This window comes from Erpetoichthys calabaricus, chromosome 4, assembly GCF_900747795.2.
Source record: "Erpetoichthys calabaricus chromosome 4, fErpCal1.3, whole genome shotgun sequence".
NCBI lineage: Eukaryota > Metazoa > Chordata > Cladistia > Polypteriformes > Polypteridae > Erpetoichthys > Erpetoichthys calabaricus.
The window spans coordinates 54,762,104-54,906,282 of NC_041397.2; the positions used below are offsets into that span (position 1 = coordinate 54,762,104).

The 144,179-nt window shown below is 38.8% G+C and overlaps 2 protein-coding genes across 9 annotated transcripts in view; both read left to right on the forward strand.

The window, feature by feature from the left end:
- Nucleotides 1–25,615: 25,615 nt before the first annotated feature.
- plcxd2 (phosphatidylinositol-specific phospholipase C, X domain containing 2) lies at nt 25,616–91,677 on the forward strand. The gene is made up of 4 exons (XM_028801049.2): nt 25,616–26,196; nt 62,086–62,552; nt 84,285–84,526; nt 91,065–91,677. The coding sequence occupies exons 1-4, from the start codon at nt 26,091–26,093 to the stop codon at nt 91,216–91,218; spliced, it is 969 nt and encodes a 322-aa protein (XP_028656882.2). The 5' UTR covers nt 25,616–26,090; the 3' UTR covers nt 91,219–91,677.
- A 38,910-nt stretch (nt 91,678–130,587) lies between these two features.
- Nucleotides 130,588–144,179, forward strand: part of phldb2b (pleckstrin homology-like domain, family B, member 2b) — a 313,692-nt gene continuing 300,100 nt past the window's right edge. For 2 of the 8 annotated variants that reach the window (XM_051926503.1, XM_051926505.1), the window contains exon 1: nt 130,592–130,823. In XM_051926503.1, coding sequence (XP_051782463.1) covers nt 130,791–130,823 — 33 coding nt within the window. In that variant the 5' untranslated portion in view covers nt 130,592–130,790. Of the gene's footprint in view, nt 130,824–144,179 lie in introns of all 8 variants that reach the window. The other 6 variants (XM_028799479.2, XM_051926507.1, XM_051926504.1 and 3 more) reach the window with 5 other exon arrangements.

Consider the following 144,179-nt stretch of genomic DNA (forward strand, 5'->3'; position numbering starts at 1 on the left):
TTTGGGACTGTGTTGGGCCTGTGGGACACGGGGAAGGCGTGCCCCACAGCTGAAGAAAAATAAAAGTGTGTTTTATTTAAGCACGTGCCTCTGCCTCAGTCTGTGCCGGGTCGGGCGGTATATAGTGCCTTTCACACCATGGACCCCAAAGTTTCAATGTTTTGTTCCCCGAGCCACTTAGTTATCACTTTTGCCTTATGGGACGGTGCTCCATCATGCTGGAAAAGGCATTGCTGGTCACCAAACTGTTCTTGGATGGTTGGGAGAAGTTGCCCTCGGAGGATGTTTTGGTACCATTCTTTATTCATGGCTATGTTCTTAGGCAGAATTGTGAGTGAGCCCACTCCCTGCGCTAAGAAGCAACCCCACACATGAATGGTCTCAGGATGCTTTACTCTTGGCATGACACAGGACTGATGATAGCGCTCACCTTTTCTTCTCCGTACAATCTTCCTTCCAGATGCCCCAACCAATCAGAAAGGGAATTCATCAGAGAAAATGACTTTACCCCAGCAGTCCAATCCCTGTACCTTTTGCAGAATATCAGTCTGTCCCTGATGTTTTTCTTGGAGAGAAGTGGCTTCTTTGCTGCCCTTCTTGACACCAGGCCATCTTCCTAAAGTATTCACCTCACTGTGCGTGCAGATGTACTCACACCTACCTGCTGCCATTTCTGAGCAACCTTTGCACTGGTGGTGCCCCAATCCCACAGATGAATCAACTTTAGGAGATGGTCCTGCCGCTTGCTGGACTTTCTTGGGCACCCTGAAGCCTTCTTCACAACAGCATTGGAAATGAGTTTTTTGGGGTTAAGTTAATTTTCATGGCAAAGAGGGACTTTACAATTAATTGTAATTTATCTGATCACTCTTCATAACATTCTGGAGTAGATGCAAATTGCCATCCTAAAAACTGAGGCAGCAAACTTTGTGAAAATTAATATTTGTGTCATTCTCAAAACTTTTGGCCACAACTGTATTGATTATTTTAAGCACACATTTAACATGCAACATATTTTTTTTATCATCTTCAGGAGATGCTAACATTCACTTAGGAATCAAAGTTTAATCAATGTCAGCCCAAGAGACTGGCAGGTTACTAATACGATTGGTGACAACTGAGATTGTGATTGCAGTACACATGCCAGGTCTTTTTTGTGTGCTGTGGTATAAGACGTAAAATTTCTTAAATGTTTTTAAATGTCATAAAATGACCTCAAGTGGTTCTTGTTCAAGTTTAAAAGCGAGAAGGTCTGCTCAATAAAGTATGTGGACCCAAACAGGCTCAACATTCTCTTGGCATGTACTCGTAATACGAGAAATCAGTTTTTTATCCATTTACCAGTAAAATTCTGTTAGAGACTGATGATGAAGGAAGCTACGCAACACTTCGTCACACTGCTAACCGATGTCTGCTATGGCCACTTGTGAACCCCCCATTATAAATCTGCATGCTGTCTCTGGTAATGTCTCCTTACATTGAATTCTTTCACAACAGCTAAAGTCTTCTGGCAAATGAGACAAACACAATTGTTTTGGCTTTCTGTGAAAACAAAGTGCAGTTTCCACCTCTCTTGAAAATGGTAACCCTCACCTCAACTTTACATTTCTTTTTTTCTAAAATTAGGTGTGAATATTCCTCACTCAGTGAACAGCAAGTCAAGAACATGCTGCATAAACGTCCAGGCATTGAAGTACAATATAGTAGGAATCCAAGTTTATGTAATCATTTCTCAATACTTATAATAAACAAGAATACAGAAAAAAAAAAAATCCTTATATAATAGGTGGAGGTTAGGAGCACATGCTGATACAGCGCATTGCCGCACCCACCACATGACAAATCAACAAAGGATCCCAGATTGGGACCCGAGTGCAGTCATATAACAGGTGACACCTCAGCACCACGAGTTGAGATGGAGTGGAACATTGTGAGGTTTTTAATGGTGGCTGGAGTGCCAATTCTGCCACCAACCCCCAGGTATTTCCCTGCAGGTTGGCAGGCCTACTTGCAGGGCTGGATGCAGATTAACGTCATACCCTGGATGTAGTGATTTCAAGTTAAGGGCCTTGCTCAAGGGCCCAACAGAGTAGAGTCACTTCTGGCATTTATGGGATTTGAACCAGCAACCTTCTGATTACCAGTGCAGATCCTTAGCCTCAGAGCCACCACTCTGCCCATATAAAAGATGAATATTTAGCCAAAAGTTATAGAATATTTCTCCAAGACCTAAAGATCTAAGTCCTCATACCACCATTCTAGAGTACAGAAACACAAGAAAAAAAATAACCAAAAGAAAGAAAGAACCGCTGTACTTCCCTTTTAATAACAGTTATGCTGCACGTTGAGAGCTGTAATGGAGGGGTCATTAACCCTGATGACAATTCCAGATGTGACAGACTATGAAATTGGCTGTAAACTGCTTAAAGCCATGGCTGTGAGACCACAAGCAGGTTTGTAGCAGTATTAACCCACAAACATAGTCCTCTCTGAAAGGACAGAGAAAAAAAAAAGAGTGCAAGGCATATTTTAGTAAATAAATAACAGAAAATTAAGCAGCTAAGCAAAAGTAAATTTCTGGAAAGCTATGATAAAACAGGCAATGAGTGTCTCCATTTGCGTAAAAGGGCCCAAATGACACAATGGGCCTGAAGATGGCTTCACAAACCTGTATAACCAGCGGCTTTGTGCGATTTGATTATTATGATTTTCTACAGCATACCTGGTCATTTGTGCACACTGTAATCCAACAGCACCAGTGGTCTTAACATCCAAGGTCACAATAAGTGATCTGACAACTGATCCGCATGTTAACGCACGGCAATCAACTTGAAAACTAGTAACATAGTGCCATCTGCTGGTAATGTATAATATTGCTTTTTACACGAAGAATGAAATGGCAAACAGTGACGCATTTTCAGATACAGTATCTGGATTTCAATTTGAGTATTTAAAACGCATTTCCAAATATCTTAAAATGTATTTTGAGATATCTCTAAATGTTGCATATGGCTTGCTATACTCATACTAACAACAAAACTTTATTTTATATATCACGCTCCTTGTGGAGAAAACAATCGTAAGGCACACCATGTTGAGTTCAGGCAGCTCCGCACAGGGTAGGAAGCAGCCGTGGACATTCCAATGTCCGTCGCGGTGTACATACACAAATATAATCTTGTAAGTAACAATTAGTCTATCCTCTTCATCTTTGAGATATGAAAAGAATAATAAAAAGCACCGATATTAAAAGCAAAACTTACTTGAAGAAAATGCAGTCTTGAGGTTTAATTTCAGTAACACTAACTACTGCACAACTTCGCGTAATAAATAGTATTTGTATTATTACACTTTTATGATTTAATCATAGAGCTGCCAGATAAGAGGAAAAGTGGAAGGCCTAAGGGGAGGTTTATGGATGTGGTGAGACATGAAGGTGATGGGTGTGACAGAGCAAGTTGTAGAGGACAGAAAGATATGGAAAAAGACGATCCACTGTGGCAACCCTAACGGGTGCACCCAAAAGAAGAAGACTCTTTTATGATTTAATGAACATTAATAATGTAAAAGATCACAATGCATGTGTTTCTAGAAAAACGAAAACCCTCATAATTAAAGAAGAGTGCTGACTCTGAGGCTAGGGTTCTGCACTGGCAATCGGAATGTTGCCGGTTCGAATCCCGTAAGAGCGGGTGTTAAGAGTCCGCTACTCTCCTTACCAGAATTCGGCGTCAGCTCTTCTTGGCTTGCGGGCGACCTCGGTAGCGTAGCCGACTGAGTCATCGATGTGTGGAAAAGCACAAAGAGCTGGCCACCCCAGTTTTGTGGACTATTTGCCAGTTATATTTATTTCTTTAATAATACAACAGTGGAGATACCGCACTGAGCTACACCATAACACTTCTCTGTTTTTTCTCTACTTTTCAACTCCACCCACCAAATTTCTCCTCCCATAAACAATCTATCAATTAACTTTATTGGAATTTCCTGACGTGAACTCCTGCTTACATTACTCCCTTACCCCAGAAGAAATTTCCTCATTTCAATAACATTTTTCAGAAATACAGTAAAAGCAACAACAATGTAGGTCAACCACTATCATACCTCACCTAAACAGTAATTAAACAGTAATAATTAATTAAAGGCAGATTTCCCCCATAAAATGAGAGGGGTGTTCTAACAAAATCCAAAACATCAATAAGTAATGCTTGCACATAAACAGTGTGCGGATTTAGCATAAGTCCAGTGAGCATTTATCTCAAAATCAAAACAATACTAACAATAATACAACTTAATATAACACAAAGTCCTTAAATCTTGCAGGCATGTTCCTCTGGCGTGGAGGCAAGTCATTAACACAAGGAGAAGAAGCTGATGATCCTGGGCTACCTAAACTTATGTCATTCCTGGGTGAACTGGGTGGTGTGGGGATTGGGTCTGTTGTAGAGGAAGTACAGCCCTGGCTTGCAACAGTAGGATCAGGCAATTGTGCTTGTGATTAAAGATATTTAGGAACTGAAGGTACAGCTGGTGGTACATGACTTGGAATAAGACCTGATAAGTTGTTTAAAGATGGAGGTGAAACAAAGTTTGGGTGATAATGAGAAACCTCATGATGAGGTTTTGTGACATATGGCTTCAGTCAATTGTAATGAATAACTTTTGGTTTAGTCTGGGGTTTTGACAAATCATGGAGCTTAAAGATGACAGGAGGGTCATTTCCAGATGATTGTAGAGGGCAAAGAATCTCATAAGGGCCAATCCAACGTTGGGCTAATTTGTTTTGATGATGTGCTGGGTTATCCATCAGTACTAGGTCTCCAGTCTCTTCGGGGGCGTGGGTTCAAATCCCACCACTGCCACCAGTGTAAGAGCGGGTGTTAAGAGTCCACTACTCTCCTTACCAGAATTCGGCGTCGGTTCTTCTTGGCTTGCCTGGCGACCTCGGTAGCGTAGCCGACTGAGTCTTCGATGTGTGGAAAGGCACAAAGAGATGGCCACCCCAGTTTTGTGGATTATTTGCCAGTTATATTTAATTCTTTAATAATACAACAGTGGAGATACCGCACTGAGGCTACACCATGACACTTCTCTTTTTTTTTCTCTACCTCTCAACTCCATCCACCAAATTTCTCCTCCCTTAAACAATCTATCAATTAACTTTATTGGAATTTCCTGACATGAACTCCTGCTTACACTCTGCTCTGTTGGGCCCTTGAGCAAGGCCCTTAACCTGCAATTGCTGAGTGCTTTGAGTAGTGAGAAAAGCACTATATAAGTGCAAAGAATTATTATTATGAACTATATTATGCAGTTTTCCAATTGCCTAGAATTGCATTCTTTGTGTGCCATAAATGCCCAGTAACCTATCCTGCTCTGTAAAAGGTGAAAAGTACACTGTAAAAAAAATATGTAGATTTTACAGTAAATTACTGACAATAAAGTTGCTAATAAGCTGTTGTAAAAATCAAAAGGTACAACTTTAAAACTGTGCTTACGGTTAAAATAGTGTAACATTACAAAACCTAAAAAACTTCAGTCGATGCTGTAAAAACACAGTACTTTACTGTTAGCTTACACTCCTCTTAATATTGCAATGAGTGTCAATGTACCATATCGTACTGTAAAAATCTTTACAATAATATCTTGTAAATTATGGCATTTTACAGTAAGTTACTGTAAAAACTTACTGGTAAACAACAAAATCTTCTATACATTTTCTTCCTCCGCTTTTTACAAAACTTACAGTAGTATGACTTGTATATATTTTTTTGTTTTTCTGAGTTTTCTATAGAAAAGAATGTCAAATCCAGCTCAATACAACAACATATGTAAACAAAATAACCAGTTAAAAAAAAGTTACAGTATACTGTCTACCAGTATTTCTCTTGACAGTTTAACTCCAAACCTATCTTTCTGCAAGAAGTGATAGGGTGTTGTACCATTTTTTGCTTGGCTTTTCTCTGCAAGAAGTGAATAATAATAAATAACATATATCAACAAGTATTCCAAAAACAGTCACACATTTTCATTGAAAACCGCACATCTCCAGAAAACTATATACATACAGAGAATAATAACATGCAGAAAATAAACAAAACGTTTCACTTGTAATGAAGATCTCTTCCACATTAAGCCTTACATAGGCGGCTTTGGCGCTGATGTGATTTGTGGCTCCGCCCTCTGCTTTGCCATTGGTCTCCTCAAGAGTGCGCGCTCATGCTGATTGACGGAGCTCACGTGTTTGCTGACAGCCGTCCACTAATTTTTAGCTCAGCGCCTTTCTTTATCCCGATTGATGCCAGTGAAACAACTGAAAAAACACGAGCTCAAAGTTAATCGGATGAGGTGACACTTTGGCACATTGAATAATTTAATAGAGCTGGGCGGAAGCTGTGTGGACTCCAATGTGTTATGGCAGAATTTGGGCAGGTGCCTGGAATACCAACAGCAACTGTTTAAACTCCTACATTATACAATAACGTGTATTCTGAACCATTCTTAACATAAAAATGATCACTGCATAGACCATCTGAGCTAATAATATTTCGGAAATGCGGTGGATAAATTAGATTTCAAAACAGTTTTGCTTTTAAAGATGTGTTTAACATCTATTCAAACAGAATAGGAGCTAATAGCCTTCACTTCCAAAAAAGCAATGGTTTCTAACTCCAGTCCTGGAGGCCTGAGTTTTGTGTTTTCTGAACACTACAGTACAACATCTGACTGATATCAGCCAACCATCAAGAGCTGAAACAGGTGTGTTTGAACAGGGAGAACAAGAAAGTGGGCATTGCAAGAGAGCCGCCAAGGAGTTAGGAAAACCTGAGCTGAATATCTAATACTTGTTCTGATTAATGCGTATTTTTCTATAGATGAACAACCATATTTCCTCCAACTCTCACATTTCTCTGAAAGCATACCTTATTTTATTTACTGAGTGAAATACGGCTTTTCTTGAAATTTTAATTGTTATGCATAAACATCAATATAACAAGAATTACCTTTGAATGAATTCCAGGGTGCAAGCGCAGTCATCTTGTTACTGCAGGTTGAAGTTGTGGAAGCTTGCTAGCAAAGCAGTCAACCCTGCCACAAAGTGTGAGTGTGGCAGAACCACCACGTGTTCCTCGATGGACATCATCCAATGCACCGGAGTCTTTGGTGTCTCACCTACAGTACAGCAAACGGCCAATTATTAATTTCCATTCACCAAGATATGAGAAAGGATTAGTGCACTCTGCCACCCCCTGGTCTGACTGGGAATTACCTTACCTTCTTACCCATTTAGCTGCCTCCCATGGGCATGTGTGTGACACTAAACAAAGATGGAAAAGAGTGCTGAAGTGCTACAACAGGTAAGCCTCGTATTTTATATTCTGGCAAAGAGTAATAACCTAAGACATCCTCTTGACAAACACAAACCAGATTTGGTTTCTTTGTTGAATCCACTAAGCAAAATACTCTTATAACTTCTAACCTTATAGATTGTTGCACATCAAAGACAAAATAGACAGCACAGTTTCTGTGAACAAGAATCAGGTTCATTTTTTCTTTCCTGAACTTACTGGGTTTACAATTTCAAATGCATCTTGGTACACGATCAATGCTAAGGAAAAATCAACAAATCACCAACTGGAATTTGAGAATGCATTTTCTCATACTGATGCTTCAATGATTCACATTCAAAAAGTGCAGCAATGGTTTTCTTTGTGAGCACATACTGTGCTTAACATTCTTTCCCTCAATCACTAATACCTACAGTCAAAGGCACAGGCTCAGCATAATTGAAATGAGTCGTAAAGACACTTTTTACTTCACTGATTAACTTTTAAAACTCCACCATTGCAGGTCGTAAGGAGGTCCACATTTTCCAATTCATCTATGAAACATTTCGTCGTCATTTCTGAAATTCCAAGCAATCTCAGCCTTTCCTGAAGTGTAGAAAGTAAACGTGCTTGACTAACATCATGAATGTCCTGAAACTCTTGGATGATGGTGGTCTGAAGAGTTGGTTCTGGCAGTTTAATAATTTAATAATTTGATATAAAGAGGTTCAAATGTTTGTTAAACTTACACGTTCAGAGTGTTAAAATGTGTATTTGTACGTAACGTTGTAACTTAGTGTATGTATTTAATTTGTTTACAGACCACAGCCACAGGAATTAAAGTACTTTCAGACTTCAGATTGTGCTTGCAATTAATCTTTACCTCGATATTGGAAAGGGGAGTTTACAAACAAAGTTGTACCACCGTGGAGTTAATAGCGACACCTCCCGTGACCAGACATCTGATCGTGTCTAAGGTCGTTTGGACTTTATCTCACCCGCATCTATTACACCAGCCTGTTGTACCGAGATCAGTTCTCATTTTTAAGCAGCTTGGCTGTCATCTTAAGATAGAAAACTGACAAACTCTTTAAAAAGAGCTCTTCATTGACACAACTAGAATTAACCAGACCTGGACCTTCATCATATCCAATGTCAGTCTCCATCAAACCACATTGCTAGCTAGAATTCCCAATCTGTGTATTTCAAACTGGCCCAAGGAGATGTTCATAAGTGCAATTTTTATGTTTGCGTGAAACATGAGACCCAAATGTGGATTTTATTTTGACCTTCTTGTTACATTATCTAAATCCCTCTTTAACAGTGGACCGCAAATGAGACAGAAATTCTGTTAGTTCTTCACATCTCACTTCACAACAATCCACTTGTCAAACTAAAATAATACCCACATTTTTAAATTGTGTTCCTGTGGCTGACCTTTGAAACGATTTCTGATCTCTGTACAAATGTGATTTAAATGTAAATGAAATATAAATTTGTAGAAAATGCATAGACAATCTGGTACACCACATTTAGAGCTAGCATTTGGAGAATTTCAATGTAATTTAATATTCTGACTGAATGCCAAAAATGAATTACATTTGTGTTCACAGAATTTACAAGTAAACATGTTGCAAAATTTTTTGGGAATAAAACACAACAGCAACGGCACCAAAAACGCCGGTCTGGCGGACATCACCAAGCAATCGGGTGTGTGAGGGTCTCCATAGTGCAGGCAGACAGCCACATGCATCAGTGACCCTGGGAAACTGCAGGGGTGAAGCTGACGCAAGAAAGTAGTTAATCTGTTGCATGAAATGGCGGACTTTTAAAAAATAATTTAAAATTTACATTTTGTTACTTTTCACTAAAAAGATGTAATGCGATACATTCTATTATATTTAATTTAGTTTTACACTGGACTGGACATTTACTCAATCAAAAGACAGGCATACAGGATTACTCATTCAGAGTGAATGAATTCACGTTAGTTAGGAGATTAGTTTGTTCAGAGTGACCTTGTCTGTATTGTGCATGTGTCATAAGACCCCTGAAAACCAATGTTTTAAATTGAAAAGCAGGGATCCAGTAACCTCTCTTTTGTATCTATTCATTAACTACATTATATAGCTGGTCTCTATTTGGGACTGCATAGGCCATGCATCACTAGAGCACCTCATGGCATGTGTTCGGTCCGAAAGCTGGAGTCTACCTTACGTGCACCAAACAAAGCAAACAAGTTCTTGTCTTAACACATACAACTACTAACGTTACCCAACACAAGCACAGCTACGTTAACATATACTGTATGATAGTAAATATTTTAGCTCATGCTGTGGCTTGCAAAGCTACTGTCCAGCAAAGCAAGACGATAACCGCAGAATGAAATGTTTGAATATCATTCACATAATTCTCTGGGAAAAACAAATTTACAGTAATTTTCAGTAATTTATTTGAACTTTCTAAAACTCATGGTGTTACTGTAATAAAAATTTAATACATTGTAATTTCATATTACAGTATGTTACTGTAACATTCTGCTGTAAAAATTACAGCAATTTGTTAGTGTAAAGTAGAGATTGATTAAAGGACAGGCCTGACTTACTGTATGTGAGTGCCAGTACTATGTTGATTAAAGTTCTCCATACAGTCAGCATGAGTAAATGGCCGTAGTAACCAAAGTGTCAACATCACTAAATTCTGCCCCGAATTTCTCTACTTTCCCTTTTTTGTTCTTCCCCAACTTAACTTTCTTTTATTTGTTAATTGTTTCCAGTTAAGGACAATACAATACAATAAAATACAATACAATACAATACAATACAATACAATACAATGAATTTTTGCATAGCCCAAAATCACATAAGAAGTGCCGTAATAAGCTTTAACAGGCCCTGCCTTTTGACAGCCCACCAGTCCTGACTCTCTAAGAAGACAAGGGAAAAACTCCCAAAAAAACATTGTAGGGAAAAAATGAGAGAAACTTTGGGACAGGCAGTTCAAAGAGAGACCCCTTTCCAGGTAGGTTGGGCGTGCAGTGGGTGTCAAAAAAGGGGGTAAATACAATACAATACACAGAACAGAACACAAGTCACCCACAATTCAATATAATAGTAAAATAAAAATATCACAAGTACAGAGCAGAATTCAACAGTAGATGATATCACATAATACAATTTGGATTTCTTCAGAAGGACAAACCCTAAAGGACATGGCTGCCATTGACATCCAATTTTTCTGGTGTCCTTCTGTATACAGAAGTCAACTGTGGTATGATGAAGGGGTAATTCAGACCTCGGAGTCTTTGTCGAGGCATTAGGTGTTCTTTTTAACTGTGCAGTGGCCCTCCTCCACAGTCTTCGTGCTTTCCCATTTTGACATCCTGATTTTTGAGTTCTGCCTGGGTGGAATAGGCTCTTGACATGAACAGGGGTAAATCCAGCTCCCATTGTTCACATCAGACCAGATTACATAAATAGGTGTAGGCTGACAGTCCTGCAATTCCAATTTATGAAGTTAGATGCTAAGCTGAGAAACAGAACTGACAAGATGGTCTTCTCTGAAATTTCTCCTGTGGCACGTGTCAGTCCACATTAAATTTGACAAGATTAGAAGGTTTAATGCATGGCACAAATGTTGTTTTAAGATGGAGGGACATAGGTTTATGAGACATTGGGGTGCCTTCTTAAACAGATTGGACCTGTGCTCCCTTGACGAGTTTCCATTTTACCCAGAGAGGCACCAATATACTGGTGAGGTGTATAAGTAGGTCAGTTACTAATTGCTGAAACGTATGAGTGGAGGAGAAGGAGTTTAAGACAGGCCAAGTTCATAACTTCACAATACAAAAACAGAAACTAGTATTAATAAATATTATTATTCTGTGGTTGAAAGTGAAATTTTCATACAATTGTTAGTTGTTGGTTGTGGTTATATTATTTAAAAATGTGTGTTTTGAATAAAGTACTGGATAGAGAATTAGTCTCAAGCCTAATTTTTTGCTGCGTCAGACTTTGATGGAAGACAAGTTATTATGGCATTTTGCTGATAACTTAGTGTCACAGAAATATCAGGCAGATAAAACAGCCAAGAGTTTGTTTTGTATGTAACTAGGGGGCTTCGCACCCTGCTCCCCTACGCTACGTGCTGTTGTGAAGAGGGGGGCTGAACGCAACGCAAGGGGACGCAGTCACTCTTCTGAAACCCCTCTTAAACGGTGATACAATGGGAAACAAATACAGTTTTTTTTTTTATCTCCTCTTTGCTCGATCAGCTGCTGGCTTGCTGCTGCTGCCGTGCTGCGTGATCTGCATCTTGGGCAGCACTTCGAACGTTTAAAAGCCTGTACAGCAGCTGTCCTACTCTTTGTCTCACTGCCTTGTCTCTCTTCTCCCCCAGACATCTTTAAACACTATTCAATCTCTTTTCTCTGTTCCGTTATTTCACCGAGTAATATTTTCGGTTTGTTTGTGCTAATGCGATCTTTACTAACATTTTTTTGAGACTTTTGAATTTTCCTACTTCCATTATCTCTACCCTGCTCTGCATGTGTATCGCGCCAATGTTTTTGAATTCTTCTTTGTCATCTACTCTTTGTCTTTTTCTGGCCCCAGGCTTGGTTAAACCTCTTCGCATAAAGTCTTGTCTCGCGGGACGTGAAAGTGTCTTTTGTCTTTCTGGGAAGGTCACGTCTCGTCTCCCTGAACAAGTCTCATCTCATCCCAAGTTTTTTTTTATATAATAGAGAGAATTAAATACTGAATACAGATTCATTCCATTTATGTCTTACAGCCTTAGAACCATACTTAGAAAGTTTTTTCCACTTTCATCCATTTCTATATAAGTTAAGTGAATTCTTGTCTTCTTTGTTTTACTTTTACAGTTATGAAAATCATTTAACTTGAATGATTCAACTGTAAACAGTAGAAAAAGTAATTTGGTGTTGAAGAGGGTTGCATAAACAGCTGGCATTTCAATAACTTGTACCGAGGGTCTGTTTTTAGTCCAGAGTGGTTATTGGATTTGTAAAAGAGGAAAATATTCAAGTTGAAATAACTTTAAATAAACATTAAATTAATTAGCAGTAATTAATGCTATACAACAGTAATCATTTGTCAATGATTTCAAACATTTAATTCATGATATTGCAATGAAAAATACATTTTCAACACAATTTCCTTAAATAAATTTCAAAGAAACTGGTGCACCAGGATCAAACTTTTTTCATGCAGACAGACAGACAGATATAAATGACAATAACAGTAGGAGCTTTCAAATTAAATACAAACACATCTGGAAATGCAAGTCTAGAGAGGGATATTAGCAAATACAGTATTAACTGGGGTATTTTTGCAAAGAATGGAGCAGAAGGACACAATTTTCTGCATTGAATCAGTGACTGTGTTTTAACATAGTTTGTTAAAACATCAATGAGTGGAGAAGCTCATCTAAATTTCGAATAGAATTCAGGGCAGAGATGATCAAACAATTAAGATCTAGTGGCCATAATAAAAATAATACACTTCAGAGTTTTGCCAAACTCCCCATTAAAAAATGAAAACTGTTAAATTTGATTACAGTACAGCAAATTTCAAGGAGACGTGGAATCGATTGAGAAATAAAGTGGGACAAACTTTTAAATGTGGAGTCAGTGAAGGAGCAGTGAAGTACATTTAAAAGCATCTTATGTATAATGCAAAACAAGTTTATCCCAAAATCTAGAAACAGTAAGATATTAAGTAGAACTGCATAGTAGATAAACAAGAACTTAAAAAAGAAATCTCAAGCTGAAATAACAACTGTTGTATAAAACCTGCAAGACAAACAACTCCAGCACTAAATATAGAGCTTGAGAGCACATAGTTTAAAATAATGGAAATTTTGCATAAAATTTGAAAGATAGCCCAATGAGACTCTTTCAGTATTTCAGTAGCAAAAGAATGGTCAAAGAGTAGGTGAAGGGTATTCAGAATGGTAATGGAGAGTTAAAATATACAGACAGCAACATGGCATGTCAACAACCTCCTAGGAGTTACAAAGAGGTGCTCTAAGATTTGGAAATTATAGAGAGAGAAGTTCTGCTTAGATTACAAAAGACAGAATTACAACAAATTATTGGAATGAGATTGCATTTATCATTGAGTGCTTAAGTTGGTTATTGATCACATATAACCAGTACAAACCTGGCGTATGTTTTAAAATGTCTGCACCCAGAAGGAATTGGAGGCCTGCAAATGCAGATAATTAGCAAACTCCAGCCACTGACACTCCTGGTTCTAGTCTTTTTGACTGTGTTTTTATTCATTTTGCTACTTTCTGTGTATTTTTTGATGTATTTGTGAATGGAAGTGTTATTACCAATTTCTTTCTTTTTGTGTTGAATATTTTATTTTATTTTTTAAGTATGCTTCTGTTTCATGGTTATCTTCTGGTTGTCCTTTCATTCTTTAGTAATGTCTATTCAATTAGTTTTCTGACCTGTGTTTTATATATTGAGCTTAAGGGGGCAGGGCCCCCTTCCTTTATAGCTGTGGGGCAATTTTCAGCTGATATAAGGCCTGAGATATGTCAACACTGTCCTGAGACATTTGTTCCTAGTTGTTTTGTTTATGTCATATTTCTTGCATTTCTCTAGTTTTTGTTGTTATTGTAAAGTTCTCATTTTTTTTATTTCTGGTTTTTGGAATTGTGTCCATTGTCTTTAGTATTTGGATTTCATTTTCTATGCTTTTTATTTGGAGTATTGAATATCATTTTTTATAATTATTATTAGTACTAAGTGATTACTTAGTAATTACATTATTACTAAGAAAATACTGTTTTGTTACTTGGGCCAGGGGTTTTCATAGTTCCATGGTTTTAATTCATTCTTTTGGTGAATTAAAGGCTTGGCCCCTTTTAAGTTACAGGCTGCAAACCTGTTTCAGAGCTTTAGGTTTTCTGTGTTTCTTGGCCTTTTTTTGAGGTTTAATGCTTAATATTTTACAATTGAAGTTTTTCTGAGTTTTGTAGACCTTGGACTTTGGAACATATTTTTGCTCAAGGCCAGGTTAATGACCGACAGCTCTCAATCACCTACATTGAAAATTTGTTCAGGCAAATGGAGAATGTTGTGACAAAATGGCCCCCACATTGAGTCAAGCGGCATTCACTTTAATTTCAGAGAGGAGGGGGAAACACCAGGATGTCTAAGTAAGAAAGCAATAGCAAAAAAAGAAAAAAAAATGGTAGGAAAGTCTTTTTGGTACAAAATGTTCAATCAATAATAACACTAATAATTGAGTTACAGTTTTAATAAATCATGGATAACATTTTGCAGAACCAACAAATTGCTCTACTTCTTTAATTGACCTACAAACTAGTAAAAACAGATAAACTGAAGCATTCATTATTCTTAACTGTTATTTAATTTAATTCCCTGTACTAACTGTCTTTATCTGTACTAAACTTTGTCTTACTCCTGCTTGTTTTTATATAGTACATGACTACCTCCTCACTGCTTTTCTTAAAACAAATGACCAGGAGATGATATTTAAGGGTGAGGCAAAAGAATCATCAAATGAATGCATTTAAATGATCAAAAAGATTGACAAAAAGTCAAGGACAAAAGCAAAAAAAAGCAAAAAAAAACAAAAAAACGGAAACTAACTAGAGGGCTGTAATTATTGACTGTTTTAACAAAGATTTATCCACTGAGGGATACTAAATATACCAATTGTGGAGACTGGCTCGAACACAGACAGGCAGACACGCTCATGTTACCCAACACACGTTTATTTTCAATACCTACTATTTACAAATGTCCATAAGTGTCACAAACCCCAATCTTCCCCAAAGTCCAGGCCAACCACTCTGCCTCTTCGGACCGCCTCCTTCTCTCTTTCTAGCACCTTGTCCTGCTTCCACCCGACTCCAGCCTCGAATGAACAGAAGCAGCCCCTTTTATCCGTACCCGGATGTGTTCCAGGTGTGCACAGGCAATCCCGCGGACACGCCCCAGTGTGGCGGAAATGCCGGATGTCCTCCCGCAAGCACTCCGGGTGTTCCCTCTCTTCTTCCCCCCAGCACTTCCTGGTGTGGCAGAAGTACTGGGGTCCAGGGTCCTTCAGGCAGGGGGACGCCCCCTGGTGGTGACCATGGGCCCCTACAGGGTTGGGCTTCCAAGCCCTGTACCCGTGGCCCCCAATACAACCAGGGTGGACTCCCCCTCGCGGTCCGGAGGAGGAATGAGCCCTCCTCCTGTCTTCCTGGGCGTCCCAGCCGGGCATGAGCCCCGTCCGGGTGCCACACAATATTTATAGAAGATTGTCTTCAGAACCTGCAGTACTTGTGATCATGTGAATATCCTAGAATGCTATCAGAAAAATAACAATAACACCATAAAACATCAAATTATTTAAAAGCTATTAAACATTTTCAAATAAATGCAACATGTGAACTAACATATTTCCAAATATTAGAAAAAAATTATATAGTGATCAGAAAAATGATTCACGCAGAAAAAATTTTAAATGAAATATTTCTGCACAGTTAATTACTCATTTGCTATCTAAGTGCTTCTGCTGTGCTGCGCTAGACTGCTGCCACCATGGCTGCCTCACCCACGTGTCATGAACTGGAGGCAAATTCATAGCAGAAAGGGTGTGAGGCCTCCAACAGCCATCACAGGCCAGGCCAGGCCAAACCTCCTAGACCTGCCTGTATTAGGTCTCACTCATTGGGCTTGACGCCTAACCCCACAGGCCTCCACAAGACTAAAGGGGTAGAAGTGATGTGTAGTGATGTCAGCATGGCTCCACATCATGGGGCTCCACCTGTAAGGAACAGGGAACAGAAGCCAATTTAATGACATAATACAGACGTGCACTTCCAAGTTGAGCATACATTATTCGCTCCCAAGATGCTTTTCTCTAGAGCAGAGGGAAAAGGAGCAAAAACTACTTGTACAGTTGTAATAAGAACAGACAAACAAAGGTAAAGGGTTGAGGCACTGAATGGTGATTCCCATACTGTACAATGTGAAGATTGAACAAAAAAAAAGCTTTAGCAAACGGATGTCTTTTCAGATTTGAGTCTCTGACCAGACTGGGGAAAGTGGCACTGGTGCTAGTTATGAGGTTGGTGAGGCTGAAGGGGCAGGTTCAGATGTCCAAACACAGAAAGTAATGTCATATGTCAGTGGCCTGTGATTCTCCAGTTCTGCAGAGGAAGGAGAGGAGAGGTGTTAGGAGGCAGCGCCAAACACTGACTCAGGGTGAAATTGCAAGTTGTCAGGCCCTGAAGGTGTGCCACAAGCACGTATGTGTGACAAGGTATAAAAATAAGTAAAAAGTACTGCTTAGCCTGTTAGTGGCAAATAAAAAAAGTGTTTTTAGGAGTAAATGCTGTATTTTTATCAACTTTCACACTAATAGAAACAACACTCAGCACTTAGCTTTCAGTATAATCCACCATACAAGGATGACTTTAGCACACTCTGTACTGTACATCAGCAAAACAAAGCTCTAATGATGCAAAGCAAGTTCAACAAAGGCAGTTAATGATGTGAGTATGCTGAACACTAGGTAGCAGCAGTATTTAAAGAAAAATGAAATCAGGTGAAGGATCAGGCTTTTATTAGCTGGCAATGGTTGATAGCAGGAAGACAATATTCTAATAAACAAGGCCAAAATAGAAAATCAAAGAATGCAGATGCAGGGTGTAATTCTTTGAGCTTCTATTTAACTTTTATTGTGCTTTCCTGGAGCTAGAAAACTCATGTTGGGTGTTTTAACACCCAATGAATCAATTTCTGCTGTCAGAACTTTAGAGTTTTAGTTTATAAGTTTAATAATTTTTACCTTCTTTTCCAGTGCCATTTTGTTTGGATGATTGTCCTGCTATTTTGTGGGTTTCATGTTGTCCGTTTCCATTGAGATTTCCCATTGTGAGAGGTTTGTGATGTCATCAGCACACTGGTATAAAGGTCACCCTAAAATAGTCATGATTATCCAAGATTGGACCAAACATAATTACTACTTACTTTGAATTTTGATTATTGGTATTGTGAAACAAAACACTGCTTTTTGGATTTGCTTTTTGGTTTACAATTTGTCTGTGGTGTTTCTCTCTTTTTGATTTTCACTTTTGACACTTACTTTGCTCTTTGACTCCATTCATTTTCCTCATCCTCACTCTTTTTTATAATGACAATTAAAATATATCTAAACGAAAATAAATTAAGCCATACCTTGGTTATTTTTAAAAACCAAGAAACCACTGCAAAAAAATTCAAATACCACTCAGATGATAACAGTTATTACTGTTCAACGAAGAATGACAAATTAAGCAGAGTGAAAGCAAGTAATAAAAAAAAATTAAAAACAAAAATTAAAGAAATGGAAATTCAGTCAGACAAGTCAGATAAATGTTGGCAGATCTGCCTCTGGACAAAAAGTGATTTTAAATCTGCATTGTTCTTCTTTACAGATTGAATTTCTGTTTTTGATTATTTGCACATTTTGCTTTGCCCCATCAACCCTGTCTCATCTGTGTGAAGTTTCTTATTTTTCAGACCTGAAGATGGTAACACTAGTGTGGGCCCCCCTGTGAGTACAAGGGTCTTTAGGCTCAGATACGCTCACTTGGCCTCAGTATTGCCACAGATGGGTATGGAAGGAAAGAAAAAGTTTTCAGTAAGTTCTTAGGCTCCATACGGTTGTGAATGAAATTGAAATAAAACACCATAAAAACTGGAAGAAGAAAAAAATCCTAAAAGTGCTACATGGTATTATTGACTTGACTACAATAAACAGGCCTGTGAGGTTTAGGGTATACAGAACTGGGATCTTCTGTACTTCTGCTGCTGTGTGGAAGACCAAAAAGAAATCATACTGCCTAATTTTCTTGTTCGAAATAAGTTTTAGTTCTTTGGAATATTACACAGTAGATACTTTTCAAAAATCTTCATTAGCTCTTAAATACACATTTATAATCCAAAGACTGTGTGCTTCTGGTTACCATAGATAAGGAGGCTAATTGTCAAGATTTAGAGTGATGAATGCTGCTTAGATGGATAGAATTCATCAATATTTTATGATATCTAGACAAGAGGAAATAAATGACGATATGACACTGTCTGCTTGTGAGGTCAGCCTGATGCCTTTTTAACAGGATCAGTAAAAAGTACAGGATGTCCAGATAGATATTTTTGATTGCCATATTAGAACATTGTCTCTGTCCTTATCTGGTGAGCATTTTTTTTATTTATACATCACCGATATTATCTGCTGTACATGTCTGTTTTAGGAAAGGAAACACTGGGCCAATAATTTAATTTGATTATTATTGAAAAGTCGTAATATTCACTGCTAGGTTCAATTTAGAAAAGACTGTTGGGAATCTAAATTTAAGTGAGATACTTGGAGCCCTAGGGGTTTCCTGCTTTTTTATTTGACTCAGTCTTATGTATTGTAGCAAGGCATGTGGATTACAAAGATGAAAAGGAAGGACAGTATTGACCACAGCTTCAGGGCAAGTGAAGTGATGCAGGACAGGAATTGGGATGTAAGATACCCAGGAAGGTTTATGATAAAACTAACAGGTTGGTGCTTTGTCTCAATTTAGTAAATGTCAAAGAGTTACCTTAGTTAGTCCTTAGACATAAAACAGCAGTGGGGAAGGAAGTGTTAAAAATCATCCAGACAGTCAGGTGGCAGCAGGGGGATCAGCTTACTGTATATATGGTATCCGATCCACTAATATAAGGCTAAATCCACACTACTAGGTTTTAACTTTAAAAAAAGCGTTTTTATATGAAAACTATCTCCATCTACACTAGCATTTTCACTGTATTTACGGAAGTATTTCCTTCCACACTAAAATGACCGAAAACCTGTACGACATAGAGTCCAGTGCTTCCCAAACTCGGTCCTGGAGACCCACTGTGGCTGCAGGTTTTTGTTTCAACCAGCTTCTGTTTTTAATTAGACTCCTGGGCTGTTATTTCCCAAGTTCTGTGTTTTGGGAACAATACAAAGATTAGAAAACTAAGTTTGGTAAAATATATATATAGATTTATCTCTATTATAAAAAAAAATCTTGGAAGGAGATGAGACGTGATTTTCTCAGACAGACACTTTCACGTCACGTGAGACGAGACTTTGTGCCAAGAGATTTAACCACGCCTGCACCTGGAAATAAAAGACAAAAGTAGAATGTCGTAAAGAGTTCAAAAACATTGGCGCGGTACACATGCAGAGCAGGTTAGAGATAATGGAAGTACAAAAATTCGAAGATCTCAAAAAAGGATAGTAAAGATCACATTAGCGCAAACAAACGGAAATTATTACTTGGTGAAATAACGGAACAGCGAAAAAAGACTGAATATATTGTTCGGATTTAAACTTTAAGTCTGAGACTTGTAGATCATCTAATTCGTGTTGCCATCAGGGAAAAAAAGTAGCGTTTCTTCCCAATGAAGAGTGCGTATCCACGAGAATTAAAAGATTTGTTGTTTGGTGAAAGTGAAATCCCGTGAGAGAAAAATACAAGCCCCGCGAGACAAGAGCTTATGCAAAGAGATTTGGAAAAGTCTTCTCCACATAACCACGCACATGGTTCAATCATTTCTCATTTGTATGAATGCTATTGTCAGACATATTTCCTGTAGAGAGAAAGAAACGATATTCATTCACGGGCAGTTATATGTTGCATTGTCACGATGTAATTCCAAACATCAAAATTGCGATATTGATGAAAAGGTAAAAGAGAATGAATATATGGACATAGGTGAATTAACCTGGCAAGCTACTGACCACTGAGCCAGCAGATATCATTAACAATTAAATTAACTATATGAAAAATAAATGTAACAGTCCTTTTTAATCAAATGAATGTGTCATTGACAATGTTGACTTGCCCTGTCCTCTTGTAACTATACATAAAACCCACAACCAATCTTTTCTACCACCGTACATGTTATCATAAAAAGAACTGAACCATGATACTGTGGCGACACGCAGAACAGATCAGAAATGACTACAAAAACAGAAGAAAGAAGTGATTTATTGGCCCAAACTAGGTTGACCACGGAGGTCTTTTCTATAGAGAAATGTTTAGTAATGCAAGTAGTAATGACTAGTGACATATACACTATATTGCCAAAAGTATTCGGATACCTGCCTTTATACACACATGAACTTTAATGACATTCTTAATACATAGGCTTTAATATGGAGTTAGCCCAACCTTTGCAGCTATAACAGCTTCAACTCTTCTCTGAAGGCTTTCCACAAGGTTTAGGAGTGTGTTTATGGGAATTTTTGACCATTCATCCAGGATAGCATTTGTGAGATCAGGTACTGATGTTGGATGAGAAGGCCTGGCTCACAGTCTCCACTCTAATTCATCCCAAAGGTGTGCTGTCGAGTTCAGGTCAGGGCTCTGTGCAGGCCAGTCAAGTTCCTCCACACCAAACTAACTCATAATAATAACAATAATAATAATTCATTACATTTATATAGCGCTTTTCTCAGTACTCAAAGCACTATCCACACAGGGAGGAACCGGGAAGCGAACCCACAGTCTTCCACAGTCTCCTTACTGCAAAGCAGCAGCACTACCACTGTGCCACCTGTGAGGACGTTTTCCATTTCTTTATAGACCTTGCTTTGTGCACTGGTGCGCAGTCATGTTGGAACAGGAAGGGGCCATCCCCAAACCGTTCCCACAAAGTTGAGAACATGAAATTGTCCAAAATGGCTTTGTATGCTGAAGTATTAAGAGTTCCTGTCACTGGAACTAAGGGGCCAGTCCCAACCCCTGAAAAAAACCCCACACCATAACCACCTCCACCAAACTTTACGCTTGTCACAAAGCAGTGAGGCAAGTACTGTCCCTTGGTAACTACCAAATCCAGACTCATCCATCGAAATGCCAGACAGAGAAGCATGATTCATCACTCCAGAGGACACATCTCCACTGCTCTAGAGCTTTACACCACTGCATCTGATGCTTTGAATTGTACTTGTTGATGCAAGGCTTGGATGCAGCTGCTCAGCCATAGAGACCCATTCCATGAAGCTCTCTACACACTGTTCTTGAGCTAATCTGGAAGCCACACAACATTTGGATGTCTGTAGATATTGACTCTGCAGAAAGTTGGTGACTTCTGCACAATGTGAACCTCAGCACGTGCTGTCCCCACTCTGTGATTTTATGTGGCCTACCACTTCATTGCTGAGTTGCTGTTGTTCCCAATTGCTTCCACTTTGTTATAATACCACTAACAGCTGACTGTGGAATATTTGGTAGTGAGGAAATTTCACAAATGGACTTATTGCACAGGTGGCATCCTATCACCGTACCATGCTTGAATTCAGTGAGCTCCTGAGAGCGACCCATTCTTTCACAAATGTTTGTAGAAGCAGTCTGCATGCCTAGGTGCTTCATTTTATATAGCTGTGGCCATGGAAGTGATCGAACACCTGAAGTCAATGATTTGGTGGGGTGTCCCAGTACTTTTGTCAATATAGCCGTAGATGCTGAATGGTATTCTTTGTCATTTCTAATGAAGGATTGTGTAACTGCTTATCCAGGTATTCACTGATCCATGAAGTGTATGGAATGAACAGCAATAGGCATTCTAGAATGTCCTGCTCATGTTCAGCCAAAGAAATGTCCTGGGACACAACTGGTCATGGAAGGGAATCCTTTGTCTGCGATTTTGTGTTATTACTGACCATGGGCCAAAAAGATTTATTTTCTCCTATGAGGATGATGATTACAATATTCTTTTACATCTCCTTGATTGTCCATTGGCCATATCTTGATATTAATATTAATGGACAAATATTGTTAAGATCCTTTCAAGTCAATCAGTGTCTTTTTTACTGTGTATTTAAAGTAATCTGTATTTTTAAATGTGTGCGTGTGTTTTTATTCATTATGTAATTTATAAAGTTTGTCATTATACTTTACCTGTAAACTTGTTTTAGCACTCTGAACCTGTGCTCAGTTAAGAATTCCTAATGATAACAGAACAAGTGGAGAGTCTCTTAGTCAATGTGTACCAAGACCATACTTTTGAACAATTAAATGTTAGAAAGACTCCTGAGTCATCACTGGACAAGTCATAAATATATTAGATAGATGTATCAAATATTAAGCCAAAAATTACACATTTCGTATTTTGGCTGAATAAAAATGCAGAGATTTTTGACCAAATGTGTGACGCTTTTCCTGTTGCTATGAATGACTCTTTAAATGAGTAGGAAACTTGCACTACCCCAGACCACAATGCACTGGGAGGCATGGATGGCTTCTTTAGACGATTGCACTGGACTGTTTAGAATTAGAAATGTTAGTAGGCATAACAAACCGTGAGAAACCGCAAGACTTTTACAAAAATTAAAGCATGTGGACAGATTAGGGTGGAAGGAGAATTGATCGTATCAGGGCAAACTGAACTGAGATGCAAAGCAATGCTGTGTAAATAAGTTGAGCGTAATAGATAGATAGATAGATAGATAGATAGATAGATAGATAGATAGATAGATAGATAGATAGATAGATAGATAGATAGATAGATAGATAGATAGATAGATAAACAATGGAGATCAATTATGTGCAGGTTTGAAAGTAATAAATCATTGAAATCCCACAATTTATTAATGTCTGGGTATAATATCTTCAAATTTACAAGTCAGTAAACCGCAAGAGCACAGTCATTGTAGCCAGGAACGTTGGTCAAGCTGGTGGTGCTTTCTCACCTATGTTGGCTTGAGATGTTTTTTTTTAATTAAAAGAGAAAGTGTACATTTATTGATGGACTTACGTAAGTCATTGTTTATTTTTTACAAAAACCTGAATAAATCATTATGATCCAGAGTCTATACAGCAACTGAAACAGTGGAACCTTGGCGATTCTCCAGTAACAAAAGAACTCTAAATCCAAGCCAGTGGCTGTAAATCATATGCCCAGTTTTTGTTTGTTTTTTTCTTTTGTTTTGTTTTTCATAATGTTAATGTCATACATTGTAAAAAAAATTGATTTCATTGTAATTTTTCACAACAAAATACTGTATTGAAAAATGTTTCTTGTGATCACTGCAGGCTAAACCATCATCCGTCATAATATAGCAAATTACGGTTAAACATCAAATCCTGGCTACAGGGACACCGATGGAAACTTATTTAATATTGTACTGTATAGACATTAGAATGTTTTCATTTACATAGAGAACCAGAGACACAAAAAATAAGTGAACAATTAGTGAGGTGGACTGGAGAAGGTCTTTAGTGACCTTCAAAACTGAACTTCATGTAAACTTAAGGGAAAATTGATGAATGTATTATAAAAAGGAAACTGTAAAAATGCATTACATTAGCTGTGCATTTTCACAAACAAAAAATTGCAATGTAAAAAATGGTTAAAACAATGATTTTTAAATTAAATTTTCAATGTGCCAGACTGTATGAACAAGTGTTGTATTGCTGTAGAGTCACAATGGCACTGAAAACTATATTTGCATAAAGTTAGTATATTTGCATAAGGAACACCTTCAGTTGTTCCAGTTGTTCCTGATAACTCCAACAAGTTTGCACTGTGAAAAAGAAAAAGTTGAAGATGGCTGGCAAAGTCGATTTTCTGTGTGTGCTGAAGTTTTTTATTTTTATTTTTTTGTTTAGAGAAGCAGATTTATGCTTTTTTATATAAACTGGTGGACCTGTAATAACACACCCCACATCACAAAAGCAAAACATCAAATAATTCTACTTAACACTGAAATTGCATCACTGGACAAAAATGATTAGTTTCTGTGTCTGATGGTAAAATGATTGGTAGCTGAATTGCTAGTCATTTAACTGTTAGTTACAAACCAGTTTTATTCCAAAATATCTTTTAATTAAAATTGTTTTAATTAATCGCCATTGATTTGCTGCCTACTGAATTGCAGTACTATTACAGTTAACATGTTAAAAGTTCAGGAAATTACTGCAATTCAACAGCACTGTACTGCCATATTACATTATTATGCTGTGACTTCACAGTAAATTGCGCCACAGACGTATTGTATACATTCTACACATTTTATCCGTTTGATCATACACTATGTTACTTTCTTGAAATAAAATAAAATGTAAAAAAAAAAAATTGCAGTGTAGTCCATACATTTTATTGTATGTTGACCCTGTGTTAACCTATATATGACAAATAAACCTAAACCTAAACCATATTGAATACATACTGTATCTCACAAAGGTCCATATTTTCGATCTGCTATGCAATTTTAAGCAGTCAAACAGAAAAGTAGTCGATGATCTCGACAAATACCCCCACTCACAATGCCACACACACCTGTTCTTCAAACCTGACCCTGTGGGACCACCACTTGTTTCCTAATCTGAAGTTCAAATTCCTGGGAATGTTCGGTCTGTGTGCGCGATGGAGGTGTCAAGTCAGCTACAGAAGACTGGTTGTATAAGCAAGACAAAGCTTTATATTTGCGTGGCATAAAAAAATTATATCAGAATTGTGTGTTAGCGTTTTCAGGGACTATGCTGAAAATGAAACAATTTAAGCTTAATTTGTTATACGTGTTATATTTCTTGTATCTTATACCAAGACAGATGTCTTTAACATCTGTCTGGTTAAAATGATGTTTTAGATAGATAGATAGATAGATAGATAGATAGATAGATAGATAGATAGATAGATAGATAGATAGATAGATAGATAGATAGATAGATAGATAGATAGATAGATTGTCCCAAATTGCAAAATTAAAATGAAGCCCAAGAATATTTCCTGCATTGTAGCCAGTTGTGTTAAAGGAGGCTTCAAGTGCCTGAGAAGTAGGAAAAAAAAGATTACTGTATAGTAAATCATTTGTATTTAGAGGTGTCTTCCCCATTCACAGTTAGATGGGCCCTCATAGATCTGGCATGCTGAGTTTATATTATGCATCTAGTTATTTTCTGTGTTATGTTATTATGTTCTCTTTGTCACTTTCTACATTTTCTTCCAGGTCTTCTGGTTTCCCTTTCACATACCCAAGATGTATATCTTAGGCGAACTGGTAAATCGTTTTTTGGCTCCTGCCTTACACCCCGTACTTTCAGGTATTGACTGTATCCCTTCATGGCCCTGACTTGAATTAAGCAGGTTTGAGAGTATAAAATTATGCTTCTTGTTACATTTAACTTTTCTCATTAACATATAGCATAAAAGAAATTAGATTAAGAAAACTAAAGTCCATAGATTCTGCAAATCTTCATCATATTCTACCATTATTTTTCAACACATGGTCCTGGCCGTCCCTAAACCTCTTTTCCTCGAGTTTTTCTCGGGAGCTCCGTGTGAGACACCAGCTATCGGGCGGCACGGCGAGCATCGCGCACCTGTAACATCGACTCCCCCCGACACCCACAGTTCAGTAAAGGCGTTTAGCACAAATGTGACGTTTGGCACCAAGAAAGCCTCTTCTTTCTCTGACCGGATTGGTTGCGATCTCAAGTCATCTTAGACCTTACAGGTTTCTAAATTTGATCTCGCGGATAAGGAGTGTAATTTCAGACTAAAGAGGATTATCGTTAAGCGAGCGTGAGCACGAGCGCCGGGCGGCAGACAGCGGCGCGGTCACCTTGTGCTTGAAGTGTGTCGCGGTGATGCGGGCGCGGCCGAGCGGGCAGCGGAGAGTCACTTCGTTTCGCAGTTGGCAGTTCAAGGATGAGGTTCCGATGTATTTCCCGAGACTCGGCTAACTAAGCCCTGCCTGGGGAATGAGGGCAATGGCAGAAAGAAGTGGCTTGGGCTCCAATGCGGACTGGATGGGCTCCCTGCCCTCTTCTCTCACCTCTCTGCTGCTCAAACATTTGGCCGTTCCAGGTACGTGCGGCTTCTTTTAGCCTCTCGCTTTTGAATTTCTCTCTTAATCAAAAAAAAACTTTCAAAATTAAAAGAAAATCAAATTCGTTGTATTCTCAAAGAAGCTGTATAGCAGTAATATTTCATTGACAATTTTAAGGGGTTAAAATTATTTGTCTAAACGAGAGGGTAAAAACTAAACCATGGAGAGACTCCGTTACACCTCGCACGTGGGTCTGCGCCTTCATTTGTTTTCTTATATCCGTTTCAATATCTGCTATGCTTATTTTACTCAACAGATGGTGAACAAAGTGCGGTAATTTCTTCAGATTATCTTTTAAATTCAGTTTCTGAATTACCTGCTCGATGCTAATATTTAAGCGTGGACGACCGCACAGCACCGAACTCTGGGGTACAAATCGCCAGTCTGGCCAGTGCCTGCGGCAGGTCCTTACGGGTACAAAGGGTTTGTAAATACAGAGCCTAAGTAAAACTGGCTACAGTAATTTGGCGCAGTCAGAATAATAAAGGAAAAACACACAGGATTTATCATATATATTAACTTTAGTAAACACCTTGTTAGGTAAATTTACAAGTTTAGAGTTGCAGTACAAGTGCTAGTATCAGTAATTTAAAAGAAGGAGCACAGGCTGGTTAAATGACGTTAACACAGGAACATGTTTAGCAAAAAGACCACTTATAAATAATAACTGAAAAACACTGTTCTCAATATACACACAAACTTGAAAAAGGACAAAAAAATAGTCAAAAAAAAATGATGAAACTTGGGGGGGGGGCACAACATCTATATTCCACACTTCCAAAACAAAAACAAAATTATGTTCCACAAATGAAAATCAATGAGATTTCAAGCTGAAGGACACCTTTTATTGGCTAATTAAAAAGATTACAATATGAAAGCTTTCACGGCAGCTAAGACCCCTTCTTCAGGCAAGATGTAATCATTTATTTATTTATTTTTTTACATCTTCCCTGAACAAGGGGTCTTAGCTGCTGTGAAAGCTTTCATATTGTAATCTTTTTAATTAGCCAATAAAAGGTGTCCTTTAGCTTGACATCTCATTGCATCCATAATGGCTAACACGGTGCAACACCTTAGTACTACAAATGATAATCAAAATGCTGATATCAGTCTTACATATATCTTGAAGAATTGTTTTATTATAATGAGAAGGGGAGTTCAAAACATAGATATTCAAACCAGTTCAACACATTTTGATAGAATATGCAGGGAAGAAATTAAATTATATAAATAGTTATATCAAGTGCATAGAACTGGTAAAAAGGTGATTGCTGGGCCACTTTTGTGATCACATTACCATCAACAAGTCCAATTGTATTGTTAACCCCTTAGCAGTCATTAAATGCTGTGCTTGGGGTCACACAGTCACTCGAGGGGGGAACAGAGCTGAACTTGTAGCCTACAGTCCACAATTGTAGTCACTGCATTGCAATATATAGGAAGTAAAAAACAAACAAAAGATGATAATTACACAACATTTTTTATCTTTATTTTATTTTATCTTAAAATGTGCTTTTTTCCACTTTACTTTTTAAATTCCTTCCAATAGTCGCCTAACCTCATTCTGATGTTACATGGCAATCAGAGGTGCTGCTGTAGTACAGGAGAGACGCCATTTATCCGAGTATCTGCCCCTTTTTCTAAACTCACTTTTTCCAGCTCATAGTGGGCAGAGGATCACAGCATCTTTAGGCAAAAAGCAGAAAACAACTGTGAGAAGGGCACCAGTCTAGCACTGAGTTCACCCCCTCATACCCAATCAGTAGTTCATTCACATGCTGGTCTTTGCGAGGAAACCCATGTGCAAGTCATGGAGAAAATGTGCTCCCATTATTGAGACAGAGAACTGAACCTGGTCAGGAGTGTAAACTGTGCCCCCATGCCACCTACATCCCTACATTTCTTTGAATGTATGATCTCTGCTTTGTATTCAGAGTAAACACTATTACCAAAACATGTAAAAATCAGTAAAATCTTGTGTCATTGTCATTTTTGCATTTTGGAGTAGTCAGGGTGTAAGGAGCTGAAGCCTAATTTCGGCAGTATGTAACATACATTGTAAGGCAGGAATCATTGTGTGGTGGGACGCTAAGCCCACTGCAGAACACATTTACTCATACTCAATCAGTTTAGTTTCCCTAAATAACAGAAATGATGACTTAAAAAAAAAAACTGGAAAAAGTGGAGAATTTTTCAAGTATTTTTTCAAATCATGTTCCTAGCACATAGACCAGGGGTGGGCAATGTCGGTCCTGGAGCCACTGCAGCCCTCTGGGACTGACATTGCCCACCCCTGATATAGACAATCCAAGCCCACCTCATGCCCTGAGCCTTCAGTTTAAGCATCTAGCCTGACAGTGAATGAGTCTGTCAGAGAAGGGCAGGAACGCTTTATCCTGATCACATTTAGCGCCACTTCTTACATCTGACACCATCAAAGCAACGCTGACAGTTTGGACTTATAGAAACAAAACAATTATAGATCTGGCTGAGCGTAATTTTTACTTTTAAAATGTTCATTGTTTGTTTTGTCCAGGTTATCTAATTTGTACTTTTGTCCAGTTGACATGGGCATCAGTTAAGTGCTGGGAGGACATGGCAGCCAAGTGTCTAAAGGGATTCCACAAAAAAGAACACATTCTGGAGTTGAAAATCAGCATTATCAGATGGCACTACATTTATGCCCATAACACTATTCACAAATGCCTCATTTGGAAATCCAGCCATCTATCAAGTTTCTAAACAGGCTTAGTGAAGTGTGAGGTCACTGGTCGCTGGCAAGGCAGAATTCGGGACTCTAGTTAGAGTCTCCAGTTAACCTGAAGTGCACTTATTTAGGAAATGGGAGTAAAGAGTATGCCAATATGTGGAGAATCTGCTGACTCAAGACTGGGCTTCAAGTTCAGTGTTCTGGAGCTGTGTTACTGTAACACTAATGGCTGTACCACCCTGTTAGATTCTTTTGTAATAAAATGAGAAATATTCACATAAGAAAAGGGAAAACCAAATCTATTTTTTGGAGACTTTGGTTCATTTTATCATTGCTTTGATGCTGACCAGCCAAACAACAACAACAACAACAATTATTTTTATTGCACATTTTCATACAAATAATGTAGCTCAAAGTGCTTTACATGATGAAGAAAGAGAAAAAAGACAAAATAAGAATTAAAATTAGGGAACACTAATTAACATAGAATAAAAGTAAGGTCCAATGGCTAGGGAGGACAGAAAAAACAAAAAAAAACTCCAGATGGCTGGAGAAAAAAAATAAAATCTGCAGGGGTTCCAGGCCATGAGACCACCCAGCCCCCTCTAAGCATTCTACCTAACATAAATGACCTCAATCAGTCCTCATGGTATTCAGGGTTGTCATGGAAGGACTTGATGATGACGGTCACATGGACTTCTGGCCTTTAATCCATCAATGTGGGGACATCACGGTGCTTTGATTAGGTGGTGGTGGTACAGGTCGCCACCACAGAAAACTGCCAAACAGCCAAAGAGTCAGCTGATAACGGTGTTTGGGTGCATCCACGTGTTTATTTTTCTAGTCCTCGCTGGTCAGGTTCACATGTTCTTATAGTCCAGTCTAGTGTGGTATTAACTTAACAAGACACAGAATAGAAGACATGTTCACCCACACACACTCTTAAAATGATGGTTCTTTAATGGCATTTTATGGCCTTTTACTGGGTTATGTGGTACCTCGTAGAACCTTTGCTTGACAAAGCAACATTTCATTCTGGGATTGGATGTCTGCATATGAATTTGGTTCTTTGAGCTTTGAAAGACTTCCTAATGTGTAGAAAAACAAAATGAAATTTTTAATGTATGGTAGGCTACCTAGTATGACACTAACAAATAAAAAAAATCTGGACTTAGACTGTGCTATTTTATAAGCAAGAGTCTGTTTCAAATCACGAGCCATTGGTATTTCACAAATCTGGTACTGTTTATTTATGGTTATTTACTGTATGGAGCCTGCTATGGATCTAAATAAATGAAGGTTCTTTCTGGAACATTCATCTGGATTGGTCATTTGGAAACCAAAAATGGTTCCCCTATGGCATCACTCTGAAGAACCCCTCTGGCACCCTTATTTTTAAGAGTGCACTTGCTAATTTTTGAGTCAATTTTTAGCACAATTATTCATACTAGGGTGCAGCTTTTGAAAGTTGGGAACAACTGAACTCTCCACCATTCTGCTTCCCCCCTTAATCAGATTAAATGCTTTAGTTTCTGGATTTCTCACTGAATTTCATATTACTGACCGGTAGTTTTTCCCTTAATTGAAGATTCATTCATTTTTGCCACCTCATGACCATTAGTTGGAACTCACCTTCTTTCAGCGCCTTGTTTTTAAGTAACACACAACAGCTTGATGTGAGCACACCTCACGCCTTTGGACTAGACAATCAGAATGAATGGAGGGGAGGATTATATGAATGTTTTAGATTAAGAGGTGGAGTGGTGCTTAGTGTCACGGCCCAGTGGTTCTAAAGTATAAAACCAATGAAGAGTTTTCTCATCCCCTCTGTGCTATTATTACTTCGTGCATTTTCTTGATTTGTATACAGGGTTATATACAGGGTTTTCAAAAGAATGCATCGGTGTTGGTGGTATTGGGCTCAAGATGGGATCTTAATTCAAGTACACAAATACTCTCAGGCAGTTTAGCATTAGCCGAATGTACATATCTTTATGGCAGACATGTGGAGAATTTGCAAACTCCATCCAACCAGTGATAGGACTGGAAATCAAATCCAGGTCTCTTGAGCTGTGAGGCAGCAGAACTAAACACTACAAGAAAATGCTACCATCTTAAGTAAAGCTTTGACCATTTTAAGGAGCCACTGTGTCCAAATATATTGTCTTGAGGGTCATAGCTTGTGCCAGCAGCACTGGGCACAAAGCGTGAGCCAGCCCAGATCGAGATACCAATCTATCTTAGGCCGCACTCCCACTCATCAATAATAGAGAATTGTTAATCAACCTAATCTACAAATATTTATGCTGTAAGAGGAAAACTGGAGTTCCTGAAGAAAAATTTCACACAGACGGGTTGAGAACATTCAAACTTCACACACAGTGGCTTTAAATACAATCTCCTGAGACTGTGTAGCAGCAGCACTACCTGCTGTGCCACCCTATTTATGCAATCATAGCTGTGCAGTATTTCATGTTGACTCTCTTTTGTGAGTTCTAGGTTTACAATTTTAATTTTTGTTTCTCAATTTTACTATTGACATTATAATGTCTGTAAGGTACACGAATGTTACTCCTCTTTTTAAAAGCAGATTCCAAAGCTTATTCAGATCATAAAGGATGTCAATACAGTCACACCATTATTGCATTATTGTTGCTCAAGCCATCCCTTTCAGAAGAAGTAAAATGTTTTAAGTTTTAAACAGGCTTACTTTGTACACTTTTTGTGTTTTATTACCAGGTACTTTTTTCTAATACACTATAGCCTGATATGTGTCTTTTTGTAGCATTTCCATGTTGGTCCCATGGTTTTCTCTTCACACTCCAAGGCTGCTATTTTGTTGAACTATAAATTGCCCCTGTGAGGGTGAACATGCCTTACAGTAGACAGACATTTTGGCCACTGCTACGTCCATTGCTGCTGTGAGGTTCAGTTTTTGATGTCAATGACCAGGTAAAAATTACTAACGAAAATTAATTGTCTGGTCAAGAAATGGTGCATTGTGCATATTGTGATATTATGTCATTGTAATAATAATTCATACGTATGGCTCTGGGTACAGTCAAGGATTGGTTCCTGACTTATGCCTGATGCTAACAAGATGGGCTCCAGTTTCCATAAACCTAAAATTAGATTTAACAAGTTTATAAAAGGACAGACAGATTGTTCATCGCTCAGCCCAGCTCAGATACCACTCACAGTTTACTATGGCACTCTAACCATGCTGCTGTACCCACATCAGCTTTAAATATAAGATCACTTTAATGATCAGTTCTGAAATGATAGAAAATACTTCAAAATAGTTGAATGATTAAGGTCTGTTTTTCTCATGTAGGGTTGCATAACATTTTTTGGACAACTGTCACTGTCCTGCAGGTTTGAAAAGTTTTCACTACTCGTAAAATCATGGATGATCCTGCAGCATTTCCTGTGTTTGTGTAAGTCTTCTCCAGGGAGATTCATGTCATGTTGTTGGGTGACTCCTGGTGTAAATGAGTGAGACTTATAGACATAGCAGCCATTAGTTCCTGGTTATCACCTGACACTGCTGGTTAGAGTTAAGCACTTCATAACTTTAAAATTAATGAAGCAGATTCAGAAAATGGATGGGTAGGTGGATGGATGGATGGATGGATGGATGGATGGATGGATGGATACCTATAAAAAACAATAAAGCTATACATTCATCCACAAGGGGGTGCTGTTGAATGGAGAATTAAACCATTTCTTGCCAGTCTTAAATATTTCACATCTGTCCAATCATTAAAAAGTCTTCCCTGAACTCAGAGTTTGTTTTTAGCCCCCTAAAGTAGATTGTACATTGGCATAGTGCTGCTCACACACAGTTTCAGCGTCCTCGGGCTCAAGCCCATGCCCATTTCCTGACTGTGTGAAGTTGTGAACGTCCTCCTTGTGTCTTTGTGAGTGTTTCTCATATACCCATAAAGACAGGTGTGTTAGGTTACTTGGTAATTCAAAATTGGATGAGTGGTTGAATAATGGATGAGGAACAGTCAGCCTCAGCAGGCATTTATCTTTGCCTCATCAATTTTGCTATAATTTCATATGCCATATCTCTACTTTTTTGTAACTGACTGCTGACAAGTCCAAGGTTAGTTTCCACATTGTGTCTGATGGCAGTAGAATAGCTGAAATAGACTAATGGGTTTGAAAATGTTAAGTACTGTATTTTTATCTTCATGTTTCCACACCTTATCATGATGCATGTTTACAATTTGGAGAGTCTTCCACGGTTACTGTGTTTTTAAATGCAATTATACATTTACTAATCAAATAATGATGTAACATTATGTAACTTAATATTATTAAACCCACTTTCAGTTCATTTTAAGGTTGCAGGGAACTGGAGGCAGCATTGGGCACAAGGCAGGGACCAAACCTGGATACTGTGGACAGGAGACAAGTCCACCATAGTGTCCACTCACACATACACAGCTAGAAACCCATACTGCAACTCTTTGGATTTTAGGGGAAAACCCAAGGCAACCCAGAAACCATTCACACACCCCAGATAGACAATGACTAGATGAGAGATTTGAACTCAACATGCCGTATCTGTGAGTCAGTAGTTCTGACCATTGTGCTGCAGGTGCTGCTTTGTAATAAGGTAATATTTCTATATAAATTTAAATTCTTTTTCTATTCATTCACAAAGGGCAAACATAAAGAAGTATAATGCAATAAGCAGTGTGAGTTCAGTCCTCACCACTTACTCACTGCATTACTATGTGAGTGGAGATTCAGTTCATTTCAGTTTATTTTAGTATAACACTTTTCATTGAGTGCAAGCGTGCAGCGCTGTAAAAAGTTCTCAGGTAAAATACAAAGAGTGAACTTTACAAATGACTAATTACAAAATTAATACACATAAAGACACAGATTTGTTTAAACAGACTAAAAAAAACAAAGTAATTTGATTAACTGATTAATATAAAAGAATCCCAGCAATATCTGTCCATTAATTCATGGTTGGAATATGGCCAGATGATTATGGGGAAGAGGAAAACCAAAACTCTGGTCAGCAGCAGAGATGAAATGTTCTCCTTGTTTGTTCCTGGATATTCGCTACTTTGCCTTCCAAACTTTGATGTTTAAAAGGAATTGGTGAATTTACATTGGCCTTATACTGTATGAGAGGATGCGTCTGAAAGTGCAAGTGTGTCCTGGCACACCCATAGGCTGTGAGATAGAGGTAAAGATAGAGATAGAGATAGAGATAGAGATAGAGATAGAGATAGAGATAAGGATAGGGATAAGGATAGGGATAGGCTTCAGTCACTGCTTGCAAAGATGTCAGAGTAACTGGTGCCTCTAAGTGGCTTCATTATGGGCCACCCTGTGATGGGCTAGTGCTCTGAACAGAACTGGTTTTTGCCTTAAACCTGATTAGACAAATAGGTGAACATTTTCCAGGAATTGTTGTATCGACTAATAGATGATTGTGTTTTCTACTAATTAAAATGAAGCTACATATTTGAGCACATTGTTGATGCCATAGAGTGGAAGCCTGCTGTGTGTTGCTTGGACATGTAATTGAAAAATTCACTGTACACAATACTGCTTCTACTAGTACCACTATTACTACTACTAGATCTACAACCATTACTCAGAGCTCAAATATTAAAATAAACATGGAAAATTATATTGGGCACTATTCTTATAAGTTACACTCACCAAAGAATAATTTAGTAATTTAAAAATAATAATAAATTAATAATGATAATTTAGTACCACATTGTCCTAATAGAAAAGCTTCAATAATTCTGGTTTTATTTAAATTAAAGATCTTAGTCAGATTATGAGAGTGCCAAAAGGAGTGAAGTCTCCTCTACCAGAGTTAAACTGATGCTCACCAGTGTGTCTGTGGTCCCAGTGGGGGCAAAGTGCTGCCAGTGACCCTGGCCATCTCATTGTGTCATTAATGCAAAGTTGTGTCTATTGTCTTCTAACGAGGGGACAAAAATCATTTATTGTTAATGTTTCAGTGGTAAGAGAGCTGCAGCTGTCACTCTCCTCAATCTGTGGTCTAGCTCACCTAAATAATATTTTAAATGCCACTGAGATGTGGTCCTGAGCTTTGTAAGTAGAAAATTAATAAGTTTCACAAACCACAATAAACAGCCACATTCGAGATAAACTAAAATAGGTATTTGTTAATGGAAGCAAAAATGTATTTGTGACAGATAGATAAACCATCGGGCTAGACACGTTATGAGGTGAGCCTGTGAACAATATATATATAATTTATATATTTCACGGAAAAAGCAGCAGAGGGGAGGTATGACTATCTGGAAGGAAGCCCTGGGTGAGGGTAAGGTCACTCCTGCTGAGCAACGGATTGTGGCATGTGTGGCTGATTGTTTTAACAAAAGGATGCTGACAGTAATTTTATTCTTGATTTTAGCTAATTTATTTATTGGGAATTTAACCTTCATAAACGACAACTGTTTTATTAGATTATTTAGATAGATAGATAGATAGATAGATAGATAGATAGATAGATAGATAGATAGATAGATAGATAGATAGATAGATAGATAGATAGATAGATAGATAGATAGATAGATAGATATGTATACACATACGGTGGGCAAACATAGGTTTACAGTTTTGAGCATGCAAGGCAGACAATTTAAGCACTTACAAGATTGTACCTAAGTGCACTGTGCCATTGTAACAGTATATATATTGGGAAAGCTAGGGAGTGCCACTGAGCCTCAAACTCCAAACACGAACATATAAACAAGACCCATGTTCAAAATATCTGGTACAAACAGTTAAACAGGTGTCTCATCTTCTTTCTGTCTCTTTCTTTCTACACACTACTACTCCTCCAAAGCAACTCCAGCTCACCTGGGCAAGGCAGTGGGGTTTCTTTTATGGAGGATCCAGAAGTACATCTGGTGCCAGGACTTTGTCTGTTGGAAGTACTTCCGGGCCATAAGAAAGTCCCAAATAGTAGGGAGTGTAACTCCCTGCAGCACCCCTTAGTAGCACCCACAGACACCAGCAGGGCTGCGTTTCTGGTTTACAATTCCCAGCATTCCCTGTTGGTGTCTGAATGGGTACAGATATCCAGGGCTGCTGCCATCTAGTGTTCGGTTGTATACAATAAGCAGCATGTTTTGTGCATCCCGTCCAGGTAAGGACCCCAAATCAACTCCAGCGGGGATACCGGTCTCTAAAATATATATATATTTGTAGCTAGTAATCCACGAAGGGAGAAAATGAACCATGTGTCTTTAAATAGTTTTTTATTCCTAAACTTGCGATACACCACTGTGATAGGGAAGGGTGTGCCAATTATCGGAAAGTACTGTGCGCATCCTCTCCAAATCAGGCATAGAAAAAGCACATAAACCTGCAAACACTCTGTGGACTGTTCTTTTTAATGCCAAAAGCAAGAAATCTGCATCAGAGACATGTAATCCAGTATACAGTACACCATGCAGTGCATGCCCAGCTACTGTATATACATGGATCAAACATCTAAAACACTCACAGCACACATTCAAGAACATTGCAAGGCTGTCAGAAGGGAAGACCCGCGATCGCTGAAATACACACATACAGTATAACTTCAACTGGACACACCTTTAACTGGGACACGGTGCAACGCCACTGACAGACATTCAGACTTGAACCCAGAATATGCAGGTTTAAAAAGAAGAACATCTGAATATGACCAACACCCTCTGAACCCCACCTTATTGATTAACCTCTGTTTTGCAACCCCACTCCTCATTTGCAATATATTACCTATATATATATATATATATATATATATATATATATATATATATATATATATATATATATATGTATCTACTCTATGTACAGTATATATATAAAAAATCCTAAGCCTAAAAGTGCTTTACTTCGGACTTATTTTAAAACCTACATATATATGTTTGGCATCATTCTTTTCAGAATTTAAAAGAATTCCTGCCTTGCGCCCTGTGTTGGCTGGGATTGGCTCCAGCAGACCCCCGCGACCCTGTAGTTAGGATATAGCGGGTTGGATAATGGATGGATGGATGGATGTTAGATTTTCAGATTTTTATTCTGTTTTTAAATTATAAACTAAAAAATATCAAGAACAAGATGAGACTTTGTGCCAAGAGATTTAACCACGCCTGGGGCTGGAAATACTGTAAAATACAAAGAGTAGGACAGCTGCTGTACAGGCTTTTAAATGTTCGAAGTTCCATGCGAGATGCAGATCATGCGGCCCGGCAGCAGCAGCAAGCCAGCAGCTGATCAAGCAAACAGGAGGTTAAAAAAAAAAACTGCATTTGTTTCCCATTGTATCACCATTTAAGAGGTGGTTTCAGATTAACGACCATGTCTCCTTAGGATGCATTCAACCCCTCTCTTCACAATGCGAGTGGCAGAGACGTGAAGTGGCTAGTGCATAGAGCAGAGCAGGCCAGGGGTTGGCGAGTGAATATATATTGGTGCTAAACATACTGTTTGGGACAAAGACACATTTTTGCTTGATTTACCCCTCTGCTCCACAGTTTAAACTTACAAATGAAACAATTCAGACATGATTAAAGTGCACCTGCAGACTTTCATTTAATGGTATTTGCATACACTTCAGTCACAGCATGTACAAATGTCAACACATTTTATACATTTTACCCCCATTTCAGGGCACCATAATGTTTGAGACAATTGGTGCCATAAATGTTTCTGATTCCTCAGGTGTGTTTCATTGCTTCATTAGTGCAGACATAAGATATCTAGGCTTGCTTCTACCCTTTGGAGTCTGTAGTTGTTATTATTCAATATGAGAACAAGAGCTGTGCCAATAAAAACAAAGAAGCCATTATGAGGAAACAAGAAACATGAATCAAACAATTTCAGACATCAGTGTCTGAAATATCATTAAGAAGAAAGAACACACTGGTGAGCTCAGTAATTACAAAGGGGCTGGTAGGCCAAAGATGACCTCCACTGCTGATGACAGAAGAATCCTCACTCTGGTAAAGAAGAAGCCCCACAGATCTGCCCGACAGATTCAGGAGGCAGATTTGTATGATTCAGAGACTTCACAAACAGAAATACAGAGGCCATCCTGTACTTAAAAGAGGCCTGCAGAATTCTGGAAAGAGGTCTTGTGGACAGATGAGACAAAGATGAACCTGTATGAGAGTGATGGCAAGAGCAAAGTGTGGAGATGAAAAGAAACTGCTCAAGACCCAAAGCATACCAGCTCATCCGTTAAACATGGTGGCGAGGGTCTTATGGCTTGGTCATGTACTTGTAAATGTGCACCACAGGGTAAAAATCTAATTTTTTATTGTAGTCCCAGCAACATCTGGTGCATGGTGGGAACCAGCTATGAGCAGTATGCCATTCTATTACCAGGCCCAATCATGCACACACTCCCAATGTGCCAGTTTTTTTTTAGCTAATTCCTTGCATTAGAGAAAGTTTTTTTGCTATTGACTTTTCAGACAGGCATGGATATCAGGATGGATTCTGAGACCCTGTGTCAGTAACCAGGGAAAAACAGGTTTGGGAAATGAAGGGATGGAGGGTTGAATCATGGATGAGGGATATTTAACCTCAGCAGGCATTTATTTTAGTCTTTTCTATTATGCTATAATTACATTGGCCATAAATCAGCTCTTCCATTTTGCTTGATTACATCACTGATTTATTACCTTGCAGCCTTTAGTTCTATTCTGGTCATCATTTTTTTCTTTTCACTTTAATTCATTTCTTTTATGTGCAGTGCAGTATTCTGCCTTGTTCAAATTAACAATTAGAAAAAACATCAAGACAGATTCATATAGATAGTATGTGAAGAACAACATTTGTTGTGCTTTTATGGTGTTCATGGTTTTAGGCTGATGCATCCAATCCTTAAAACCCAGCAAATCACCTTACCGTGTGTTAATGAGCCTTATGGATATATCACTTCGTTGGCCTGTTTAACTTGAGTAACATTCAGCACAGTTCCCATAACCTGCGGTGCTCTAATCCAAAGGCTTCCACGTTATCCTAAGATCTAATAAAAAACTCTTTACAAATTGTTGCTTAATTTTTCTTCCATCCCCAGTTCAATACATTGTATTTTGTGAGTAAATTATTTAAATCCATCTTTCCTCCCATCCATTTTTTGACCTGCTGTCTCAAAAGAGTTTTTGTGAGACGTAGTCAGTTGGGAGTGCAGCCTGACCCAATATTCAGTGGTTCAGGTTATGGTTATGAACTAGACTGGTTTGTATAAGGGGCCGCTTAGACAAATGTGTTGGAGATCTGGATCACTTGTGCCTGTGTTTATCATAGGGTGCAGAGGTTTTCTCGATTCTAGTAGTATAGCCTAGTGTGAAGGTGATCCATGATCTCAGATACCATTCCAATCTTGCCCCAGACATGACCCCTAGATGGATAGTAAACAACTGTTCCATGCAATGAGTATATAGACCTGGAGTTTGGAAATATTGAAGGTCTCTTTTAGGAAAGAACAATGGCTAAACAATTGACTATTAGAGAGGGCAATAGAGACAAACAGAGAAAGAAAGCAATGTGAGGGGTCCCAGTAGAAAAAAAGGTTTTATCAACAGTTATTGTACCCATTAAATCATCCATGAGTCTTGTGTGTCATGTTTGATAACTAGCCTCTGTCTTACAAAATACAGAGAATGCAGGTCATTTATCTCATAACTGGAGTGAACGTGTGTTGTCTTAGTAGGCCGCAGTCTGTTACAATAAATACTTGCCTCATCTTAGGACATCTTTGTAGCAACCAATTTATCACCCTTTACTTCGATCTTTAGATTTTAGAAGAAATAAATAAATGCAGTGTGCAATAAAATACATGTTTTTGGGATTGAAAATATTTTAATTGTAAAATGTGTGCTAAGTAATACGCAATTTTAACATCTCCAATGGTATAAATAGCCCACAGTTTCATAAATAATGTGGCACTAGAGAGTCATACGTTATATTATTGATTAAAATATGGAGTGACATTTAATGGAGAGTACTTGTCTGTGGAGCAAAAGTCTTGTCTGCGGCACGAGGAAGTTTCTTTTCGTTATCAAGGCTGTTAAGACTTTCCCGCCTGCTATATCCAAAGTGGTCAGCTGCTGTTTGTAATTCAAAAACAGTTGAGTCATAATTGACTGAGACTTCACTGAGGCTTCTCTGAAGTCTTTCTTACATTTCTTTGAAAAGGTAATTACATTCTGCTACTATATCTGAATAAAAATAGACGAGGCTTAACTGGGTGTTAGTTGAAGTTAAATTTACTGTTTGGTTGCCTTCCCTGCATCTTATCTTAGAAGGGGTTCCATGCAAAAATCAGCTGCTTTCTTCTGTTGTTTCTAATGTTAAAATGTTAAGGCTTAGTTAAGGCCCAGTACAACTTGTTTTTCTTTGAAACCTGCCTTTTAATGGTTCACTTAACTTCATTTCATGCAAATATGTTCTGTTAGCTTACATTGGGGGTCAATCTGTTGGCATTCCTATTATAACTGTTCGGGTGGAAGAGTTAACTACAACAACACTACGAAACGTTTTTTATTGGAGATCAGTAGTGATGGGAAAATGAAGCCTCATGAAGCTTTTAGGCTTTCTTGCTATTTGTGCAGAAAAAGATTCAAAGCCTCAGCCCCAGTGTGGTGGTTAACTGAGGTCAAGGCAAGCTCTCAAGAGCGCAAGTGAAGCAGCACTCACTGTTTCAGTCTCATGTCACCAGTAAAAGGTCAGAAAAGTCTGTGTTCATTTAATTCTGCTAAGGTCCTTGTCCATTTATACTATTTAACTTTTGAACACCATTTTCCGCTGTTAGTCGCCATCTGTCACCAAAGCTCTCCAAATCTGTCTCTCCTCACAACCCAACATTGTTGAATAAGAATGATGCATTTTATATAGGCTACCTGTTAATTTAGCGCCAAAGCTGTCAAACTGATGAAACGCTGTCAAACCAATAAAGCGCACTTGAAGCACTGATGACGTTCAAAGCTTCAAACGTCACGGGTCACATGACAGTGGTGTTTTCACACAAGCTTCAACACTGTGATTCGACTCACTATGCTTCAGATTGATTGACACAAGCTTCGATGCTTCGGTATCATTTTCCCATCTCTAGAGGTCAGCCTAGCTCATCAATTTCTGTTCAGATAACCTTCTAACGAGCACTTTTACGTGTTTATGATTATCTGTGTGAAGAAACGCTGTTCATGTTCAAAACTTACTCTGATCCATCTTCTGTCTGCATGTCATGCTCTCATTAGAATTATCGTTTAAAAGTCAATTTGACATTCATCCTACTAATATCTTCATGATATAAAACACTGCTATCAAGCCAGCTCTTAATGTTTAGTTGTTTTAAGCTGACAAGATCCTACATCTTTTATCTCTACTTGTAACTCATATTCTGCAGTCCGGGAATCAGCCTATCACTGCCTCTCCAGATTTTCTCTTGTGGTGGTATATCTTTTTTTTAATATGGCGATCAAAACAATATAAATACAGCTGTGACAAGCCATTACAACTACTAAAGGCCACGTCATATTACAACACTTGTCCAGCAATTTTCAGTTTCAGACCTCATTTACATAATCTTAGCAAGTAGGATGTAATTCTACAATCCACAATCAGCAATCATGTAGTTTGACATCCCCAGCAACTCAGTCCAGCCAGTCTACAACACACCCTGACAAAATCAAATCACAAGGACGGGCTGTGTGTGCAGTAGAGCCAACAACCATTGAGTGCTCACCTATAAGGAACACCTCACCATCAAGTCCTTCCATGAGAACCCTGAATACAATGAGGACTGATCATTTATGTTAGGTAGAATGCCTAGAGGGTGCTGGGCGGTCTCGTGGCCTTGGAACCCCTGCAGATTTTATTTTTTCTCCAGCCGTCTGGAGTTTTTTTGTTTTTTCTGTCCTCCCTGGCCATTGGACCTTACTTTTATTCTATGTTAATTAGTGTTCTCTTATTTTATTTTATACTTTGTCTTTTTGTCTTTTTCTTCATCATGTAAAGCACTGTGAGCTACATTATTTGTATGAAAATGTGCTATATAAATAAATGTTGTTGTTGTTGGATCTTGAATCTGATCTGATAAACAGATAAAAGAGACTCATCTGTCTGATACTGAGTGTTTTACATACCACGACAGAATGAAAAAAAAAGAAAAAAAGGATCAAGATTGCAGTTGAACTCGTCTTACCTGTAAAACCTTCACACAGGCACCAGTTCTGCCACGCAACACGTTTTTGGGTGAAAAAGAGGTGAGTTTGTGATACTTTATAAAAAAGAAACTGTGCTGGAAAGTCATTAAGCGGTCGTCTAATTTAATATATCCTTTTAGTTCTCGTAATTTGACTTTGTCAGATGACGAGATCAGAAACTGTTGACATCAAGTTTGACATCCCCTAAAACTAGAAGATGTATAATGTGACATCAGCTCAAGTGTTTCTCATATGTTGTGTCTTCAAATTTCTAAACGTTCCCTACCACCATCATCACCACTGTGTAATTATTTTAACATTTTTCTTCCTATTTGTTCAATTTACATTAAACGGTATGTGGCACATATCTTGCCAATAATAAGTGCTGTCCAGATCCATCTGTAATGCTTTTGTATGGCAAAGATATATGTCATTCTACGTAATTCAGTGTAATTTTCAAACTTATTACTTAGTTACAGATTTTTTATTTAAATTCAAAAGAACAGAGGCTTTAGAAGTGATCCAGAGGAACATCACTTGTAACATCACTCAATTCGGAAAATATTCCTCATACTATACCTTACTATTTCTAACATTTAAGACAATTTTACATCCTTCTGCACAGAGCACCTCTCTCATTAAATGCTGTCAATGCTTTCTCATAAAATTCAAGCACTTTAGTTGAACAAAGTCTATGCAGTGTAAAAGAAACAGATGACAATGATAAAGAGTTGGGGTACCAGGCAGGTCACGCAGTTTAATTGGTTTTGAAAAATAAACAAAATACATGGAATTATTGCAGAGTCTTTATTGCAGACGCCAGCTCAGAACAGAACTGTCAAAGATGGCGGGGCTTCCGGTTTTGGGTTCAACTGGTGCAGCGGTAGCACTGCTGCTTTGCAGTAAGGAGATTGCAGGTGTGCTTCCTGCATCCCCCCTGTGTGGAGAACGCTTTGAGTAGTGAGAAAAGCACTATATAAATGTAAAGAGTTATTATTTTTATTATTATTATTATTATTATTATTATTACTACTAGGAAGAAACATGTCCAGGTGTACAGACAACGGAAATGATATCAGAGGTGTTATAGCCATCAATCATCCATTCTGCAGAGGGAGGAAGAGGTAAAGACATTAGGACACAGCACCACCTCCTGGAGCGGCAGTAGAATTACAGTCACTAGAGGCCATCAGCTGTCCCCTATATTCACACACATGAAAGAAGTATGTTGTACAATTCTTTAATATTTACTTCTATTAATATTCCCACTATAAAATTTAAGCTAACGTTTCAGTAGTTACTAGAACCACATTGATCCCCTTTTTTATTTAATGGAATAACATTTGCTAACTTTCACTTTTTTCAATCAAAATTTCTCTCAGCATGCAATGATTTTTCAAAAATGTGGTTAGTTTATATACATCCATCCATTATCCAACCCGCTATATCCTAACACAGGGCCACATGGGTCTGCTGGAGCCAGTCCCAGCCAATACAGGGCATAAGGCAGGAACACACCCCGGGCAGGGTGCTAGCCCACAACAGGGCACACACACACACACACACACATACACACCAAGCACACACTAGGGCCAATTTAGGATCGCCAATGCACCTAACCTGCATGTCTTTGGACTGTGGGAGGAAACCGGAGTACCCAGAGGAAACCCAGACAGACACGGGGAGAACATGCAAACTCCACGCAGGGAGGACCCGAGAAGCAAACCCAGGTCTCCTAACTGTGAGGCAGCAGCACTACCCATTGCATCACCGTGCCGCCCTAGTTTATATACAGTATATCTAAATTACTAGTTTTCATAAGCACTCTTGAATAAATTCTACTTGGTCTGGGCAGCGAATTTATGTATGTGCCTTATGGTAGCTAAGCTTTTATTTTAATCAGGAATATGCACATGACAAATTCAAGGTATCCAGTTGTGACAAATTCCAGTACATCTAACTGTACGAATGGCCCTTCCTACAGTATGTGTTCCATAGACTGAGAGCTTGCAAACTTGTCTTTTTTCTTGCATTGTGGTGAATGTAGACAATCTAAAGAAGTCCCACCTAAATGAAAAGTCAGTTATTCAAAAGGACATATAAAGAATACATAAAAAGTCATATATGCAAAATCCATTTTCAGACTTATACAAGTCTGGAGTGTAACCTGGCAGCAGTGAATGAAAGGCAGGAAACAACCCCTGACAGGGCCCTTGCAGTGAATGAAGTTAGTAATGTTAGAGTATTTAATGGTCTTCACAGGCATTTGTCAGACAACAAATAGACCTCCACAGTAGCTAACCTGATGTTATTTAAATGAGATGTTACTGATGAATCAGTTATTGTGAAGTGCCAACTCAGTGTGCTGTTTTACCTCCCTACACATTCCCACTATGCCAGGACATTTACCTGGGAGTGAGAATAACAGAGCTCTCTTTGTTCCAATAAAGAATTGTTTCTCTGCAATGACCTCAGAGTCTCCCAAACAAGATTATGCTGTCCCACAATTGGATTTGTGCCAGTTGGTTACTCGAAACAAAAGGGCTTTTCAGATTCAAGGAGATTTACATGATTACATAGGATGAAAGGGGGGTAAAACTGACATCCAGATGAACCAAACATTATTGTGTGTTGCTCTTAAAATGACTGACTTATCAATTGCTCCTAGCAATGAACAAACACATACCATTGGGGGAGAAATTCTACATAAAGCCTTTTGCCACTAGGATAGGTTGCAGCTCCCCAACAAAATGAACAGGAAAAAAAGGATTTTTTTTTGTAGTGACAGAGTTTGCTGCATGTCTAGTTTTATTCCTGGGTACAGACAAAGTGTAAATAATATTCTCTATTTAAACAGGCAGGTAAACACTGGCAAGAGCAAATATTGTATGGTGCAAGAATAACATTCACATCATGGACAGGTCTAAAACAGATTTTTAATACATTAACAACTAAAGGTCATACATTGAGAAGACCCAAGAAGATGACTTTCAAATAAGATTCAATTCAGTGCAATTCAAGTTAACTGTCCCAAGAGGGAAATTTGATTTGCTAGCATGTTTTAAAGAGAGGCCACACCACATCATTAAAAACAAATCACCAAGGCTCAGCCACCAAACATAAACTGTGGACATATAAATAAAATATAGCAGTAAATGTAATATTTATAATATAACATCAGATTTGACATATCGATATACAGCATATAAAACTTTACAGCCATTGACTGATCTGGACCAGATTGTGCACAGTTGCTCTCTAGGAACATGCGGACAAAATAGACTACTTTGAAACCCAAAATTTTGACCCGATTTTTTAAAAAAAATTTTAAGCAGACTAAACGACCAGAACTTCCTTACCCAGGCAATGTCACATGGTGCTTCTGTTTACCATAATGTAAAAAGGCCAGTGTTGTGCAAGTTCACACCTCACAAGAACTAGCTCAAAATTCACAAGGATTAAAATGAATAAATTCACATTCATAATTCACCATTTCAATTTTGAACTACAGTAGTTCATGTTCAGTTCATTTTGTATTTTTTAAGGAATGAGAATAAATGACCCATGAGTTTACTTTATTCAATTTTGCATGCCTTATATTAGGCTATTACAGTGTTCTTGAATAAAATACAATAATTATGAAGACATTTTTATTTAAATACAGTTTATTGAGTTATACCCAGCATCAAACACGTATAACCATATATGCTAATATCCTCCTGGTCAAAAAAGAAATTAAATATATGCAAGTATACATATAAATTACCACTCTGTTTCCAACTGTGTGACACAAATGGTGACTGTGGAACCAGCGTGTAGGTGAACTAACCTATTATGCTGCTGGTCAAATTTGCGTCACATATTGCATGTCCAATGGGAAAAAATATAAAGTGGTCTCATGAGTTACAATGTTTTCCTAAAAGTGAAAGCAGAGCTTCACCACGTGATTAAGCAGGCAGTCACAGACAGTGCCTATCTGATTTTATGGTATTTTTTACTCATACAAATAATTGGCAAAAAATTTGTACTAAATAAATATTTGTAAAAATCCACTATGTGTGCTTATCTGAATACCGTATTCAGATTTGGCTCCACCCCTACATTAAGGAGACTAAACCAGATCCAGACTGTCACATAAAACTGAACTAGCTCATCTTCAAGTTCTTCACTCGCAAATACATTACATTAAGTTCACTGTTCTTAGAAAAATCAGCTTGTTCAATGAACGCGCTCTTTTAAACTAGTTCATGCACAACACTGAAAAAGGTGTATCATGCGCTTTTGCAATGGCGTGTTGGGTGAGGCTTGACTGAGAGTGGAAGTGCAGCGCAATATAAAGAAGAATTAAAGGGTTGTTGTTTAAACTCCTAATTTGTTGCCTTTTCTTAATAATTAAAGCACTATGAACTGCTCACCTTGACCAGATACTACGAGTCAGAAATGGCAGCATTCATAGTTACAACTCAGCAAAGAGATACCACAATTCTGGAATCCGATCAGACACAAAAAGAACAAATTCTTGACTCAGAAGAAACACTGAAGGAGAGGTAGTGTGGATGACAGATATGACCGATAGAAATAACAGGATCACCATTTAAAAAACACATAAACCTTTGGTTTCTTTCCTTCTCCCATTCTACAAATGGATCACAAAATGGCACTTCGACTAGTTACATATAAAAATTAAACCAATATTAAGAATTGACTACTGATTGGCCTGAATGATAACTGAACAGCCATGATTTTTAAGCCAGTGAATGTTTATTAAAGTAAAACTTTAATGGATGGATGGATGGATGGATGGATGGATGGATGGATGGATGGATGGATGGATGGATGGATGGATGGATGAGTATTTCATCTGGTTCATTTTTATCCTGGACACCTGACTTGAACCTGATCCAAACAAACAGAATTGTCAATGTATTCGGTGAGTTTTCTCTGAGAGCATACGCTCTGTTTTCCACAGTGCTTACTTATTAAATAAGTCTGTCAGATATGAAGCCTTGCTATTTTAGAGTTCTACTTTACAATTTGATTTATTCTGTTTTTGATGCAAACGTTAAGATTTCCAAATCAAGCAAGAAGAATATAAGTGCAGACAGACTCAATACTTGATTTGCAAAAAGTGACATAATGTTCAAATTCACATTAAATGACTCAGCTTCCTTACACAGTATACGCACTGCTGGTCCTTTTGTCGATTATTTCTGTGTTTTGATTAAAAGTCAGCTTTGAATCTGTTCTGAGACATTCATAACTTTCTACAATCTCCAATGCCTGGTCATTTCTAGTGGGGAAATGGTGTTTCTTCTGAAATCAGTTATTAGTTCTCTTATTTCACATGTTGAAGTTTCCTTAGGTTTTGGTTAAATTGTATAAAAGACTCAACACAACAGTTAGCAAAATCATCTATCAGACCATGACTTGTTTAATTCTTATTAATTAGTTTAATTAAAGTTGGTGTTAAACCCATAAACGCGAATATTGTTGTTAAATTTTAGCTGATGCTGGCCAGTCAGAGTTTTAACGCCTTACCAGGAAGAGCTCAATTTATGTGTGGACAATCTTATAATGATGTTTAGCTTTTTTAGTCCCAGGCTTTAAATTCCTCTGTGCAGAATGTGTGCCTTTAGTATTACCTTGTCTAAAAGCAATTTTCTTTTTATATGATGATAACATTATGAATTTGTTCACCCAGGGTTTGTTGTTGGGATAGACCTTAATGGTTTAAAGTTGGGATAAGCATGTCTTTACAAAAAGAAAGTTAATCTAAATCTCCCTGCATATCCCTAAACACATCCCAACCTATACATTGAAAGCATCCTTGTAGGTGTTACATAGAATCATCACTCCAGAGCTTAATTGTCTTTTTATATATTTTTCTCTTTACAAGGTTCTTTTGTAAATGGGGAGAAGGTAAAGCCAACTGTGATCAGAAGAGCCTAGTGGTGGTTTGGCTATCAATTTGTTGATACTCTTAAATGTCCTGTAGCAAAGATCAAGAGTTTTATTGTTCTTTGTTGGCCAGATTACATGATGACTGAAGTCTCCAAGAAGGAAATGTGGAGCATTTAGTTAGAAAAACCTGCAAGCTCTGTAGCACATTATTAGTTGCCTGTGTTGCAACAGTAGGGGGTTCTTTAGGATTAAATAACAACTGTAAGAAATATTTGTGGAAATACATGAGGCAATTAGAACAGTCAAAGAGCAGCTCAATATCTGCAGAAAATACTGTTTTTCTTATTGTTATTTATTTACAATAATTCAAAATGGGTGGGAAAATCACAGTGTGGATCTACTGCTCTGCAACTGTGTCTTATCTACTTATCACTGAGGAAACTACGACTTTAGAGTCATTCCAAAATATTCCACAAAGACCATTAGGCCCTCTGGCTATGAGCTAATGTTCAGCCAGAAGTGGGTTCACTAGCATGGCAATGGTTTTACAGATTCCAAGAAAAGTTTCAAAGAATGAATTAAGAAGAGGAAACTTGGTGCTTTCAAATGGCTGAGGTGAAGTCGGATCTCAGACCAATAGCAATGCTTTGTCAAAACCATTCTGTGGAGAAAACCAGTGTCAGGGATGTATGTGGAGTGACTGCCCTTGGGTGCTGCAGCTATTTGGGTTATAGGGGAAATGAAAGACTCCTGCTTGCCTGTAGCATTTGTTTGCTTCAACCTGCTCATTTATTTGGCCCACACTTTGAGTTTGTCTTCTAGTAGCAATAAAAATGTTTTGTTTCGCATTTTAAACTCATGGTCTAGGTTAATTCATGGTTCTGTTAATGATTTAGGTATTGGTTTTTCTCCTAGCTTTAATATTGATTTTGAAAAACAGAATTAATGATAAGAAGGACTTTCCAGCTTTTGTCCTCTATTTTGTATTAAAGTATTTATATTTTGGATACTTCCTTTGGCTCAGTTTTTATGAATTTATTTCATTTGATGCTGTATTTCTTTATTTTCCTTTTCCTTTCTTTAAAGTTTTTAATTTGTTTAAACAAGGTAAGTATTTGTTTTGCTTTGTACGTCTTGTTTAATTTCCTGAACTAGGATCTGGTTATTTTGATGCATTAATTTTACCTATTCAATTTATTTATTTTAATTTAATTACTCTTTCATAAATTCAATTAAATAATCTATTAGTACTTTTTATGAGTTTCAGAGAGTTTTTTAGGCTTTTCCTTGTGTAATCATTCATAACAACACACACACATCTCACGAAAGGCAGATGAAGAGATAGAACTCCAATTTTATAAGTGACAGGGTATTTAAGGCGGAACGGTGGCGCAGTGGGTAGCGCTGCTGCCTCGCAGTTAGGAGACCTGGGTTCGCTCCCTCCGTGGGTTTCCTCTGGGTACTCCAGTTTCCTCCCACAGTCCAAAGACATGCAGGTTAGGTGCATTGGTGATTCTAAATTGTCCCTAGTGTGTGCTTGGTGTGTGTGTGTGTGTGTGTGTGCGCTCCCTGCAGGGCTGGCGCCCTGCCCGGGGTTTGTTTCCTGCCTTGCGCCCTGTGTTGGCTGGGATTGGCTCCAGCAGACCCCCATGACCCTGTAGTTAGGATATAATAGGTTGGATAATGGATGGAGGGTATTTAAGCAGTGTCATTGGGATGGGTGGACTTCAGAGGCTTAAGCCAATGATCTGTTGTGCTTAATCTCTGATGTTTTCATCCATTTTTAATGTAGTGTAATGTATTTATTTAACAAATTGACCCCTCTCCCCTGCTCTTCTCTTTTATATATACAAATCTTAATGCGCGTAGAAGATTGTCTCCCATTTGTTTTATTTTACATATGTATAGTATGTGGAGCAAAAGAAACGACTGCAGTCGTGTTGGGGAAATGCCCCATATAATGTCCGTTGGACAGGTCAAACAAAAATCAAAACAAGAGGTTCAAAATATACATCTGACACACGGCACAGGGATGCAGGGTTATTTATACAAAAACAAAATGGGGACAGGAAATGAAAACAAAGGATGTGACGTCTTCGAAGAGGGACCGGAAGTGACGTCATCTATTAGGGAACGGGAGCGGAAGTGTAGCTGCGGCCATTTTGAGTGCTGGAACAGGTAAGGGCGGTTTATTTTTCTTCCTTTCGGCTGAGAAAAAAGAGAGAGAAGCATTAGTACCGTTCAACAACCCTTTATCTCGTGATGCTTTCCTTACCTTAGGGCTTGTTGGCTGCCTCCGAATCACGCGTATATGACAAGTAAGAGGAGGCTAAGACCCTGATATTGTGAAATTCTGAAAACAGCTAATTATAAGGGGTTTTGGGCTATATTCAATGGCAGCTCTACCTGTGTAAGATGCATCTTATAACACCATTATCCTTTGTGGAAGGCACATTGGCCTAACTCCATTAGTGGAAACATTAGTGGAAACAGACATATTTCTCTGTTTATCTGACAAAACAGTCAAAATCATGGTGGTTACAGAGGTTCATCATTGGCTGTAGGAGACTATTTCTGTACATCAATGTAGTTTGCAATTCTTTTGATAGAATGTTTAAATACACATTTTTGTATAATTTGGTATTGGACAGATCCAACTTAATAAAGGGAAAAGTGTCTGTGTGTGTGTGTCTGTGTATTGCTGTGTCCATCTGGCTATTATGTCTATTTTGTGTGTGATTCGTTTCTGATGCTCCATCTGTTGAAATTAAAAATGCAATGCATGTTCTTATTACAAATGCTTGTGATGTGCTGTCTGTTGGAATGAAAAATGCAATCCATTTTAATACTACATGCTTTACAAAATACATTTTACACTGCAACATTAACGCTGAATATGCTGAGGTCTCTAATTAACTTCTTTTCTGTTCATTTTATTAGCCCTGTTTTTAAGGATTCAGTCCTCTGAATTGATTCCTTTATTCATTAAATGGCAGCCAAACAGAAATGAGATGTGAAACGAGCCGACAGATGACCAGCAAAACTGGGATTTCAAACTCCAACCAATCTCTTAATGAGAAGCCAATTCTTGCTGTTAAGTAAACTCATTACTTAATTCTATGACTCGTTGCTCCTCTCATTCTGCCACAGCAGACATTTCCCAAACTGTTGATTTTTCTGTTTTCTCTAAGAACAGCTGTCAAATGTTTTGGTGACCTGAGAGATCAACCTTACTGAGACCTTCACCTTTCTTTATTTTCAGATACATTGTAATGGGCACAAGCAAGATGGTCATGTGGCGGCTTGTTTTGTGTCTCATTATTGTTTGGCTACTAATTAAGGAAAAAGAGACAACTAAGGGGCCTGAGTCAAGTTAATTAAAACTAAGGCAAAAGAATTTAATTAGCAGCAAAAACTGGTCACTAGTAAAGAAGATGGTTAGAATGAAAACTTGCAGCCATTGTGGCCCTCCAGGACTGCAGTTTGACACCTGTGATATAGAGTAACGACACACTGCATGTTACACTTGACTTGAGCATTCCTAGTTGTCATCCTCTTTCTCTGTACGTTTACCATTCGTTTGCTCAGAGGTTGATGTGCTTGCTGCTTCCTGAGCAGCTCTTCTTTTCTCCACCGTAGCGGCCCGCTTCTTCTCTTCTTTCGTCGGCATCTTTTCGTGTTAAAACTGATTAAGTCAGTGTTTGTGTTGCAATTACTTAGTGCGTTTTCCTTCATTTTTCACTTACGCTGGCAGTTACGTTTTCAATCTGCCTCAAGAATGATTTGAGATATGAAAAGGTAGGGGAAATGACAGTGAAAATGGTGGGGAATGAGAACGGCACCCGTACGCATGCACTGGCCTGCTGCTCTCTGCCAGAGTTGATTCTACAATAAAATAAAAATAAAAAGAGGAATAACCTTGGAGGTCAATCATCACCCCGAAAGTGGATAGTAGATGTCACGTTGGATATATGTACCAAATTTCAGGTTAATAGTTCAAACGGTTTGCGAGCTACAGGTGATATAAACTCCTGGACAGCCACGGTAGCATATTATATATGTAATACTGTATCAGCAAAAAGTAGCATTGTTGGGAATGAGGAAACAGCTGCAAATGCAGAATGGAAGAGCAAAGTCACTTGTACTATAAATAATATATGGTGTCATTTCAAGGACATCCTGAGTTATGAGCAAAAAGACATATGTTAAAAAAAATGAAGAAAGAAAAGAACTAAATTGATCAAGAAAGACATGATTTAAAACAAAAGGATAAAGGAAATTTAAAAGGGAAAAAGTCAAATACTGATAAGAATAAATAAGGCTTCAAAAAAGTGAAAAATAAAAAGCAATGAAATTAAGGGCAATCAGCAAAAGGATTGTTCACAACTATTCCAGGAAAAGCACAGTATAAGAAAATGTGAAAAGATACTTATGGAAAAATAAATGAAAATATGCAGAATAAAAGCAATGGATTAAAAAAAAGTCTCATCCTTAAAAATAAATAAATGCAATGTCTCTTGATTAGGTCATTACCAAACCTGCTTAATCCGGTTTGGGGTTGCAAAGGCTGGTGTCCATCTTTACAGCATCAGGTACATAGAAGTAGCAAAAATGCCAGGCCATTGCTGGGCACTCTCAAGCACAAATCATGCCCGCTCTTATTAGGCCCATTTGGAATTGCTAACTAACCTAACCATCACATGGTTGGAATCTAGGAAAAAATACTGAATAACCATAGAATAAAAAACTATACAGACACAGAAAAGAAACTGTAAGCTCCACACAGACACAAACAATGCAGATAAAATGACAAAAAAAAACAAGAAAATTAAAAAGAAAAAAAACTTCTGACTTGGCAGTCCCAGTCCACGTGAGTCCCAAAAATGGCTCATACCAACTTCTTAAAGATCTCTGTGACTCTTTCTTCACTCGATATTTTTTAATCTCATCTTTCCATAGTAGCATTTAGATGTTTTCTCTCAATTCGTCTTTTCTCATAGCATTTTCAGTTTGATCTGTGTAAGATGATCATGTTTTAAGTACTTTGGTATGAAAGGATGTGAAATTAGTGGCCCTGAAGAATTACCTCAACTTGAACTAGCTCCACCTTTATTTGACTCACAGATAGCAGAGGGCAAATGATGGAGCCATTTAAATGCCCTGAGAGTCTCATCTCCTGAGTTTAGACTTCACATTTGGCTTGTTTTTAAATAAAATGCTGACGTCAGTGCAGGCTACAGGCTTCATTAGAGCTGGATGAGTTATATAAAATTGCCTCCATAAATCCAATTTCTGCTGCTGCTGATGTGAAGAGGAAGAGGGGAAAGAGAAAGAAAGTAAAATATCTATCAAGCACTTTATCATAAAAATGCAAATTACAAATAAAGACGATAGTTTTCTTAACATGCACAGAAATTGTATTCTAACATTTAGATAACAATATAATATAATTATCTACTGTTAATAAAATAAGAGGAATCATCTCTGTTTAGAAGAATTTATGCTTGCATTGTGAAGGTTCATCAAAATGCTTATAGACTGATCAAAAAAATTAAAGGAACACTTTGAAATCACATCAAATCTCAATGGTAAAAAAATCCTGCTAGATATCTCTATTGATATGGACTGGGTAATGTGTTAGGAACGAAAGGATGCCACATCGTTTGATGGAAATGAAAATTATCAACCTACAGCAACTCCAAATCGTTCTCAATAGTTTGTATAACCCCACATGACTGTATGCATGCCTGCCAATGTCCTAATAAGATAACGGATGGTGTCCTGGTGGATCTCCTCCCAGATCTGGTCCAGGGCATCACTGAGCTCCTGGACAGTTTGAGGTGTAACCTGGCAGCGTGTATGGACTGAAACATGATGTCCCAGAGGGGTTCTGTTGGATTTTGGTCAGGCGAGTGTGGGGGCCAGTCAATGGTATCAATTCCTTCATCCTCCAAGAACTGCCTGCATACTCTCACCATATGAGGCTGGGCATTGTCATGCACCAGAAGGAACCCAGGACTCACTGCACCAGCATAGGGTCTGACAATGGGTCCAAGGATTTCATCCCCATACCTAATGGCAGTCAAGGTGCCGTTGTTTAGCCTGTAGAGGTCTGTGTGTCCCTCCATGGATATGCCTCCCCAGACCATCACTGACCCACAACCAAACCGGTCATCCTGAACGATGATATAAGCAGAATAACATTTTCCACAGCTTCTCCAGACCCTTTCACATCTGTCATATGTGCTCAGGGTAATCCTGCTCTCATCTGTGAAAAGGACAGGGTGCCAGTGGTGGACCTGCCAATTCTGGTATTCTATGGCAAATGCCAATCGAGCTCCATGGTGCCGGGTAATGAGCACAGGGCCCACTAAAGGACATCTAGCCCTCAGGCCACCCTCATAAAGTCTGTTTCTGATTGTTTGATCAGAGACATTCACACCAGTGGCCTGCTGGAGGTCATTTTGTATTGCTCTGGCAGTGCTCATCCTGTTCCTCCTTGCCCAAATGAGCAGATACCGGTCCTGCTAATGGGTTTAAGGACCTTCTACGGCCCTGTCCAGTTCTCCTAGAGTAACTGACTGTCTCCTGGAATCTCCTCTATGCCCTTGAGACTGTGCTGGGAGACACAGCAAACCTTTTGGCAATGGCACGTATTGATGTGCCATTTTGGAGAATTTCGACTACCTGTGCAACCTCTGTAGGGTCCAGGTATCGCTTCATGCTACCAGTAGTGACACTGACCGTAGCCAAATGCAAAACTAGTGAAAAAACAGTCAGAAAAGATGAGGAGAGAAAAATGTCAGTGGCCTCCACCTGTTAAACCATTCCTGTTTTGGGGGTCGTCTCATTGTTGCCCCTCTAGTGCACATGTCAATTTCATTAACACCAAAGCAGCTAAAACTGATTAACAACCCCCTGTTCTACTTAACTGACCAGATCAATATCCCATAAGTTTCATTGACTTGATGCTATACTCTGATTAAAAAGTGTTCCTTTCATTTTTTTGAGCAGAATAGAATAGCTTTGTGAAAAGCTGCCCTCTAGTGTTGACAATACCTGCTCAGCCACATGCTACTCTGTTGATTTTGATTTTAACAAAAACGGATACTTTTCTTCCTGTATGAACTGTATGTGTGAATGAGCCAATGCTGCATGCTACAGTCATCTGAAAATAATTAATAATATCTCTATAATAAATTAAACAACTGTTTATTTCAGGTTTAATACATTTTTTTAAACTTGTTTTATTACAGGTTCATACGTATTTGGACAGTGACACAATTTTCATAATTTTGGATCTGTATGGCACCACAATGGATTTGAAATAAAACAATCATTATGTGACAGAAGTGTGGATTTTCAGCTTTAATTTAAGGGGTTTATCAAAAATATCGGAGGAGCCTTTTAGGAATGACAGCCATTTTCATACATGGTCCCCCATTTTCAGGGGCTCAAAAGTATTTGGACAAACTAACATAATTATAAATATAATGATCATTTGGTAGAAAATCTTTTGCAGTCAATGACTTCCTGAACTCTGGAACCCATGGCGATCTGTAAGTGCTGGATTTCCACCCTACTAATGATTTGCTAGGCCTTTACTGCAGCTGTGTTTAGTTGCTGCTTGCTTGTTGGACAGGTAAGGTTGAAGTTCCAGCCCAAGGTTACACGATAGTGAGTGTGGTGGTACGTCTATGTGTGCCCTGCGGTGTATTAACATCGCATCCTGGATTGGTTCATGGCCTGCCCTTAATCTCCATGTTTCTGTAATGGAAAGGGCTAAATCATAGCATAATAATAATAATGTAATATTTTGTTCATATGTTATCAGTTGGATATCATATGGTACAGTATTTATTTATTTATAAAGCCCTTTAAAAAACACATCAAGGCTGACCAAAGTGCTGTACAATAAAACTCAACTTATCAGACACACAATAACCAAAGGGTAAAAGAAACAGAAACACATAAACACATAAGAACTGAAGAGATTCATAATAAAAAGTACACAGATAGTCAACATATCATACTGGGTTAAAGGCCAGGGTGTAAAAGTGTGTTTTTAGATAGGATTTAGAGACAGCAAGTGAAGGAGCCTGCCTAACGTGCAATGGAAAATCATTCCAGAGTTTTGGAGCTACAACTGAAAAAGCTCGATCACCTCAGAGTTTGCATCGTGTCTTAGGAACAAGTAAAAGCATCTGGTCTGCTGACCTCAGAGAGCGAGACGGTAAATAAGGGTGCAGCAGTATAGTACAGTAATCATTAAGAAAAATCACGGAATTACTTAAGTGTCTCTTCTACCTTTTCTGGCTCGTTTCCAAAGGCGTGTGCCTTAAACAAAAATGAAGGATCCCAACACATTCTGTCAAATAAGAAAAATTGTGAAATAGTGCAAGAAGTGCATGTTCTTTGTATTGAAGTATCATAGGACAGGAAAATGAGAAACTTCTGTAAATATGCATAAGTAAAACAATCGTCAAAAAATTAAATAATAATTATAATGTACCAGCCAGAGTACCTATCAATGACAGATAATAGAATAATTATAAAATATTTACTATCTATTGCCCTATGCGTACTTCAGCACTTTTCCTCCGTATTGACGTATGTCTGAACCTCTCTTCTCTTGAGCGTGTTCCAGTAGACTCGGTTATTATTTTCAAGGTGCCTTTCTGTCCTCCTGTCCGGTTTTATACTTTCAATCTTTGAAGGCGACTCTCTCAGCATGCACTTTTAGTCCTCCTCCTGTGTCTCGCACTTTCTCTTTTGTTACGTCACTGAAGCCTAACTGACCAATCAGATTGCTGTGAGGTACTGGAGACACAGACCTCAGTGTTTTTTTATGCAGTAGATGTACACTGGTGTTACAGTTTTCAAGATTATGACACTGCACTTTTGTGCCTTTGTTGTTTCAGTTCATATATAAAGGGAAGCCATATGCTTAATTTAAGTGAAACTATAGAGCTCACCAGGGTAAATCCTGACTGCAAGCTGGATATCGAAATCAGCTGCTATGGAATATAAAGTGCTGGAAACCTCTAAGAATGCTAAAATATATATATATATATATATATATATATATTTCTAATCATAATACTTATAGATGATTATCTGTAAAATATACATTCATAGTTTAAAGACATGAAGATTCATCTCACCAAATATACAAATTCTCTTTCATAAATTCTCCATTTAAATAACATGTGTAATTAAGAAATTACGTCAAACTTTAATTTGGAGATGCACCTTATGAATGATTCACTATAAAAATATTACAACAATAAAATAAAAGGGTGCAAAGTAATCCATAATTACTTTTAGCCTTGCAGTACCATTCCTGTATGTTTGACTCGTACCAATTAGACTCACATTTTTGACTTTTATCTGAGGCATAGTCTTTCCAAGAACAGTGTTAGTTTCAAAAATTTCTATTGGGAATTGTTATTCTTATAAACTATTTCATCTACACCCCCATTTACAAGATCTGAGTCAAATTTGATCGACTCATACACATACTGTACATATATATGTATATATGATGGAGTGGCAAATTTGGTGTATAAAACTGTTTAGTTGTGTTCACTTAATACAGTTTTTGGCATGAGATCCTGCAACTTACCCTGACAGTGCCAGGCGTAAGTCCACCACAGGACACACTCACAGCAGAAATAACCAATAAAGAAACAGGAGCAACGTGCAAACCAGGCGTGGTTTGTGACTGGGACCACAAGACTGTGAATCACAACCAGCCTATCATATTTCACATTATTATTCCATAACATACTGTCTGAACAGCTCATTAACATTCTCTCTGAAGCCATAGATACTATATGAAAAGAAACTAATGGTTCTGCACAAAAGTGCTTGCAAACCACATTCCAGGAAGTCATTTCATTGTGCTGATTATGTGGAAAGGAAAAATCTTGTGCTTGGCGTGTGTGTGGCTGTGTGTGTGTGTGTGTTGATGGGTCCTGGAGAGTGTGTTTGATAATTCTTGTTTTGCACCTGTTTTTGTGTGTCTTGTGCATTGTTATAAGTAGCATAAACAAATAATACAAGATCTCCACTATGACTCGTCATTCATTTATTCATTCACTAGGAATAAATTACTTAAGGTAATAAACAATAACACAAAGGTAATCTCTCACAACATTTGACGGAAAAAATAGAATAAAATAATAAATTTCACCTCATGTCTTGAGAAGTCAAGCAAAATGACACCTTTTATTGGCTAACTAAAAAGATTACAATATGCAAGCTTTCGAGGCAACTCAGGCTTACATCTTGCCTGAAGAAGGGGCCTGAGTTGCCGCGAAAGCTTGCATATTGTAATCTTTTTAATTAGCCAATAAAAGGTGTCATTTTGCTTGACTTCTCACTACATTCATAATGGCTAACACGGTACGGTACGGTACAAACTCCTAGTACTACCTCATGTCTTGAAAATCTGAAAGGAAACCAGAGTCACTAGAGTAAACAATGGCCAAATAAATATATCCACTGACTTACATGAACAATAATTAGTGTTTTGTGCTCTCTGGGATGTTCCAGAATATATATAAAAGACAGTGTACTATGACTGCCTGAGAAAGCTAAGGGAGAGCTAGGCCCATTAATATCATGCAATACCTGTATTCAGTGTATTAAAACACTAAAATGGAAGAAATCTTTTCATAGCATGACTTCATCAATATTTACCTTATGAAAAGGGCAAAGGCGCCATCAGAATGGAACAAAGCAGGAGAAAGTCGCACAGACAGCTTCTCAAAAGGAAACTGAGTCAGACCGGTAGCAGGAGAGGCCCTGCATGTGCCAGTGTGGGGCCGCTGTGTGTTACTTGATGAAGAAGTGCATTAGGTGGAGTAGCAGAACATTACCAGAAGGAATTCGAGCCAGCAATTAATATGAATGTCTGGCCCTCTTCTCAGAAGGTGAGTGAAGGCCAGTGAGGAAATGCCTGAAGTAGCAGTAGGCTCCCAGAGACCAAACAGTCCCAGAAGGAAACCTATTAGCACTTGCTATCTCTCTAAACCTCTCTCTAGCTGTCCTGAAGTTTGGGAACTTTAAAGACAATAAAATGATCAGTGGTACAGTGACACCAGGAATTTCTAAGCACAGGTTTGGCCCAGTGTCCCTAGAACAAATCTAAGGCCATAATTCTCCTTAAAAGTAACCACAGGATGGGATTTAAACGTGGCACACAGCCAGAGAACAGTTGAATGGGTGAGGAAGAGAAACCGAGGTCGAGAGAGAAAGAACAAGAGACATGGTTGGTAAACACAGTGAGTTACAGCAGTCGGCAAGTGGGTGAGCCACCCCACCTGATAAATCTGAGACGCAGCAGCTTAGCTGATTTTACCTTTGTTTGGTACTTTATGCTATTGCTTGTTTATCACTCTCTGTATTGTTTTGTGTTGAACTAAGGCACCATAAGAGAACCACCTAACTAGCATTACATTTTCTGGCATTTATTTTCCTTGCTTAATGATTGTATTATGCCTATCAGTTGTGTATTTTGAAGTAGTCTTGTTTATCTTCCACACGGAGGTCACCATGATGTTTATCATTTTCAGGAGAATTTGACAGGCATATGTTATTGTGGGCTAAAATGAAAGCAATCAACTGATATATTTCTAAAATTAGTTTGGGAAATTCAATATAAGTTATTATTTTGACCTTCAGGCAAATTTTTCTCGACTTTGATAGATAGATAGATAGATAGATAGATAGATAGATAGATAGATAGATAGATAGATAGATAGATAGATAGATACTTTATTAATCCCAATGGGAAATTCACATTCTGTTTGGTTGTTGTTTTAGCTTTGTTCATCCATTATTTTGTCTTTCCAATTTTGACTTTATTTTGTTTTACTTCTTTTTTCATGTCTCAGCTCCCAGAGTACTTCTTATCTCTTGGTTCTTTCTGGCAATACATTCCTGGGTGCACATGTATGATTCATGATTCATCACACTAACATCCATTACAGTATGTAATAAATAATAAAGTGCAAGAAATTGTCTGAGCTGGTATGAGCACTGTTTCATTTATTATTTAGTAGCAGGATGCCATACAAACTTCAAGCTGCACATAAGACCTTACAGAATGAACAATATATTTAGTACAGGTGTTAAGATGGCATTGCTGAGTACGGTCACCATTCTTAGTCGATCAGATTTATTTAGTGTTAACTGTTATTTTATTAACTTTTTTACACACACTACTTTGGGTTACATTTAATATGATCGACATTCACTCATAAACATAAGGTCGTGGGCCACTTACCAGCTATCTGACTCCATATTCGCTGAGTCAGTTTGGCCAGATGAGATCTTTCCTAAACAGGGCAACAATATCAGCCAGACACACCCGAGAGAAACATCAATGGAAACACATCGGAGTGAATAAAAGGTGCAGGAGCAGAGCACACTGACCACTGCTGCCCAGTGTCCTGCTTACTAGCCAATGTTCAGTCACTGGAGAACAAGCTGGACAACATTTCAGTTCAGAGAGCCCGAGGAGCAGCTTTTTCCTACAATCCATCTGCATGTTAAATAAGGAAAGTGTTTAGAAATACATGATGCCCTATTGATAACTTAGTCCATTAGGTTAATTAAGTTATCTATACAGTTATTATTATTATTATTGCATATGTATAATTCTGTTAATGATTTTTAAATTGATAAAGTGATATATTGTTATTGTCCATTTGTATTTGTTTCAAGGCACAGTCATAGGAGTTGTGCAACCAGGCATTTCACTTCAAATTGTACTGTAAAGTGTTGTGTACAAAAGCTGGTCCCTTTTTCACACGTGCACGATAGTGTGACCAGTGTCTGGAAAACATGCTGCTCATTGTGTGAAGTATGATGAAGCACAGGACTAAAACAAAACAGCACACCGCTTGCCACTCTAACAGTACTGGACATGTTGGAAAAATGATATTGTAAGAAAAGTATTTTTAGGTAATCATTTGCAATTATCCTAAATGTGATGTACTTGAATGTATCAAAGGGTGTTTGGCATGCTTAGCTAAGAGGTGTCATAATAGATTACAAGTTGAAGAAGATTACCATTTTGATTTCACTTTAATTCTTTCACTTTTTAAAATTAAAAGTCTTGTGACCTCATGACATAAAAGTGAGCCATTTCACTATTTCCATCCTTAAATGTGAGTAAAGGCTAAAAACAAAAGAGTTACTTACATAACAAAATAATTAATGTATGATTTCCAGAGTGGAAATGTTACAGAATCTGGATGTGATGAACTTTCTGGTGTATGTTGTACTAATTTATTTATTATTTGCTGACATGAAGGCCAATAGTAAAGAAGACCGTTTCATTACACCTTGTGTGTAAGAGTCTAAAGACGATACAATATCATGCAGCATTCTCAATTTAATCAATTTTGGGGACTTCATCTGGTGTAATGCAGGGACCAGCTCTGGAGAAGACACCAGCCAATGTTTGGCCTACATAAGATATGATAAACTTAAAACTGGAGAGGTTCATTACAAAAGCGTGATTAACCTGTTTTTAGCAAATTTTTGGCCACTTTAAAACAAGCTTTTGAAAGAAAAAAATGAGAGATTTTTAAAAATGAATGGATAGTAAATGGTTTGGGGTATTGACATGATAAGCATTGTAATTGGGTTAGTGTCAAAGATTAAATTGTAAAGATTCCATTTAAGCTTTAAGAGGTGTTTACAGCTGTGGTGTGTATGAAACTTAGATCTGCTTCCATGGAAGTTTTGAGAAGTCCCTGATTTTATACCTAAAGCTGTTAACCGTTAGCTAGTGTGGTCTACCAACTAAAATGTTGTATTTTTACGGTGTAAATCTCTCAGCAGGCTCACTATGTCAAACAGATTAAGTCTCTTAACCTGACATTTTTCCAGATTTGCAAATATAGGAACAATTAAACATCTAATTAGACATTGAGTGGGCCTGTATGGGAGTATGGATGTGGAATATTATTATCGATAGTGTTGCTCCAGGCTGAAAAGCTTCTTCATTCTTTTTTATTCAGGTTCACATGACTCCTTCAGCTACTGGGTAGATGAGAAAGCTCCAGTAGGACCCGACCAGGCACCCGCAGTCAAACGACTTACTGGAGTTTTTCGATCTCTGGGAAAAAAAGTGATGAAGAAGTGGTCCATGACTCAAAATCTAACATTTCATGAGCAGCTGGAGGCCGGCATACGGTATTTCGATTTACGTGTGTCTTCAAAACCAGGAGAACCCGGTCATGAGATTTATTTCATTCATGGACTCTTTGGCATTAAGGTGCATGAAGGACTAGTGGAGATCAATAACTTTTTGAGTGCCCACCCCAAAGAGGTGGTGTTCTTAGATTTTAATCATCATTATGCAATGAATGAAAGACACCACAAATATCTCATCACAATGTTGCAGGAGGTTTTTGGGCAAAAATTGTGCAAAACGGAATGTGTTGAGGAAATAACACTGGAGTATCTGTGGGAAAAAAAATATCAGGTAGGCTGTTAATTTTAAATGGTTTTTTTATATTTATTTAGTGTAGGCAGTAAACCGAGGAGACATTAAAGTAAAATAAAAAGAATATAAATGGTTTATGTGGAATGTACCAGGTATGCCCAAATGTCCATCATGTATTAACAGCTGAAGTATCACTTGTTATAACAAGACTCAGGATATGTCCATGTTTATTAGTAGGGTTACTCAAATGCTGAATTAATGGAAGGCAGTTTTAGAAACAGTGCAAATAATAAATTGACCTTGGACAATTCAATTTGCACAGGTGGGACGTGCAAAGTTTAACAAACCTAATAACGCTGCTAAAAATGAAGAACAGATTTAATTAGATGGTAAAGTAAAAAGATTAATGGCTGTGAGCTTTGACAATTCAATGCCAAACATTCAAATTTACAGATGATTCAGGACAGGAATAGTGACATTAAAATTCTCTATAAGAATTCAACCAGACGTCTGTGTAAGGTTATAGTTACAGAGCAATATTAAACATCAAACAAACAAAGTAAATATTATGATACCAGGTTTGGTATAAACACTTTTGTATGTCTAGTGGACAGTGGAGGAAAATGAAAACTGTAGTCTGGAGCATCCCAGGAGAACGCGAACCTCGGGTTTAACAGACTGGTAGAACTGACAAGGTCAACGTTCTGGTGACCGGTGCCAACTAAATGCCCCTCACCTCTTGTATTGTGCAATATGGTAATTGTTTGATTATTTCTCTTGACTGACTTGGGAATGATTTTGTTCACACTGTTGATTCTAAACTGTTTCTATTATATTATCGTCAGTAAACAAAGTGCAGAAGAAGCAGTTAATAATGTTACATTCTAAAGAGATTTGGTACCATTTGTATCTTTGTGCTTATAATCAAGCAGCTTCTGTAAAGGTGTAAGTGTACAGTTCTTATTGAACATAGAGCATTGTTGCATTACAATGTGGCTACAGCTTATCATAATAACCAGCGCTGGGTAGGGTGCCAGTCCATTGCAGGGTATTCATTCTCTCTGACCCACTTTAGAGTCAACTGGAAACCTAACATGCATTTATTTACAAGGTAAAATGAGTACCCTGATAAAATGTATATGGAGCAAACAGAAACTGTGCTCAAACAGAGCCAGAATCGGACGTGAGCCCTAGAGCTGTGAGACAGCAGCACTAATAACTACTCAGGCAAAGAAACGGCAAAGAAGTTATACAGTATATCAGAAACTCCCTGAGATGGTTTGGTTTTTTGTGTATCTTTCCCGATTTTGTACTTGTTGCTATTTAGTGTGATAATTTTCTTCTTATTATTAATGTGTTTTATTTATTTTGCTTATATTTTAACCCACATTTTGCTCATCATAGCCACTGCCAGTTGGTTGTTTTATTTTGGCACTATACACAGGGAGGTGTCACAATGTGGCTTCATTACCTGGAAGACGTTTAAGGCAGCAACACACTCATCCTAGTGTTCAGGATTCCGCATTCGTTCTTACAGATCTATCTTATGAGGGTATGGTGGCAGAATTGGCACCGCAGCCACCGTAAAAAAGCTCACACTGTTCCAGTGTGGTGCTTTGGCGTCACCCACTGCACTCGGCTCCCAGTCCAGGTGACTTGTTGTGTGGTGGGTGCGGCAACTTGCTATCAGCTGTGGCAGGTGGCCGGGTGTGGTCATCAGCCGCCTGCCTATTTAAGGAGCCGCCTCCCTTCAATCAAGGCTGGAGTCAGGTGAGGAGGTGGACGAGGTCAGAGAGGAGGCGGCGAGGAGAGGCCTGGAGTGTGTGAGAAAAGAGAGAGAGAGAGACGGCTGGGGAAGAAGCCGGGACTGAGAGAGATGGCTGTTGGTGAAGCCGGGACTTTGGGAGACTGTGGGGGTTTGGTGGCGGTGCACTTAGGAACTGTATATAATATTAGTGTAAATAAACGTGTGGTGATGGCTTTAAATGTGTCTACCTGTCTGTGTCAGGGCCGCACTATTTCACACAGCGTATGCTCCCAACCAACCTATCTTAGGGTAGTCAGGAATGAGTGAATTCAAAAAGTATTTAAGGACTAAAGATTATTTTATGTTATGTGAATCCACCCTTGGTTTATATATTGAGCTTGGTAGCTTGGCTTCCTGATCTCATCACATTATTTTCAACCTTCAATTTTTGTCTCTCTCATCTCCTGGTCCATCCAAAAATATCCTGCCTTTTCCTACTTTAAGAACATAAGAAATCTGACAAACAAGAGGAGATCATTCCGCCCATCAAGATAGTATATTTAGCTAATGACTAAGATGTCCCAATATATCATCCAGATCCATTTTAAAGGTTCTTGGTTTCTTCTTAAGCTACAGTGCCTGTAGTTTGTTCAAGATTCTCACAACTCTCTGCATAAAGAAGTCCTTCCTTGCTTCATGCCCAAATGCATTGAGAACAGCAGAACTTGGCAGAAAAATCCCCTTCTGCGTAAAACCATAAACTCAAGTACAAGTTACAAACAAATGTAACCAGGGACCATGCAATTTAAGATCACCAAAAAGCATTATCATAACTTACAAAGGCCAAGATTCCATTTCCAAGTACATACCTTGACTGGAGGCTTTATGATCATAGATGGAAAAAGTAAAAACTATATTATTGAGTGGTCAGCATCAATATCTGCCCTCCAACGACAGGGTGTAGTAATTAAGGAGTATGATTAATAAATAAACAGCCTCACCCAAATCTGCAAGGGTAACGAATTGTGTATTCAATGTAGAGGTTACGGCTCAGTTTCCAAACACATTTTGATAAGAAGTGATTGAACTTTTTTTTGATCTTCCATCCCATTTGAGATATAAATATGTATATCTAAAACACATGGAAGATGATCTCAATTGTCTATAAAATTAAAGAGTCAAAAATTTTGTGATTATATACTGTATGACATGCCTATATTTCCCTTTGTAATCGGTGAATGAAAAAAAATATACAAAAACACCATGTTAACCACTGGTAACAGAAGTATTATTTTATAAACACAGCATATTTAACTAATGATTATATACAGGGGCCTAGCCCCCTGCTCACTTCGCTCGCCAACCCCCATATCTGCGCTACACGCTAGCCTCTTTACGGTTCTGCAGATCGCGTATGAGAATGCGGATGTACAATTTACTAACTATTTTACATTACAGCAAGTAATTAACCATATTAAAAAATAGTAAAATGTAATAATTTGAAAATAAATTATGTTTCATGTTGCATTATAGTTATTCATTGCGTAATATGATTTCATTCTGTTTGGCTTTGAAATTAATACACAAAAAACTTTTTAAACTTACACCTTTACTGTAAAACTTCAGTAAAAACAATTTTTTGAATTAAATTTTCATCAATATTGCATTGAATTTTGATTCTGTGTTTGGACTTTCATCGCGACAACGCAACATATAACTGCCTATGATTGAATTTCATGTCTTTCTCTCTATTAAATAAAACCACTTTTTTGGCTCTGAGATTTGTTAACTGTCTTTGCAAAAGCTATTCTAATGGGAAACTCTAAACGTTTTAATACGAATGGCATGTCAAGATCTCCTTTGGTGTCTAATGTTATCCCCTGAAGATGTACTACATTACCTTTCTTGGATACATCCTTCTTTCTACAGTAATTCGTGCTGTGGAAGACCGGACGGTGTTAACGGTTGCAGATATTCTATGGGATATTGTAAGTTGATGTTTTCATCTTCCGCACCATCACCACCAACTGTTTCAGCATAGTCTATTGATACGCATTTAACCAATTTGCCGTGTAACCGATCGACATTTTTAGCGTTAACTCGTTTGACTTCATTGTTTCTCGGTGCTAGGATTGCCCGTGTACTCATTTTTCTGTTGATAACCCTTCGTGATGAAATTCTTCAATAAGATTTGGACATAATACGTCTTCTTTAATTGGGAACTTAAAGAGAGGAAAATGTATAAATTTATAAGAGCTGAATGAGCAAGAACTGTGTCTGTCAAATGCATTCACACAAATGAGAGGTGAGATACCATGTGTGTGGTTCAATATGGTTTACTTGAAAACATCTCATGGCCAAAGTCTTGACTCGCAGGACTTGAAAAAATCTTCCAAAAAGTCTCATCTCGTCGCAGGATTTTTTTAATATAATAGAGAGATAAAATTATGCACATCATCTTTGCCTAACTAGTCATGCAGGGACTACTATCACACATTTTGGGGTTGGGAAACATTCAGGCTTCATCAGCATTGGGTTTTTCCAGTAGATTTTGTAGAATTTCAAGTCCCATTTGTCTCCATTCATGCTCTGTTTTTTAGAGCTGAAAACTCTTAGTTCTGAAAGCAATGGATACTGATTTGAAGGTAATATTTTTCAGTGGATTTCAGCACATAAACATACAGTTGGCGCCTGCCTGTCCTACAGGTGATTAAATATTCCTTTAAACTACTATTTACGTAGACTTAAACTGAGACTTTCATAAAACTAATAATAATAACCAAGACTTCACTCCTTTATAGTGGCCACCACCAGTTCTCACTATGAAAGACACAATATAAAATAAAGATGAATTCTAATGGTTTGGCCCAGTGGCTCAGTGCTTAATCCCATTGCCTTTATCACTCTAGAGTTCTGTTTTCACAACAGTCGCTTTCTGTGTGGAGTCAGTGTGTTCTTTCTGTATTTTTGTTAGTTTTTCTCCTGGTACTCCATTTTTCCTCCCTTACCTCAAAGCTGTTTGTTTTATGACTCACATAAGTGTGTTTGTGTGTGTGAGCATGTCCTGTGTTGAACTGGCACCCCATCTACAGTCTACTCTTAACCTAATGATGCTGGATGAGGCTTTGAGCCCTTTAACCTCAAACTGGCTAGAATGAGTCTCATACTTTATGCATGAATAGACGGATGGATAGGTGTGTATAAACAGAATATAAGAGCACCCTTCCATATATTGGCAGCTTCAGCATCCTGAAAGTTCATAACCATGCTGCCTTTATCTGGAATATGTTTTAAGTTATTTTATATAAAGAGTCTACAGAAGGGAATTCAAAACTCTCTGCCCAAACACAAAAAGCTCATTTTGCAGTTAAGGATCAGCAGATACACATCAGGATTAGAATTTCCAGCTCTGTTGCTTCTGGGAATTTTATCTGCTTCATGTTTTCTCTTACCACCAGAAAAATGAAATTGTTAATTATGTTTGCTACATGAAGGAACAAGTTTTATTTTCTTTAGAAAAATTCCATGTCAGATAGTAAATGTTAGTCTTAACTAAGACTGTTAAAATAAGGTTGTACGACTTAAATATTCCCAGCACTCATTTCAAGCACTTTCTTCTTAGGGCAGCATGGTGATGCAGTGCTTAGAGCTACTGCGTCTCATTTTTGCACTCCTCAGGTCGCACTTCAACTCTGTGTGGTGCAGACTTTTGTCAGGATACTCTGGTTTTCTACACACACTCCAAAAATATGCATTTTAGTTTATTTGGCAATTCTATGGTCATGAGTGAGGGTGTAATTGTGCCCAGTTCACCCAGACCCCGACTTCTCGCAATTCTGAATTGGGTAAGCAGATTAGAAATTGAAAGTGCTTCTCTTTTGGTTTCCTTAAGTAGAATGTAAGGAACGTCTTCGATATCAATCCAAAACATTTTGTTTTATTCTTTACGCATTAATTTTATTTATATTTTCAATGTTTGATGGCCTTCTTCCAATGAGCTCTATCATTGTGTAGAGGTGAATGCTGGACTTTGCCGGGCAGTGTGGCACATACAGTGCATCCGGAAAGTATTCACAGCGCATCACTTTTTCCACATTTTGTTTTGTTACAGCCTTATTCCAAAATGGATTAAATTCATTTTTTTCCTCAGAATTCTACACACAACACCCCATAATGACAACGTGAAAAAAGTTTACCTGAGACTTTTGCAAATTTATTAAAAATAAAAAACTGAGAAATCACATTTACATAAGTATTCATAGCCTTTGCTTGCTTGCTTGGCAGCAATTACAGCCTCATGTATTTTTGAATATGATGCCACAAGCTTGGCACACCTATCCTTGGCCAGTTTCGCCCATTCCTCTTTGCAGCACCTCTCAAGCTCCATCAGGTTGGATGGGAAGCGTCGGTGCACAGCCATTTTAAGATCTCTCCAGAGATGTTCAATCGGATTCAAGTCTGGGCCACTCAAGGACATTCACAGAGTTGTCCTGAAGCAACTCCTTTGATATCTTGGCTGTGTGCTTAGGGTCGTTGTCCTGCTGAAAGATGAACCGTTGCCCCAGTCTGAGGTCAAGAACGCTCTGGAGCAGGTTTTCATCCAGGATGTCTCTCTACATTGCTGCAGTCATCTTTCCCTTTATCCTGACTAGTCTCCCAGGTCCTGCCGCCGAAAAACATCCCCACAGCATGACGCTGCCACCACTATACTTCACTGTAGGGATGGTGCCAGGTTTCCCCCAAATGTGACACCTGGCATTCACACCAAAGAGTTCAATCTTTGTCTCATCAGACCAGAGAATTTTCTTTCTCACGGTCTGAGAGTCCTTCAGGTGCCTTTTGGCAAACTCCAGGTGGGCTGCCATGTGCCTTTTACTAAGGAGTGGCTTCCGTCTGGCCACTCTACCATACAGGCCTGATTGGTGGATTGCTGCAGAGATGCTTGTCCTTCTGAAAGGTTCTCCTCTCTCCACAGAGGACCTCTGGAGCTCTGACAGAGTGACCATCGGGTTCTTGGTCACCTCCCTGACTAAGGCCCTTCTCCCCCAATCGCTCAGTTTAGATGGCCGGCCAGCTCTAGGAAGAGTCCTGGTGGTTTTGAACTTCTTCCACTTACGGATGATGGAGGCCACTGTGCTCATTGGGACCTTCAAAGCAGCAGAAATGTTTCTGTAACCTTCCCCAGATTTGTGCCTCGAGACAATCCTGTCTCGGAGGTCTACAGACAATTCCTTTGACTTCATGCTTGGTTTGTGCTCTGACATGAACTGTCAACTGTGGGACCTTATATAGACAGGTGTGTGCCTTTCCAAATCATGTCCAATCAACTGAATTTACCACAGGTGGACTCCAGTTAAGCTGCAGAAACATCTCAAGGATGATCAGGGGAAACAGGATGCACCTGAGCTCAATTTTGAGCTTCATGGCAAAGGCTGTGAATACATATGTACATGTGCTTTCTCAATTTTTTTATTTTTAATAAATTTGCAAAAACCTCAAGTAAACTTTTTTTCATGTTGTCATTATGGGGTGTTGTGTGTAGAATTCTGAGGAAAAAAAATGAATTTAATCCATTTTGGAATAAGGCTGTAACATAACAAAATGTGGAAAAAGTGATGCGCTGTGAATACTTTCCGGATGCACTGTATGTAGAGAGTGACAGTGACATGATTGCCCTCAAGCAATGAAAAGAAATACAACCACTCGATTATTGATTATGTTAGTTTATTGTTCTTTCATTTTTAAATGTGCAACATCACATATATTTTTGCTGAGTAATTATTTTACAATATATTCAGAGAAGAAATGTATTGAGTCTGAAGTACTTTCATTTTTTTCCTTTGCTATTTCTTTTTCTTCAGTCTTCAACAATTAAAAGTTAACTCTGTCAAGACGTTTGGGTCTATTGACCATTGTTGAAGCATAACAAATAATTGTAGGAAATTACAAGTCTAAATTCTTAGTCTTCAAATTCTCTTTCTACTCCCAGCAGAATTTTAGTCTATGGTGTGTATGTCTGCTTTATTTCTTTTGGCCAGTCACAACACCCAATTCAATTTCAGCTGGGAAATGAAGTCTTCAGAATCTTTTGAAAGTAAACTTGTGCTGATGTTCCATCTGCGGACGTAAGAGTGATTTACTGAGTGTAGTACTGAAGCTGCATCTACCAAGGTAGCCATCTCTAAAATGTGTCTATGTGCCAAATTACCAAATGGATTACAATCTAAAACTTTCACATGGCAATTGTCATTCATTTCTGTGTGTTGTTCAAGTATAATTCACTGTTTGGTAAAAAATAAAATGTAGCAATGATCATGTAATAGTGTAAATAAAACAAGAATGTGATTGAACTGTGTTATACAAATCCTTCTGTCTTGTTTGAACAAACCCATATATTAAACTAGTACTCACCTGACAATAGTCTCAACTGTTTGTCAAAAAATGTTGTCTAACTATTCAGGAAAAAAATAACGTGTAAAATAAGGAAAGAAAAAAAATTGAAACAGTCAGCTTAAGTTTAGGTATCTGTAATAATCTAGCTCTTTACATACTGTAAAAGAATCAGTCACAACACACAAAAAAAGGTTTGGGGCAGCCACCCGTATATTGTCCCTGGCTGCAATTTGGTAATAGTAATAAGCAATGTTGTTCAGTTGAGTTCCCAGATTGAACTGTCTGGATAGTCAAATGATGGCGGCTTAAAAAGCCAAACTCGGAAGTGACGTCATCTGAGGCGGGAACTGGAAGTGACGTCATTGGTGGTGCGTCTGGTAGGTTTTCCTGTATTTGGCCTGCAGAGATAACAGAAGTAGGATTAGTGCGACCTGCCACCCCCTGGCCTGGTTGGTAATTACCTGCACGTGGTCCACTCAGCTTCCTCCTACTCGCATATGTGTGACAATACTATAAACATTTTATTAACTCCTAGTTGGGCTAATGTCACGGAGAAAAGCACTCTCTCGAAAGAAGCCCAGATGGAAGTGCAGAAAAAATCTTGATTACACAGCAATGTGACAAACAACGACATGTAACAGCTTGACCCTGGTGCAGGCGCCCGTATCAGAATGTGCATCAGTTTATATTACATCTCTTCTCATCTATGTAAAGCACTCCCCTATTACCTAATGTCCATCGCTTGAGAAACAGGCCATCAGTGCTTCATAGCCTGTGCAGGTGTTCCCATCATTTTACCGAAATGTATTCATTGATCAGTTGGACAGTTTAAGTCAGGAAGACCCCAATATGGAATACCAGACCACCCCAAATGTATGTTACTTAATGTACTCAAACAACCATCCCTCGAGGTAGAAATCTTACACAGCTGCATTTCTAAAACAATGGCCTGCTTGTTTTTTTACAGTACACACTCATTTTGACTTTCATTGCATCATGTTGGTGATTGAGCAGAGCCAGGCCGCTACCTGCAAAAGAAACTTTAGCTTTAACTCATCTTTTCATTGTGCTTAATAACAAGAACTACATTTTTACTTATTACTATGTAAAAGTCATTTCATATTAATTAAAAATTCCATACTATCAGTCTAAGATGGACCGAAATCTAAGTAATCAGCATAGACCTCATGTTTTTTATTTGATACATGGGTTGTCCATTTCGTCTGGTATAGTAATACACACCCCATCCCTTTTATTCTTCAGATAGGGCTACTCTTTCTTGTTGCTTCCTCTCAGTGTCACTTCTTAAGATGGTGACTTTTATAGTTAAAGTGTTTTGCTGGGAAAACCCAGTGGTATTTGCTAACACATTGACCTGGCTTAGACACTCTAACCTAATCATTGATTTCCCAGCATGCACATTGATTCACCTGTTGCCCACTACACAAAGTTATCAGTAATTAGCATTATAACTATAAACCTCGTTCACGTGGCTCAAGGGGGTGCAATTAAGACACTATAATGGTGTATAACATCAAACATGAAATAGGCCAATTGTCTAATTTTTAGATCCTTATTTGGTATTTTTATTATCATTTTTGATTTTTGTATCCTTCTGCTACATGATTTGCCCATTTATAATTTTTTTCTTTTTTCTTGTCCTTTTATTACAATATATAAGCCGATTCCTGTCCAACCAGAAGTTACTGTCTATTGGACTTATTCATCATTAAAATTTGCATTGCACCATCTATGGGAATATCTATATATATAATCACTAAGGCAGCCGACCATGGCAGGCAAGACGCAAGACAGAGCCACACCTGCCAACTCACAGAGCCCCGCCCACCAACAATTCACTAAGCAGCCGTGTGCGCCGATGATTTCCGCACGTGTTCAGTCTCTCCCTGCATTCCCTGTGCAGTGAGCCAGAGAGAGAGAGAGAGAGAGAGAGCGAGACACACACAAAGGCGCGTGAGAGAGACACACACATACACACAGGCGCGCAAGAGAGAGAGACACACGCGCGAGAGCGAGGGGGCTGGACGCATAAGGCAAAGAATGCACAGGGTTTGATTTTGTTTTCACTTCTGTTTACAGCGATCGGTTCGTAGCGTGCATTGTTGCAATGTTACTTTTCTTGGTGGTTTATTAAATTACGGATTTTTCAAATGTTAATTTTTTTCCCTGTGCTTAAAACTCATTTAAAAAGTGTTTTTAGCGAGCGGTTTGTAGCGCTATAGCGCAAACTCTTGCAGTGTTAAGTTTTCTCTGTTGTTCAAGGTTTTCTCAGTGTTATTCAATGTTTTTACATTTAGTTTACTATTAAGCATAATCATACAGTCTGCTCAACAATACGCTGACTACATGAATACTTCCGGAGTTTATGATCGAAATTGTGGCAATGAAAAAATGTCCCAAATGCTTCCAGCTACTATCACCATTCACTTCTGAGATATCCCTGACCCCATCAGATTCAATTTTGCCTTTTACTTTTACATGCAGACAATTTCCTGTTAGATTGGCCTTTGCAGTGACAATTAATAAGGCACAGGGCCAGACTTTCAAAAAGATATTCCTGTATCTGCCAAAACCAGTTTTCAGGCACGGACAATTGTATGTTGCTCTCTCCAGAGTTTTATCTTTTCATTCACTCACAGTTGTATCTTCAAACCCACCCCATTCGGACAACTGTGTCTTTCAGGAAGTGTTCACACATCAATAAATAATTATGCCGCGTATGCTACGCCGCGGGTTGGCTAGTATTTAATGTACTAGCCGTTTTCCGCGGCTCTGCCCACGTAGTAGTGAAACAGGACAAACTTTAAAAATTAATAAACAAAAAGGTACTGCTAGGTAAGCAGAGGCAAGTTATACTCCAAAACACAGAGGTAGACCGACTCCCCACTCCTGATGTCACACTTCTCCCTCCCCTTGGCCCACAGCCTCTGTGTCAGATTAGTGCGAATATATCACTTCTGCAAGTAAACTATGATTTTTAGCACAATCAACTGGAATGTTCAAGCAAATTATAGAAACAAAAGATCTAAATCCATTAAGTAGTTCTCTTGTTTGTTAGCTAAGCGGATGTAAGTAAGTGAGAAGGACCCACTTCATGTCTCTCAGATTCACGCAAATAAATCAGTACCACAAGTGAACTATGATACTTAGTGCAATTAGAGAAGTTGCAAAATCAACCGGAATGTTCAAGTAAATTATGGGAAAAAACCCGATCTAAATCCGTTAAGTAGTTCTCTTGTGAAAAGTGGACAGACATACAGACAGACAAACAGACAGACAGATATTGGATTTTATATATATACGGTATAGAGATATGGTAATAAAATGCATTGCATTTTTCATTTCAAGAGATGGCACATCACAAACATTAGCATCCCTCTTACGAATCCAATGGCATATTACAGAGACATAGCAACAGCTTCACAGACACACATACAGATACCTGTTCTTTCATTACGGTGGATGCTAGTAACAAAATTAAATTATTAATATTAATAAGAATATTGAAATATGCTCCTGTCATTTTTCATTATTTTATACTATATTAATAAGGTCTACATGAGTTATAGTTTTTAATAGCTACTTACAGTGGACACCTAAGCTTACAAATACAGACCTTCTTGGCGAACTCCCTGCCCTGCTGCCAGTGTTGTAAAACAAAGCTCTAATAAACATGTTGGAAAGCTTCACATAAATAGACAAATCAATCTTTTGCACTTGCTGGTCTATTCTGTCCCTACCAGTGGTAGACATTCCTCCAGGTTCTTGTCTGCGGATGTGAATGCCTGGTCTTTTACCAATCTTTTTTTGGACTTCCGAAGTTTAAGAATTTATTCAATAATAGCATTTGCCGATGTGGACTCTGACTTCCATTTTCTGCTTGAAGCAAAAAGAAAGAAAAGTAAGAATGTTTTTGGTGTGCAATATTTGCAATTCATCAGAGTCAAGGGATGCACCATTCAGACAGAAATGTATGGTCTTACAGTAGACTACGGACAGTTAAGGGTTAAGCTCATTTATATATATAAAATGCCCTTCAAGGTGCCACTAAAGACAAAAGAGAAGTGACCACCATGTTAGCTGTAACAGGCCAATCAGGACAATCCATCCACCTTTTTGCCTTTGGGTGTGTATATGAGTTTATTTTGTGATGGGCTATCCCTCCACCCCCCGCACATCCAGGAATGAGGCCTGCTTTGAATCCACGTAATTGAAATGACATTTGTGTTTTATTTTTGAAGGTGTAGTTCTGCAGCCTTTGTATTTGCTATGATCTTAAGGCCTGGAATCATTTTATTATATTATTCATCAGATAAGATTGCTGGCTGTACACTTCAGCTTCTGTTTCTTGCCCTCTTTGATTGCATTGTGAACAACATATAGTGACATGTAGGCCAAAGCGAACATGCAAACTCAATTAAGAACAGTGCAGCCCATTAGTATCTCTAATCCCCATGATGTGACAGAGCTAGTCTTTCAGATGATTATCCAGTTAGAGGATAGTCACTGCGCTTAACTGAGCATAAATAACTTTAATCACACAGATCACAGCAATCTTCTAACGTGGCCATGATTTTTTCTTTTTTCTTTCTCACTCGTTAATATTCTTTTTATCAAAATCCTGACCTTGGCATGAGGCCAGTGTAACCTGCCTAAGTGGTATGCTCCTTTCCGTTGATTTTCTCATTTTGCTTTTGTTGTGCAAGGTGTAAGGGAGTCGACAGTCTAGGCACAAAACATGAATCAGGCCTTACATCTCCACACTCAGACAGGGACAATTTAGATTCACCAGTTATAGATTTCTTGGATATAGGAAGGCATGCTGTAGTAAATCCACATAAAAGGTGTTTTTAAATATGCCGGTATTATCTTCCCACATCCTAAAGATGTTTGGGTTATGTTGACTGTAATCTTTGAACTGCGCCAGCATGTGTGAGGATGTGCTGGAGTGTGTCCTGCATCTCATTCAAGGTTCTTTTCTTTGTTGTGCCCTTATGCTTTTAGAATTAACTCCCTGTGACCCTGTATTGGACTAATTACTTCAAAAAATGAATGGATATAAATAACAAAATTTAATTTAAAGCCATTTATCAAATAAATGCACCATGGCTGAGTCTCTTACAACCACAGCATCTGCATGATTATGCCGTGTAGTGAGTTGTGTGCTATGACCCATAACAATTTCCTATCACCTGTCTACCCCACACAAGTACACTATCCCATTCAGTGAATAAGGATGTCCACTTCCCAGAATAACCAGGGACGACACCAAAAAAATTAGTGCTTACAGCTTAGGAAATAGCTAAGACGCCAATATATAAATACAACCTTAAGAGTTCCAAAAACCCTTTCTTTTTGCAATCCTATTGTTTGTCTCCACTAACAGTCGACTAGCTCAATCATCACAAAAAGACTTTACTCAGTGTAAAGCTTCAACTCTTTCACTGTTGACATTTGTTCAATATTATTTCAGTACAACTCCTCACCTGGGGTCTCGTCTGCAACACAAGAATTGCACGCAGGTAAAGAACAGTTTTTAAAGCATCCTAAAAACAAATAACAAAACCCTGACTGCTGTCCTTTTCTTAAAAGATTAAAAAGTAATGGCAAAGATCATTTGCTCAGACGAAACAACACTTATCCAACATCACCCAAAATCTCCTTATGTTCTGATCATCCGCTCACAGGACTTTGTTGTCAACGTCAGTCTCACTCCCACGCAGTGTCTTTACACAGAGATCGGCCTTACCAATTATGCTAATGGCCTTGGGGATTGGGGTTCTGTTTTTCTGTCTGTCTTGCATCCAGTCTCCCTTATTATTCCAGGTATTACCCTTTTTCTTTGTTTCCTTTTGATTCCCATGTTCTTAATTAATATCCCCTGTGTCAGACCCTACACAAAACACGTTAGAACATTAGAACAATTGTGAAAAAACAGGCCATACAACCCAAGAAGCTCATCCATCCTATTCACATAAATTGTCTTAAAGAACATTAAGTCGAGATTTGAAGGACCCAAAGACCTCCTCTCCAGCACACTACGTGGTACTTTATTCATTGTGTCTATGGTTCTTTGTGAGAAGAACAACTTTCTAACATTTGTGCGAAATCTGCCTTAAATAAGTTTCCAACAGTGTCCCCGTGTTCTTGTTGGAGAATTTATTTTAAAGACACACCTTGTATCCACAGTACTACTGTAATTCCTTTCATCATTTTCAACAATTTGATCATATCACCATTGTTTGCCTAAACTGAAAATGTTCAGCTCCTTTGATCTCTCCTCGTAGTTCATACCTCTTAGTCCCTGAATCAGCCTAGTCACTCTTCTCTGGACTTTGTCTAGTGCTGTTACATCTTTTGTGTAATAAACACATGCTAAAATGCTGGAGCTAATGTAGAAAAGTATTCAGTGAGTGAAAACTCATGCATCCCAGCAAATAACTAAATTAACACAGCAAACCACACAAGTATAAAAATGAAAACTTAGTGGACCAGGTGTCATTTGCATTGGGCACACGCATCCACATTGTAACAATACAGAGCAGAAGTTTTACCTAAAATTCTTGTATTTGATATACAAAAGGAAACTATTGTATGTCGAGAAAATGTGCAAAGACACAGCATACTGCACATAGACACTAAGCAGGTCATAAGTAATGTCCATGGCCCAAAAGCTATGAGACAACAGCACCTACCAGTTTGCCGTTATGCTGGAATAGCGTGACACCATTCATTTATTTCATATGAAACAATTTGACTTGACAGTTTTGTTACTCTCCCGATGCCTCCTAATGTCTTCTCACCAATGTTTATTTTATATAACATCTTTTATCATCTCAATAGTTGATCTACTTAGATTTTCACAACTATACTAGAATGAAATAGTCATAATCATCGTCACTACACAGCCATTTTTCAAGTTTATTCAGGTTAACTGCTTGCTTTCCAAATATTTTTCCACTACTCTCCACTGAACTGGTGATCCTTTGAGGTATGACCCATTCTTTTCATATCATCTGACACCACCTCCAACCATGTCTTATTTAGGCTCTCACTGGGCATCATTCCTTTTACTTCCATCTTCAACCAATAGTATTCTACTTTTTGTTCTACATACCAAATCCACCTAGATCACGGGTGTCAAACTCTTGTTCTGGAGGGCTGCAGTGGCTGCAGGTTTTCATTCTAACCATTTTCTTCATCAGTGACCAGTTATTGCTGCTAATTAACTTCTTTTGCCTTTGTTTTAATTAACTTGGTCCCTTAATTGTTTATTTTTCCTTAATTAGCAGCTAATAACAATAATGAGACACAAAAGAGTCACCACATGACCAGCTCACCTGTGCCCATCACACAATATCTGAAATTAAAGAAAAGTGAAGGTCTCATAAGGTTGATCTCTCAGGTCACCAAAACAGAAAATCAACAGTTTTGCAAATGTCTGCTGTAGAAGAATGAGAGCAGCAACAAGCTTTGGAATTAAATAACGGGTTTAATTAACAGCAAGAATCAGATTCTCATTAAGAGATTGGTTGGAGTTTGAAATTGCACTTTAGCTGGTCATCTGTTGGGTCGTTCCACATCTCATTTCTGTTTGGCTGTTATTTAATGAAGAAAGGAATATATTCAGGGGACTGAATCCTTAAAAACAAGGCTATTAAAATGAAGGGAAAAGAAATTAATTAGCAGTGAAAACTGGTCACTGATTAGGAAAAGGGTTAGAATGAAAATCTGCAGCCACTGTGGCCCCCCCAGGCCCAGAGTCCGACACACCTGACCTAGATTGTTTCTCCTCAGCACAACACTGATCCAGAGGTGGCCTTAGGGGTGTGCGAGGCCTAGGGCTGACTTACCCCATGCGGGGCCAGTTACGTCAAACACTGTTACTGGTATGTGTGGTGTGTATAAACTTGCATGCGAATTTAATAAAAAGAATTTTAACATACACCGGATTTTCTCATTACAGTATTCAGCTAAATTTTTGCAAGATAACATGCGGACTTTATCAAAATATAACGATATAATCTATTAGAAAAGTGCAATTCATAATTCATGACAATACCATGACAGTGTGAAATGCGATGCGGTGTCTTGCAGAAATTAGCAGGGCCTTTTCTAGAAAAGCACCAAATTATAAGTATGCTCTGAGTCTCGATATTCAGGATGTCATAGTCATAATCTACGTTGATGTCATTTCAGCCGGTTATCATTAGCGATAGGCTACAAGTTTTCGTGCATTAATATTTGGACTATTGGAATATTTTTCAAAGATTTACATGTACAGAAGTTGACCTTGAAGAGGGATTTTAAAAGGGTTCCTCTTAGAAGCATCTGAAATAAATATAAATACTGGAGAATATAACTTGACAAATCCACTCGAATGGGACACACAACTTCAAAAGCGGGGCCCCTTTAGGTGCGAGGCCTGGGGCGGTCGCCCCACTTGCCACCCCCAAATGCCACTTTTGCACATATCACTTCCATGTCAAGTCTTTCTCTTAACTCAGTATTCATCTTCATCTCACTCCATGACACACATCCACCTGATCATTCTCAGAATTGAGGACAGACCCCAGCTTCGGTGCCCCTCTCACCCTGACTATCAATGCTGTGCCTTCACATCTGTCTTCATGAACAAAATTACAGAGGCCACACTGCAAGATGCAAACCACTAGTTAGTCACATAAACAGGATGGCTGGATTACAGTTTGTGAAAATGAACTTCAAAGAGCCAGGTCTTGTGGACAGATGAGACAATGATGAACTTGTATCAGAGTGATGACAAGAGCAAAGTGTGGTAATGAAAAGGACCTGTTCAAGATCCAAAGCATACCACCTCATCTGTTAAACATGGTGGTGGGGTTGTTACGGCTTGGGCATGTATGGCTGCCACAGGTACTGGCACACTTCTCTTCATTGTTGATGGAACTGCTGACGGCAGTGACACAATGAACATCTTATCTTCTCAAGTTGAAGTAAATATCTCCAAACTCATTGGATGGCACTTCATATTACAACAAACTAATGATCTTGCACATATTGCTTAAGGCAACACAGGAATTTTTCAAAGCTAAAAAGTAGGAAATTCTCGAATGGCCAAGCTGGTCACCCAGTTTAAATTTATTTGAGCAAGCCTTCCATATGCTGATGAGAAAACTTAAGGGTGCAAGCCTCCAAAACATGCAGGAGCTAAAGATGGCTGCATCAGAGTCTTGGCAGAGCCTCACCACAGAAGATCCTCAGCACCTGGTGATGTCTTTGAATCACAAACTTCAAGCAGTCATTGTATGGAAGGCATAGATATATGGAAGCTATATGGTTGCAAGAGATGGAAACTATCCAGTGACCTGAGATGGAGACTGGACTCCTTTGGTACTGTGTCTCTCCATTGGTACCGTTGGTTTGACTTTGTGTCAAATGAGCGGTTGCTCATGGAGTCCCAAATGAGACACATTACCTGCATTGTGAGGGTGCGTCAGTTGCAGCACTACGGCCATGAGACGCATTTCCCTGATCCGGCTTGTAAGATCCTCATTGTTGGGGACCCGAGTGGCGGGACCAGACCAAGGGGTCGCCCACATAACACCTGGCTGTGGCAGATAGAGGGTCATTTCCGGAGTGTGGTACTGGAAAGCGTGTCTGCTTGGGGGGTTGCCAACCTGGATCCCGAGTTGTTTCATCGTTTGGTGGTTGCGGCAATGCACTGCAACAGTGCATGCTCCCCAACTTGACTTGACTTGACTTGATATGAGGCAAAGTACTAAATTGGACTGCTTATATAGACCCGCCATTAACCCAGCCACAGGGGATGCACAAACCAGTGTGTTTCTTCGTGCCGGTCCCAAGCCCGGATAAATGGGGAGGGTTATGTCAGGAAGGGTATCCAGTGTAAAATTTTGCCAAATCAATATGCAGACAACAATACAAATTTCCATACTGGATCGTTCGAGCCCCGGGTTAACAACGACCACCACCAGTACTGTTAGCCAACAGGGTGCTAGCGGAAATTGGGCTACTGTTGACCGAAGAAGGAGAAGAAGAGGTGGGAGACGTGTCCGGATGCAGGAGGAGAGGAGGAAAGTAAAGGGAGTGGAACTGAGGGTAGGAACTTTGAATGTTGGCAGTATGACTGGTAAAGGGAGTGAGTTAGCAGATATGATGGAGAGAAGGAAGGTTGATATATTGTGCGTGCAAGAGACTAAATGGAAGGGGAGTAAGGCCAGGTGGATCGGAGGTGGATTCAAATTGTTCTATTATGGTGTGGATGGGAGGAGAAATGGGGTAGGAGTTACTCTGAAGGAACAGTATGTCAAGAGTGTTTTGGAGGTGAAAAGAGTGTCAGGCAGAGTAATGATTATGAAGCTGGAAATTGGAGGTGTAATGATGAATGTTTAGTGCATATGCACCGCAAGTTGGGTGTGCAATGGGTGAGAAAGAAGATTTTTGGAGTGAGTTGGATGAAATGATGAACAGTGTACCCAAGAGACAGAAAGTGGTGATTGGAGAGGATTTCAATGGGCATGTTGGTGAAGGGAACAGTGGAGACAAGGAGGTGATGGGTAGGTATGGTGTCAAGGAGAGTAATGAAGAAGGTCAGAGGATAGTGGATTTTGCCAAAAGGATGGACATGGCTGTGGTGAATACATATTTTAATAAGAGAGAGGAACATAGGGTTACATGCAAGAGTGGAGGAAGATGCACACAGGTAGATTACATCCTATGCAGAAGAGTTGATCTGAAGGAGATTGAAGGCTGCAAAGTGGTGGCAGGGGAAAGTGTAGTTAAGCAGCATAGGATGGTGGTCTGTAGGATGACGTTGGAGATCAAGAAGAGGAAGAGAGTGAGGGCAGAGCCAAGGATCGAATGGTGGAAGTTGAAAAAGGAAGACTGCAAGGTTGAGTTTAGGGAGGAGGTGAGACAGGCACTGGGTGGTAGTGAAGAGTTACCAGACAGCTGGGAAACTACAGCAGATGTAGTAAGGGTGACAGCAAGAAGGGTGCTTGGGGTGACATCTGGAAAAAGGAAGGAGGAAAAAGAAACCTGGTGGTGGAATAAGGAAATACAGGAGAGTATACAGAGGAAGAGGATGGCAAAGAAGAAGTGGGATAGTCAGAGAGATGCAGAAAGTAGACAAGAGTACAAGGAGATAAGGCGCAAGGTGAAGAGAGAGGTGGCGAAGGCTAAAGAAAAGGCATATGATGAGTTGTATGAGAGATTGGACACTAAGGAGGGAGAAAAGGACCTGTATCAATTGGCTAGACAGAGGGACCGAGCTGGGAAAGATGTGCAGCAGGTTAGGGTGATAAAGGATAAAAATGGAAACATACTCACAAGAGAGGAGAGTGTGTTGAGCAGATGAAAAGAGTACTTTGAGAGGCTGATGAATGAAGAGAACGAGAGAGAGAAGAGGTTGGATGATGTGGAGATAGTGAATCAGGAAGTGCAACGGATTAGCAAGGAGGAAGTAAGGACAGCTATGAAGAGGATGAAGAATGGAAGGGTCGTTGGTCCAGATGACATACCTATGGAAGCATGGAGGTGTTTAGGAGGGATGGCAGTGGAGTTTTTAACCAGATTGTTTAATGGAATCTTGGAAAGTGAGAGGATGCCTGAGGAGTGGAGAAGTGTACTGGTGCTGATATTTAAGAATAAGGAGGATGTGCAGGACTGCAGTAACTACAGGGGAATAAAATTGATGAGCCACAGCATGAAGTTATGGGAAAGAGTAGTGGAAGCTAAGTTAAGAAGGGAGGTGATGATTAGTGAACAGCGGTATGGTTTTATGCCAAGAAAGAGCACCACAGATGCTCTGAGGATGTTGATGGAGAAGTATAGAGAAGGCCAGAAGGAGTTGCATTGCGTCTTTGTGGACATGGAGAAAGCATATGACAGGGTGCCTCTAGAGGAGTTGTGGTATTGTATGAGGAAGTCGGGAGTGGCAGAGAAGTATGTAAGTGTTGTACAGGATATGTACGAGGGAAGTGTGACAGTAGTGAGGTCTGCGGTAGGAGTGCATTCAAGGTGGAGGTGGGATTGCATCAGGGATCGTCTCTGAGCCTTTTCGTATTTGCAATGGTGATGGACAGATTGATAGACAAGATTAGACAGGAGTCCCTGTGGACTATGATGTTTGCTGATGACATTGTGATCTGTAGTGATTGTAGGGAGCAGATTGAGGAGACCCTGGATAGGTGGAGATATGTTCTAGAAAGGAGAGGAAGGAAGGTCAGTAGGAACAAGACAGAATACTTGTGTGTGAAGGAGAGGGAGGTCAGTGGAATGGTGAGGATAGAGGGAGTAGAGTTGGCGAAGGTGGATGAGTTTAAATACTTGGGATCCACAGTACAGAGTAATGGGGATTGTGGAAGAGAGGTGAAAAAGAGAGTGCAGGCACGGTGGAATGGGTGGAGAAGTGTGTCAGGAGTGATTTGTGACAGACGGGTATCAGTAAGAGTGAAAAGGAAGGTCTACAGGACGGTAGTGAGACCAGCTATGTTATATGGGTTGGAGATGGTGGCACTGACCAGAAAGCAGGAGACAAAGCTGGAGGTAGCAGAGTTAAAGATGCTAAGATTTGCATTGGGTGTGAGGAGAATGGATAGGATTAGAAATGAGTAGACAAATGGGAGACAAATTCTGAGAGGCGAGATTGCATTGGTTTGGACATGTGCAGAGGAGAGATGCTGGGTATATTGGGAGAAGGATGCTAACGATAGAGCTGCCAGGGAAGAGGAAAAGAGGAAGGCCTAAGAGAAGGTTTATGGATGTGGTGAGAGAGGATATGCAGGTGATGGGTGTAAGAGAACAACATGTAGAGGACAGAAAGATATGGAAGAAGATGATCCGCTGTGGCAACCTCTAACGGGAGCAGCCGAAAGAAGAAGAAGATATAGACCCGCCATTGCTATGTCTCAAACATTAAGGTGACCTGAAAGGGATGGACCGTGTAGAAACAGTGTTACCATTTCCAGATGGTGTAACTGAAATGTATGCAAATCCCCTTAAATGAAAGGCTACAATGTGCACTTTAATCATAACTGAATTGTTTGATTTGTAATTTTAAACTGTGGAGCAGAGGGGTAAATTGAAGAAAATAGTGTCTTTGTCCCAAACATTATGGAGGGCACTGTGTTTTGATCTGTCCCCTGACTTCTTTTTTCTAGCTAGTCAATCGATTTATTTCATATAACTTATTTGTGTACCCACAATGATGTTTAAGTTAAACAAGAAAACTTTCTTTGCCTGAAAACTCCCACATCACAAACTTAAAACAACACAAGTAGATGTTGTTATCATAGAAATAGTTTATCCATAGTACGTTTCAGAGAGATATCACAGTAACCCTTTTCTTGAGTTAAAGCATATCATCAGATTTTAAAATGGAACAGAATACGGCTCCTGGAGGCCTCTTGAATGACCCAACAAAAATAAATCAATGGTCATGTTACCTTCTTTTAAAAAGTCCTAAAAGGAAAAGGCTTCACACCAACAACTAAAGTTGCTTATTTTCCAACATGTTTTTTAGACTCTAACCTTTACAGTACAGCAGCAGAACTAGCTAAATATTTCATTTCCATCTTTTCTTCTCTTCCCTGTCTTGCATGATGCAGGTGCTTGTGTTTTATCATCATCCTGCAGCAGAAGAATGTCCATATATGTGGCCAGGAAACAGAATTCCAGCCCCGTGGGCCAATACTACAGATGCATATAAACTCATACAGTTTTTGGAAACAACGCTGGGCGAAAGAGCAAAATATGGAACATTTCATGTGTCTCAAGCAATTCTGACCCCAAGGGTGAGGACAGTTGTTCGTGGACTTATCAAGGGGCTACGGAAATATCTGGTTGAAAGGTACAGAATATGTAATGTCTGAAAAATATTAACATTTATGGAATACGCATAATCAAAAAGGAAAGGAGAATTAAATGTGTACCCAAAAGGATCTCGTTCATAAAGTCAACTAACATGAATGTACAGTACAATATGTGAAACCTTCTTATATGTACACCACAATTAGTGGTCAGAGGTTTAAGCAGGACCTCACATTTACTGTGCAGCACAGATTGACACAGGTGGAATGAAAATAACCTAAAAGGATCAGTTCCTTTATTTCACTTTGGGACTTTGGTGACATATTTTCTGCTCAACTCATTTATGAGGTTACATCATATTAACTGACAAACATGGTACATACCTTCATACGTCATGTTCTATTCCTCTTAGTCCTGAACAGGACCGCTGGGGGTGTCAGAGCCTATCCCAGCAAGCACAGGGCACAAGGCAGGAACAAACTCTGGATAGGGCACCATCCCATCACAGGGTAGACACACACACAAGCATAATAACACACCTCAACCACACACTATGGCCAGTGTTGTGTCGCCAAACTACCTAACCTGCATGTCTTTGGACTGTGGGAGGAAACTGGAGCACATGGAGGAAGGACCTGGAACATGAACCCTGGTCTCCTGCTATCACTGCACCACCCTGCCTTCATATGTGATTTAGGAAATATGCAATAAGTAATCAGATTTTTATAAAGAGATTTCTTGTCTTGTGACTTCTGCTAATGAGTTTATATACATGTTATCCCCCTGACCTGAAAATGTACACTTCAGAAATGGAATGATGGATAATTAAAGATTGTGCTAGCTCTTCACCTTGTTCACTGAAAGCTGTGCTCCTCAGCTAAATCAATAGTATGGCCTCAGATGTTCACAAATGAGACACTTTCAGGGAACAAAAAATACCATTTGTGAGAGTTTAATGTTCAACAAGATCCAGAGACAGGATTATGAAAGTATATTTTTACAATCTCATTTGATACAGTACTTTTTAAACTTAGATCTAAATAAAATTTGTCTAGAAAATCATTTCTTGCTATTTTCTTTCTACTTGCTTGGTATAACAGGACTTTTTTTCTTTTTGAGTTATTCTAATAAATCTAATATTTAAAAGTGGACAGTGGCAAAAAAGGGTGGCACAGTGGTAGCGCTGCTGCCTTACAGTAAGGAAACCTGGGTTCACTTCCCGGGTCCTCCCTGCATGGAGTTTTCATGTTCTCCCCGTGCTCAGTCCAAACAGTCCAAAGACATGCAGGTTAGGTGCATTGGCGATCCTAAATTGTCCCTATTGTGTGCTTGGTTTGTGTGCCCAGCGGTGGACTGGCGCCCTGCCTGGAGTTTGTTCCTGCCTTGCGCCCTGTGCTGGCTGGGATTGGCTCCCGTGACCCTGTAGTTAGAATATAGCGGGTTGGACAATGACTGACTGACTGACAGTGGCAAAAAAACAGCTGACCAGGCTGTTTATATGCTGGGCAAGCAACACACAATTTTCAATTATTAAATGTAATGAAAGTGTATTTGGCTATGTATACACAGCCCCCACAACAAAGGACCTTTTAATGTATTCCTCATTAAGACAATTCAAGCAATTTGCAAAGCTTGATAAATGTATGTATGTCACCCTGTATCCACATGGAATTTCTGTTGGTGTTCAGCTTTCGTGGCAAATCTCAAAATAATGCGTGTTACATTAGTCGTCAGTGCCAAGTGTACAGGAGTGGGTCCCACTGAATGGGCTCCTGTCCTTCATATAACACTGCCAAGATGGACTCCAGTCCCTCACAGTCCTGTACTGGGATGAAACTACTGATTGACAGCGTAAATAATCACATAGATGTGCCTCATAAACAATAAGGTCACTGCATCCCATGTTCATATTTCAGATTTTCTTTATACATTTTCTTTGAAGGGCAGTTCTGCAGTGATAATTTATCAGTATTACCTGCTTTCATTATCTGTTTTATACAGTGTGAACATTTCTGTCTCTTTGGCATTACTTTCTTTGTGTTTTCAAAATATTTGTTAAGAGATATGGGTCACACATGAGGAATATAATGAGAGGAAATGATAAGAAATTTCTTGTATTATAAAAGTGCAAATTCTGATTTGTGTGCGTTTTTCTTACGATGAAAAACTTGATTAGACAAACTCATCTTGTGAAACAATCTTCAAAAGTACTGCATATTTTAATCTGAATCAAATACTCTCCTTAGATAGATAGATAGATAGATAGATAGATAGATAGATAGATAGATAGATAGATAGATAGATAGATAGATAGATAGATTTGGACAGTAATATATCCTACATATTGTATGATTAATGATAGATAGATCTTTCCAGTAGGGGGTGCAATTTATCAACTTAACAAACATTCTGAATAATGAATTCTATGATAATCTTCCTCAGTGTTAATAATACATACAAATAGAAATTACATAAAATTCTCAACCTGGCTCAGTCTTATTCATCAGGTTCCGACATAAAGCAAGTACCAGTCCATCACAGGGCTCACTCTTGCACACTCCAGCACTGTGCCAATTTCAAATTGCCCATTATCTTAACCTGCACATCTTTGGGGATGTTGTGGTAAAACCAGAGCACCCTTTGGAAAACCCCACACAGGCACAGCGTAGGCCACAAATGAGTGGGCATGGAACTTGAGCCCAGACACAGGAGCTATTGACCAGTAACTTAAGTTGGTTAGTTTGACATCTTGCCATTCTCATAGGAATAATCCACATTAAAAGTGCTGTTTGAGCCAAGCTGTTTCTAATACTTGATTCTATTTAATATTAAGTTTGTGTTTTTGATTTGTTTTTTGAATATGGCAATTCTTCCTTTGTCCTGTTTGTGTCTTTTCCCAGTCAAGGCTGGAAGAAGTCAGGACCAGTCCTAGCAGTTATAGCCACAAGATCGGAAGCTGTCCTGCCACGCTCACTCACCCATGCACATGCCTGCACCCACTGAGTTGACATTAATTATACTTCTGAGGTAAATTTGAATCACCAGAGAGAGCCCAGCCTGAGAATGATGCCCTATTTTTCTCTTGTCTTATATATGTCAATTAAATAAGCATCTAGTTTAGCAATAGTTTTAATTCTTGCCATGGATGTATTTGCAAATGTATCATTAATAAATAGATCAAACTCTGAAATTTTTTACCTAGTCCACATAAATAACAAAGCTGTCACCATATTTAAACTAAGCTTTGTAATCCATCATAATGGGGTGAATTATGTGCTTCTGGGTCTGGATCCTGCCCTGGGGCCTCATGTATAAACAGTGCGTACTCACAAAAATGTTGCATAAGAACGTTTCCACGTTCAAATCGCGATGTATAAAACCGAAACTTGGCGTAAAGCCATGCACATTTCCACGGTAGCTCACACCCTGTCGTACGCAAGTTCTCTGCTCGGTTTGCAGACTGGCAGCACCCAGCATCAAAGCAGTGCTACTGTTCCTGTGTGGTTACCCTTTCTTTTTTAGATCCACATCCCTGACGCGGCAATATAAATACACTGAAATTAACCGCATATTGTTTATTAGTTTAAGGCATCTGATTGTAATTAACCTGTAACAATATAATGGTCTACAGAACGGCCAAACTATTCCATATACCATAACTGCTTTAGCGTTGTTACTCTCACTGCACCTTCTTCTTCTTTCTTTCAGCTGCTCCCGTTAAGTGTTGCCACATTGGATCATCTTTTTCCATATTAGTCTCACTGCACCACTTGAAGTATTTATATCACTGTATCTGAGTGTGAATCACAGCTGTACAGCAACTGATCGGAAAGAGAATTATCGGTGTACAGCATCAAGTACACGCTGCCTCAGCCATGCTGGCTATTGAACTGCTCTCATATGACAAATGCTTCAGAGCCTTTCCTGTACTGACCTCGCAGTTCAGAAACAGTTTCATCCCAAGAACTCTAAATGCACTCAATCAGTCCATCAAGTGTTCCTTGTAGAACTGTTTGTACTTATAAGTACAATTACCTCACTTTAAACATGTGATACAGTTATAATATTGCACAACCTGAGCCACTTTATAAAGTGCGTATTTACATATGATGACTATATCATTTTTAAGATGAAATGCAGCAAAATATGTTTATTATATTATACAGATAAAACTTTAACTTTAACTACACGGTGCCGCAGTGCTAGCGAGTCGCTGGCGCACCGTTCATGGATTGTTCCTGTCTTACGCTGTATTCTTGATGGTGCTGGCGTGACACTGGAAGGATAGACAGATAGAATAATTAAACATGTACTACGAAGATATTTCGATGTTCCTTAAAAGTTTTGAAGAATCTGCGTTCTAAGCTTACAGATGGCTTAACGTCTATTACAGAGCTGATTGTGTGGCGATTGGGTATTTGGAGAAAGAAAAGTAAGGACAGGAATTGGAAGTTAGTACGTTTGAAAGAGACAGTACTTCTACAATAAAGTATTTCATCGAAGGTCGCACATGGCGCAGCAAGCATCTTGCATGAGACATGAACAATCACTGCACCACCGTGTTCCCATGTTTAATAACATGCTTTAACTCCTATCATCATCCATCCATCCATTATCCAACCCGCTATATCCTAACTACAGGGTCACGGGGGTCTGCTGGGGCCAATCCCAGCCAACACAGGGCGCAAGGCAGGGAAAAAACCCCGGGCAGGTTGCCAGCCCACCGCAGGGCGCACACACACCCACACACTAGGGACAATTTAGGATCGCCAATGCACCTAACTTGCATGTTTTTGGACTGTGGGAGGAAACCGGAGTACCCAGAGGAAACCCACACAGACACGGGGAGAACATGCAAACTCCACGCTGGGAGGACCCGGGAAGCGAACCCAGGTGTCCTTACTGTGAGGCACCAGCACTACCACTGCGCCACCATGCCGCCCCTCCTATCATCATGAAAATGATATCACATATACATCTCAGTATTTTAATTATTCGGAGAGCTGTAATATCACGAATGTAATGGATTCTGTGTCCTATCGGAGGAAGAGAAAGCCCGGAAGCACGTAGTGATTCACAAACATAGAGCACATAGAAGATCAAATACAAAACAAAGCATTTAACGTGCTACTTTAGTTACGATGGGATTGAGAAACTAGTAAATTAAACGATTTTAAGATGAAGTTTATGATGTTCTACTTTAATGACAAAATAAACTACGTGATTAAAGTGGAAATTTAGAGATTAAAGTTGACATTACATGCTTTTTCCCCACTGTGTGCCTTTTTTTTCTCTGTACCCTAATAAGCTTTCCAATGACACTCAGACGGTGGGCTACAACTCGCCTTTTCACGGTGATATTGATATGTGACAACTTCTTTTTTATTTCGGGCACTGTGCGACTTTGTGAACTTGAGCTTTTGAGTTTCTCCGACACGCTATGTCACTCAATCAACTTCTTTTTGTTGTTTATACCACTGTTTAAACCAACCAATAGTAAGTTTTTCCTTGCCTCCACTTGGTATTCGCAGAAATTCTTCTATTTTCCCTCTTGCTTTTGCCATTGTCTTTTCACAGAAGGTTGAGCTTAAGGGCTATTTATATTGATTTGCATATTCAAAGAGGCGTAATTTTAGGAGGAGTTGGAGCGGGACAGCAGGCGCATGCACGTGCATTACTTTTCAGGCTGACCGGGATTTATGGAGCGGAAGAACGTGGAAGTTGGCGTTCACACAGATTTATGCATCTGAATTTTTATGTGCATAAGCACATTTCCGCTTTTGTGCTTACGTCATGTTATAGTGCGAATTCTACGCACGGCGCTTATGCACGATGCCCCTGGTCACTGGCAGTGTTTCATTTCTGCATGTTCTCTTGGTATCTATGCATTTTGTTTTTTTATATTCTCTTCAATTTCCTTCCAGTATTCCAAAGATGTGTGTGGGTTAACTGACAACTTTAAATGAGCACACTGTGAGTGAGAGTGCCCAAGCACAGTACTGGTAATATATCTACAGTTGTTTCAGCTTAGCACACAATGTCTACAACAACAACAACATTTATTTCTATAGCACATTTTCATACAAATAATGTAGCTCAAAGTGCTTTACATGATGAAGAAAGAGAAAAAAGACAAAATAAATATGAATTAAAATTAGGTGACACTAATTAACATAGAATAAAAGTAAGGTCCGATGGCCAGGGAGGACAGAAAAAATGAAAAAAAAAAACTCCAGACGGCTGGAGACCGCCCAGCCCCCTAAAGCTCCTTTTGACCCCTTAAATGAATCATTAATTGAAAGGATGATTAGATGTTATCATATAAACTATACATAGTTATATACAGTATCATATATCAACACATTAAATTAAAATGACTCTTAAATGAAAACATCTTTTAAATTATCAAGAGAGCAGAAATCTTGAACCACAAAAAGCCCTCATATAGAGGTCCTGTGTCCTTTCTCAGTTACATCTATCGTTACTACAGTTTTGGTTTCGCAGCTTGCAAAATGTAGCATCAGATAAGAGGCATGGAATTTTTTTTTAATTAAAAAACTTTGTTCTCTTGTTCCTAGGAACCTTCCTACCATCATGGAGTGGGTGCGAGCACAAAAGCCTGGGACCAATGGTGTCAACATCATTACGTCAGACTTTGTTGATCTGGTGGATTTCGCTACGACTGTTATCCAGCTGAACAATTTGCTACTTCCTCAGAAGGCAATTAAATAAAACTGTCATATTGTTCAGCAACAGTGCAAATTCTTAATTCTGCTTTGTCAGATTCTTTAAAACATTCATATTTTCTTACAAAATGAAGAAGAAAAAGTATAACTGGAACCAAGTGTTTGCTCTGATGTGGTATACACTTCAGTATATGACATGGTAATGAAATGCAGTCGGTCGATTAGTGAAGTCTCTAATCTCATTGTGTAAACATGATCTTAACCGCACCACTTATGATATTCACTAGAAATTAAGGGAGCCCAGTGGAACAGCGGTCTTTGTGACTTCCCTACTACTCCAGGCACACGAATTTGGTTCCTTTTGCACATTCTGCTATGTGGGGCTTCTCCAGGCACTCCGAGATCCTGGATGTACAAGTGAGTGAGTGTGGGTGTGTGAGTGACTGACAACTCAAGCATACTTTACACATAAAAGTCTCAAAGGATTGTGGGGTCCAAAAAAGAGACGGATGCATATTGTTGTACAAATATTTAATATTTACATTAAATATTTGTGCAACAATGATTGTGTTCACAGACATGAACAAAAAGATTTATTATCTGATAGCACCTCCCTTAAAAGCAATGACTTCAACTAAAGGTTTCTTGTCTTAGGTAATTAATTCTGATTATCATATTGATTAATTTGATGTGAATGCACTATATTGTATTTTAGTCCTTCGGTCTTTCCAAAATTGTTTCAAATAAATGGCTTGTATAAGCAGCTCCTTTTAGGTCATTGCAATAACATTTCTTGTGGGACCAGGACTTGGAGTTGGCCGTTCCAAAATACAAATCGTCTAATTCAGCCATCAATTTTACATATCATTTGTGTGTTTAGAATGTGGAACTGCAGGATCCACTTTTATTGGTCTGTGAAATTTGCTAGTAAAACTTAAAATTTAAGTCTTCCTGATACTATAATCACAAAGGAGCTCCTACTCCATTTTAGTTTAGATTTCCCTGCCTGCAATTAATAAATCAAATGTCAGTACTTCTAGTAAAATTTATGTATGGGCAGTCAGTGAAGGGGCATTCCTGTCCAGTGGCGATGGGAGGTGGTGAGTGGCTTTAGAGACTTGATCTATTATGCCTGATCTTTTCATCTTTTTGTTATTAACCCCGTCCAAAGGCCCCCCCCCCCCATCCCACCATCCTGCTCTTCGATGATCTATCTGTATGCTAACACACAAAAGAACCACCTCCCCCCAGCCCTCGATCTAGACTTTTACGTACCTGTAAACTACAGAACAGGATTAGGTAATGCGTGCAGCATTGTTGGTTAATCTGGAATGATGGCATTTGGGAGTCCATGTATCTACTTGTTTTTGACCAAACAAGAATAATATCAGACTCCTATGTTCCTTCTTCAATGAGTTTACATTGGCCTTGAAAATGTTAACAGTATTTAGTATTTGCATAGCAGGTTCTGTATAAAGTATAAATCAATTTTAAGTGATCACATTTCAAAGACAGTCTATGTCAATGATTTTGAAGTGGGCACCATTGACTGATTATTGATTTATCGTAGCTCAAAGTCATTCCTAAACCATTACGTACTAAAAGACAACAGCTGGTTGTGTTGTTATATGTGGACTTTATTTTTCATCCGCTAGAGTATTTCTTACTTTAGGCCACAAACTTCCATTTTTGTCTTATCTATCTATAAAACATGAATCCAGTAGCCATCTGGGTGATCCAGTCCATCTGTAGAAAACCTGAGAGAAACAGAGTGTCTCTGTGAAGAGCTGTTTCCTCCTTGGCATCTTGTTATGTCTACTTCCCAGGTTCAGTGTTTCAGTAGATTCAAGAATGCTGACATTAGCCAGTGCAAGCAATTGTATTCAGACTGTTAGCTGTGACTTTGTGACATCTTGGAGTTTTGAGTGTATTGCAGTTTTGTCAATGAGAATAGCCTCTGCCTGACTGTAGATTGATGGAGGGAGAACTAACTTTTAATTCAGAAGTCTCAAAAATCCCCTTAAGACAGTGTGATAAGCTGTCCGGACACAGACAGACGGACACCATATTCAAGTCCACCACACGTTTATTGTTCATAATAATAAGTCCAATAAAGTGCACAAACCCAGTGCCTCCAGCACCAATCTCCCCCAAAGTCCAGGCTCTCACTCTCTCTGCCTGCTTGTCAGGCCGCCTCCTCTCTCCTGCCTCCAAAACCTTGTCCACTCCTCACCCGACTCCAGTCCTTCTTTGCAGGGAGGCGGCCCCTTTTATAATTACCCGGATGGGCTCCAGGTGATTCCCGACACTCCCCTGTGTGGCGGAAGTGCCGGCTATACTCCCGGAAACCTTCCGGGTGTTCCCTGTCTTCTTTCCCCCAGCACTTCCTGGTGTGGCGGAAGTGTTGGGGTTCCGGGTCCTTCAGACATGGGGGCACCCCCTGGCGGAGACCACGGGCCCCTACAGGTTTGGGCTTCCAAGCCCTGCACCCGTGGCCCCTAAAGGAACCAGGGCGGTCGCCATCTCGTGGTCTGGAGGAGGCATGAGCCCTCCTCCTGTCCTCCTGGGCATCCCGGCTGGGCACCACCCCCAGCCGCGTGCCACAACAGTCTGCTGCTCACTTCCACAGCCATGAAGATGTCATTCTCACACTTCTGATTGTTTTATCGATTGGGGCTCCTGATTCAGATTACTTACTTAAACACAGTAGAATATTCTACAGGTTCACACACTTTTTTAGTACAACATCTGCAAATGTTGGATAAATGTGTTAAACAAGAAATACTTTTTTTTTTTTTTTTTTTTGATATTTTTATTTTATTAATTTTCATTGTAATCATTCCATACAAACAGATCAATTTATAACCCAACAAATTTGAAAACAAATCAAACCCCACCCCTGAGAAGGAGAGCTTAGCTAAAGGAAAATTTCTTTAAGCTTTTTAATAAGGCAACATTAGACAAAAGAAGGGGAGAAGTAAATATCTATATAAATAAGAGATGGAGAAGGGAGTTAAATGCAATAATAGTTAATTCTCTTATTCTAAAATAATATTGATTAAATCCTGCCAAGTTTTGAAAAAATTTTGTACAGATCCTCTAACTGAAAATTTGATTTTTTCCAATTTCAAATAATATAAAACATCAGTTTCCCACTGACTTATAAGAGGAGAATTAGGATTCTTCCAATTTAACAAAATAAGTCTGCGTGCCAAGAGTGTAGTGAATGCAATCACCGTTTGCTTGTCCTTCTCCAATTCAAGTCCATCTGGAAGGACACCAAACACAGCTGTTAGTGGGTTAGGAGGGATTGTGATACTAAGGCTGTCTGAGAGGCACTTAAAAATTTTTGTCCAAAATGATGTTAGTTTGGTGCAGGCCCAGAACATGTGACCCAGTGAGGCAGGAGCTTGGTTGCAGCGCTCGCAGGTTGGATCCTGGCCTGGAAACATTTTGGACAGTTTTAAGCGAGACAGATGAGCTCGATATATAATTTTTAGTTGAATAATTCTATGCTTTGCGCATATAGAACTCGAGTGAATTCTCTGCTTTGCTACCTTCCACTCCTTTTCTGATATATTGATTAAGAGATCTTCTTCCCAATGTCCTCTTGGATCTTTGAAAGGTAGGGACTCTAATAAGATTTTATATATTGCGGAAATAGTGTTTGTTTCCTCGGAATTGAGCAGTATTTTTTCCAGCATTGTGGAGGGTGCAAGGTGGGGGAAATCGGGCAATTTCTGTTTAACAAAATTTCTAATTTGAAGATAGTAAAAGAAATGTGTAGCTGGGAGGTTAAATTTTGAACGTAATTGTTCAAAAGATGTAAATATGTTGTCTATATAAAGATCTCTGAGCATTTTAATCCCAAAACTTTTCCAGGTATTAAAAACTGGATATACTTGCGAAGGTTGAAAGAAATACTTTTTGTGTGTTAATTGTTGAATTACATTCATTTATCTATTACTAGCCATCCTTCGCAGCTCCGCCTGCATTAAAGTGAAACAGGACTCTGAGGAGGGCCCTGCCCGGCTTTTCACTCCTAACATCATGCTTCTCCCTCCCCTCGGCCTACAGCCTCTGTCTTGGATTAGTGCGAATATATCACTCTAGCAAGCGAACTCTGATTCATAGCGCGATGAGAGAAGTCACAAAATCAACAGGAAAGTTCAAGCAAATCATAGGAAAAAACCTGATCTAGATCCATTAAGTAGTTCTCTCGTTCACTAGCTAAGTGGAGGTAAGGAATGCCGCAAGGCTGGTGCAATGAGTGAGAAGGGCCCCTCCCACCTCCCCTCAGTCCGCTGCGTGTTTCTCGGATTTCTGCAAATAAATCGTTACTGCAAGTGAACTATGATACTTAGTGCGATGAGAGAAGTCGCAAAATCAACCGGAATGTTCAAGCAAATTATAGAAAAAAAAAAGATCTAAATCCATTAAGTAGTTCTCTCGTGAAAAGTGGACAGACATACAGACAGACAGACAGACATTGGATTTTATATATAGAGAGATTAGGTCTTTGGCAAATACTGGATTACATTTCTCCATTTTCTATGGACAATGCAAGATCAACACAGAAATGATCAGGTCAGTAATCAAATGTAGTTGCATGGAATTGTAAGACTTCAACATTAACCATTGTACCTGTATACTATACTGTTTCAGAAAAATTGTATAGAAAGTTTTTCAGATTAGATTTCAGTTATTCAGTATGGTTTTTCAGAAGGCTATCATAGACATCAGAAATTAGTGGATGATAAATTCTGTATTGCTTTTCATGACACTGTGTTCGTTAAAACTGGTTAAGATTAAATGCTCCATGCAACATTTACAGAATAAACCAACACACTGTCCCTATAAAAATCATAAGTTGTATATTCAGCCTGACTAGTGGAAAATATAGTTACACGAGTCCAATCACTTTCTGACTGGATGGACAAACTGCACACCAGGGCTATGGTTACACATCATTTAACAGCAGGTTCTGTTCAGGCGAAAGGGCAAATACTTAACTGTTGAAGGGTGCATTTAAAATCAGGAGTGCAAAACAAGTTGGTGATATCAGTTAGCAGCAAGTCGCGAAAGAACCCTGAACTTAAGTGTCTGGAAGGTATGGCATCAAATAGCTTTGGGTCACTCCAAATGGCATTTAACTTACTTGGTTGAACCCGATCTTCTAAAGCTCTCAGCTGGCCTATTTAAGACTAAAGTCATTGTCACCAGTATTCTCTAACTCCTGTGTTGATTTTATTTCTTCCTGTGGCTGTCTGAATCACCCATGTCAAACTGCTCTCAGTTATCATGCCATCTTTTCCACTGCAGCAGGTTGTGTTTCACAGAAGTCAAGCACTTCCTCACCGTCAATTCTTAGATATACTTTTTCCAGACAGCTGTCAAGTTTTTGTAATGGAGAACACAGGTCACCAGACCCCAAATATCAATCACACCTCTGGGAGGTTTCCTTACTTACTGTCTTCACTTCAGCTGCTGTCTGACTTTCAGAAAATGTTTAAACTGTATTATCTAGGAATGATAATACTTTCACATTTTTTTCTCTCTATCAGGAAGGTAAATATTTATATAAATTTATGTTACATTCATACATCATATATACTGTATGTACTGTATATGTGTCTGTGTGTGTGTCTATATATATATATACGTATACTGTTTATATATATATATATATACACACACATATATACAGTATACTGTGTATGCAAAGACTAATACAGCCACACCAAAGGAACATTTTCTTTATTTTTAATAAATGTGAGCAGCACAACGTAATGTTTAACTATATTAACAATGAACCCTGAAGAAACAGAATAACATTAAACCAGGCTGTAAAGAATATATTTTCTATCTTTTCTATACAGTACACCATGTAGCCTGTTTTCTGTGTACATCCTTTCATAGCAACAGTCAGATGCTGAGAGGTGATCAGATGGTGTGACTTCATCAGAAGAAAGACAGCATTGCTGTCAGCATGTCCAATGGAAAGCCTCTACACTTTATGAAAGTAATGTATTTTCATATATTGTATCAATATGACATTAAAAATGAAAGCAAGACAGATTATAATTGTGTTTTATGGTTACTTTTATCAAATAACGTTGCATTGACAGTGTGGCGGGAGGCCAGAACTCTTGCCCGGCCGGGACGCCCAGAGAGTGGAAGCACCGGGGGAGACAGTATTTTTGGGACAGTTTCTCCCCTAGGCTGACAGAGGGCAGCCTCCCTGTTTTCCAGCAGGGCCACGGGTCATGAGCATGGGAGCTCAACCCTGTTGGAACCCGTGGCCACCACCAGGGGGTGCATGGACCTTTCCAGGGCCTTATTTCCCAGAAGAGTGGCTGGAAGAAGCTTGTTAGGCACCTGGAGTCCTTCCAGATGCCCTTTAAAAAGGGGCCAGTCCCACCATTCAGAAGCCAGAGTTGGGAGGAGGAAGACTAAGCTTGCTGAAGGAGGAGTGGAAGAGAAAGAAGGACTGAGAGAAAAGAAAGAGTGAGAGACAAAGAGAGAAGGAAAAGAAAGTAAAGAAAGTGTGTTTGTACTTGTTGGGACACTGTAAATGAATCACGTGTCTGTCTGTGATCCGGGCAGGAATGTTCACAACATAGACTTTGAGAGGATCGAGTTTGGCTTATTTGGCATTTCTAATAAAGAAAAATGTGATTATATTAAAAACAGATAATTTAATATTACCTTTAATGACTGTAAAGGACTGGCAAATGCAATCCTGGATAGCGGTATGGGCCAACAGGACTTATAAAGAGAAACCCTTCACATCAAGCACATCTACAGGCCCATGTGGGCACTCAATCAGGAAGTGTGTATGCTCTGTCTTTGCAGATGTTGTTCCAAAACTGGACATACCAAGGGCACCAAAGTGAGGGTGACATGCGCCTAAGGGCTGGTGAAAGGCTACAAAACCTCTTGAGATCAGCAGGTGGCAAAGGAAGTAGGTGAGTTTTATAACAGGGCCTTACTGAGGAAGAGCAGGATATGAAAAGTTCAGGGATGCAGTGTTGAAGCACTATTACTTGGAAGCCAGGCAAATAGATGTATGGCCTCCACTCTGTTGCGATTTAGCTTTATTCTTTAATTTGTCTTCATCTTATTGATTAACACTTTCCCTTTCTTTAAGGTATTTAAACACTCAGCAGTAGTTTTTAGTGTAATGTTTTTAGATTTCTGTTGACATTTTGAATTTTTTTTAATGATGTTTCATATTTACCATTTGTTTTGACATTTTGTAATTTCGTCATTATGGTGTGGCTCAGTTGCTATGGATCTGGTCATGTGGGTAACGACCTCGACACCAATTATAAAGAACAGTTAAAAGGGTTAATTTTTTTTGCCCATTTTCTGCAGTATCTTTTTGACCTTCATTATTGCTTAGTGTTTTTGGCTGCTCTGAAAGCGAGGCCTGATTTCCTGATTATTATTCTAGCATATTTTCTGACTACATCTTATTTCCTGTCTCTGCTTTTCCAAGACGGCACAAACCGTCAAGCCCTGTGGATAAAACAGGTTGTTTATTTTTTTCTTTTGCTTCTGTACTTGTTTTCCCTATTTTCATCAATCCCTGATTGATGAATAAATCATTATTTTGTTATATTTTGGATTTCTGCTACTTTTATTCGAAGTGTAAGTTTATACAGAAGAACAAATATCTAAAACCACAAAAGCACTGATGTCAACTATAGTTGTAAAAGTGATGTCACTCACTGCAGACATAATCTTGAATGGTCACATAGATTTATGGAAATCTCCTGTGGCCCATTTGCCTAAAGGTCTTTCATTTTTGCTGCTATGTGTTTACAGTAAAGCAGTGACCTGAATTTGCAACTCTTTTTATTAATTTATTAGTAGGGGGCTTTTCCCCCTGCTTGCTTTGCTTGCCAACCCCCGGGCCAGCGCTACACACTAGCCTCTTTGCTGTTCTGCTACTCACGTATGGGGATGCGGATGTACAATTTAAACAAATTTTAATTTTCATTTGAAGTGATACATTTGCATCAATGCAACGTATAACTGTCTGTGATTGAATTTCATTTCTTTCTCTCTACTAAATAAAATTACTTTTTCGAATGTTTGGCTCTGAGATTTGTTAATTGTCTTTAAAAAAGCTATTCTAACAGAAAACTGTTAACGTTTTAATACAAATGGCATATCAAGATCTCCTTTGGTGTCTAATGTTATCCCCTGAAGATGTACTACATTACCAGAACGGACAGTGTTAACAGCTGTAGATATAATATTGCAATAATATTGTTGTTTTCATCTTCCGCATGATCACCACCAATTGTTTCAGCATAGACTATTGATACGCATTTAACCATTTTGCTGTGTTACCGATCGACATTTTTGGCGTAAATTCATTTGACTTCATCGCTAGGATTGCCCGTGTACTCATTTCTTCTGTTGATATCCCTTCATGATGAAATTCTTCAATAAGATTTTGACATAATACATCTTCTTTAATTGGGAACTTAAAGAGAGGAAAATGTTAACATTTATAAGAGCTGAGAGCACAGGAAGTGTGTCTGACAAAAGCATTCACAAGACTGAGAGTTGAGAGGAACGTGGTCGTGTTTGAAAATGGTTGATAAGAGGGCATGACTTGAAACAATCTCATGGCAATAGTCTTGTCTCGCGGGACTTGAAAAAATCTTTTCCAAAAAGTCTTGTCACGTCGAAAGATTTCTTTATATAATAGAGAGATTTTTCAAACCCACTTAATGTGACTGTATAATACTGAGGTTTTGTCTTGTAGCCTCTGGGCTTGTTAAACTGTAAATGCCATAACAAATCATTAATAAGATTATTCAGTCTCTAAGCAACTTAAGTATTCATATAGATGTAAAGCTCACCATCTAAGAAGTTTTGATTTAATGCATAGAACAACAGTAAATACACCTGGGTCACATATTTTTTTAACTGATAATATCTGAAATGGCATTTTATTGTGACATCTTCATAGAGGCAGTGTCCGAGGTTCAAATCCCATTCCCAGTTGTTATTCATGTAGAGTTTGCACATTCTACCTGTGTCTGAAAATGTTTTCCCCCAGATTCTCTGTTTATTCTCTGACAGCTGTAAGATGTGTGAATGGGTATCCTGTCGAGTGCTGAACTAGTGTCCTGTCCTGTTGAGTTATTTGCTGTACAGTGACAACTGGAATTGGATTAAGCAAGTTTGAGAATATTATTTTATGTTAACAATTGGAACACAAAACAAATACATGCTAGATTTTTGTTACCTAATTTTTAATTCTTTACCAAGTGTCGAGTCAGAAACTTTATGTACAGTAATGGAAATAAATCAAGCACATACTATAGGATTGGCTGGTCCATTTACAGCTCACAGTATGCCAGTCACTATGATCATACAGTAAAAAAACAACATGTATGAAACCTATCAAAATAAACTGCCATGTCTTATTTTTTTATTTTTAATTTTCTAATTGTAGCTTGTCATTTAAGCCATAAAGCAGTTTTTTTTGTATCTTCACAACAGTAAAGCTAGCTCTCCAACTAGCTGTCCATGCTCAACCAAATAACAAATGTTCTAACATGTCTTCTCCATTATAAGATTATTAAGACTGGGAAGCAGTTAATCACTCACTAAGGGATAAAGCTGGCCAGGTAAGAAGACTCAGTGGTCTCTTTATTGGGTGTATGGAAAATCAATACATTTACAGTAACAGGACAAGATTTGCTTCAGACTTATTCACTCTTAGGGTTGTCTACAGAGATGGCAAAGTGACTGCAGTCTTGGACTTGAGGCCACAACGCTGCCAGCTCAATCCCCATGAATGAATTCCCATGTGGCCCAGAAAGAGTAAATTAATCCATTTGTGCTCCTAAAAATACATATGTATTTTATAGACTCAGGCTTGTAAGCATTGGAATGGTGCCCAAATAAATAAAATATTTTATGACTTATATACCATTCATTAAGCCATATAGAGTTGCATGAAACAAATCTCAATCATCTAACTTCTTATACTTAAATTATGTAGAGTGGTGCATAAGCACATCCTGGACATTTTCTTGCTTTTTTTCAGCACTTCATTAATGTTCAAAGGTGGCACAAGGTTTATCCCTAGTGCCTCATTTCTTCAGGAACCCAGGTTCAAGTCCTCACTCTCTGTGTTGTCTTAGCATTTACATGGGGATTTTCTGTTTTCCTCCCATTTCCCAAAGATAAGCAGTTCAGCTTAACTGATCACAATAAATTTGCCTGGTGGGACAGCATAGATAGATAGATAGATAGATAGATAGATAGATAGATAGATAGATAGATAGATAGATAGATAGATAGATAGATAGATAGATAGATAGATAGATAGATAGATAGATAGATAGATAGATAGATAGATAGATAGATAGATAGATAGATAGATAGACTTTATTTGTCCCATATTGCAAAACTAAAATGAATCCCAAGAATATTTCCTGCATTGTAGCCAGTTGCGTTAAAGGAGAATACTACTGAGAATACTTTTATTCCTACTGAGAAGTAGGAATAAAAAGATTATAAGAAGTATATCATTTGTATTTAGAGGTGTCTTCCCCATTCACAGTTAGATGGCACCTCATAGATCTGGCATGCTGAGTTTATACTATGCATCTCGTTATTTTCTGTGTGATATTATTATGTTCTCTTTGTGACTTTCTACATTTTCCTCCAGGTCTTCTGGTTTTCCTTTCACATACCCAAGATGCACATCTTAGGCGAACTGGTAAATGTTTTATTGGCTCCTGCCTTACACCCCATACTTCCAGGGATTGACTGTATCCCTTCATGGCCCTGAATTGAATTAAGCAGGTTTGGAAGTATAAAATTATGCTTCTGGTTACATTTAACTTTTGCCATTAACATATAACATAAAAGAAATTAGATTAAGAAAATCAAAGTCTCATAGATTCTGCAAATCTTCAACATAGTCTACCATTTGGTTTAACTTTGAAACTATTTAATGTATTACACTAGTTAGAGGAAAGGTCAACTTGGTTAAGGTCAAATATGCCCCAGGGGATTGCTGACACAGCCAGCATAAAAGATGAATTTGACAAAGGTGGGGGAGTTGGGGTCCGGGCCTTAACATATCGGAATAATAAGAAGTGAAGAAAATAACACCCCATTGCAGATCCCTGGCGGCCTGTGCAGGATTATGGACATCGCCAAGGGTTTTTACAAGGGATCAAAGGATCAGAGAGGCTCCTAGTGGACTTTTCTTGGAAACCCTTACGACTAAAGGCCTTGTTTAACTGATCTTCCCTAGAATATATTTTAATTTTCTGTCATTGTTCAATTGCCATGTACATATAAATATGTTCACTGACATTTTATGATTTACATAATGAACTTTAGAATGTCACTAATTTAATTTTTTTTCCATAAATCTACAGCTGGAGCACTGGCTCATTCACGATTATGCAATAAGTCAGAGGTGGAGTGGAGATTGAACCAATATCCTGGTGGTTTCCAGTCCAAACTATTTGCCTCAAAGCTATACTACTTTTCTGAACAATGTGAAGGAAATGAAATATGTAGTGAACTTCAATTTTGAGATGTTTTTCATACCTATATTTCCCTAAGTATTGACTTGGGCTTTCTCATTTCCTCGTAATCTGGTAACAGTAGTATTATGTCACTCTGTCACATGTGCAGAACACATTGTCAGCATATGGCACAGTAAATGCATGCCTCCTTCCTTGAAGGAAGAATTTCCTGAACAAAACAACACAGACATTAGTTTTCATCAATACTGCAGTCTGGAAAAAGAACATAAAGATGTACTTAAAGATATTTGCTGAGATGCAATGCTGCTAAGAAGATTCCAGGGGCAAAGGGTGGTATAAGGTGGGGGGGGGGGGATAAAGAGAGCTCTTATTTATGCCAGTGTGGAAACACAAAGTCCACTAGAGTTTATTGCAACTTACATTTACTTTGTGGTCCCTGGAATAGACAATAGCACTGGCAAAGCAGAAAGTTGTATGATGTTGTGGGTCAGCTCCACGCTACTGGTCCCTTCCTGAAACCTCTTGAATCTGCCACCGCCTGTAACATAATCAAGGGGTGAGCCAGGTAAATGAGGACACATACACATAGCAAGGGGAAGTTGCACAAAGTGCTAAAATGTTTTTATTAAAACAACCAAACAAAACAGTGTCCAAATAAATAGTGCAGTGCTTCCATCCTTAATCTATTCATATAAAAGGCAAAGCCCTTACTGATTCATCACTAATTCTCCCACTTTCCGTATAGGTGGAATGCTGAAATTTTGCGTGCTCGTTCCTTGCAGTGTACTTACAAAAGTTAGGTATGTTTCATGTCCTATTGCAACACCCAAGGGGGGAAACAGGTGTACCCCCTAAACTGTATATATAGATAGGGGAACCCCTCCTCACTATTTCCAGTATATGTAGGAAGCCCAAATTTCCCATGCTCATCATTTATACTGTACTTACAAACATTAAGTATGTTTCATTTCGCGCTGTGCCCTGTAACGAACTTTCAAAAATAACGTCTTCTTTTTGGCGGTTCTCACCATTATTCCATAAGGAACTTTCGTAACTGACCTCTCCTTTTGGAGATTTCAGTCCTTATTTCCATTAACAGACAATTTATTTCATGGCAGAGATGCACAAAGGTCACCCCTAGTCCCCCTTCCTTTTTCCACACGGCCACTGTCCACACACCTGCCACGTGGTTGGCTCCCTGCCTATATATATTAACGACATCCCATGCTCATGTGCCTCCACACTCGCTTCCTTACTTTCCTCAGCTGTTCGTCGTGCTCCAGACTCTAAAAAAGGTTGGCATTGACTTGACACAAGATTTCTTCTCACATAGCCAACTGTACGTTGCATGCTTAAGAGTATCTTTCCCATAGAAATAAATTAGAAACCAAGAAAGTGTCAGAGCTAAGAAATGAAATTACTAGAATAGATGAAGAACAAGCCAGGCGTCCAAGTGAAGCTCTTCACAGGAAAAGGCAGGCCCTGCATACAGAACTTAACATCTTAACAACTAAAGAAACTGAACAACTTATTTATAAGTCTAGACAGCATTACTATGAACACGGAGAAAAAGCTAATAAGCTTTTAGCTCAACAAATTCATAAACAAGAAGTTCACAATGCAATACCAGTAATCACCAACAAGAATGGAGAAGAAATCATCGACCATAATAAAATAATGCACACATTTAGAGATTACTATAAGTCTTTATATTCCACTGAGCCCAAAGAAGACAACACGCAATCTAATGCATTTCTGGATAATTCACAAATACCACAAATAGATGCTTTAAGTGCTGAGGAACTAGATAAACCTCTAACGCTAACAGAATTACTAGACGCTATAAAGTCACTACAAAGCGGGAAATCATCAGGCCCTGATGGTTACCCCGTAGAGTTTTATAAGAAATTCTCCACTCAGCTAGCTCCACTCTTATTGGTAACATTTACAGAAGCTAAAGACCACCAAATACTACCTCAAACATTTCGACAAGCATTAATCACCGTCTTTCCTAAACAAAATAAGGACTTGTTACAATGTGCATCATATAGACCAATTTCACTCCTGAATAATGATGTTAAGATACTCTCAAAAATCTTAGCTAGAAGGATGGAGAAAGTGCTGCCCTCGGTAATATCACAAGATCAAACTGGATTTATTAAAGGCCGACATCTATCTTCAAATCTCCGACGCTTGTTTAATGTTATATATTCACCAGCAAAATCAAACACCCCAGAGATATTACTATCATTAGACGCAGAAAAGGCATTTGACATGATCGAATGGAATTACCTTTTCACTGCATTGGAGAAATTTGGGTTTGGCCCGAATATTTGTGCTTGGATTAAACTACTGTATACCAGTCCAGAAGCTTCAGTTTGTATTAATAAAATTTGCTCAGACTACTTTAAACTAGAACGTGGTACCAGACAAGGATGTCCCTTGTCGCCACTGTTGTTTGCAATCGCTATTGAACCACTGGCGGTTCACTGCCGAAATTCTCATCAGATAAAGGGGATTGTCAGAGAAGGACTGGAACAGAAAATTTCTCTATATGCAGATGATATGGTCTTATATATATCGGACCCAGAAAACACTGTCCCTGCTGTTTTAACAGCACTAACAGAATTTCAAAAGATATCTGGTCTTAGAATTAATCTGAATAAAAGTATACTCTTTCCAGTGAACTCACAAGCATATAATATTAAATTAGACACCCTACCTTTTACCATAGCAGATCAGTTTAAATACCTAGGGGTAAATATCACAAGTAAACATAAAGCTCTTTATCAACAAAATTTTGGCGTCTGTATGGAAAAAATTAAGCAAGACTTGCATAGATGGTCAACCCTTCATCTCACTCTAGCCGGAAGAATTAACATTGTTAAGATGAATATCCTTCCTAAACTTCTCTTTTTATTTCAAAACATTTCAATATATATCAATAAATCGTTTTTTAAACAGTTAGATTCAATAATAACCTCATTCATTTGGAACTCAAAACACCCACGTATCCGAAGAGCGACCCTACAAAGACCTCAGGCAGAAGGTGGCATGGCTTTACCTAATTTTCAGTTTTATTACTGGGCAGCAAACATACAAGCCATAAAAACCTGGACACAAATAAATGCACATACACAGGCTTGGTCTGCAATAGAAGTAAAATCCTGTAGTACTTCTTTATATTCCCTGCTCTGCTCTCCAATAAATGAAAGTTATCGCAAATATACTAATAACCCAATTGTGCTTTACTCACTCAGAATATGGAACCAAATTAGGAAGCATTTTAAGATGGAAAATCTTTTATCAGTGGCACCTCTGCAAGGGAACCACCTCTTTCAACCTTCGCAAGTATATCCAGTTTTTAATACCTGGAAAAGTTTTGGGATTAAAATGCTCAGAGATCTTTATATAGACAACATATTTACATCTTTTGAACAATTACGTTCAAAATTTAACCTCCCAGCTACACATTTCTTTTACTATCTTCAAATTAGAAATTTTGTTAAACAGAAATTGCCCGATTTCCCCCACCTTGCACCCTCCACAATGCTGGAAAAAATACTGCTCAATTCCGAGGAAACAAACACTATTTCCGCAATATATAAAATCTTATTAGAGTCCCTACCTTTCAAAGATCCAAGAGGACATTGGGAAGAAGATCTCTTAATCAATATATCAGAAAAGGAGTGGAAGGTAGCAAAGCAGAGAATTCACTCGAGTTCTATATGCGCAAAGCATAGAATTATTCAACTAAAAATTATATATCGAGCTCATCTGTCTCGCTTAAAACTGTCCAAAATGTTTCCAGGCCAGGATCCAACCTGCGAGCGCTGCAACCAAGCTCCTGCCTCACTGGGTCACATGTTCTGGGCCTGCACCAAACTAACATCATTTTGGACAAAAATTTTTAAGTGCCTCTCAGACAGCCTTAGTATCACAATCCCTCCTAACCCACTAACAGCTGTGTTTGGTGTCCTTCCAGATGGACTTGAATTGGAGAAGGACAAGCAAACGGTGATTGCATTCACTACACTCTTGGCACGCAGACTTATTTTGTTAAATTGGAAGAATCCTAATTCTCCTCTTATAAGTCAGTGGGAAACTGATGTTTTATATTATTTGAAATTGGAAAAAATCAAATTTTCAGTTAGAGGATCTGTACAAAATTTTTTCAAAACTTGGCAGGATTTAATCAATATTATTTTAGAATAAGAGAATTAACTATTATTGCATTTAACTCCCTTCTCCATCTCTTATTTATATAGATATTTACTTCTCCCCTTCTTTTGTCTAATGTTGCCTTATTAAAAAGCTTAAAGAAATTTTCCTTTAGCTAAGCTCTCCTTCTCAGGGGTGGGGTTTGATTTGTTTTCAAATTTGTTGGGTTATAAATTGATCTGTTTGTATGGAATGATTACAATGAAAATTAATAAAATAAAAATATTAAAAAAAAAAAAAAAAAAAGAGTAAGCTCAGCAGACAGCTTGGTCATTTTACAGCCTGAGGGCAGAACTGCAAACGTCATTTACAAAGAGATCCTTACATCCTAAAAACGTGCATTTCTCATACACAACATTTACAATCATAAATTAAACTCTTTACAATCATCAAATTCACTCTCAAAACTAAAATAAGCGAGAATTACATTGACAGTCATGTTATGTTATTTTTAAAATGTTTCCTTTTCTTTTTCATAACTTCTTTAACACACTACTTCTCCGCTGTGAAGCACATGTATTTTGCTATTAAATAAATAATCCCATAAAAAATGACGTGGTTGTGGAGGTTAAAATCCACCACATAAATATTCCATTAAAACAAGGATAAAATCTCACAGGCAGGAATCTGTCATTTAAATCAAATCCTCGGTACTTCCCTCTATCCACAGTCACAGCCATCCTTCTCAATTGGTCTAGGTCATTGCTGTCCATGGCACTCAGCAAAGCTCCCAATCTGAGCCCCCTTCCCCTATCTCCCACCACGTAAACGGCAAGTCACACCAACAAGTTACTCCATTTCTGTAATTGTTCAACTAGAGTAGCCACTCCAGCCCCTGAGTGTTGGCTTTTCACTCCATAAAGGACTCTCTTTGTGGCTGCCTGCCTTCGTTCACTTGCTCGCTTTCGCACTGTCACTCTCTCATCTTCCTGCCTCCATCTCTCTCCCGTCTTTTAACCTCCCATTCTCTCTTTCTTTTCTTTCGTCAGTCACTCTTTTTGTTCTCCCTTTGTTTCTTCCTCCCCACTGCCTCGTGCTGGCTCCTTTTTATGCTGCCTGTTTAATTAGGTGCAGGTACAAGGAACAGTTCCCTTCATAACGTCACTGAGGCATCGGATTGATCTGCCCACCTCCGTATGTGAATGTGGCACAGCCAGCTAGCTCCATAATTAACCGTGGAGCAAAACATACTGACACACTCATGCACCCGATTACAGCCCGCACCTTCTCAGGGTCAGATTATTTACTTAAAATTGGCCACCTTTTGTTAAGCTAAGGACCCGCTGTAACACAAGGTGGAATTGGCATGATCATAAACCCCCCTCCAGGATTCGAGGGGACAGTTAATCCAGCAGTTTGGTAGGGATGCTTGTTCCCCAATTTAAAACTGGGGTGGCAGGATCTCCTGGTTGCTAAATTGCACATAGTCCCAAAAAAGAAAAGCATGAGTCTTCTAGTCCATATGGAGGCTGCCTGAAAGATCTGATCTTTTAAATGCAACTGAAGGCTTAAAGTTACCAGAGGGAGTTCTGGCCTGGTAAACCTAGAAAAATGGACTGAGAAACTGAGATGGGGTGAGTGAAATGGAGTATTTGTGTACTGTTCTTTTTGGAGTGTTTTTGTAGTGTTTCTTGGTGGACAAGAGAGCAAATCACCCCATCTGACAGAAAGGACACAACAGCCAGATAAGCAGACTGAGACCCCATGTTTTGCTGTTTATTTGGTGCGTTTGCGTTCATAAGTGTGCAATTCTTACCACATGTTGGTGATAATCTGAATTTGGAGGGCTGCCAAGAGGGTCTCTTCCATTCACAGGATCCATAAGGAAAATCTTTATTCATGAATAAGAGCTCTTATTTTACTACTCTTTTCACTTTTCCCAAAAGAGATTTTGTTTTATAAATTCAGTTGTGTAATGCAGAAAACCTTTCCATGTCTTCTTTTTTGTTTTGAGAACAAAACACAAACAATACTGCACAGTTCAGTAAAGGTACAAATGATATAGTAATTAGGACATTGTGTTCTTCCAAAATAAGATGCCTAAAAGTGAAAACAAACTCCTTCCCTTACTGAATTCACAGAGCTATACGGCAAGAAAGCCCTGTTTAATGTGGTTCCTGATACACATAAAAACAACAGAAAAATTTTGGCAAATGCTTATTTTAATTCTTATTTTAGAACAGCACTGATAAATTCTTGCCAAGTTCCAAAAAATTCTTGAACTGCTCCTCACAGAGTGGCCATATATTTATTTTCTGAACTCACTTTAACCATATTGCAAGGCTGCAGGGGCCCAAAGCCAAAATCAAAAGATTCATCCTTAGAAGAGATGCCAGTCTGTTACGACACACTTTCAAGTGCAAGCACACACACATTCATACCAGGCCAAATAACCTAAATGCACACTTCGGAGGAAATCTGGGGACAGTACACCTGAGACAGGAATTGATCTGTGGCCAATGAGGCTGTACCATTATCTACAGCTATGCAGTGCCACCAATGCAGTTATTTATTTGTTTAATCCGGTCTGGTTTTATGCTGACATTGTGGTGTGGTAGGGAGTGTGGGTTAAGGATCTTGGTGGGACAGATTTTAGATAGATAGATAGATAGATAGATAGATAGATAGATAGATAGATAGATAGATAGATAGATAGATAGATAGATAGATAGATAGATAGATAGATAGATAGATAGATAGATAGATAGATAGATAGATAGATAGATAGATAGATAGATAGATAGATAGATAGATACTTTATTAATCCCAAGGGGAAAATTTTACAAAGTTAATCAGAGAATTGAGTATCATGATAATGACATTTCTCCAAGCACTATCCAAAATGCCAATTATTGAGATCTTCTACTGTATTAAAACTCAATCATCAAGACCTAAAACTGCAGCTCAGGAGCAATGAAGGTTGTCTATGATATTGAGAAAGGCAGCTTAGAAGCAGATCGAGATGAAGTTTATTAACCAAATATGAGTGTACATGCACACTAAGGACTAAGAATTGTGGTAGAAATCAAACATATTAATTAAAGAAAGAAACTTATCCTCAATTAAGACAAGTCTGATAACACCTTTGAGTCAGTAATCAGGCAGGAGAAAAGCTTGCCCATCTGCGTCATTTATTACACCGGCAGCACCAAGCTGAGGAGGGAGCATCTCTCACAGAAGTCTGTTACGGCCTGATGAGAATGATTCAAGAAACAAATGACAGAGGCTCGTTTTATAAACTACAGTATTGAATTTACATAATGTGTCAATCAATGCTCACATTTTACTCTGGTTGGCTTGTTGGTTTACACTCTGATGATGTATATGAAATGAAAGTCTATTTTATTATATTCTGGTTCTTCTTATACCCTTTGGGTTGAGCCACCACCCTTGAAATTTATGTGTATGTAACAAGTGTCCATTCTGGTTGTTTTACAGTACATCTGCTGACATCTTGTCATCTTTCAGTACATTTTGTGTATTACATCTTTGTCTTTGTTGTTCACTTGATTTTATCTGGTTTCCTGATGTGCCTGAACAGGTTTCTGCCATTTATTAACACTTTATGCTATTTCTTTAAGATGAATGCTATGTTACCCTAAAATTATTCTCTCGCAGAATTCAAAACAGATATTAGCAAATAAGACTAGAACTTTAGGCCAAAGACAAAAATGGGACGTGAGCCAATAAAAAAGCAAGAAACGGCAGATATATTTGAAACTGGAAAGTTCATAGTCAGACCTGTGCAACCCACTTATGGATTGCCGGCAGACATAGCTAATCCTGGCAGCAGTGGGTGGAAAATAGAAACCAGCCCTGGATGGGATAACTGAACATATTCACTAACACATATCTCAGATAATTTAGAGTAAGATATTCAGAGAAAATCCATGCAGACACAGGGAAATCATGCAAACCCACACAAACAGAGAATAAGCCAAGATTTTATCCTGCTTTCCTGGAGGCATGAGGCAACAGCATTAATGCGTATGTCATGTTGTGAATGGCATGGCAAGGTTTGAGTGTGGTGTGGTGTGGTGTGGTGTATGTACAAAGAAGTTTCTTTTCTACAGCATTTTATCTTCTCATTAAATATACTTCTTGATTTCCTGCTTTAACATAAGATTCTGAAATCAGCGTTTTCATCTTCAGGATCATGTGATTTAGGGCCTAACTCAGCAACATTTGCAGAAATAATCCTGGACAAGGCACCAGAACAGGACCCCTTCTTGCACAATTTAGATTTAGGACCAAAAAAAAAAGCCTGCAGTAAAACTCCATGTAGACAGTGACTGGCTGGATATGTAAGGCACCAACAATAACTACTGAACCACTCTACTGCACCCAGGTTTAAATAGTTTATCTAAACAAATGAACTAATAAGGGTTGGTAGGATTCTCCTGAAAGTGAATGTTTAGAATGAATGTTTTTGAAGACAATTTCTAAACAATATTTAAACTGGCCGTGCCCCTTCCCCTCTTCATCCTGTCTTCATCAATGTCTTCTGCTTAGTGGCAAGCAGCCAGTACAGTCCAAGGATTTTGGTCCAACTATAGGGCTTCAGAACAACATCCCAAAAGGAAGGACTAATCTCATGCTAGTTTCCCTGCCAATGCTTCTTAAGGCCATTTATGACATTTTTTTTTTGCTTTTTCCTGCCGTGAGTTGCTTTCTCTGACAGCTTTGTATATCATGAGCCAAACGTTGGATTTATAGTTTTTCAGTAGAAGAACTCAATAGTGGGGAGATGGAGCAGGGGCAATTTGGAACAATATTGTGAACCTGACCTGCTAAAGAGGGACAACAGCCCATCTGTTATTAAACTTAAAATCTCCCATTATAAAAATATCCAATTTCAGTGTGTACTCAGAACCTTTTAATCAATAATAAAGCACTACATAACAAAAGGTTTATTCAGTAGTGACAAGTGATAAGAGAGATTTTGGGTCATTTGATTCTTTTTTCTTTTAAACCATACTTCTTGCAGATTCACGGGTGCAAGACCACAAATCAATAACCAGCTCAGAAACAAAACACGCCTACCTGCATGCGCCTCAAGGCTTACCTAGACAAACTGCTGTCTCTAACCTAGCATGAGAAGCATCTTCCATGGCTTTCATCCTCTCTCACAACTACAAAGGACTACTTTACCGAGAGCCTTTGTCTTGTTTTCTACCCAGCTACTAGCTCAGAGTGCTCTTTAAGTGGTCATATAATTGGTTTTCTGCCTGCTGCCTCTGCCTCGTGGTTTTCCCCAGCTGTCAGGACACCATGAATTTACAGGTTCATATTATCAGACATCTTGAAATCTGAGATAAACTGGCGGGATGTTCTCAGGTGTTATTTATGTGTTTTTTTTTATCATTCATTAATTTTTGAGGTTTCTTTTTCCAGAGTCATGGGGGTCTGGAGTCTATCTTGTAGGAATTAGGCTCATGAAGGGAGCCAGCCCTGGGTGAGGTGCCTTTTATAATAGGATTAATTGAGAGTTATCAATTAACTCAGCGTGAATGCATTTCGTATAATATCCTTTAATTATTTTGATTTAAAGAATATCTCAATATGCAGTAAAATTATAATAATTTTTATTTTGGAATATCACAATATGCAGTAAGACATATTTGCATGTCAACCTGTTATCATCTAATCTATGACAAATACTTTGTTTTGGTTTTCTACCTTTAACTATCCTTTTATCATTTTCCTTTCTTCAAGTGTCATTAAATTCTCGAAGATTCTGTAAAGCTCAGTCTAAAGTTTACTCCCTGGGTGAGTGAAATCTCAGTAAAGCCCATGGCAAACATGAGTTTTGAGAAGCGTATTATCTTTTTTACATAGAGTATCACTCAACATAACAGAATCATCCATTTTCACTTCAGCAAACACATACCTACAAGTCTAGACATGAGTGGCTCTTTTTTCTTCCACTAATGTTCTTGTTTACTAAAATGTTTTCTTCTTCTATTCGAATGCTGGATCATAAATCAGAATAAATCGGTAGGCTTCAAAATGGAACAATCTATCCTCAACACTCCACACCTTGCTATATTTTGTGTGACTTCTGACCTAATGAAGTAGAGCTTGTTTCAGTTAATGTAAATATATAATTATATTTTTTATATGTTTTATTATATAGATTATTTTTATTTACCTCTTGTTGACCCAGGGTAAGATGCTATCTTGCACCTGAAGCTGCTCCACCTTTCTGCAACCCTGTAATTAAAAAAGCAGAATCAGAATACTAAGCTGCAACTTTAACAAGGATCAAAGCAACCTGAATAAACATGGCTTACAATAACACTGTAAACCTAATTATTATTAACATGACACATCTCATCCATGGTTGGTTTCTGTCTTGCACAAAATTGTAACAAAAACAGGTTGCTGCACACTGTGACTTATGCAAGTCAGTTAATTGTTACAGAGAGACTTGGACAGCATACAGGCTTGGGCAGATTTGGGCAGATTTGTGGCAAATGAACTATGATGTAAGAAAATGTGAAGTATTACATGTAGGAAGTACAAATTTTAGATTTGAATACAAATGGTGGAACTTTGGAACTTGAAAGTATTCCTGATGAGAAAGCCCTTTACAAGTCATAGTGAATGGATCACGGTCTACAACATCCAGGCAGTATACAGAAGCGAACAAGAAGGCTAATAGGTTGTTAGGTTACATAGCAGGTTATTTCACTCACTAGTAACACCTCACCTGGAGTACATCTCTGAGCTACAAAAAAGAACTAGAAAAAGTCCAGGGAAGAGTGACCAGGATGGTTCTGGAACTGAGAGATATGAGTTATGAGGAAAGATTGATGGAGTAGAGCATTTTCAGTTTAAGCAAATGAAGAATAAAAAGTGTCACGATTGAAGTGATGGAATAAAAATGATGAAATAAATGAGTACAGTAGATCCTAGCTATTACTTTAAAATAAATTCTCCAAAAAGAAAACAAGGACAGGATTGGAAATTTGTTAAAGGCAGATTTCATACATTTGTTGGAAAGTTTTTTGTCATACAAAAATAAAACAGACATGAAATAAATTAGTAATTAGTGTGGTGGAGAGCCTGACTTTAGGGACTTTGAAATCTCAACTTGATGTTAGTTTGGACAATCTAGGTGAAAAGGATGGGCAAGCTTGTTGGACTGAGAGGCCTTGTTGGACTGAGAGGCCTGTTCTCATCACATTTTCTAATTTAATTTAATGTAATTTATTGATTGAGTATTGCTCTAAGCAGTCTAAGAAAGTAACTGAATGACACATTAAACACTTAAACATAGGGGTGGATTAGCCTCAAATAATGTATCATAACATGTGATTATCAAACCTGCTTCATCCATTTAAAATTTAAGAGAGACTAACTTGGAAATATTGAGCACAAGGCCTTGTATGGGGTTTGCCACATAAATATCTAAAGTTACTCATGCAGGACTAATTTAGAATTACCAGTCAACCTAACATACACATATCTTGGAATGTGGGAGTACCTGAAGGCAATCCAGCACAAGCAGGAATGGAATGTGCAGACGCTACAAAGAGAGCTTCGATCATTAATGATGACAAATACAAAATGCAAGAAATTTCAATGACAGATTTTTAAAAATTGCATTTTATGTTAAATAAAATGATTTTAAATGAATCCATTGCTCACCGAATTTATTTCTAATTTATTTTTTATATGCAATAAAGAATCATACTGGTGAGTAACATTAAGATAGTACTGTGTTTCTTCAGAGAAGCCTTGGGTAACGCTGATTTATCTTTGCGTCAAATGTGCGGTTGTTCACAGAGTACCAAATGAGGCACATTACCTGCATTGTGAGGGAGCGTCAGTTACAGTACAGCACTACGGCCATGTGGCGCGATTCCCCAAGAGTGATCTGTCTTACAGGATCCTCATTGTTGAGGACCGAAGTAGCTGGACCAGGGCAAGGGGACACCCACATAACACCTGGGTGCAGCAGATAGAGGGAAATTTCCAGAGGGTGGGAGTGGACCGAGTGTCTGCCTGGGGGTTTCCAACTGGGATCCCAAGATGGTTTGTTGTGTGGTGGGTGCAGCAACACACTGTACCAGTGTATGCTCCCCAGCCTGACCTCGCCTTTGTTAAACTCTGGGTTGCTCAGCCTCTTTTTCTTAGCAACATTTTATAAGCTGACAAATGTTCATTTCTAGACTTGACTCCTGATCATGTGATTAGTTTCCTTTTTTAAAAAATTGACATTGTGACAGGGGAAATGAATGTTCTATACGTATGTATAATAAAGAAATGTGAACAGGCAGCCTGTGTGTCCTGCCAGTAACCGGAGTAAAAAGTGACTCAACTGCACTGTAACCCAGGTTCATTTAACCCACTTTGTAATTCTGTGTCTACTGGCACAGTTGATATTGAGCAACCACTAAATTATTAAAAATGGACTAATAGAAAAGTGCATTTTCAAAATGCTGAAACAAAAACATTTTTCTTAAATACTGATTTTACTTTTACAAAACCAAAACCTAGAGGTCTGACCATAGTTGTAATATGAATTACCAGAGGGCTGCGTCATAACCAGAGTATCTAATACTGAGAGCTGAAGAATAATACCATTTCTGAATGAAATCCATAACCTTAGACAAAGGACTGGGGTGTTGCACCGAGATTTATAGCAGAGCTTCTATACAGTGCTTCCTGGGAGGCAATCCCTAGCAACATGTGCCCTGTTAACATGAATGAAATGCTGAGACTGAATAGTGGGACTTGAAAAAAAGACAAAATTATTAATATCTTTTGCAAACTAAAAAATAAACTCAAAATACATAAAAATCACATTCTTTGAAAATAAACCTTTACAAAAATACATAAGAAATGAACTGCAAAAATGTATTAAACACAAAAAGTTATTTTAATCAAATGTCCAGAGACTACTGGTTCACTGTGACTATTTTATTCCTAGCAAATGTTTCCCAAGAAGGCAGATGTTTACTGTGCTGTCCCCAGCAACAAAATCCAGCCCCTGTGTGATATAAAGTAAAAACTCTACTCTAGTTCCACTCACAGAATTATTCATAAAGACAGTTCACAGATAAGTCAGATGTCTGTTAACCCAGGAGGAAGAGGAGACAGGCTCCACAAAGGTAAATGAACAGAAAGTGAGAGATAGTGAGAGTAGGCGAGGTAGAGAGAGGATTGTGATTACCATGCATGTCATACTTTCAAAGTAATCAGTTGTCTGCAAGGAGTTCACAATCATAGCTGGATATGGGAAATACTGGACCAGCTGCCTAGTGGGAAACTTTACATAAACGTCCTTCCACTCAATCTAATATCTTAATTTATTTCATTTTCACTTTACTATCATATCTACAAACAAAAAAAGATTAATCATAAATTATAATTGTGTTATGTTTGGATCAAGCAGCAAATCAACAACTTTGCATTTTTTCCAAAAACACTGCCCAGAAGTGCAGTTGAACAGAATAAATTAGCAAGGTGGGTGACACCAAAAAGGTTATAATAATGTACTAACAATTCCAACAACACAGGAATGTAGCTTATCTTAAACTGTATCAAAGAAAATAAACAAGCACTGAGGTGTTCCTTAAACCTTTTTCAGTAATCACTAGTGGATTCTTTGATAACACAAAAATCTAAACAAAACCATATTTGAGTGATCAAACATAGACTGCATAAATACAAAAGCTTCAAAGTTTTACCGAAAGTAACTCAATTGCCAAGTTCTTCCTGCTTAGAAAGAACTTACTTACTTTAAATACAAAAACAACTGAGGCATGGAGTAAAGACAGTTTTAAGGAAAGTGTGAATTAAGGCTTAAAGATGAACATGCATCTTATAGGGATGTGTATATATCAGGTGTGCACTCCATGACCAGACTTGAGGTTGTCCTCTGTTTGCAGCTGTCATTACTTGCCTAGTAAGAAAATCATGACATGAGAAGGGAAACCAAGGCTTTTCCTAATTTTGATTAACACGCCATGTAAGCCAATGTGAAGGTGCAGACCTGGACAAGCAGGCAAGAGAGAAGCCGTCATAAGCACATAAAACAAATGATGTTTTATTTTTAAGATCCAAAATGTTGTGAACACTAATGTAGCTACTAGTTTATATACTGTACATATATATTTATTTTATTAAGAGTGAAATAACAACCAGCAGATGGAACCAAACCAAAGGGATAAAATAGAATCACAATCAGTAATCTCATAAACTTCAGAGCCGAAAGTATTCTTTAAACAGTGCACCAAAACCAAAATGCAAACCTGAAACAGAATATCCATCCATCCATCCATTATCCACCACTTATTCAAGGTCGGATCGCGGGAGCAGCAGCCTAAGCAGGGAAGCCCAGACCACCCTCTCCCCGGACACCTCCTCCAGTTCCTCTGGGAGGACCCCGAGGCGTTCCAAGGCCAGCCAGGAGATATAATCCCTCCAGCGTGTCCTGGGTCTGCCCTGTGACCTTCTCCCAGTGGGGTATGCCTGGAACACCCCCCCAGGGAGGCGTCCAGGTGGCATCCAGACCAGATGCCCGAACCACATCAACTGACTCCTCTCAATGCGAAAGAGCAGCGACTCTACTCCGAGGCTCTCCCGGATAACTGAACTCCTCACCCTATCTCTAAGGGAAAGTCCAGCCACCCTGCGGAGAAAACTCATTTTGGCTGCTTGTATCCATGATCTTGCTCTTTCGGTCACTACCCAAAGCTCATGGCCATAGGTGAGGGTCGGAACGTAGATCGACTAGTAAATCAACAGCCTCGCCTTTTGGCTCAGCTCTCTCTTCACCACGATGGATAGTTGCAGAGCCCACATTACTGCGGATGTCGCACCGATCCGTCTGTCAACCTCCCACTCCATTCTTCCCTCACTCGTGAACAAGACCCCAAGATACTTGAACTCCTCCACTTGAGGCAGTAATGTGTTCCCAACCCGAACAGAGTATTCCACCCTTTTCCGGCTGAGAACCATGGCCTCGGATTTAAAGGTGCTGACTCTCATCCCCGCCGCTTCACACTCGGCTGCGAACCGCTCCAGTGAGAGCTGGAGGTCACTGTCCGATGAAGCCAACAGAACCACGTCATCCGCAAATAGCAGATACGAGATTCTGAGGTCACCGAACAAGACCCCCTCCGCTCCTTGGCTGCACCTAGACATTCTGTCCATATAACTTATGAACAGAATCGGTGACAAAGGGCAGCCATGGCAGAGTCCAACCTCAACAGGAAATGAGTCCGACTTATTACGGGCAATAAGGACCAAGCTCCTGCTTCTCCTGTACAGGGACTGAATGGCTCGTAACAACAACCATTGTACCCCATACTCTTGGAGCACACCCCACAGGATGCTTCGAGGGACACGGTCAAATGCCTTCTCCAAATCCACAAAACACATGTGGACTGATTGGGCAAACTCCCATGCCCACTCCAGGATCCTGGCCAGGGTGTAGAGCTGGTCCAGTGTTCCACGACCGGAACAGAATCCGCATTGTTCCTCTTGAATTCGAGATTCGACCATCGACCAAACTCTCTTCTCCAGCACCCCTGAATAGACCATACTGGGGAGGCTGAGGAGTGTGATCCCCCCCAGTTTGCCAATCCAGAGGCACTGCCCCCAATGTCCATGCGATGTTGCAGAGGCGTGTCAACCCGGACAGTGCCACAACATCCAGACCCTTGAGGAACCCAGGGTGAACCTCATCCACCCCAGGGGCCCCACCACCTTGGAGCTTTTTAACTACCTTGGCTCCTGTTATGGATGCCCAACCAATCCCCACCCCCCCCCCCACCCCCCCCGGAGTCCTCCAGCTCTGCTTCCTCTAAGGAAAACATGCTGGTGGGATTGAGATGATCCTCAAAGTATTCCTTCCACCGGTCAATAACGTCTGCAGTTGAAGTCAGCAGGGCCCCATCTCCACTGTACACAGTGTTGGTGGAGCACCGCTTTCCCCTCTTGAGGCGCTTGACGGTTTGCCAGAGCCTTTTCAGTGCTGACCGAAAGTCATTTTCCATGGCTTCCCCAAACTCCTCCCATGCCCGAGTTTTTGCCTCTGCAACAGCCGATGCCGCCACACGCTTGGCCCGCCGGTACCCCTCAGCTTCCTCTGGAGTCCCACTGGTCAACCGACACCTTATCTGTCCACCACCGGGTTTGTGGATTGCCGCCATGAGAGGCACCGACAACCTTGTGGCCACAGCTCCGTTCTGCTGCTTCAACAATGGAGGCTCGGAACATGGCCCATTCAGACTCAATGTCCTTAGCCTCCCTCGGAATGAGGTTGAAGATCTGCCGGGAATAGGCGTTTTAAGATCTTTCTGACCGGTTCCACCGCCAGACATTCCCAGCAGACCCTCATTATATGTTTGGGTCTGCCTGGTCTGTCCGGCAGCCTCTCCCGCCATCTGATCCAACTCACCACCAGGTGGTGATCAGTTGACAGCTCAGACCCTCTCTTCACCTGAGTGTCGCAGATCCGATGACATAATTACAAAGTCGATCATTGAGCTGCGACCTTGGGCATCCTGGTGCCAAGTGCACTTATGGACACCCTTATGCTCGAACATGGTGTTCATTATGGACAATCCATGGCCAGCACAGAAGTCCAACAACTGAACACCACTCGAGTTTAGATCAGGGAGGCCGTTCTTCCCAATCACACCTCTCCAGGTTTCACTATCGTTGCCGACGTGAGCGTTTAAGTCTCCCAGCAGGACGATAGAGTCCCCAGGAGCTCCAAGAAGGCTGGGTACTCTGAACTGCTGTTTGGCGCATAAGCGCAAACAACAGTCAGAGTCCTTCCCCCAACTCAAAGGCGTAGGGAAACAACCCTATCGTCCAACGGGGAGAACCCCAACATGCAGGCCTCGAGCCGGGGGGCCATAAGCAAGCCCACCCCTGCCCAACGCCTCTCACCCACAGCAACTCCAGAGTGGAACAAAGTCCAGCCTCTCTCAAGAGGAATAGTTCCAGAGCCCAGACCATGCATAGAGGTGAGCCCGACTATATCTAGCCGGTATCTCTCAACCTCTCGCACCAGTTCAGGCTCCTTCCCCACCAGAGAGGTAACATTCCCATGTCCCAAGAACCAGTTTCAGCAACCAAGGGTCGGAACGCTAGAGTTCCTGCCTTCAGCTACCACCCATATCACATTGCACCTGACCCCTATAGCCTCTCTTGCAGGTGGTGGGCCCACAAGAGAGCGGAACCATGTTGCTCCTTTGGGCTGAGCCCAGCTGGGCCCTGTGGTCGAGGGTCCAGCCACCAGGCACTCGCCAGCGAGCCCCTCCCCCAGGCCTGGCTCCAGGGTGGGGCCCCAGGTACCCTTTCCCAGGCAAGGGAAACGTCGATCCTTGGTTTAACTCCATATGGGGTCTCAGGATCGAGTTAATCTGGATCTTCACCTCAGACCTGTTTGCCTTGGGAAGCCCTACCAGGAGCATGTAGCTCCCGACAACATAGCTCTGAGGATCACTAGACCGCGCAAGCCCTTCTGCCACAGCAAGGCCTCGATCCAAGAAGGGTGAAACAGAATATTGTTGACAAATATATTTTGAATTGGAGCGCAGGTAGGTTAAGTGTCTTGTTCATTGTCACATAAAGAAATGAGTATTAAAGACTGAACAATTAATCTTGTGCTTAACAATATATCATAAATTTAAAACACTAGGCATCAAATTTCAAACTGAGTAAAATTAAACTTAATGATAATCAAAGGCAACTGTGGCTGCATCTCAATAAATATATCATGCAGATATGATCAAAAATAAAATAGGCAAGAAAAAGCATCTAAGCAACAGAGAGAGCTGCCATCCCGAGACTGTCATGTAATACCTTATCAAGAATTTACAGAGAATTGTGTAGTAAACATAAAAAAGTGAGTGCCATTGAAAAAAACACCTTCTTACTGTAGTGAAAGAAGTCAGAGGAAAATCACCAGAAGGACACATATGAATGTACACAGTGTCAGTCCTTAAAACAAGTGGCCTAGAACAGCAGGTAATTTCACTTAAATCTGCCCCTGTCTGCTAATTATAAGGAAATGATGCTAAATAAATCACATGATCACCAAAACAAGACAACTGAAGATGAGTAGATGTCACCTAATCTGATGAATCGCTATTTATGCTATTTATGCTTTAAAAACAGTAAGGTCAGAATTTCACATAAACAGCATGAATTATTAGTCCATCCTGCCTTTCATTATTGGTGCAAGCTGGTAGTAGTAGTGCAGTGGGGTTTGGCTCATGTTAGTCCCCTTAATACCAACTGAACATCATTTGAATGCCACAGCACACCAAAGAATTGCTGTTGATCCTACATATCTCTTTTTGAAATGCTTTAGCCTTTTTCAAATGGATACTTCAGGCCGTTTAATTGCACTTTGTCATAAGGCACACATCATCTGAAGCTGATTTCAAAAGCACAATACTTGTATCTTTGGCAAACAAAGTACCTTTGGGATGAGGCTACATGTGTGGTTGCTGCATGGTATTACCAAGTCAGAGATGACCAAAGAATGTTTCCAGTACTTCACATAATTCACAGGTGTATCAAATAAAGTTTCCACTGAATATATTGTGGCAAAAGCTCTCTCCTGGCGACCCAACACATACTGACAGGAAAGGCCTGTATACAAATAAACAAAAAGATTTTATTTTTGTCTTCAGCCATGGGGCACATCTTCCCCATGTCCCACAGGCCCTACACAGTCCCCAAAACACATCAAAGGAAAAACACCAAAAAAAACACTCTTCTTTCTTCTCTATTCCTCCTAAGCAGCTTTGATCTCCTCCTTCTGACACTGGCGCCTCGAGTAGTGGCTGCAGGCTCTTCTTATAGCCCACCCGGAAGTGCTTCAGGTGATAATTAACCTAATTCAGGCTGCACTTCCGGGTGTGGCTGCATTACAGCCCACATGGTCTTGTTAAGCCGTGCAGCTCAACCCGGTGGTGTCCACAGAGCCCAACAGGGCTGAGCCCTGAAGTCCCATGCCTGTGACCCTTATGTAACACAGGAGGGCTGCCACCATGTGTTCTGGGGGACGAAGTGTGCATCCCATGGCTGATCCCCCGGACCCAGTGTCAAAGGGGCGTCCTGGCCGTCCACCACAATATATATATATATATATATATATATATATATATATATATATATATATATATATATATATATATATATATATATATATATATATATATATATATACATACGTACCTAATTACACAGGATATATATGTATGTATGTATATACATATTGTAACAGAGTGATACAACAACAGAAAAAGATCTGGGGTCCAACCCAGTATCTTGTATACCTGGTTTGCAAGGGAAATTTACATAAACAACAAGAATGGTCTTTTCAGACAAGAGATAAAATGGAAATAGCTAAGATGGCAGAGCTTCTGGTTTTCAGTGAAGGATGAAGTAAAGGCAGGTCCAGGTAGACAGAGACAGGAAATGACATCTGTGATGTCATAGCTGTCAATCATCTGGTCTGCAGAGAGAGAAAAGAGAGAAAGGCATTAAAACACAATGCCAACCACTGGTGTGGCAGTATAACTACAGTCACTGGAGCCCTTCAGCTATCCCCAGTGTGCGCACACATATAATATACAGTATACATAGTTTATAATCCATATTGCACTTTTTGTTTAAATATATTTTGTTTAATTTTAATTAGAGCACACATGAACACAGAACAGGCACTAAATCAATAAATCATTATGTGCACAATAACAAGGCACAATAAAAAATAATAAAATAATTGACAAGCAGGGCTATTTTATGTATTAGTTAGCCACCTAGTAAAACTTTTAAAATAAATCTGTGTTAACATGTATCTGTAAAATGGCAAAATATGTGAAAGTTAATTCCAGGCTGAAAAATAAAAATAAATCTGAGAACAGAATGTTTTGACAGCTTATCCTTTGTGAGGTGTCAAGAAAAATAACTGGCTAATTAGCTTGGTCTTAGTTATTTAAATAATTTGTAGCGCAATGCAGTCATTCTTTTGCTTTTTTTGGACATTATGCTTTTTTGTCTCCTATATTAATATCCGCTTGACTTTTGCCTTCTGCTGTGACCTCCTCACTACAAGTGTGAAGGTTCTTGCTTTTTGGATCCTTCTCTGTTTAGTGACTTTCTTGGCAAGTTTCAACTACAAAGGTCAGGCAATTTACATTCCTTTCAGTGTCTGCACTGTGCAGATGTCTGCAGTAATCGCTGTGTTGGCACTTGATTGAACCTTTAAAAAATACGACGGAATGCATAGTATCAGGGTAGCTCTATAATCCAACAGACGTGAAGGTGTGATTAAAACTATGCAGCATTTGTGATTTTTTATATATTGAAAACTTATTTCATGTTCTCATGTAATCATATCCTCTTTACTGGCAAACAATTGTGATGTAGCAAAAAATACCTACCTGTTAGTTATCTGTTTCTTATCAATCAATATGTCACTCTTATTTTATGGCCAGACCTGCTGAAGTTAGTAGAAAGGTCAGAAATACTCAAATAGCTGTTCTTTAAAACTGTGGTGTGCAGAAGGGCATCTCTGAAAACACAACAATTTGGACTAAGCAGATTGGCTACAGCAACAGAAAACCTCCACGGGATACATTTTACGGGATGTCTTTCATATGGATTGCTACAGCAAGGCAGCACAAGTTAACAAAGTTAGATTACAAAACAATTTAAGACAAGGTAAATAAAAGGAAAATACTGAGACATTTGGAAAAGCCTTAAAATATCTTGGCAACAGAAGAGTACCTAATTGATAGTAATAAGTTTAGATGATACATAAGAGTGAGAATTGACATGTATTTTTTATGTTAAAATACTTGTCTAAATCATTTACATTACACAGGAATAAATGTTTTCATAGGACTTGTTTTTATGAGATGTTTGCACTGAGCATTTAAGGAACTATGTTTTTTACAGCATTTCTCTCTTGTTTTTCTTTTTTATTTTATTTCCCACCCATCTGCATTAATTCCATCAATTCATTTTGTGGTATTGCCTATCAATAATTAAAGCTAGTACTAAAAACCGAAAAGTAAGTCTGATCACTTTTCTTCCTTTTTCTTTTTGTTGTTCATTCCTTTAAGTTCTATAGTTTTTACTATGGCACTGAAAATCCATGTCCTGGAACTAAATGCTCTGAATTTCATGATAGTACAAAGGAAGATGCTATATTTTTGCAGTCAATGGTGTTCTTCCTTATTTCTATGGACTTCAATAACTATTGACTCTAAATTGACTTAGAACATGTGATTTAGTTAAAAAAAAGCAGCCCAACATCCAAAGCCTTCGTGTAAAAATGTAATCTCCCAGTAATCTCTTTCTGCAATTCATGGTCCACCTGTCTGTAGTGGGTTGAGTCATTCTTATTGCTAAACTCTTGTAGTAGAATCCACCAGGTTTCAGGCTCACATTCAACAACACTGAAGAAGTCAGCTAACAAAGTCCACACATCTGCATTCCATGATATGTAAAGTGCTTTAAGATGTAGTTCACCATGAAAGGTGCTGTATAAAACGATACATTATTTTGCTTTAGTATCCTTTCAGCTGTATTTTAAATATGTAAGAGGTCTTTATTAAATTAAGCCATCAGAGCTATATGGTGTGGAGTATAAGTTGGGTTTACTGTGATGAGAGATGTCTACATAGACTTTTACTTTACTTATAAAAGAATTGCCAAGGCAGACTTTTAAACATCTTACTGTGACTCTGTCAAGCTCTAGATAAACAGTGGAGTGTTGAGAATAAATTTCTTGAATATATGTGTCTAGGATACAAAAATACATAAAAGCAGAGAGTGTCATGCTGGTATGTAGTCACACACAAGGTGTCTAGCACACTTTGGCAGGCTATTGACATATTCTTTATTTCCACTTTTGCAGCATATTATCACCTCAGGAGTTTGACTCTTCCTAAAGAATCATAGTGTATAAGCTATAAACCTTTTTCAGCACCTTCCCAGAGAGGTGTATATTAAAGAAAGGGTATACCAGTTTATTACATAATGACTTAATTAAACTTACATAAATGTATACAGCATTTGACATGAATGGAAATATTTTTTTGGAAATGACCAGAGAATTTCCTGTAACCTCCTACCTTTAATTTTCTTCACCTACCCTTACCTCATACCAACCCAAAAGCTCAGCACCCTTTCCTACTTTGTTCTCCGTTCTGTTGCATAGGCTGTTCCATGCCAGCTCTGAAGTATACCAATGGTTAGATTGGGTAGCCCAAGATTTTCTGGACATATTAACACAAATGAAATTCCATCTTTCAGCCACTAAGTAAAGCACTGTTATATGACTACTAAAAACTGTTTGATCTTCACAATATATGCAGACAATAAAAGGGAGTAAATATATTTTATGTTTGTCTAAACCCACAATCAATCTCTCGAACATAGACACCATGGAACTGAACTGTAAACCATATGTACTGTGGACAGGTAATACAGAAAAAGAGGGCAGTTAACGTACATACATAAGAGTGTTCTCCCTGGAATAGTATTTTAATTTTTTTACTAAGAATATTTGTACTCCAGGGCACTTTGCTGGGTGTGTGAACTTACCTCTCGGTCTTATTTGTGGTTTATCTGAGCTTCTTGAGGATTAATTACACTAAGTACTCTCAAACATAAGTGCCTTTGATTGCAAGTGCTTTGCTGGCTCTTTAGATGGGAGTGGAGAGGAAATTTTGACAGAACTGCTGTCTGGACTTCTCCAGGTAAACAGTTAGGACCTTCCTTACTTCCAGACTTTGTGCCAAGTATTTCCAATCAGCAAAGAGGAGGGTACTGAAGCCTTAACCCTTTGCAGTCGTATTTAATTTTCAACGTCACGCTACATTAGTCGTAATTAATTATTGAAAAAACGCCAATAATTACAGCAGTTTTTTTTTTCAAGCATGTAGGAATAACAGGCCACTTTTCTCGACCAGGCGACTGTGCAAATCGGTCAGAAACTTGCAGGGCCACCAGCAGTGGCCTGACGACCTATAGCGCACTTTTTACTAAGGCCAGTTTTCTGGCCTAACGACCGCAAAGGGTTAAGAAATTTCTATTGTGGTTGTCCTTGAGACAGACAGATAGACAATCTTTAGTGCCCTCTCATCTTAATACATAATTCACCTGCCTCCTCACTCACTCACTCACTCACTCACTCACTCACTCACTCACTCACTCACTCACTCACTCACTCACTCACTCACTCACTCACTCACTCACTCACTCACTCACTCACGTCCGTCCGAAGCCAAACGCGCAGTCGCCTTCTGCGCACGTCCGAAGCCAAATGCACAGTCACCTTCTGTGCAGCTGCCCGAAAAACCTTACGAGACTAACATCCAACCCCAACATCGCGGCGGGCGGCGGATTTACGGCCGCAAAAATTCAGAGAAAGGCGACTTCGATTAAAGCTCTAGAGGCCTGAAAGGCGATTTCGACTACAGCTTGAGGCCTAATTACGTATTCTGATTCAATTACGCATTCATTCAATACACCTATATCAGGTTTGTGGTGCTTATACTTATTACTATTCCATATTGTACTGGAACATTCATCATTCAATATTACACTATAGGCCTGGAAAATTCATCAATTAACAGCACAAGCCTGTACAGTAATGAGTAAAGCGGACTACATTCATTACAAAACAACTTATTCGTTACTTATCATTTGTTCTTCATACACTGCTGACACAAACTCGTGCCCGTTTCATCTTACGTTGTTGAAACGGGCTCTTTGTCTAGTGTTAAATAAACTTACATCCCAATGCATTCGTCATTAAGCTAGCGGAGCAACCAGTGTCAATATATATACATTGTAGCAAAGTAGCAGGTCAAGTCCAGAAGTGAATAGAGAAAAGGAGCCAGGAAGGCATTTCATGGATCATAAAAAAATGTAAATGGAAGGACTATCATAAGTATGTTCTAGGTACAGTATGCTAGATATAACAGATGCAGTGGAAGTGGAAGTATTTATTCCAGAGTCTTAGAAACTGAACTGTGCCAAAGGAGGCTAAAGGATAATTTTGCGGAAGCCACTCAGTCTGATAGGTGGTAGCAGGGAGGCCCATTTGGTTATTTATGCACCCCTGCTTCCTTTTATCATGAACAAGCTACCTGGATTTGTCTGCTTCATTAAAGAAAAGTTAGACATATTAGTTTCTATGTGGCATTAATGACTCCAATAGTGGTTTTGAGGATAAATCCAGAAGTGATTTTGTGCTGGGACTTAAAAGCCAGTTCTGATCCAAGTCTTAATGAGTTTAGACAAAACTCAAAAGGTAGGAGAAATAATGGTTATAGGAGGAGGAGGAGGATCTGTGAAAGAAATATGGGAAGTGAGAAAAAGAAGTTCTTTTGCGGTACTGAGATACAGTATGGGCTAGTCCTATCCTTTAATTAATCTGGCACTTACTCCTGGTGTTAACTCCTTCCTTTTTGCTTATTTATAACAAAGCCACATTTCCTATATCAGTGGCATTCATTCTGGTTTTAATTACAACTAGAGAGCAAACCCTTTATTCTGTACATACTGTGTATACATAGATTCATACACTATATACTTATTTGTGTGTGAAACATATGAATAGTTACTATACATTTACATTACATTTACATATATTTATTTGGCTGACGCCTTTATTCAAGGAGACTTACAACATTTATGGTACAACTGGTTACATTTCTTTTGGTTTTCCAATTGGAGTACAGGCAGGTCAGGTGACCTGCTCATGGCCACACAGTGTCAGTAGGAAGATTTGAACCCAGTTCAATACTTTATCAAAAGAATGCACTACTTTGATATTGAAAATGTAGTTATTCTCTGTGAGACAGATGTTCAAATGCACCATGGTATGAGTCGCTGTTTGTTAGATGGGTAGCAGCAATGCAGTGCTAGGGAGCTGGAAAATAATGCAGCTCTTTGTGATTGCTCATTTAGCTTTCTGGCCTCGCTTTTCTATAATTTTCCCCCTAGCTTTATCTGTCAAGGTCCACCAGTGGTCAGATTCAAAAAGGTCACAAATTTCCCTTTGGCTTTAACTCAGCTGTCATTTTTACTTTCTGACTGACTTTTGTCAGAAAGTACTGTACTGAAAATCTTGTCTCATATACCCTCTGGGATTGTTGTTTACTTTAACAGGCTTTAAAATGTTTGTTTAATTTTTGTTTATTTATCATGTAGTGGATCTTGTACTGTAATTTCTAACATTAATTCACCATTTTATTTGCATTGTTAATGCTTTGTGAAGATGTTTATATAGAGAGTTTGAATGGAAACAAAAACACAGACATGTGCATCCTCTCACCCCATCCCATCATGAGTGAGTGTCCACTTGGGTCAACACGTCATGAGCTGCTGGGTGATTTCAGTTTTATTGCTCCATCTGTTTTCACACAGAGACAGTACTAGTGACACTGCATACAAAGAGAACACTTCCAAGTCCCTGTAACTGGCAGATGTAATACAGTGACATGGAAATCCTTCCAGACCCTTGAGGACCTGACAAGGGTCCCACTTCTCAGACAAACAATAGGCCCTCTTTCCTAAGGATTACCTTGGTATGCTGAGTTTCAGGTGGATTAGGCGGCAAAAATGTTTAAGCCAGTGGGGGGAGGTGTGATGGGGGTTCATTAGTTGAACAGGTTCCCACCTTGTGGCAAGCAGGGCTTTGCTGGCCATTATAGGTTTAAGCAGTGAAGGCATTCAATAAATTTAATGTAACATGGGCTTTTTGGGTTATCATTTTTATGCAGATGATACTCAGCTCTACTTCAATGTTAAAAGTGGAACTTCATCAGAGCTTTCTCAGCTCACAACCTGCCTTAGTGAAATTAAAACCTGGATGGAGCAGAACTCTTTAAAATTAAATTGCAATAAAACTGAACTCCTGCAAATTGGGACTAAAATGCAACTTAATAAAATGAGCTCCTTCCCAGTCCATCTTGGCAGTGATCTCATCAGACCTGCCTCTACTGTAAAAAATCTTGGTGTCATTTTTGACTCCTCCCTCACTTATTCCGCCCACATAAATCACATTAAGAAACTTTCTTACTTTCACCTCCGTAACATATCCCGTGTTCGCTCCTTCCTCTCCTTCTCTAATGCTGAGAAACTTGTCCATGCTTTTATCACATCCCGCATCGATTATTGTAATTCCCTACTGGCAGGTGCCCCTTCTAATCTTATATCACAGCTCCAGCTTATTCAAAACTCAGCTGCAAGAGTCCTTACTCGAACCAGCAGCAGCGAGCACATCACACCCATCCTGCTCCGCCTTCACTGGCTCCCTGTGTCCTACAGAATCGAATATAAAATCCTACTAATAACCTACAAAGCTTTAAATAACCTCGCGCCAAACTACATCAGTGACCTTCTCCATCACTATGTGCCTGCCCGCCCACTAAGGTCCTCTGATTCTGGTAATCTTGTTGTGCCCGTCACTAATCTACACTCCATGGGTGACAGGGCCTTCAGCTGTATAGCGCCCAGACTCTGGAATGACCTACCAAAATTAATCAGGTCAGCTGACTCCATGAATTCTTTTAAAAAACAACTCAAAACTCATCTGTTCAGGAAGGCTTTTAGCTCTACTTGACTTTATTACCTTTCTCTCAGTTTACTTCTCTGTCAAGATGCTCATGTAACCTGTATGTGTGTGCGAGACCATCAATTATGTTGTCTGTTTTTTTTTTTCAGAATTTACTGTCTTAATCTTCTTTGTTTATTTATCTGGTTTGTACAATGCTATATACTGTATATTCTGCCGTTCTTTATTTATTCTGTAAGTGCCTTGAGCATGGGAAAGGCGCTATATAAATAAAATGTATTATTATTATTATTATTATTATTATTATTATTATTATTATTTATTATTATTATTATTATTATTATTCCCACTGCAGCATTCTGAATCGATGGGGTCATTCATTGGTATGTGATTCAAATAAATCATGTTTTAAGATGTTAATAAATAAACATTGCTTGGCTAATATTTGAAGTGAGATTGTTACAAACTGATTACTTGATAAAGTTAGAGAATTTTAAAGTGAAACTAAGGACAGTATATGAGTGACAGGCAGGTTAAAATATATCGACATGGGGCGTGGATGAAGTTACCTGCCACTCCAACACATCATTGATGATAACAACGAGCGATATAAAGAGCTCCATCCCATTGAAAATAGCGCCGTCCGATCGGAAAATCCTCTTCTAAAACAAAAGAGTCCCCAACGGTTTATTTTATTTCTTCAATATCCTTCCTGCGGCTGTCAGTGTTTCTAGCTTCCAAATGTTACATGTTATCTATAATTATGTTTTCGATTGTTAACTAGCAGCGAAGGGCATAAAGAGAAACGACACTTAAAAAAAACTAATCTCATTAATGCAAAGTGGAAAAACTTCCCTTTAACACCTCCTCGATAAGGACGTTTCGTGGATCTCCTCGACGGAAACTGGACTTCAGCCATTGCCTTCAGACAGCACGCAACCTGGAGCGCCTTACAGCTGTTTCGCATTCCTAAGAAACGCTTGAGGGCAGCGCGGGCAAACACACGCAAACAAGTGCTTGAGCGAGCCCGAGCGCGCGCGCACGCGAGTTTGGGACACAGAGAAGGAGTGCGAGAGAGTGAGAGAGAGAGAGAGAGAGAGAGAGAGAGAGAGAGAGAGAGTGGGCTGCCAACATCTGGAGGACGGGAATGCTCTTCTGATACGGACAAGGCAAGAGCTCCAATCTTTGGGAAAACTTCCAGGAATTTGGCTGCTGGCTCACAGACGGCCGGGGCAGGAATTTCTTTTTGTGGTTTTGCGGCAGGGTGAAGGCGCGTTTCAGAAAATGACTGGGGAAGAAAAGAGCACACCGTCGCCGGTAAGTGAAGGATAACGAAAGCTGTCATCAGCTAAAGAGACAGCAGCATTATTATTTGATGTATTGAGTGTATATATGTGTATATGTGTGTATGTTTTTGAGTAACATCTTTGTTGGCGACGCAAATAAGTTAACTTTCTAAGAGGCATTAGCAAGAAACAAACTGCTAAGTGATCTTTATTGTTACTAATCTTGTCGTATTGTGTATTACGGTTTGTATAAAAAATGGAGTGTAAATTCTAAAGATTTTAATTCGACTTGAAAATTTCAGTTCAAAGTCCTTTACTAAAAGTTTCGCTTAAACTGTATGCAAGCTTTTAGTCTGATCCTACAGAATCTGCTATTGCACAGACACAGCATGACACCCCAGAGTCCAGTTTACGCAACTAGAAATAGAAAGAAGGGAGTGCTTCAGGCTACTATAAAACTTAAATTGAACTGAACATCATCTGTTTCTACTGTAGATAAACTTTGTGTGTACCATGGTAATATAGTAACCTCTTACGATTTTGAATTACATCCATCGTCGAACCGCTTAATCTAATTCATGTCCTCCGGTTCAGAAGTCAACGGCGAAGACCAACTCAAGCGCTAGATGCTTTTAGTGCATACCCGTAAAGGGTTGGTTTAGCGTCTCCAGTTAACCTAACCTGCATGTCATCCGACTGTGGAAGAAAAACCAGAGTAGTCTGAGGGGAAAAAAGCCAGTGAGGGATAGTGCTTAGCACATTAGCGTTGAGCACAAGGCAGGAATCAAGTCTCCATTCCATCGTAGATTACACCAAAGCACATACGTACGCTCAGCTATATCAAAGCAATTTACAGTTGCCTGTGAACTGCTTTGGAACGTTTTTTTTGGTGAAAAAGTAGTTCCTGAAGGGGAATAAAATGGGAATAGCTTATAAAATCCACAAATGTTGTACCTGGACGAGAATTTGAACCCAGTTGTGAAGCTCTGGAGAAATTACCATTATGTGTTTTTTTATTAAAGAAAGGGGGCGGGGTGAGGCCGGGTATGGGTGGCTTGTATAGGTTTGGGGAGGTGGAATTAGGGAATGAATAAAAACAAATGTGAGATGCAAATACCCAGGCCGGAGACTGAGCAGACACGTGTCACATGAAAATATTTACATTTACCACATTTCATTAGCAGTTTAGGAAACATAAAGATCAGGTTCAGTATTTTACTAGACTTCAAACATCATGATGTACAAAAGAAGTAGACAGAATAAAATCATTCAGGTCACGATACCTTGAGGTCAAACGAATTGGAATGCTACTAGGCAAAAAAAAAGTCAAATCACCAATAACATATGTCTTAGACACGTTGAAGGAAAACCAGAGTAGAAAAAAATCATTTCTCCATTTACAACACACAGGTAAGTACAGCAATGCTAAAGAAAACAAGAAGCTTGAATATATATCCATTCAGTAATAATTTTAAAGTGATCAAACAATTAATTTTAAGAAATAAGAATAGATAAATATGCTTTTAAAACAATCTAGGGACGCAATGCTGCCTAGCACACACACATAACAACTCTACTACAAAAATGTGCCACAGCTTACCTTCCTAAATAATAAAAGCCAGCCATGTTCCTAACAAAATATTCTTGTAAAAATTCAAATTCATTTACTTTCATTAATTAAATACATGAAGTCAAAATACTTAAAGCTAATGTAAATTGGCGTAATCTGTATGTTTAGGGTCACCAGGGATGCTCTCCTAGAACCATAAGGCAGAGAGAAGAAACCAATCATGGATAGTTTACCAGCCCATCACATCAATTAACCTACAACATTATTACTTCTACCACATCTTCTTCAGCTGCTATTTCTACTACTCATAATACATTTTTATTGGACCCTGCAATGGATTAGCAGTTCATCCAGAGTTTGTTTCTGACTTGTACCTGGTGCTGCCACTGCAAGGACAGACATTGGCTCCTTGCAACCCAAAAAAAGTGCATCAAGCTGGTACAAAGCTAGTCTGCATGCTCGTTTCACACTAAAAAGAAATAAGTCCAGTACATCTTTCTTTGAGTTTTGGTTTCAGCATTCAACTATATGTTGTTTTTAAGTACACTTATATTGCTATATTGTGTGCCCGTTAATTCAAGTGATTCTTTTATTTGCAGTAGAGTATGGACATGTCAACTGGGCTGTAAGTCACTCTTACTATTAAGTAGTATTGATTTATAATCAATTTGCAGTTATTTATATAATAACTGGTACTACTATATTGTTGCTATTGTTAAAAAAAAAAGAGAATGGAGTTAGTGATGTGAAATCATAAGAGCTTTATGAACTAGACAATAAAGAGCATCTAAGAGTGACACTGTTCCCCACTAATTGTAAAGTACATTGGGAGGCATGCAATATGTAATCATTTTGATCTCATCACATCAGCAGACACACAAGTAAAAGGTCCTCAACCATTGCAGGATTTAAGGTGCACTGGAGGTAACAAAGGAACCCACAAGATTCAACCATACATCTGACAACCAGCAATCCTTTCTTTTTCAAGCAGGGGATTCAGTCCTTCATCGTTTTTCAATTGACCTAAATGCATCCCTTTAATGTGATATCATATCATATACTTTTAGCTCCTGGGACTTGGATTCAAATTGTGGAGGTTGTTTGTGTGGGTTTGATTCTGCCAACATCTCCAAAATATGGGTATGGGGAACTGTCAACTCTAAATTTGTCTACTATAAATCCATCCTGGTTTTATTTCTACCTTACATCAGAAGCTTGCAGGTTAAGCTACAGTACGGCTACCCTATAAAAGAAGAAATAGTTTCATTAAAATGGGTGGATGTGACCTTTTATTACAGTTGTATTATTGTAATTAATTGATCTAGATATCCCATCAGTTATCATTTTTAACTTTTCTTCATTTTCCTGCAAAATGCTAACATATACAGTGTAAAGTAAACATACCACTAAACAGTAATCATTCTGGTTTATATTATATCTTTTATGAGATGCTCATGCACACATGCTTTCTTTCAATATTATGACAGAAATGCTGCACATACAGTACACTATAATGACAGGATAACCCTGTGACAGATGCCGGTATTTTGCGACTGCCTTACAATTGTGGGTATTTTGCTGTCAAGTCCAGCCACAAATAAACTTTGAAGCTCACTGTTTGATAACCATCTGAACTTCCCTGTTGCTTCCGTTACTTCTATTGTTGCTTTGTATCAGTATCTCCCCTCATGTTTTTTTTTATTTATTTGTAGAATATGGAATTTCTTGAGATAAACTTTTTAAACATTTTTTTGAAATGTTGTTTTTGTAAAATAGAGCAACAACAGAACCCTAAATGAGGGTTATGCAGTCTATTTATCGGAGGGTAACTTTCATTGATGATAAATATATGATTGTACAGCTCTGACTAAGTAGTTTGTATGTTTCTACACTGTGAATTGTAACAATACATAGTTTTTACTTGGTAATACAGAGTGCACTTTACATTAAAGACATCTTAAAACAAAGCAGCAACTGCAGAATTTTTTTTAATGTTTGGAACACTATATTTATAAAATCAAAGTGAGCCAAAAAACTTTTTTGTACAGTTAGGACCAGCTGCAGGTCACACCGCCTACACTTGCCTCTATTAGAGCCAAACCTCTCTTTTTTTTTACTGTTCTCCACTGCTAATTACATGCCTGACATACTGGTTTCGCTGACTAGCATGACATGAAATATTGACTTCGGAATCAGGTATATCAAAAAGTTAAAATAAACCAAATTATGCTTTCTACGCACATAATGAGGAACAGCATGTTGGTGCAGTGAGTACCACCTCCTTAGAGTAGCATTTGCATTTTAGGTTGTTTGATAACTCTAAATTGTCCCCTTATGTGTGAGAGAGTGATATCCCATCCAGGGTTGTTTCCTGCCTTGCAACCAGACCTGCCCTTAACTCTGAATTAGACCAGGCATGTTACAATGGAGGATGGATGAGCAACATTTATACAAAAACTAGATTTAGTATTACTCTATCTATCTATCTATCTATCTATCTATCTATCTATCTATCTATCTATCTATCTATCTATCTATCTATCTATCTATCTATCTATCTATCTATCTATCTATCTAAAAGAGAACACACATAAACACAATCATTGTTCATTGCATTGTTGCCAATACTTCTCTTAGATTAAACACATATCATTTTACTGTACAATTTTATCCCATTGTAGACAAACTGTTCCACAATGCCAATATTAAACACATACTCATATCTATCATCCATGTTAATGTTGCTAAAGCATACAACAGCTTCTCAAAAATTGGAGGTAACCCCATACAACAATAGCAATATTTAACATAGCTATCATTTTCAAATCAGCAGCCCTGGGGACAAGGCAGGAAACACCAGACAGGGCAGAGTGCCAGTCAATCATAAGGATCTTGCTCAAACACAGGCCAGCTAAACGTTGTCATTAATATAACCTGTACATGTTTGGGAATGTGGGAGGAAAATCTTATGCAGACACAGGGAGAATGTCCAGCCTCTACATGCAAGATGAGCAGGTGGGATTTGAACACAGGATGTAGGAATCAGTTTCACTAACCACTGTGCTGCTATGCCACTGTATAGCTATAAATACTGTATTTACTGTTTATACAGTGCCTTCAGAAAGTATCTGGACTTCTTCACTTTACACATTTTGTTTTGTTGAAGCATAATGTTAAAATCATTTGAAGTCAATTGTATACTTATCAAGAAACACTCAGTGCCACAGAATGGCGAAGAAAAAACAATATTTAAGAAAATGTAATATATATAAAATACACATTGACTAAAAGACTAAGACAAATATTAACTTAGCACTTTATTAAGGCACCTTTGGGAGCAATTGTGTCCTGAAATCTTTTTGGGTGTGTTATGACAAGCTTTGAACACCTGGATTTTGGGATTTTCTGTCTTTCTTCTCTGCAGATCCTCTCATACGCTATCAGATTGGATGGAGACTGCCAGTGGACAGTATTTTCAGGCTTCCCCAAAGATGTTCATTGGGTTAAAGTATGGGCTTAAGCTGGGCCACACAAGAACATTCAAAGATTTGAGCCAAAACCACTCTTGTGTTGTATCTGCTTTGTACTTAGGGTCATTGTCATGTTGGAAGGTGATCCAGTCTGAGGTCCAAAGCTGTCAAGAATAGGTTTTCATGAAGGGTATCTTTACTTAGCTCCTTTCAGCTTTACCTCTAGTCTGACTATTCTCTAACTCCCTTCCCCTGAAAAACAACCCCACGGCATGATGCTTCCACTACCATACTTCACCGTTGAAATGATATTGTGCAGGTGATTAGTGGTACCTGGTTTTCTCTTGACATTTAGAAATTAGGCCAAAAAGTTCATTGTTGGTTTTAACAGATCAGATAATCTTGTTTCTCATATTCTGTGAGTCATTTAGATGCCTATTATTTAGGTTCAAACTGTAGCCCAGATTAGTGGAGAGTTGCAGCAGTGTTTGTCCTTCTGGAAGTTTTCTCCATTTCTACACAGGTTCTTTGGAGGTCATCCAGAGTGACCACTGTGGTCTTGGTCACCTCACTTACCAGGGCCCCCTTTTCTCCTTGTTGCTTAGTTTGTCAGATTGGCCAGCTCTAGGAAGAGTTGTGGTTGTTCCAAATTATTCCATTTAGTGATTGTGGAGGTTACTTCTGGAAATCTTCAATGCTGCAGAATTTTTTGTAGCATTTCCCTGTATCTGTGCCTCTGCATAATCTATTCTCTGAGCTCTTCAGGCTATTCCTTCAACCGCATGGAGTTTTTGCTCAGATACACATTGTCAACTGGGACCTTTTATAGACCAGCATGTGCCTCTCCCAATCATGTGCAATTAACTGAATGAAGCATAGATGGATTCCAAACATAGTGTAGAAACATTTCAACAATGACCATTAGAATGGTATGTATCTGAACCAAATTTCAGGTTTCAAAGCAAAGTGTCTAAATACTTGTGTCAATATGATATTTTAAATGTCCTGTTTTTGCTTTGTCATTCAGGGGTATTTGGTGTTGTTTAATGAGGAAAAAAATCATTAAATTTATTTTAGCACAAGGCATTAGCCTGCAACATAAGAAAATTTGAGAATATTGAAGGGGTCTGAATACTGAATACTGAAGACTTTGTATACATATGTATTCATAGGTCTGAATCACAATCTGATTACTTGGATGGTTACCTACCAGTTAACTCCTGTGGTTGGTCAGCCTGTCGGCAAAGATTTGCCACATCCTATCAGTTGCGAGAAGCAAATCATAGATACAGTACCTGTCAAATAATACAAAGAGTACATTATATGTGTTTCACCCTAATTTGGGCTTATCAGGTGTACGCACCCTTGCTTCCTCCTTTGGGGATCGAACCATGGATTACAACGCCTAAGGTGAAGTTAGGTAACCATCCAAATAATTGTATTGCGATTTAGACTTATGAATGTAATACTCTAATCTTTTCCCTGTCAGGTAAGCGAACCTGCCACTGTGGCGCAAATGTCATAGGCATCGTCTCAGGTGATAACATCCCCATAAGGGGAAGCAAAGGTGCATACACCTGATGAACCCCAATTAGGGAGAAACACGTGTTGTGTACTCTTTATATTATTTGGTAGGTACAGTATCATATACATATATATAAATATATAAATATACTTTTTTTTGTAGTGAGAGTGTGGAAATGTTACAGCACTTGAACTAAATAGAAGTGACAGACGAGCAGAGAAAAAACAAAAAGTAACACATAAGAAAAGGTGAAAGGAAATTTCCAGTGGTTGGGAGACTGACTTTAAGCCATCAATTTCCCATACATTCTCTCTCTCTCTCCTTTCTTCCTGTTTCTATTTCTGTTTCATCAGGCCTCTAACTTCCTCCTGAGTTTTTGGGGCTTGTCCTCAATTCTGCTTCTAACTTTGCACTCAGTGAAATAATGGCAATAAGATAGCATTAAGCCATGTCTGGGAGTCACTTCCAGTCATGCTTTGTAATCACTTCTGGGGTCAAGGAGTGGTCTCTCATTTGCTCCAGTGCACACTAGGCTAGAATTCCCTCTAGTGGCCTCTGGTTCTTCCACACCGCACAGCTTTATAAAGCCATTTTCCTGTTATGGGGAACACACAGTCTCTCATGTTCCTATGCCAGGAGATATTTCTACTTCAGTTAATTTTTCTCAAAAGCCAAACTTTCTTACTTAGATACAGATGAGTCATCTGTCTCCTAACACCCTGTGATAAAATCATCTGCTGCTGCCCAAGTTGCGGCTCCTTCCTTAGTCAATGCCTCTGCCTAGTGGCTTTCCAGGTCACCTAGTCCAACTGCAGGGAAAAGCAATGCCTGGTGGTAGCTTTCCTTGTCTTTCCATCTCATCCACAATCCTGCCCACATACAGTTCCATTTCTTACTGATATATACTGTATGTGTTTGTATGTGTGCGTGCAAGTATATATCTATAGTATATGCATATTTGTATTACTTTCTCTCTCCCTAAAAGTGTAGTGCATAGGTGGTGGTTCATATCATCTCAAATCTCAACTATGAGTCATGGTTTTTCTAAATACATTTTTGGGAGATCTCTTTTCTGCACCTTCATACTCATTACACAGAAGTTCAACTGGACTAAGATGTGATGATTGGGAAGACAACTACATTTATTTAATGTATTGTTCTTGGAATCATTCCAGGACCTTTCTAGACTTGTGTTTTGGAACACTATTATCCTGTGGAAAAACCCTGCTGGGTTATTTCCAGCATTGTGCTTGAAACTCCCAGGATAGGCGTGACCCTAAACTGAATGAATTTGGTTGGCCAATGAGTGGATGGATGGTTTTGAGAAACTTTTAATATGCTGAATTTGTATAACTTGTGTTTTTGTACTGTTTGTTTCTGAATATGAAATGTAAAAATCAATAGATTTATATTATATATATATACAGTAATCCCTCGCTATATCGCGCTTCGCCTTTCGCGGCTTCACTCTATCGCGGATTTTATATGTAAGCATATTTAAATATATATCGCGGATTTTTTGCTGGATCGCGGATTTCTGCGGACAATGGGTCTTTTAATTTCTGGTACATGCTTCCTCAGTTGGTTTGCCCAGTTGATTTCATACATGGGATGCTATTGGCAGATGGCTGAGAAGCTACCCAACTTACTTTTCTCTCTCTCTCTCTTGCGCTGACTTTCTCTGATCCTGACTAGGGGGTGTGAGCAGGGGGGCTGTTCGCACACCTAGACAATAGGGACGCTAGTCTAAAAATGCTAAAAGATTATCTTCACGTTGCTACCTTCTGTGCAGCTGCTTCCTGATACTTAAAATTTCGAAGGGCATGTATTGATTTTTGATATTTGTTTTTCTCTGTCTGTCTCTCTCTCTCTCTCTCTCTCTCTCTCTCTCTTTGTCTGCTCCTGACGGAGGGGGTGTGAGCTGCCGCCTTCAACAGCTTTGTGCCGCAGTGCTTTGCATACTTAAAAGCCAAACAGCCCTATTGATTTGTTTGCTTTCCTATCTCTTTCTGACAGTCTCTGCTCCTGACGCACACTCCTTTGAAGAGGAAGATATGTTTGCATTCTTTTAATTGTGAGACGGAACTGTCATCTCTGTCTTGTCATGGAGCACAGTTGAAACTTTTGAAAAAGAGACAAATGTTTGTTTGCACTGTTTGAATAACGTTCCTGTCTCTCTACAACCTCCTGTGTTTCTGCGCAAATCTGTGACCCAAGCATGACAATATAAAAATAACCATATAAACATATGGTTTCTACTTCGCGGATTTTCTTATTTCGCGGGTGGCTCTGGAACGCAACCCCCGCGATGGAGGAGGGATTACTATATATATATATATATATATATATATATATATATATATATATATATATATATATATATATATATATATATATATAATATGTTGGTGTGCCATGAACATACACCAAAACACCAAACACTAAGGATCTATGAACTCTAAGGGGCCTATATTTACACTTGTCTATGTATGCTAACCACTGGTATCTAGTAATTTCTATCTGTTTATTCAGTACACCTCCTTCTCTTGTGCTGCTAACTTCCAACCATCAGGTCCACCTGCTCCATATTCAGAGAACCATGGATAAAGCCAGTCTTTTATTTCAACTCTTCTGAGGCTACTCCTCCCTGTTTGTAATTACAGGGTTACCAGGTCATGCTTTAAAAAAAGAAAGACTGGCCTTTAGGTCACAGTACCATCTTGCATCACCTGACTCTATTATTCCCCTGAAGCCTAGCCATCAGTAACAATTCTCCTGGGCTGCTTGACATCTTTAATCAAATCCGTGGAACTATGCACCCTTCTGTTGGCTTAGAGGATATTATCAAAGCTCCTGTAGGAGATTTTGTAGTGCACCTTAGAGTTCTGCCAAAAAAACATTGTCCTAGCATGAGACCAGTGTCCACCTGTGGTCATCTAGCCATCGTCCTCAGTATTTCCATTCCACAAGTGACTTCTTTCTCAGTCTCTCTCGCTCTCTGTTAAGGTTGTCTCCTTTCCAAAACTGGACGCCTGCACTGAAGGTCTTCACTTCAACCTTGGGGTTTGAACACCAATGATAGTGTAAATATTGTATGTTTAATTCTTCACAGAATAAACCAAACCAAGGCACATTTCCAATACCCAATCATTTTGATAGAAGAGATAAAAAAAATCCTTCATAATGGAAATGTAATCAATTTATTTTTAAAAGTAAGCCATTGCTTGCCTTTTCAATGGAGGAAGCAATTTTTGTCTGTTTCTAAGGAAAGAATTTATAGAAAATGTTTTTTGCTTTGTTAAGCTACTTTTATAGTAACAATGAGCTTTTATTTTCAAAATTTTTGCTTTCCCTTGCAACAAATTATTAACTTGCACTGCAGAATTCCTTCATTGACATTGTGCCAAGGAATTCATAAATAACCATTACATTAACATAATAATGCTTACTTGAGGCATGTGAGCTTTGGCTGATGCCAACTAAATAGGGTTTTGATAGGCTTTCTGGCAGTGTGTCATGGGATTTTTGTTCATTTACAGTGGAAAAGAAATGTTGTAAGTCAGAAAAGGATAAAATGCATCTTTTACAGAATCTAATATTATGTAGATAATTTCTTAACAACCTACTTGCATTAAGCAACTTTTATGTAAAGTTATTCAGAAATGATGTGCTTGACTTTTGCTTCACCACTATTGGTCTGTTCAGACACACATAATAAAATAGTGAATGAGGCGGGGTGATTTATATACCCTTCTTGGCCTTACCAAGTCAGTGCAAGCTGAGAGAGCCATACAAATATCCTTTGTCTGTTTGCAATTTGTTAATGATTACTAACACATTTCCATTCTGTGGAAACCTTTGTCCTGCAAGCTACTTTAAACATACTATCAACAGAGGAAAAAATTTGCTCACCTGTTTTCATTTATATTTCTTTTAAAAAGTGCCAGAAGTGTTTTTTTCATTGAACTGTTTAGAGAATTCTTAGAAATGTATAAATGTATAATAAAAGTTATTTTAACATTTTGTTGTTATATTTATTGCTATTGTGTTAATTTATAGTTATTGGTTTTAGCTATTTTTTTGTTTTGCATAAAGACAATGGTGCTCCTACGCCAGGGACAAATGGTCCTCTTTGTAGGACTATATGCAGTTATATTGGGCTTGCACTTGAAATATTCATTGTCAATAAAAAGCATTTTACTCAGACTAAAAACTTTCACTTATAAACACTTTTACTACTGAAAAGAAGGTTATTACTTCTCAGTTTCTTTGACATAAGGCTAATGTCTCAGTTACCATAAGAAATTCTATCTATAACTGCAGTTATACGTCATTGATACTCTTTTATACAAGTTAATAATTTAATTTTTATTTCTTGCAATTAACCCCCCTGGATCACCATAATATGTGCAGTAATTTTTATTAAAGGTGTTGCAGTTAATGTGCATTGCTGTTTCTGAGCTCTAGAGCCCAGTCACTGCATGTGTGTAGTTTGGATAATCTACCTGTGTCTGCACTGGGTTTTCTTTGTGTACTGTGGTTTTACTCCCTCATCCTGTAGGCCCTAATTTTCAGAACAGGTTTCTGTAATTCTTATTATATCATAATTATGTGCAACTACATATAAATCCAACTCTCCTATTTCATTCTTTATATCTCTAACATTAAGATAGATAGATAGATAGATAGATAGATAGATAGATAGATAGATAGATAGATAGATAGATAGATAGATAGATAGATAGATAGATAGATAGATAGATAGATAGATAGATAGATAGATAGATAGTTTAAATGCTTATTCTAAAAAGTTATTGATTACATCCTGCTAGGTTTTGAAAAAGTTTTGTACTTGTTCTCTCTAAGAGAGAATTTAATTTTTTCCAATTTCAAGTAGTATATAACATCAGTTACCCACTGACTTAAAATAGGTGAGTTAGGATTCTTCTAGTTGAGCAAGATAAGTCTATGTGCCAATAGTAGTAAAGGCAATTACAGTTTGTTGTCCTTCTCCACTTTAAGCATCTGGAAGTACCCCAAACACAGCTGTTAGTGGATTAGGAGAGATTGTGACACCAAGGCTGTTTGAAAGGCATTTAAAGATTTTTGTCCAGAATTATGTTAATTTGGTGCTGGCCCAAAACATATGGCCCAATGAGGCTGGAACTTGATTGCAACATTCGCAGGTTGGATCTTGCCCTGGAAACATTTTGGACTATTTTAAATGAGACAGACGTGCTTGGTATATAATTTTAAATTGAATAATTGTATGCTTTGCAAATATGGAGCGCGAGTGAATTCTGTGCATTGCTACCTTCCACTCCTTTTCTGAGATGTTGAGTGAGACATCCTTTTCCCACTGTACTCTTGAATCTTTGAAAGAGAGGGACTGTCAAATGTTTTTATATATAGTGTGGTATAAAGCTCTCTATAGCGCCTCATTGAACCCACCAGACAGATGTCCAGGACACATGTTTAAAATCACCAAGAATAATATCTTTAATATTCTTAAATACAGTGCACAAAGCACCGCACTCTCCACAATTCTCCAATAATACAAATCAATAATAATCAATAATCAATAATCACACTCCTCCAACTCCCAGCAGCTTCGTTACACACCCTCCCAACTCCGGCTCAATCTGCTGGAGTTTCCCAGAGTCCTTTTAAAGTCCATGACCCAGAAGTATTCCTTCTCCGGGTCAAATGCCTTCTTCAAGTATCCCGGAAGTACTGCAGGCTTCTGTCCACGTGACCCCAAAGTGCTTCCAGGTTGACGTAACCGTAATAATCCCCGGGTTATTGGTGAGCTCCCCCTGGCGGCACCCCCGGCACCCAAACGGGCTGAAGAGACGGACTCCATGTCCCATGCTGCCCTGCAGGAATCCGAGGAACCATTTCCGTCCAGGGGAGGTGCCATCTAGCGTCCCGGGGGATGTAGTGTCCTGAACATGCTGCTTTTCTTCCTTTCCTCTGATAAGGGACGTCCAGGCCAGGCTGAAACGCCTGCTGTCCATCACAATAGCTAGGACATTGGAGAGTACCTTAACATCATTATTCAGAAGTGAAATTGGTCTGTATGATGCAAATTGTAATAAGTCCTTATTCTGCTTAGGTAAGGTGGTAATTAATGCTTGGCGAAAAGTTTGAGGTAGAATTTTATTGTCTCTGTTTTCTGTAAATGTTGCTAATAAAAGAGGAGCTAGCTTAATTGAGAATTTGTATTAAATTCAGCAGGGTAGCCATCAGGGACCGCTGCTTTCCTACTCTGAAGTGAGTTTATAGCATCTAGTAATTCTGATAGTGCCAGAGGTTTATCCAGTTCCTCTGCATTGATAGTATCTATTTGTGGTATCTGTAATGCATCCAGAAATGCATTAGATTGTGTGTTGTCTTCTTTGAACTCAGTAGAAATAGTATTATTAATTAGCCTTACTACTTCACTGAGAATCACATGATATTTTATACTAGCTACTAGTACAATGAAAACATAAGTGGAGGTGAATTAGTAACATAATGCAGGATTTACCATCAGATAGGCTTTTTAATGTAAGTTTTACTATGTGAAAATACAATATAAATCCATGCTTTAGCAAAACTGCTTAATTTAGTTCAGAGCTGTGGACGCTGGAGCCTGTCTAGGCAGCAATAAGAGCAAGAGAGCAGATGTATCACAGTGCTCACTCAAACAAGACAAGTTGTCAGTTAATGTAACACACATGTCTTTTCAAACTGAAAAGAAAACCAGAGTATGAGGAGAAAATCCACTCAGAATAAGAATACATTAGTTAGCATTCCAGCACAAGGTAAAGCATTGAACTT

Coding starts and splice junctions, on each gene's coding strand:
- plcxd2 (XM_028801049.2), top strand. CDS start 26,091: ATGAGGGCAATGGCAGAAAGAAGTGGCTTGGGCTCCAATGCGGACTGG. Junction 26,197..62,085: donor CAAACATTTGGCCGTTCCAG/GTACGTGCGGCT, acceptor TTTTTTATTCAG/GTTCACATGACTCCTTCAGC. Junction 84,527..91,064: donor CGGAAATATCTGGTTGAAAG/GTACAGAATATG, acceptor TCTTGTTCCTAG/GAACCTTCCTACCATCATGG.